Source organism: Paroedura picta, chromosome 3, assembly GCF_049243985.1.
Source record: "Paroedura picta isolate Pp20150507F chromosome 3, Ppicta_v3.0, whole genome shotgun sequence".
NCBI lineage: Eukaryota > Metazoa > Chordata > Lepidosauria > Squamata > Gekkonidae > Paroedura > Paroedura picta.
Genome location: NC_135371.1, coordinates 15,643,986 through 15,784,585, shown reverse-complemented (window position 1 = coordinate 15,784,585; position 140,600 = coordinate 15,643,986). Strand labels below are relative to the sequence as shown.

At 49.0% G+C, this 140,600-nt stretch overlaps 4 protein-coding genes and 1 long non-coding RNA gene across 12 annotated transcripts; 2 read left to right on the top strand and 3 right to left on the bottom strand.

Annotated features, from left to right (window-relative positions):
- Positions 1-26,378: 26,378 nt before the first annotated feature.
- PRRT3 (proline rich transmembrane protein 3) lies at positions 26,379-41,157 on the top strand. 3 transcript variants are annotated; one of them, XM_077324871.1, is made up of 4 exons: positions 26,379-26,959; positions 29,116-30,379; positions 32,255-32,386; positions 37,283-41,157. In XM_077324871.1, exons 2-4 carry the CDS (start codon positions 29,176-29,178, stop codon positions 39,223-39,225), a joined length of 3,279 nt encoding a protein of 1,092 aa, XP_077180986.1. In that variant the 5' UTR covers positions 26,379-26,959; positions 29,116-29,175; the 3' UTR covers positions 39,226-41,157. The 3 variants fall into 3 exon arrangements, with proteins under 3 accessions (XP_077180986.1, XP_077180987.1, XP_077180988.1); XM_077324872.1 differs by having other exon boundaries at positions 26,379-27,047; XM_077324873.1 differs by lacking the exon at positions 26,379-26,959 and adding an exon at positions 27,446-28,293.
- Positions 41,158-50,722: 9,565 nt separating this feature from the next.
- On the bottom strand, positions 50,723-64,565 carry CRELD1 (CRELD disulfide isomerase 1). 5 transcript variants are annotated; one of them, XM_077324867.1, is made up of 11 exons: positions 64,331-64,565; positions 62,546-62,699; positions 62,174-62,256; positions 59,090-59,200; positions 58,254-58,345; positions 57,530-57,706; positions 55,900-55,995; positions 55,293-55,376; positions 54,094-54,189; positions 52,759-52,905; positions 50,723-51,830 (listed from the first exon to the last, which is right to left on the bottom strand). In XM_077324867.1, the coding sequence occupies exons 2-11, from the start codon at positions 62,678-62,680 to the stop codon at positions 51,610-51,612; spliced, it is 1,242 nt and encodes a 413-aa protein (XP_077180982.1). In that variant the 5' UTR covers positions 62,681-62,699; positions 64,331-64,565; the 3' UTR covers positions 50,723-51,609. The 5 variants fall into 5 exon arrangements, with proteins under 5 accessions (XP_077180982.1, XP_077180981.1, XP_077180983.1 ...); XM_077324866.1 differs by lacking the exon at positions 64,331-64,565 and adding an exon at positions 64,093-64,224; XM_077324868.1 differs by lacking the exons at positions 57,530-57,706; positions 64,331-64,565 and adding an exon at positions 64,093-64,227.
- A 1,009-nt stretch (positions 64,566-65,574) lies between these two features.
- IL17RC (interleukin 17 receptor C) lies at positions 65,575-101,834 on the bottom strand. Its single transcript, XM_077324865.1, has 19 exons — positions 98,518-101,834; positions 93,015-93,036; positions 91,654-91,812; positions 91,217-91,273; positions 90,635-90,735; positions 86,122-86,239; positions 85,969-86,013; positions 84,468-84,610; positions 83,511-83,570; positions 82,980-83,034; positions 81,134-81,318; positions 79,808-79,858; positions 75,221-75,266; positions 74,945-75,063; positions 74,782-74,841; positions 70,775-70,832; positions 69,570-69,665; positions 68,957-68,995; positions 65,575-67,124 (listed from the first exon to the last, which is right to left on the bottom strand). The coding sequence occupies exons 1-19, from the start codon at positions 98,668-98,670 to the stop codon at positions 66,451-66,453; spliced, it is 2,241 nt and encodes a 746-aa protein (XP_077180980.1). The 5' UTR covers positions 98,671-101,834; the 3' UTR covers positions 65,575-66,450.
- Positions 101,835-104,125: 2,291 nt separating this feature from the next.
- Positions 104,126-139,605, bottom strand: IL17RE (interleukin 17 receptor E). 2 transcript variants are annotated; one of them, XM_077324863.1, is made up of 16 exons: positions 139,496-139,605; positions 131,301-131,316; positions 126,768-126,917; positions 124,501-124,613; positions 122,518-122,641; positions 121,658-121,797; positions 118,751-118,819; positions 117,907-117,973; positions 115,567-115,754; positions 113,516-113,563; positions 112,488-112,533; positions 109,602-109,759; positions 109,323-109,391; positions 108,442-108,493; positions 107,036-107,143; positions 104,126-106,345 (listed from the first exon to the last, which is right to left on the bottom strand). In XM_077324863.1, exons 1-16 carry the CDS (start codon positions 139,583-139,585, stop codon positions 105,642-105,644), a joined length of 2,142 nt encoding a protein of 713 aa, XP_077180978.1. In that variant the 5' UTR covers positions 139,586-139,605; the 3' UTR covers positions 104,126-105,641. The 2 variants fall into 2 exon arrangements, with proteins under 2 accessions (XP_077180978.1, XP_077180977.1); XM_077324862.1 differs by lacking the exon at positions 139,496-139,605 and adding an exon at positions 138,982-139,346 and having other exon boundaries at positions 104,128-106,345.
- LOC143831671 (uncharacterized) lies at positions 110,915-124,507 on the top strand. Its single transcript, XR_013228935.1, has 3 exons — positions 110,915-111,022; positions 121,584-123,420; positions 124,364-124,507. It is a non-coding gene; the product is annotated as an uncharacterized LOC143831671 (long non-coding RNA).
- Positions 139,606-140,600: the final 995 nt, after the last annotated feature.

Sequence of the window (140,600 nt, the reverse complement as noted above, 5' to 3'; positions counted from 1 at the left end):
GTAGCTTACGAGCACCTTTCCCTTCCTCTCTCCATAACTGATGCCCTGTGCAGTAGGTGGAACTGAGAGAGCTCTAAGAGAACTGCTCTGCAAGAACAGCTCTGAGAGAACTGTGACTGGCCCAAGATCACCCAGGAGGGGTAGAGAATCAATTTTAATTGGTGCAAAAAGGAGTGGGGAGAAGGGAAGCCAGTTCCTTAAGTGGAACTCAGGCATCCCCTGTTTTTATATCTCCAAGCAACAGAGATCAGTTCCCCTTGAGACAATGGCTGCTTTGGAGGGTGGCCTCTGTAGCATTAAATTCCACTGGGGTCTCTCCCTGCCCCAAATCCCGCCACTCCTTGCTCCACCCCCAAATCCCGCCCACTCCTGGCTCCACCCCAAACCCCACCCACTCTTGGCTCCACCCCAAATCTCGCCCACTCCTGGCTCCACCCCAAACCCCACCCACTCTTGGCTCCACCCCAAATCCCACCCACTCTTGGCTCCACCCCAAATCCCGCCCACTCCTGGCTCCACCCGCAAATCTCGCCCACTCCCAGCTCCACCCCCCAATCCCCACCGAGAACTGTCAATCCTAAGTGGGGGTGATTCGGCCTGATTTCCCCTCCTGTTGGGGTTGCCAGTTCCAGGTTTTGGAGGTGGGGACTGTGGCGGGTGGTGTTTGGGGGATTCAGTGTGGTCTAATGCCATAGTGTTCCTCTTCCCCAGCAGCCATTTTCTCCAGGGGAACTGATCTGTTGCCCAGAGAACAACTGAAAGGGCAGGAGATCTCCAGCTGCCACAGGGAGGTTGGCAACCTTAACTCAGTGTCTCATGATATTTTTGTTGCTGGTGCCCTTTTCAGAGCCCCCTGGGAAGATGTGGAGGCACTAGGCCTTGACGCCTCCTGGGATGCTTTCCTATAGTTTGTGGCCCTGGCTAGGAATGTGCTGCTGAGATTCATGGAGTGAGGCTCTCTGCTTCGTTTTGTGTAACCAACTCTTGGTTTCCAAAGCCCAGGCTTTCCATTGTGCATGATGCGTCTTCCTGGCCTCTACCTTTCATGCCGTTAATTTCCTCGTAGGATCTGTAGAATAATGAAAGAGGGCACCTGGGAGGAATTGGGTTTGCAAGTGTTTGCCAAATGAACGTCTCTTTACCCAGCGTCTCTCTCTCTCTCTCTATTGAGTCTAGAAACATTTTCTTTGTGAGTTTAGGACCCCCCCGAGCATTAAGGAAGAAGAGAGGCTGTCCAGGAGGAGTGGCCTATGGAGCACTTTCTACATCAGAGGAGTTGGGCCAACGTGGGCTTTCATGTTATTCTGGTTTTCACGTTTCCTGTTGGAATTGTTATGCCCGGCCAATCCCAGAAACAATGCACATGTGACTCAAATGGATAAATGACAGATTTAACGACTCCAACCCTCCACATTTCTTGTTCTGCTGACTTTGTCATCCATGGTAGGGTTGTTGTTTTAATTGTTAGTAATAATCCCAACAATGGAAAAGAAACGTTGCCAATAATTAGACACAGGTACCCAACCTTGGCTGAATCTGCACTTACTTTGTTTATTCCATTGTGGATCCTGTTCAATCCAGATCAATTTGAACTCGGGTCTTCCTCTTCCCCCCCCTCCCCATTGAAACAGAAAAGTGTTCTGCACATGGTTAGGGAAGCTCAGAAGGGGAGGGGGGGGAACCAAGCACAGCAGGAGCCTCTTTCTTTATTTTCTTGAAGGGGGGGGATAGGAGAGGATTGGAGACAGCAGAGAAGGGAGAGAAAAACGAAGAAGCAAATTTCTACTGAGAGAAGTTAGGGCTTTTGCAGCCTCTGCTGAGAGAATTTAGGGCTTCCCCTTTAAGGCAAGCTTGCAGCCTGGGAACGAGGAACTGAAGCTTGGCCAATCAGGGCTCAGCAGCAAATTCAGAACAGGCAGAGCTCTGTATGCTTTCTCATGCCTCAAATATCGAGGGTTATATCCACTCTAGGATATTGCAGGGAAAAGGTAGGGTCATTCTGGATCAATCATGTTTTTGCAGAGGGAAAATTTAAATCTGACAAAATCAAAATGGAAATCACATTCAGTGGAGATGGCAGGGACTGAATTGACCTGGGATTGGAATAAAAGCTCCGTGCAGATTCAGCCCTTGTTGAGCCAGATTTTGAGCAGGGAATAAAAGCCTTGACGTGGGCCTATTCTGCACACAATAGATAATGCACTTTCAATGCACTTTAGAAGTAGATCCAGCTGCCAAAGCACATTGAAAGTGCATTATCCTATGTGTGCAGAATGGGCCCTGGACAGCCCAGGCTAGCCCGATTTGGTCAGATCTCAGAAGCTAAGCAGGGTCAGTATTTGGATGGGAAGCCTCCAAGGAATGCCAGGATTGTGACACGGAGGCGGGCAATGGCAAACCGCCTCTGAACGTCTCTTGCCTTGAAAACCCTAAGGGGTTGCCGTATTCGCTGTGACGACGGCAAAAAAACAAACAAACCCAAACTATGCAAATTGGCTTGATTTGTTTCACTTGTTCTGTTGCAGCAGCTCACCATTCTCGGCCCCAAATTCTGAAGATCTGGATGTTTTAAAAACGGTTCAGATCACAGTCACTCCTACACGATTGTCCAAAAAAGCCACCCACCCTCATTTGACAAGCTTGTTCCTCATTGTCAAGCAGCCCTTTGGCCCAAGGACACCTCTTGCTTACTTCAGGACAAACGCTGCAGCTCGTTTCTCGTTGAGGCTTTGATCTACCGACTCTACAGCCCAGCAAAAAAAAAAAAAAACTGGGTTAATCTTTTGTAGAAGGCAGCAGCTGGGATCAGACAAACTGTTGATGTCAAAGCTGGTGTCTTTGGTTACGGATAATTTGTACATTGTGATCTCTGCCTTCAGAAGGGATGCTGCCCGCTGCGCTGTAGGATCAGGGAGAAAGAAGGAAACAGGCCTGCACAATGATCATGTGAAAGGATAATTCAAATGTGTGTGATCCGTCCCACTGGCCCCTCTCTATTTGTCTGTAGGAGCTTTGTATTCATCTTTGGGAGGGAGAAGCCTGTCTTTGAGACAATCCCAATAGCAGCCTCTCTCTCTCTCTGTTTTCCCCCTATTAAATGTGTGCTGAATCTACTCCGGAGACACCAAGAGAATGTGACCTACAATACGAGCTTGGAGGTCTTCCATGGTGGCTATCTGGTTGGCGGAAGAGGATGCGGTTGCTAATGACCAGAGGTAACATTGCCAAGCATTTGTTTTGAGCCTTTAGAAGCAGTTTCATGTACAGGTCTTAGCTGGTGCTTGTGCTTATCTCTGTGCTGTGAAAATATTAGGGCTCCAGGACCCCTTTCTCTATGTGTTTGCAGAACCTTCATTTTTTAGTATTTCTGGTAGCCTCTAAGCAAGCATGGCTGAGCCAGGAAGCCTGCAAAGACATCTTTGTGTATCAGAGATGCTGGCTCTGGTGCTGGTGAGATGTCAGCCTCACGCAAGAGGATTCCTGGCTATCACAGTCATGATGCAATTAATCACGCAAATAAAGGACCAGGACATTAACTTCCCCCTCACCCTGAAACAATGTAGACAGAGGAATCATTGGCATCCCAGGTTGGCTAATCCTCTCAACAACCCTCGGCACCTGGAAGTTTTGTCTCCCAAATATCTTCTCCCAATGAAGTCATCCTCCCGGCCACTTTCTCTCATCCTTGATTGCTGGATCATCTAGTAAAGTAGTAAAGTAGCTCATCCATGTTCCCCCTATTAAATGTGTGCTGAATCTACTCTGGAGACACCAAGAGAATGTGACCTACAATATGAGCTTGGAGTAAAGTAGTAGTAAAGTAGTAAAGAAGTAAAGTAGTAGTAAAGTAGTACTTGTAGTAAAGTAGCTCATCCATGTCCAAACACCCATTAAGGCTGGAATTAAAATGTTGCAGATACTTGAGAAACTCCCTTTTTTGTTAACTCATTCTGAGATTTTTCCTTAACTTAATCAAGGTTTCTTTGTCCCAGATTTGCTTCAGACATTAGCAGAGTCTCACTTTCTTTATTTTACACCAATAATTAGTTCAAACACTATTTTGGAGGCTAACTGTCCAGTCCTGGGCTCAGGATACATTTTTCGCTATTTAAACCAGTGCTCTAGAGCAGGGGTAGTCAACCTGTGGTCCTCCAGAAGTCAATGGACTACAATTCCCATGAGCCCCTGCCAGCATTCGCGAATGCTGGCAGGGGCTCATGGGAACTGTAGTCCATGGACATCTGGAGGACCACAGGTTGACTACCCCTGCTCTAGACCTAGTCCATGTGTGTTGTTTCTGAACCTTCAACATGCACCCAGCATTGGTACACTGGCTCGTCTTGCTGCTTCTCTCATCTTTATTGGACTTCTTCACATTGCAGAAGGTAGATATTAATCCTTTTGCTGACCCAAAATTTAATCCTCTATCGCACCATCTCACTTTTCTTTCTTCTTGTATGCTTGATTGGTTTTAATAGCGTGATTGTGTATTAGAAACTTTTTATTTTGTTTTCAGTTTAAAATTTATTTTTGATTAATTTCAATGTCTGCCTCTGCCAGAGATTTCTGGTCAGGATCCTACCCCCGTATACAGATGGAGTAATCTCGTTCGTTATCCCTCTAGCAAAGTAAGGTCTGATAGAATTGCTAAATCCCCTATCATAGATTCAGGAACCAGGTCTATCTTATGTAACAAAATTCCCCCTTCCAATTCTGCAGACCAAGGCATGCATTGATTCCTTTCATGGCACCTGTCAAGAGTTTTTAGAAAGTGGGTGGTGCCAGGTGGGGCTTTTGCCAATCAAGGGTTCTGAGTCCCATTGGAGATTTGATCAGCTGTGCAGATTTTTTAAAATGTTGATTTGGTAGCAGCTGCTACCACAGCACAGATCTTCTTCACTGTGAGATGAAAGCTGTAGGAGCCAATTTGTGCTGGTTTTATTTATTTATTTATTGTATTTCTATATCGCCCTCCCCAGAGGCTCAGGGTGGTTTACACAAAGCGTAGAGATAATGCAGCATAATTCATGACATCAAAGCATCAGAAACATCAGGAAAAAAATGAAAGTGTTGTCGCAGAGGGAAAAGACTAGGGAAGTAGAAGAAGAGTTGGGTTTCATACCCCACTTTTTACTACCCCAGAAGAGTCTCAAAATAGCTTCCAATCACCTTCCCCTCCTCTACCCTCAACAGACACCATGTGCAATAGGTGGAGCTGAGAGAGCTCTGACAGAACTGCTTTGTGAGAACAGCTCTGACAGGACTGTGATGAGCCGATGGCCACCCAGCTGGCTGCACGTGGAGGAGCAGGGAGTCAAACTTGCCTCTCCAGATTAGAAGCCAGCGCCCTTAACCACTACACCAGGCTGGCTCTATAGAAGTATTGTCTTCTACATAGATATATTATAGCATTGCTCATTTGGGGAAGTTTGAGGTATTGAGCACCACAACAAAATGGCTGCCATAGTGAACTCGGAGCAGTCTCCACAAATTGGAAGATTCCACAAGGGAGACAGGCGTTTCCAAACTGCTGTACTCTGCAGACATGGAGGAAAATTCCTAGTGGGTTTTTCTAAAGAACCTTCTACTACAGCGAACTGGAGAAAATACAGGACTGGCTGTTGGCTTTAGGGGAGAAATGGTTTGGGGAAGAGACAAATGGTCACCGGGAAAACACATCAGTGGGCACCATGTTGGGGACCACTGTGCAAGAGTCATATTGTCATTGGGTAAGCACACATGCACAAGAAGCTGGAACTGTTGTTCTCAGTCAACCTTTATGCAAGGCCATCAATTCATCCAGGTCTCATATTAGCAGATTGAAAACTGCCTGTTTTCAGCAACACCCATGAATTCTGTTTAACCCTTGCATCGCTGATATTTGAGAGATGATGCTGATGTTAGCCATTCAGCTGAGTCCGACTCTTGGTGATCCTCTGTTGCCACAGTTTCCGATCTTGGATATCTGAATACAAGAAGGCATTTCAGCAGGCACAGTTTCCCCTCAACTGCACACTACTAAAAGGCCCCTGGACTCCATGTCAACAGAGTGTAAAAGTTCTTCTGAAATACTTCTGGCAAAGGAACAGGACTGTACCCACCTTTCCTTCCAAGCACTGTTGCCATTTAAGAGAAAATTAAGGGAAATATTTTCCACAGTGAGCTCTTCCTGGGAAGTCTCAAGGGAATGGAAAATAAACAGATCTTCAGATAAGGAGAACAAAATGGGATAGGAAGAAACTAAAATCAATCCAGCCTGGGCCTTCCTCAAGAAACTGGATGCTGGGTAAGCTCATTTCATGTCCATTAAGTAATTAGCTATTACCTCCGGCCAGGTTTCTGGGAGCTAATCATAAGTGAACCTATCCTTGTTCCAAGCCCTGGGGAAGCTTGTTTAGAAGTCCTCAGGAGCCAAGGAGGTTCTGTTGTTCCCATCAGTGCTTCAGTAGGGAGTGATAACCCCTCAGTGCAGCTGAGAATTCTGGCAGCCCTACATTGTAAATAGTGGACTGCCTGGTTCAAAAGACTGGTTTTTACTCAATGCAGATTAACAGGGCAGACTCTTAAAAAGCTACCCAGATTACAATATCCAGCTTTCCTGAAAGTTATGTTTCTGGGAAATGCAGGAATCACATAGAATCACAGAATCATAGAGTTGGAAGGGGCCATCCAGGCCATCTAGTCCAACCCCCTGCTCTACGCAGGATCAGCCCTAAGCATCCTAAAGCATCCAAGAAAAGTGTGTATCCAACCTTTGCTTGAAGACTGCCAGTGACTACATTACTCTTTAAAAAAAAGAAATGAAAAGCTGTGTATGGCAAGAGGCAATCAAAGTTATATCAAATGCTAGGGTTGCCAAATGTCCTGTCCCTTTAATTGAGGATTAATGCGTATAAATGGGCTGCCAGGGCTTTTTCGTGGCTTGGAGGTAATTTCATGACCTTGCAAATACCATCCCGTTAAATCTCAGGAATTCTTTCCCCCCTCGGGCAGTTGGCAACCTGACCCTACACAGCCATGCTCTTCAACAAGGTGAATAAATGCAAGGTTGCCCTGGCCCTCAGCTTTCATATCTTCTCCTTTTAAAAGGCCCTTTATAGCACATCTGAATTTTTGCTGTACCACACTGCCACCTTGAGGAGCTCCTGGCATCAACTAAAGCCAAACCATTAAGCTCTGTAGGTTGCATGATTCAGAAGCATGTGAAGAATAGCCTGCAGGGGGCATCGGAGGAGATGTGTCTTTAGCCTGGTTAGACGAGGAACTTCCTGGGTTTTCAAATTATCTCTTCCGGCATCCTGATCAGCTCAGCTGGAAACTTCCTACACTTCCCTTCTGCTTGCCTCCAGAACAGACTGAACAGACAGTTAGTTAGGACTCTCCTCTCCTCTCTTTCTGTACAAAGTTCTTTCTCTTCTAAATAAAACTATTTATATGTCAGGTGCTTTGCATATTGAAATCCTGCCAACACAAATCTCTATGAGAAGATCCGTTCAGTGCTCTCAGTTGCCCCTCCATGTGCACAGTTGCTGTTTCCCTGGGGTATAGAGCTGTCGGTCTGAGGAGTATTCTGTTATTTCCCCATCGGTGGATACAAATTCATGGACTGGGGCGACACTGGCAGAAACCAGATGCTTCTGCAAATTGGGGGAAACTCTCCAGTTTTGCAGAAAAAACTGAAAACATAAAAAAAAATACACAGTTGTCAATATACCAAATTCCTTCTCTTTCATAGTGATGTTTGCAGAGGGGCATAGGGGGGGGGGTTGGGAGGCAGGGAGCTGTGTGAGGCAGGTAATAGTGGTTGGGGGCTACATTGGGGCCAGCAGCAGAGGTAGAAGCCAGAAGCTGCGGTAAGTGGGGGAGCAGAGATGGAGTGGGGCCCAGTGGGATCCTCCTGCAACTACTGTGGGTTCGGTCGGCACCTGTGGAACTCTCATCCTACTTGCTCTAAGAGTTATGAATAAATGCTGACCCATTATGATAAGGCTTACTTGGCATCGCCCATCTTTTAAACATGAGGGATGGTGGATGGCTAGGGAACCTCTATAGGAGGGGGGGAGTATTGAAGCTGCCATCTTCTCAATAGGCTCCTGGAGTTGGGCTGGCATTAGCGGTGGGATGCAATTTATCCTAATGATGATGGGATTTCTTTTGCAACTCACTGTTAAAGGGGTCAGCTGGGTCCCTTTCCTCCCCATTTTCAGTGCTAGCAAGAGCCCAATTTATGGGAACAGAAACGTTCTCCTTGTGGGGTCCCTCTCTATAGAGGCCAGAGCAGCAGCCCATTTCCTGCCTCAGAAATTCAGTGTGTTTAAGCACCCACAGAAGGAATCAGGTAATGACCTGTGTAATTAATTGGGTAATGTATGGATTCCGTGACTGCTGAAGTGTGTTATGGGCTAATGAAAAGGGTATTTTTGGCTTTGAAGAGATTTCTTGCTGAACATCTGCCAAATGAGGCCCAGCGATCCACTGTGCAGAGGAACAGTTTTCGTAACAATTAGATGGCATTTCTGCAGAGACAGGTTTCCCTATGCCTAGACAGCATGGATTTAGACTCGCAGCCGGATGCTTACCCAGGCCTAAGGTGAACAGACTGCAGGTGACTTCTGAATCAAATAAGAAGGTATACTCTGTCTCAGGCAGCTTCACATGTTTTATGTGACTGGAGCTGGATTGGGGCCAATATATTCCATGGGAGTAGAAGAAGAAGAGTTGGTTCTTATATGCCGCTTTTCTCTACCCGAAGGAGGCTCAAAGCAGCTTACAGTCGCCTTCCCTTTCCTCTCCCCACAACAGACACCCTGTGGGGTGGGTGAGGCTGAGAGAGCGCTGATATCACTGCTTGGTCAGAACAGTTTTATCAGTGCCCAAGGTCACCCAGCTGGCTGCATGTGGGGGAGCGCAGAATCGAACCCGGCATGCCAGATTAGAAGTCCGCACTCCTAACCACTACACCAAGCTGGCTCTCAATGAGTACAATGAGATGTGTAGCTTTTTGAAAATCAATCTCCACATGCTTGGGGTGTTAGAACAGGGGTCTTCAACGTGGCACTCATGGAGCCTGCCAACACCTTTCCTGGTGCCAGCCAGCTGTTTTTAGAAAATAGGCAAGGCCAGGTGTGGATGTTGTCCATTGGAGCCTGGATTCACTATGCAGATTTTTACAAACATGACTTTGGCAGCAGCTGCCCACATAAGACAAAGATCCTCAGGGTCTGAATGAGAGTAAGCTGCAACAGCCCTATTATGGCTGACTCCTCCTCCTGCAGTAGCCATTTTGTGGTTGTGCACAAGACGTTGATTCCAAAGGTTCAAGTTCAAATTGGTTGGGGACCCCATGTCAGAGCATTGCTATGCGGGAATACAAAGATATAGAGGATGAAGATCCCAGGTAGGGGATGCAAGCCGTTTATATAGTCGTTTCAGCTTATTATCTGAACTAGTATCAAAGCCCATTAAAACATTTTTTTAAATGGGCTTTGAAAGGAGCGGCAGGCAGGAGGGCGTTAGAGGGTGGCTGCGGCTCCCGCAAAGCGGGCTGAAGGAAGTGGAAAGCTCCCCACCCCCCTGCCGGCGGTGGTGACAGGGCTTTGCGGCCCGCAGGAGGCTGCAAACTCCCCACACATACTCCCTCCCAGCAGGAGCATACCTGCGGGCTGCAAAGCCCTGTTGCTGCCTCTCTCCTCATGGGCGACAATGGAGGCCGCAGCCACAAGGCTTCTAGCAAGCAAGGAGGGAGGGTGGGAGCTGGAGGGGAAGGGCCAATCAGGGTGGACCTAGATGGATAGGGCTCCGGACAGTCTCCTCCCAGAAGGCTTTTCACCAAATATATAAGGGAGCAAAATAGTGTTAAGGATGTTGAACAAGACAGGGTATTTGATCTTGGAAGCAACAAAGCACTCCTATGTTGTGATATACCAAAAAAGGATCTGATTTCATAGCGTAAAGCCTAAAATCTGGTTTCAGAAAACAGTCTTGATGTGGTTACTGACATCTGCATACAAAGCCACGCTTGCAGTCATAACCGTGTTTGGAATCGTGGTCCCTGCTCGCCGATTGATTTGAGTACAAAGGACAGTTTGAGCAGGCCTTGAATAACAAGAAGGCATTGCTCCATCAACTGAAAGGGCTTGGATGGTTTCCTAGAAAGAATCACGCTCTGAGCGGAGGGGATTTCTGTGTCAATAAAACCTATTGGGCAGATGAGTCAGAGATGTAGCCTGTAGGAAGAGGTGCATTTACCCTTCAAAAGAACCAGAAGGATTAGAGCTGATCTGGGTCCTGGTGCCCCATGGATCATAGCCTTACTAGGTGACCTTAGGAAAGGCACTGCTGAGCCTATTTAACTGCAGTCTTTTTAAGGGAAAAGTCTCTGGAAAGCCAGGGTGACTGGTATGTGGATAGCAACGTCTGGATCTTTCCCGCTCATGCACACCTGTCCTGGGCTGATTCCGCACTTTGTTTTTTCCGTTGTGGATCCTGCTGAATTCAGATCGATTTGAACTCAGATCTTCCTCTATCCCCCTCCCCAATTGAAACAGAAAGTGTTCTTGCTCTTGATTGGGGAAGCTCAGAGTGGGGAGGGGTGCCAAGCACAGCGGGAGTCTCTTTTCTTCAACGATGTGGGAGGGGGGGAGGATTGGAGACAGTAGAGGAGGGGGGAATAAATCCAAGAGGCAAATCTCTGCTGAGAGAAGTTAGGGCTTCTGGAGCGCAGTCACTTTAAGACAAGCCTTGCAACCGGGAACCAGGAAGTCTTTGAACTGACGCCCTGGCCAATCAGGAAAGACTGCTTTGCTATGAGGCACGGAGAAGGGAGTTAATTCGCAAAAAAGCAGAAATCTGCACACTTACTGATGGCAATTTTACTGGTGGTTGCCCATGTCACCAGGGAAGCTTTTATAGTTTTTTTTTAAAGATGATAATTGACATATTACTACAGGGTTAGAGCACGATTGAGATTTGCCAGTTGCCAATTTGTAAACTCTACCAAGAATCCCCTCTGTGGTGCAGAGAGAAATGAGGCAAGCAAACTGTGTCATAGCGGTAGCAAGAAAAATAATCCAGAGAATTATTGCTGTGAGGAAGGTGCTTTAAAGCCTGGCATTCTGTGAACCAGCTGAATGCCACTGAAAGTGCTATATAAATGCTAAACTGCGACAGGAGAGTGCTATGGGAACTTATGCATTCAAACAAAAGATGCAGTACTTTTCCCTTTTATGTTTCTGCGGTGCTGTCTTGATAATGTGTCCCATGTACCCTGAGTTAGATTTAAACACACTCTTATATTTAAATATAATTTAAACACATCCTTTGGCACTAGATTATACATGTGCCTTTGATGGCAGAACAGAAGAGAAAGTCTCCATACGCGATGCTCCTTTCTTCTTCTACAAAACAGCCTTTTTGTTATTATTATTCATCTCAGTTCTAGGCTGCCCTCTCCGTTCATTGAGATTTGGGAACTATTTCCATATTGACCCCTTGGCTGAGGGCCCCTTGCCCATCTCCCACAGACGTCTGATGCCTTACAAATTATTCTGAAGCACATTTCTAGGACACACCTCTGGGGGTCATTGGCTGGTTCTGTAGAACTATGACCTGCATGCCACTTTCTCGGGAAGCTGCATATTTGCAGTGCAGAATGTTACAGCCAGAAATGTGCCCCTTTGTTCTTTGACTGAGGAGTCCCTGATTATCTTCCAAAGAATTCTAGAAGGCCACCAGCAACAGTTTGCAAACCGCAGATATAACTGTGGAATATTGTCCTAAGGTATGCAAACCTTAGGAGTGTGTGCACCCGTAGCATTCAGAGGATATCTGTGGCTTTAATAATAGGTGCAGGATCGCCTCTTGCTGGCCATTTTCTCATGTGCAGGCGCCATGCTCAATCAGCACAAGACAAATTCTTGTCTTGTACGACAAATGCAGAACGAGACAGGCCCGTAATTGCTAAAGACGGCTGTGCTTCCTCGGACAGATATTTTTAGAGTGCGCATGTGGCTCGCCGCTATTTCTGTCCGGTTCCACTTCACTGGAGGGGCACATGGCTCACCCACCAACAGGCATCTGCCTTGCCTCAGCTGGAACCCAGTCCACACATGACTGCGTTATATCATCTGCCGCTTGGCTTCTGTTACCGTCCCAAGTGCACAGCCACGAGCTAGAGGTGAAATCGGGTGAGCCGAGCCCCTATCGAGAGGTGTTGCGAAGGATAAACACCACCCTGCATAGAGGTCATCATAAGAATAACCTGCTGAGTGGCAAAACCTTGAGGGGGAAGGTGCCTAGGAGGAGGGTGTTTCAGATTTCCCTTTGCCTGCTGATCTTGCCCTACAGCCCCTCTCCTATTGTACTGACAGCACCAAAGCTGCTGTACTTGGGTCACATGATGAGAAGACAAGAATCACTGGGAAAGACTATAGCAGTGGAGAAACTGAAGGCAGTAGGGGGGGAAATGTCCACCAATCAGATTGTTGCAGATGATATGGAATACGTCATCCATGGCAATTTGGCTCTCGCTGGAAGCTACTGCACCAGGGATACCTGAGGGATGGACAGGATGCCGGCTCAAACACCCATCAGGAGTACGGGTGGACCAAGGCTGGCCAGGCCTGGCACTGAGCGTTGCTGAGTCTGCTACCTGCTGAGGATGGCTCAAGTGCCGCTGCCACTGTGGCATCAGGTGTTGCCACTGCAGCCTGAGGTACCACTGCCACCTCTGCCACGACAGCTTCCGTGGCTGTCCTCCGCTGTCATCATGGCCTCCTCTGCTGCCTCAGCTGGCTGCGCCACAGCTGCCAGCTTCGGGGCTATTTCGGGCCTACGCTAGCTCTGCCACGGCCTCACTCTCTGGCAGTGCAGCTGCTGCCTCGGTCTCCTCCACGTCCTCTGTCAGCCGACTCCCTGCCTCTTCTGGTGAGCTCCCTGGGGTGGGACTATGGACGTCATGTCCGTGCCCATTTCCGTCCCAGGGGGCGCACCAGAAGATGTCTTCCACATCAAAACAGGAAGGCCCAACATGAGATGGATTGACACAGTCAAGAAAGCCACAGCTCTCCTTTTGCAAGACCTGAGGGAAGGATTATGAATTCCCCCAACAGCCCCTTCCTTTCCTCCTGCAAATGCTCCTCTCCTTCCCTCCCTCCCCCCGCCCGCTCCTGCACCTGCATTTCTGTGAATCAGAGAAAGTAATCAAGCATTAGAAGATCACGAGTCTTTACGGCTCATGCTGAACAGCAGAAAGGCTGAATCATCCTGCTCTTTCCCCCAAAATGCCATTTGGCGGGTTTAAACACAGCTGATTTTTTTTTTAAGTAGTAACATTTCAGACACAGTTACAGACTAAAAGAAGTTCTGCAGAAAGAAATACTAGATCCACTGGATATTATTAGAAACAGATGGGGGAGGGATGTGTGTGTTTCAAGTCCTTTAAAGCAATTGTGTGCAGTGAAATAGCTGCCACTCATAACAGACTGTCTTCAATATGAAAGATCAGAATGAGATTCACCGGCAGTAATGCAAACCTGTCGCTAGAAGGAAGATCCAGGTTCGAATCCTCACCCATATCATGGAAGCTCGCTGGGTGACCTTGGGCCAGTTACAAGAGCCAAGCACCGCCTCAGTCCCTTCTGCCCACGCACTCACAATCTGCTTAAGCTCACAAAGTTCACTTGACTGAACATTACATACACAAGCCTCTGCTCAAGGGCTAAGACAATTTTTTCTCTCCTGATATTCGACCGTCCTAGCTGCCCTTGATAAGGATGGTTCTACAGGGGGAGAGGAACCAAAAAGATTTTTCTTTTTTTTATTGGAGAGTGGAGTCGTCTCTTTGGATAAACAACCATAACCTGGCTAATGGGCAAATATAGAATGTAAAATGTGTGTGTTCTGTGTTAGTCCTACAGGCCTTAAAGCCAAAATAACTAGCTCTTTCTCTCGAAGAATAGCAACGGGTGCTGCATAGACAACATAAGATACAACAATGCAGTTAATGTTCAATGTTGTCAGTCAACAGGGACTTAAAGCCATTTTGCACTTCAACTATGCCAGCTATTGGGAAACTGGGCAGGAGGCTTACCTCAGAGTGGGTTGGTTTTCTTTTAAATATAGCTACTTTTATCACACACCTCTCCCGGGCTTTTAATCTCTCCTCAGGCAGTTGATTACTGTGGACGTTAAAGTCAACCTTCTGACTCAAGCGGGCAAACCACACACATTTCCCTGTGTGATCTCCAATTTGATTTCTTGACAGCTTATCTTTTGCACCTCTTAAATTAATTCAGCTGCCCGAGGGTTTGAACGTTATTTTCTACATTTTTTTTTCTTTCTCCAGCACAGAAAAATCAAACTTATGTCAACTCAGTGATCATGAAACGGCAGGGGGCATAGACGGCTTTAAAAGGTCATTCATGGAGTGGAGGTCACACGGACGTTAGATGCATGTACTGCTGAATGCGTGTGTTAAGCATAGGAGTGCCAGACTCCAAGTCGGACCTGGGGATCCTCATCTCATGTCTGCTATTAGGAATAATTTTATAATAACATGCAGAGAGTTGCACAGAATTTTTGAAAATCCAAGTTTCTGAGGTGAGAATCATGTGGTAACAAGAATAGGCCTCTGTAGTGGCTACTGATAGAGATTTGAAAATGTTTCCAAATGACATGAAATTACCTCATGTCCTGGTCCTTAGCACTGCCCTTCGCAGAAGCAATGCGATAAAGTTGATGAGTCTACCATTAAGAACCATTTGTAAATAAGATCAAGAGGTCTAAGTTACCCCAAGATCATATGTGTAATATTTTTGGCTGTCCTGGAAAATTGGCCCATAATAGTGATCAACGAAGGGTCTCCATTGTTTAGGAATATGGTTATAATGCTCAAAACCTAAATCTCAGGTGTGTAGGAGCCCCATTTGGAAAGAGGCTTGGGTAAGGTGACCAGATCGTCCCACTTTTGGAGGGACATCTGGGGGTACATGGCAAATTGTATTTATGTTGAAATTTAAAAAATATATATAACAATACTATTTTTGCGTTCTATGAAACTTTTTGTTGCTCCATATAGACCAAATTTTTAATCAAGACCCCCCCCCCCCCGGTCAATGGTGTCCCGCTTTACCAATGTTAAAATTTGGTCACCTTCAGCTTGGGAAAGAAGCTTCCCCCCCCCCCATGCTGTTTCCTTGTCTCAAAAGGGAAACCTAAACGGGGCTGCTAGGGGTTTCACTGGAGAAGGGAATGGACAAGTTAAGAAGGTGCCTAGCAGTGGCTTTGCCTGTAGGTGGCACACAGAGACTTGAAATAGGCAGAAGAAAAAACAGACACCATTGAATAGAGAAGGGAATTTTTAAAAAACGCAGATCCAAATGCTGAGACGAAAAATCACTTCTGAGCTTCAGCTATCCATTGTAAGGTAGCCCCGCTTAGAAAAAGGGCTGGCAGCCCCAATGAGAATGCTGGACACGAATCATCTTTGCAAAGCCAGGCCACTGAACAGTCAGGAGATGCTTCTGCTGCTTCTGCGTGCTCCTTGCAGTCCCCTGAGGCTGTTAACTTTTCAAGTGAGCCTCTATCGCTGTGCTTGGCATGGGGTGAAGCTATCCACAACATGGAAAGAAGAGACCATCACCTGCTTGTGGCTACAGAGTAAGCTCCTGGTACAAACATAGCTATTTTATTGAAGTAAGCCATAAAAGATGGAAGGCTGAGTCAATCGTGAGCCGGCTGCTGGGATCGAACTCCCAGCCTCATGGGCCAAGCTTTCAGACAGCTGCCTTACCACTCTGCGCCACAAGAGGTTCTCCTTGCAGTTTTAGCCAGCGATAATGTTTATCCCTATGACAACCATTTTCAATCTGGTTTTGGCCATGGTCCTTTTAGATCTTCTCAGGTTCCGGGGCCCCCTCCCGTAGGCTGGCCACTTACGCAATGAGCTAGGCTGAAAAAGGCCTAAGCTAAGAGAGAACCAACCGCACTTGATGTCCCTTGTATTATATGGATGAGACAGAGTTCTAGCATATTTGACCAACAGAAGCATGCGCGTCCAGTTTTTTCTTGAATGCATTAATTCAAGCACACACTAAGTACATTATTTCTCTTTCTTTCCTTTGACAAAGATCAGATTTTCTAGGAATTCATGATGGCATATGTAACAAAAAAGGTATTTCATTGGTTCACTGACCAGGGCCCCCCATAAACCCCCTTGCCTTCCCCTCTCGCATTTTTTCAATCTATGACCCCCTTCACATGTGCCAAGGCCTCCCAAGGAGCCACATGGCCCTCACTGAGAATGGCTGCTCTGTGCTCCGGAAACCTTTCCCTACTGATATCTGCAGAGCCAACTGCTGTTCCAGATACAAGGGCAGACCTGGCTCTTCCCCCACCCACCCCGGTTGGCATCTTGAAGCTTGGGCAGAGGCTGTCCGAATTCTGTCCATACAAGGCTGTTTTGTTGACATGTGCAGATGGGGCTTGGCCTACCCTGTGTCTATCTTTCCCTCCCCCAGATTCTAGTTTGTGCTGGCCTCTCTGGTGTTGGGCCTCCCAATCTTTCTTGGCTCAAATCCAACAGATTAGTTGCCCTGTGCCCTGCAAACTGACAGTGCTTTTATGCCCTGATCGCTCTGCCAGCATTCCCCAGATTCCATGGTTTTAAAGGCTCCATTGAGCAGAGCCCTTTGACAATGGGACACTGGATCAGTTGAAGCTCTATGGGGGCCAGCTCCATTGTGGGCACTATGGTCATGGGCTGGAGAGTACAATTAAAATAGGATCTGGTGGGGAGCGTTTGTGGAGGAGAGAGGCTGTGACTCAAGGGTAAAGCATCTGCTTTGCATGCAGAAGGTCCTGATGTTGGGAGGGATCAGGTGATGTAGGAGCCCTTTGCATGAGCCCCTGGAGACCTACCCATTGCCAGTCAGACTAGACAGCGCTGACTTTGATAGATTGCCCTGACTCACCATAAAGCAGCTTCATGCTAATGCTCTCCAAGGAGTAGAGGGATGCCACAGTATATTAGAAAGCTGCTTCTTACTTAGTCTGCGTTATGTGCAACCACACACTCAAAATGGATGGGTCAGGTAATAGAATTCCATAAAGAGCTGAGAAGGTATTTTACAAGACTCCTGAGTAAGCTTGGCATTATAGATTGCAAATTGGTTACATGGGGGTGGCCTTTTCTTTCTTAGAATCAGAGTCGGAAGGGATCTCCAGGGTCATCTAGTCTAACTCCTGCACCATGCAGGAAATACACAACTACTTGTCCACCCACAGTGACCCCAATTTCATGCCCAAGTGATCCCCTCCCCACAGAAAACCAGAATCCCTGGTCAGTCTGGTCTGGAGGAAATTCGCCTCCCGACCCCAAAATGATGATTGACATTTCCCTGGGCATGCAAGAAAGGGCCACAAGAGTCAAGCACTGACACAACCCTTCCTGCCCCGCCACTCACAACCCGCCATATGTCGTCTATATATTAGAAGTCAGGGAAATACAGTAAAATGATTGGTCAATGAGTCAGGACAAACTGAAGGAAATACTTATTTTCTCAACAGGTAATGAAATTCTGGGCTTAGTGGTGACTTCAGCATGGTGATTGCTGCAAGCAAAGATAGCTCTAAAAGGGATTAGACAGGTTCATGGAGGCCAGGTTGTTACTAGCCACAGTGGCTACAAAGAACCTCCACACCCAGAGTCATAGACCTTGTGATTAACAGTCCTAGGAGGCAAGGCACTATGCCCTGTTTCTTAGCCCTCCAGGGCAGCTACTCGGTCACTTTGGGGAACAGAATGCTGGAAAAGAAGGACCACTGTCGGATCCAGCAGAGCTACCCTTTCATCCACGGAAATGCCGATCACCACTTTGAGATCGGGAGGCAAATTTCCTCCAGGCCAGACTGACCAGGGATTCTGGGGTTCTTGGGGAGGGGGGGATATCATCTGTGCATGGAATTGGGGTCATAGTGGTGGGCAGGGAGTTGTGAATTTCCTGCATTTTGCAGGAGGCTGGACTAAATGACCCCGGAGGTCCCTTCCGACTCTATGATTCTATGCAAAAGAATGGGTGACCAAGCAAAAGGGAGGGAGACAGCTCCAAAGAAAGGTAAAGGGAGTGGTTGTACTAATTAATCCTTCTTCAGTATACCAACCCCCCAACTGGTATTCCTTTCCCAATATGACTAATGGGAGAAGGAATTGCTGGGTTGCACCTGTTTGTTTTTCCCCCGTGGTTAACCGCAGCCTTGGGAGGAGATATTTTTGAAAGGGGATAGAAAGGACTGAGAAACATTTCTCCTATGTTGGTCTTCTCTTCAAATAGAAGCCTCAGCAGATGCATTCTTTATATATATATATATGATGCTCTATTAGAAGACTCACAGAATTACACAGAAACTACATTCCCCCCTCAGACTCCCAAGATTTTGATAGAAAGGAACATTAAGAGGTAACCATTCGCATCCCCTTTTCCAGATTTCTCGTCTCTCTTCCAAAGAGGTTAGACGTGGACTAGAATGAATGTTTCTCTTTCCACTCCCAAAATTCCTCTCCATTCTTTTCCTGCTTGAACTTTGCTGTGAACTTGGGGTCTCTCTCACAAAAAATGGCATTGTTCAGTCCGCTCCAGCCAAAACCTTGGCAAGTGTTGACCTTTGAGCTTGTCGGATTATATTGCATAATTTCACGCGTTATTAAGAATGGGCACTGTAAGTGAAACTGTAAATAAGAATGCTGAAATTCATATAAGCACAAAGACGTTAATTTTACGTTTTGTACCACAGATTTGCTTCCCCTCAAATTAAAAAAAAAAGCCAAAAAGCACAATGCCTCACAAGACAGGCCATAAGTACCACTAAGGCTGTATTCATGTAACAAACGGTTCCATATTCAGGCAACATGATCCCCTGCCAGAATAAAAGCTCCTTTGTTGTGTGCAGCCCTATCTAGATAAATAAATTGGTTCTACCTGCAGTACTGGTAAATTGCTATTACACTATGCAAGTGGCAGCCAGTAATCTTTTCTTCACCCTCCAAGAATCTCATATAAACATAACATCTGGTTACTTGAACTGGCAAAGGTGACACAGCAGGATATCAACAGACCTAAATCTGAGCATGGCCTCCAGTGTGTGGATCAAAAAATGTACATAGTGGGGCCACAGACAGACAGGGGAGATGTTTCTGTAACCCTGGAAGTTTTCTATGAAACTTAAGATTGCAGAAAAATCCCCAAACAACTTTTTTTTTAAATCAAAGACCTTAAAGTCCCCCACTCCTAAAGAAAATACTGTCAGAGATCTTGTGAGATTAGGGTTGCCATTGAAGGGTAACTGAGCTATCCCAGGAGGGCAGGAGCCTTTCAGACTAGAAGGCACTGAAAGTAGCGAGCAAAAAGGAGCAAAATGCAGTGGCAGAGAGCTGGGGATGCAGTGAGGGAGGATGAGCGTGAAAAGTGGTGAGTGGGGACCACTTTTGGACTATGATGAATGGGCATAATCACAAAATGGCAGCCTTGGGGGAAGGGGGCCTAATGAATAGTGGATTCAGCAAGACACGGAGTGGCTCGTGTGTCCAAACATCAGCTCAACTGAACTGAACTCAGCAGCCTATTGCCTGAACCTAAATATAATGTTCCCACCAACGCCTGTGATTGCCCCGGCGCGAGTTCTCCAAGTTCAAGCTGATTGGACCCTTTAAATGATCCAGTGGCAGGAGGGATCCTATGCGCTGGCCAATACATTAAGTCTCCCTGATATCTGAATTGCGGTTCCCGCTCTGCAATTCCCCTAATCCACGTACACAATCGGGCCAATCAAAATGGATGCCACAGCAGGGTGGGGGCTAGGGTTGCCAACAGGCCTGTCTCTTTAATGCGTGGAAATGGGCAGGTGACGTTTCTTGTGTTATGGAGGTAAATAATCAGACCTGGTAAATAACTATTTATTTATTATATTTATATACCGACCTCCCTTTTGGCCCAACTCGTATAGTACAGTAAACATCCTATATAGAACTTATTTAACAGTGAAACTACTGTCAACGGTGTAATAACAATGTTTCAATAACAACAATAACTATAACTATAACAATAACAATAACTATAGTGTGGCACAACTCAATAACCACAGTTTGCTCTGACTGCCCTGTGGGTCTGGCTTTCTGTTAGTGCAGATTATGGGGCTTCTGGTTGGTGGCAGTGGCTTATTCACTCATCCTAATGCCTGGTGGAAGAGCTGCTTTTTGTAGGCCCTGCAGAACTGTTTGAGGTCTAGCAGGGCTCTGATGTTCTCTGGGAGCTCGTTCCACCAGGTGGGGACCAAGACGAGCTTCCCTGAGGCCAGGTCATTTTGTTGGTGTTAGAAGAGCGTATAGCTCTTTGGAGAGCGTAGATCAGGGGTAGTCAAACTGCGGCCCTCCAGATGTCCGTGGACTACAATTCCCAGGAGAATTCGCTGGCAGGGGCTCCTGGGAATTGTAGTCCACGGACATCTGGAGGGCCGCAGTTTGACTACCCCTTGCGTAGATGGAGAGGCGGTTTTCAGAGACACAAGGCACAGACCACGTGTGGCCAGGGCATTTTCTTTTTGCCAGGCAGCTGGCAATCCAGGGGAGGGGGAGTGCTAATCACAAAATGTTGGGCAGTTACAACCTGCGGCTCTTCTAATAATGGAGGCCTGTTTTTGAACGGGTGCTTCCTGCAGGTACAAAGTCTTTCTGGGTTTTACTGAAATATCTCCTGCTCCAGTGAAGGGAGGAAAGCTGAGCTGGCTGTTTGCCTGCTCCCATATGACCTTGCCCACACTTTAATGTTATCGTTCTTCACAGGCCCCACATTCAGAGGGGAGGTGGGTGACGGCGGCAAATAAGGACTTTTTTTGCTTGAGATTTCAGGAGACTTTCAGTTGGCGTTATGTTAATCTTTTTAAGTGCCAGTTATAAAATTACTCAGGCGTTTGTTAGGACTTGACTGATTTCTGGGGGGGGGGGGTTTTCCTAGTAATTTTATCTCTCATATTGCGATGGATTAAAAAACAACAACAATCTATTGAAAAATTAAACTGTTTTTCCATGATGCTATAAGCCACCTTGAGTTTCTGTTTTGATAGAAAGGTGGGGCGTATTTTTAGGTAACACCACCCGTTTTTGTTGCTGAATATTCACACTGGGCACAGGAAGCATTTATTTTCGTTTCTCTTTCCCATTTACTGGAATTTGTCTTTCACTCCACCTTTCCTCTTTTGTCTCCCATGTTTAAACTGCTGTTTTGATTCTCTTCAGTCCATTCAGTGATACACAAAACCGGGCCTTCTGTTGGCAGCTGGTTCCCCCCCTCCCCAATAATCCGCCTGGATTTAACATCCATAGCCTGGGAGCAAGTTATATTTAACCACAACCATTTTAATCAGTGGCGCATGAATAAAATTGGAGAGGGGGCAGAAGCATTCAAGGATGGAGGGAGGGAGGGGGGAAGCATGGAGCTGGAAGAAATTGCTGCATCATGTAAGAAGGGAAATGAGGCCTCAGCAAAAAAGACATCCAAATCTCCCTGTGTAGAAGGATGCTGTCCTGGAAATTCACAGGAGGTTTGGAGTCAAGTGCCCAATGAAGCAGAGGCACAGAGGGCACTTGCTCCTTCCAAATTTTGGAGTAATACCCCTAATAGATTGGTGCTTCAACTAAACTGGGGTAGGCAACCCCCTGGATACATGCTGAGAGCACACCAGGCTATTTTGCTTGGCACCCAGGGCTAGATCTCTGCCCAAGTGACCAAGGCACTGGCAGAATGGCTGTGCATGTGGTGCAGTGTGGTGACAGGCATGGCTTAGGCCAGGGGTAGTCAAACTGCGGCCCTCCAGATGTCCATGGACTACAATTCCCAGGAGCTCCTGGGAATTGTAGTCCATGGACATCTGGAGGGCCGCAGTTTGACTACCCCTGGCTTAGGCCCATGACTGCCTCCCAGACCGGCGTAGTCAATAACTGAGTCGAAAGCAAATCCCAGAGATTTTGGCAGGAAAATTTCCAGGACAACATTCCGACTTGGGCTTGGCTTGTAATTAAAGGTAAAGGTATCCCTGTGCAAGCACCGGGTCATGTCTGACCCTTGGGGTGACGCCTTCTAGCGTTTTCTTGGCAGACTCAATACCAGGTGGTTTGCCAGTGCCTTCCCCAGTCATTACCGTTTACCTCCCAGCAAGCTGGGTATTCATTTTACCGACCTCGGAAGGATGGAAGGCTGAGTCAACCTTAAGCCGCCTGTTGGGATCAAACTCCCAGCCTCGTGGTCAGAGCTTCAGACAGCATGTCGGCTGCCTTACCACCCTGCGCCACAAGAGGCTCTTGGCTTGTAATTACACCTTGCCAAATACAACCCACTGTTCAAACTTTCCCCCATGGTTGCGAGTGTTCAAGGGTATCAACGTTCCTATTCTTCCATGTACGCCCCCCTTAGACTTTATAGTGAGGTGGTGGAATAAATTAAATATAAATTAAATGAGTAAATAGATTACAGTATATATGTTATCCGCCACTCTGCGTCCGCCTTATTGAAAAGGGCGGGTCACAAAGTTAAATAAACAGTCAATCATAACATTTTATTTTTAATCCGCCCTTGCCCGAAGGCTCAGAGCAGGTTGTTGTCAGACATTCAGTCATTCAGCAGGTAACAACACATAAAAGAACAATCAATAACAACCGTCGCATTAAAACATTCATTTAAAAGCATTTTATAATTGGCTTAATTTAGAACAGCCTTAATTTCCTTGTGGGGCAGCAGTGGTGGTGTCACGTACGGTGGAAGCTTGGCTGGTGTTTTGGGCAAGGAGGCCAGAATTTCGGTGTTGTTTCTGTCCTCAGCTGTAGAACAGCTGTTTTACCGGCCCCGTGGCACTGTCCCAAGTCCTGCAGGACCCCATTGCTCCATGTGTGGGCAGAGGCTCATGGGAATTGCAGTCCATGGATATCTGGAGAGCCACAGTTTGGCCACTATGGGGTTGCCATTAGTCAGCTGTGACTTGACAGCACTTTCAACCCTCCCCCCCAGCTGATCTTCTACACTCTGAACTTACATGGGCATACTCAAACAGAGCCCATATCTCTTCTTCCTACAACTGAGATGGGACAGTTCCTGCCTTCCCGCCCACCTCATCAGCTCAGCGCTTGCCTAGGCAAGGGCCACATTTTCCTGGGTGGCCTTCCCCCACTGTCCTCTTCCCACTTTTGCAGTGCATTCACAATGGCTCTGCTAGAAGCATTTTTCTGTCATGGCTGCATCCCACCTGACTCCTCCCTGCACAGGCCTGACCTGTTTATGCCTCTCCCCCTCATATTCTTCGCGGCCCAAAGTCTCTCCACCTCTCTCTCTTTCTCTGTGTTTATTCCCCTTCTCATTCTCTCTACTCTGGCAGATCAATAATTCCTCTCTCGCCTCCCACCTTCGGCCTCCTACCAGGCAACCACATGGCCGCCAGCTGCTGAGGTGTTTGGTTGCTCATTACAAAGTGTTGCTTGCAAGTGAGTAGGCTGTGGGGAGAGGCCAGCTTTAGATTCAGAGCAAGCAAAAAAAAAAAAAAAAAAAGGGAGAGAGACCAGAAGAAGAAAGTAGTTCAAGCCACGCATAATTAACTTATTGCATTCACTTTATGATCAGATGGTGGCTTATAGGCCTTATGAAGGAGATTAAATTCAGGGAAGTGAGCGTCATCAACAGCTGAAGGCTACTGTTGCTAAACAGAACCTCCACATCCAGAGGCAGTATATCGCTGTCGTTGAAACCCCTCCTCAAATGTTATTCTTTGTCCTTTGCCACTCCTTTGCCACTCCTTTGTAAAGCTTTGCCCTCATTAATGCCGGAGAAAACTCAGTAATCTATTTATTGATTTTTACTTCACCAGTTCTTCAAAGACCTCAGGCCATTCCATACTGATCTACCTTCCTCCACTGGATCCTTACCACAAACCTGTCAGGCAGGTTAGTTTGAGGGGGAGTGACTGACCCGAGGTCAGCTTCATGGCAGAATGGAGGATTTGAACCCAGGTCTCCCTCACCCACAATCCAAACTCTAACCACATACCACACTGGCTCTTTACAAGGTCATAATTTACAGTTGGCAGCTGTGAGTCTGAAATATATTTTCAGCCCTGTGCAGGGCTAAAGAATGAAGGACCATTCTGCTAGTTTCTAAAAACAGTTGTGGAGGGTGTTTTTGTAAAAATAGGAAATATTTTCCCATCTCTGATAAACAAGAGTCTTGTGGCTTATTAAAGACTCATCATTTTATTCCAGCATAAGCATTTTGGATAAAAGAGATCTGCTGCTTCTTCAGGTATAAGATATAAAAAACAATATCACAAATGGTGTGTGTGAATAGTGTGTGTGTGTGTCAAGGGGCCATGAAATACAGGAAGGTAAAATTCAAATATAATCAAGAAAAACACAGACACCAATAACGAGTTATGCTAAACTAATTAATATTTATAATAGGTAGAGAGTCAAAGGGCCATAATATTCAGTCAGTGCTAAATAAACTGTAATTAGGCAATATTCAAATTAGTGTTGTTGGGTTTTATGGTCATATTTTTACTTGTGAGCTGCCCTGTCTCTGGAGAGGCAACAAGCAGATTCAATACTTACACTTAGTTGGGCATTTCTATGCCATTTTTTTCCCCATTTGTTTTTGTTAGTTGCAAAGTCGTGACCAACCCATCTCTGGAATACCAAATGCATTTAAACAAAGCAGCAATGGACAAAACAAACACATCCCAGGCAGGTTCTGATTCATGGCGTTGGTTAATGCAGACTCCAAGGTGAGCCAAACAGTACTTTGGCTGACAACTCAAGTCATGCCTGGATTAATACCTGCAAACAGGAGAAAACAAATTTGGTCCCGATATTATTCAGCAGCTGTTAACAAACTTGCAGGTTCTTTCCAGCAGTCTCAAAATATAATGACTTTATAATATTACTAGACCTGAGAACATCAGCTATACTCACTCAGACTCATTTACTTGGTCTTCTTTCAGTGTGATATGTGCCCTCCAGTTCTCTAGACTTAAGAGGACACACATGGAGGACACAAATCTAACCTTTAAAATTGCAGCACAGAAACAATGGAGGGGGCTCTCTTTTGCTGGCCTGAAACTCACCTCCAAAGTCATAATGAGAACTTCAAAGGGAGACTCCAATGTGAAACTGCTGAATTGTCATTCATTAAGACTATCTGCCCCCAGGGCTGAATAGGGACTTGGGATTTTTGATTTCAAAATAGACATCAACTATTTTAGCAAAACATAGTAGTGTCCACCAAGGGCAAGTGTTAATTAACTTTGCATAGGTTTGTGTCTCTCCTTTTTTCAATGAGATTTCTGTTTTGTATATTATATCCCCCCACACTTTTTACATAAGATGCCTATGTAGTTAATATCCCCACATTACATACTAAGAAGTGGCCAAAGCAAAGCCCATGAAAGCGAATACTTAAATGAACGGTCTTTAAGGTGCCTATTTTTGCTGCACCCAAGAGACGTGGTCACCCATAAGGAATTATTTCCCATCTCTGGTTTTGTGTGATCCATCTAACCTAAGATGCTTGAAGACAGAAGATTTGGAGGGCGTGGGGAGGCACACTAATTCGGAATCCCCAGGTACCCACAAGCCAGATGGGACTGTGCTGATCCCTACAATTACCTTCGCTAGCCCAAAGGGATAAGACAGGATCAAGTGCGCGATCAGCAAATTCCGGATGAAGCAGACCCTTAAAGTGCTTTAATGGCTCTTGTAGAGTTCCGGGCAATCCACCTTTTAGACACAGGACACAACTGGGGAAAAAACAACTAAAACTGCTTTCAGTCTTAACACTTTCCTTGCTGCTCAGCACCTCGCAAAATAATTTAAATGGCCTGTCTCATAGTTATCACTGGGGCAATTTTTTTCCTGAAGAGCCTGGTTTTTCAGGCACATGGTTTGAATCAGGGCTGGCCTGCACTCCCCCCCATTCAGTCATACATGCATGGTTGCCAACTCCAGGTTGGGAGATATCTGGAGGTTTTGGAGTGAAGCCTGCAAAGGGCATGGTTGGGAGAGGGAAGGGACCTCAGCATGGTAAAATGCCACAAAGCCCACCTTCCAACGCGGCCATTTTCTCCAGGGAAACCGATCTTGGCCTTCTGGAGATCCACGGCAATCTGGAGATCCACCTGGAGGTTGGCAACCTTACACGGGTGATGGGAATCGGTCACGAACGCATCGGCGCCGCGCCTTTCCCTTGCTCCACCTGGGATCAGGCACCCTTCATGGCCCCTTGACGGACTGCAGCTTTGCCCAGCGCTGATGCATGCGCGGAGAGAGCATGCGGCCATGTGGCCAGTGCGGTGCCCGCGTCCCCTCTGGCGGCCCTGGGCGAGAGGGGCGGGCGGAGGAGGCGCTGGGCAGGGAGAGAGGCCGGCAGGGAAGGAGGGAGGCGGGCGCCGCTCTCCGCCCCACAGACCGGCGCCCCATTCGCCCAGAGGCGCTGGCTGGGGCTGCCTGGTTTGGCGCCGCACTAGCTGAGCCGCCGCGGGAGCAGCAGCAGCAGCAGCAGCCGGCCTCTCTCTGCAGGAGGCAACCAGATCGGAAGGGATCGGCCGCGCTTCCCATCGGGCCACCTGGGCAGGGCGCTGAGTGCGAATCTAACCCTGGGCGCGGGGGAAGGCGGCGCTTCCTCCGTCCTTGCTGCGCTCGCTGCTTGTCAGGTGCCGGGAGGACCCGCGCGCGAAGGTGCTGCGCCCACGTGGCCGGGCCGGTGTCTGCGGGTCCGCCGCGGTGCCAGGAGGAGCGAAGGTGCTGCGCGGCGCGGGAAGGGTTAAGGGCGCCGGCTATGGGGACGACGTGAGCAGGGAAGAAGCAGGGAACTTTGGAACGTCTCCGGCGCACACGCAGGATGGGATGGGGCTCCGCGCCAAGGAGGAACCCGAGGTAAGGAATGTGCGAAGGTTGCCTTGCCCACGACGGATGAATCGCTTGCCAGGACGCGGGTAGACGTGGCCACCGGGTGCCTGGAGAGGTGGGTCACTAATGACTGATCGGGAAGCTGGGACGCTTGGCACACCTGCCCCTGGCTGGCCTGCCCCTGGATGCTGGCACGCCCTGCACACTCCCCGGCTGGGATGCTGCGCACACCCTGCCTTGCCCGCTTGTTAATGCCCAGGTCACATCCTGCTGTGACCATTCATTCACCCACTCACCCCCAAGCACATCTTCGCTGCTGGGTCTGGTCTGCATGCCGGATCAGCCCCTGGAGGCCTCCAGTGGAATTTTGCTCCACAGTCCTTACTGATTCCTTCCGGAACCCTTCCAGGATTAGGCCATAGCAGACAAGAGGAGATTCCAGGCAGGTAGAGCCTTCAGGTGTGTGTGGGGGGGGGGCTGGCCCCTTCTTTGCATTCCGTCTCTGTTTTGTAATGCAAATTTGGGGGCTTTGGGACAAGGAAGGGTGGACCCTTTGCTCTTTTGACCTGTGTTTTACTACTCGGAGGAGTCTCAAAGAGGCTTCTAATCACCTACCCTTCCTGTATCCTATGAGGTAGGGGAGGCTCTATGAGGTAGGGGAGGCTCAGAGAGCTCTTAGAGAACTGTCACTGGCTCGAGCTCACCCAGCTGGCTGCATGTGGAGGAGGAGTGGGGAATCAAATCCCGTTCTCCAGATTAGAGTCCTCTGCTCTTCACCAGTACTCCCAGCAGGTACCGGGATGTGTATATGACAGGGAGATGGGTGAATTGTCAGGATCTGTACATATGGCTGTCAGCTGCCTGGAGTTAAGCGTCAGCTGCCCATTTCTCCAAATCATTTCTCACTAAGTGGCAGGACATGTTTGTCCAGATCTGTTAGCAACCTGAGATGTTTTTATTAACCAGTCAGTCCAATTTTATATATGGGGAAACCGAGGCTGAGGTGCCCAGGGCCAAGATCAGGAGTCGGTGACTGAGTTTTAGTGTGCACCCCTGTTTAGTGGAGCTCAGCTGCAGGACCTACCTATAAATGTCCGAAATGCAGAGATCCCAAAATCATGCAGCGCTTTGCTGCCAGGCTTGGGAGGGATTTCCAAGTGCTGCAGGATCCCAGGCTTCAATCAGGTGTGCTGGACTCGGCTTCTTTGGTCTGAACGTCCCCATCTTCCTCGCATTGGAGAGCCAGATGCCCAAGGTGAACCTGCAGGCATCGCAGGGCCCAGGGACCAACAGTGGGGGCAGGACAGCATCCGTGGGCCAGGTTGTCCCGGAGTGCCATTGGAGACCTGCATTCTCATGAGGTATGCTTGCTTTCCCCTCCCATCTGCTGTATGTGAAAAAAAATTGTCCCAGGTTCTATTTCTGACCTCTCCGGTTAAATTATCTTAGCGGAGCTGGGGAAGAGCTGGGAGGTGTGCTGCACAGTGCAATGGGCTATATGAATCACACACAGCTCCTTGCAAAGCTTCCTCTGGAAAGCTTTGTTACTGGGGCCAAATGCAGGATAAGGACAGCGATGAGCCTGGAGGGGAGATCTAGGGCACAGGGGCTGCCCCATGTCACACACACACACACACACACAATGTCTCCCCAATTTCTCAAAGATACCTCTAGGATCCCGAGGGCTGTGCCTTAAGGCCTGGCTGCAGCTGCAGGTGCTGTGGCAAAGTCCAGGACTGGAGAGGGCTGGGACTCCTTGCTGCTTGGAGCCCCTCCAACGCTGGCAGAAGGTGGGCGGGTGAAGAATACAGATCTCCATCTGGACAGGAGGAACCTCCTATCAGCTTTGCGGGAGAGAAATAACGGGTGCGTGTGCCCTCCCCCTCATGTTTGCATCCATGTGCCTCGGCACGAGCCACTCACACCCGTGCGGTCGTGCTTGCCTGCAGCTCTCGCTGCTCCGTCTTGGGCCCTTGTGTCATTTAGTGTTTGGTTTGCAGCTGGCTCCTGGCTTAGCCCTGTCCTGCCAGCCTCCGCAGTTTAACATGGAGATATATGCTCGCCAGTCACCCAGCCAGCCAGTCCCTTCTCTGGCTGCAGTGCTGCTTGTCCCCTGCTTGAGTGACAGCTCTTCAGAGCAGCCTCCTTTCCCCTCCGCCTCTTACACCGTTCCTCTTCCACAGGGCAAAGCATGAGAAGTCGTGACAAGGCTGGACACTGAACCTCACCGTCTCACGTCCGGGATGGCTGCCGTGGGTTTCTCCTTCGCCTGGAGTCTGCTCCTGCCTTCGTTGCTCCAGGCTTTCGCGCTCCCCACTCTGGACAGCCCTGTCTTGAGTTCTGCCCCAGAGCTGCCTTCATGGAACGGCCCTTCCCAAGAGTCTCTCCCACCAGCTGTGCCCCACTCCGATCCCAGTGCCCCTGAGGTCTCCAGCGGTGATGGGGTGCTGAGAGCCGAGAACTGGGGCGGTGCCGGTCCCACGGTCCATCCCGGCCCCCCAGACCTCATGTTGCCCGTTGACTTCCCTACAGTGATGAATTCTGGCTCCGTGGCACCTACGAACGCTTCGGGAAGAGAGATGGTGCTCCAAGGAGGTGACTCCTCTTGGCCAATGGCGGGCCTTCCCACTCTTCCAAAAGAACCTGACGATATGGGCCGTGTAACTCTGGAGCCACGAGTAGGGAAGAACGGGAGCTCTTTCCGTCTGCCTGGCATCGAGCTGGCAAGCCTCGCCAGCCCTGGTGCGCCCTCCTTCCCACCCTCTTCCCGGGAACTGGCCTTCAACTTAACGCCTGCCAGAGAAGAAACCACACGTAGCCACCTCCGAGCCGTATTCAAAGATGTCTCCATGGCAACTACACTGAGCCCTAGGCCTACGGTGTCTACCATTCCCTTGGCAACGTTACCTCCCAGTGTACCCCACGTAAAGTGGGTGGCAACTGAGGGCACCAATCCTATGGTCGACAATTCCACAGGGCAGGAATTGCTTGGCAGGAACCAAACCACCGTCAAATTCCTGGCTTCGTACAGGAGCACCCAGGTCTACGGCGGTCAGGGCAGGGAAAACCTCTCGACCACTCCTTTTGTACCTGCACCAGCAACTGGGCATACTCAGAGCCCACTAGGGCCACAAAGGGGCACTGTGTATGTAGCTTCTACTTCCCAGACACCGCAGTTGACCAGTCTGGCTGCCCCACTGGATAGGAAGGGGCCGGAAGGCTCCCATCACTCGGCCCCAGACGAACTTTTCCTCGACCCTTCACCCTCTCCTCCGCCAGAAGGCACGGCAGGCACCCAGGGGCCAGTGGTCCGCGAAAGATTTACCCACTGGGGCCTGATCGTTGATACCACTCAGCATCCAGGAACTCCGGAGACGGCAGGGACAGAACAGATTCCCTCCCACGACAGCTCTGTGAAGCCGGCTGTTCCCAGCTTGGCCCCCCCAGGTCGGTATAAGGGTGTCTCCATCTCTTAGGTTGGAAATGTTTGTTGCCCTGTGACACTTTGAAGAGATGTTCTTTATAAACTGCTTTGGCTGCAGCTCAAAGGGGTGGAGCAGGGGTAGTCAAACTGCGGCCCTCCAGATGTCCATGGACTACAATTCCCATGAGCCCCTGCCAGCGTTTGCTGGCAGGGGCTCCTGGGAATTGTAGTCCATGGACATCTGGAGGGCCGCAGTTTGACTACCCCTGGGGTGGAGGGTTGGCTCAAGGGAGCTCTTTTCTCAGGCGCCATATTTTTTCCCCATTGGAAAACGTCCCCTCCTTTCCCCCGAAGTCTCGTGTGCCCCACTGAAGAAAAAAACAGGTCACCAGTAAGGTTTCCCCAGCAGGGATAAAAGCTTCTTGGCGGGAACCATTTGGGACCTGAGGGAAAAGAGTTAAGGAGGTCATTCTTCCTTTCGGCCCTCGCTAAATTGCCACCGTGGTTAAGCTGCGTTCTATAAACACAAAAACATTCTTTTAACGACTCCTGAACGTGTCGTGCTGTCCTAAAGGCTGCTCCCCCCACTTTCCAGCAGAACGGATCGTTGTGTCTCACGGTCTCCTTGAGGTGGAGGCAAGGGACGTGGGAGTAATTGGTAGGCTAGAGGGCCAGAGGCTCAGGGGTGGAGAGCTTATAAAATGGAAGCCACGTGATGAAGGTTGGGGAAGCAGGAGGCAAAACGGTGGTTCTCAGAGGCCCACGGAGGGAGGATGGTAGGGTTTTTTTGGGGGAAACAGGAATGGGTATTGGGGTGGAGGCTGTCTTGGTAGATTAAGCAACAAAAATGGTGTCCAATAGCACCTTTAAGACCAACAAAGATTTATTCAAGGCGTGAGCTTTCAAGTGCATGCACTCTTCCTCAGACTAAATGAACAACCGTCGTAAGTGTAGAGATAGAAGGGAAAATAAATTAGTAAACTGTGTCATAATATCCAAATTAAGCCATATGATGCCGTATGATTAGCTAAAGCAGCTAATCAGCCTTGAATTCAATTGTCGTTCACAAAAACATTGAAGAAATAAAACTGTCCATGTTAGACACTTTCCCAGTTGTGAAAATAAATAATTAAAGGAGACTAGTTGGTAGATTAAAGATAGCGGAAGTTGTTTGGCTGGGCTGTAAAGTCTATGGGGCTGAGGAGTGAATGGGTCATTTTACTGGTATGCTGAGGGAAGCCATGTTTGGTTCTGATGAAGGATTAATAGGGTGGGAGAGTGACCGTGAACCACAGGGGAAAGCTTGGTGGGGTGGGGGCTAAGATGCTGGGGCTAGATGTGGGGGTTGGCAACAGGCTATTTTGTGGAAGAGCAATTTAGGGGCTGCTTATGCGATCAGGCAGTGAAGGTTTGCCTCCCCCATTTACCAAGGAGAATGAGTTTTGCCAACGGACTTGGGCATTCCCTTGAACTACAGCTGATGTCCAGTCAACAGAGGTCATTTCCCATGGAGGATGCTTTGTAAGGTAGATTCTATGGCATTGTGTCCTACTGAGGTCCCTGTTCTCTATTGATTCCATCCCTAAATCACCAGGGATTTCCGAACCTAGCGCTGGTAACCCTACCCACCAGCAGGGGATGGGAGTGGGAGGGTAGAGTTCCCCATCCCCTGCTGGTGGACAAGGGATACCTGGTAACCCTAGTATTCCCTGCAAAATGGGATTTCTCTTTCCCTGCTCAAATCCCCTCTGCTGGGTCACTTTAGGGAATACTGAAGAGATCTGTGTAATAGGACAGTGAATGGGGTTCATTTTTTCTTTTCTTTCCGCTGTGCAGAAGTAGATGGGGAAGTGAGTCTGTGTTGTTGGATCCATCTGAAGCCTATTCCTCTCTTTCAGGAACTGGGGGCGTGGTTGATATTGACCCACAACGAGTCCGGGGGGCTGTAATCCCAAGGATTCCTGTTGGCTCCACAACTCCTGGGCAGGGCACCTTTGTGGCGGGGAAGGACCCAGGCAACAGACACCCAGGTGAGCAAGAGCAACACAGTGAATGCATTTTCCTCATTCCCTCCCACATGCCTGTGCCAGACAGCAGGGCTGGGCAGCGGAGAGGCTAGACTCCGTGGGTGGATTGTCCCGCTTTTGTACCAGACTTCCATCTCTGTCACCTTGCAGTCATAACTCTTGGGGCGTGGTCACCCGCCTTACCAGAATGAAGGCTCTTATGCAATTACCTCACATAAATGACTGGTAATAATAATGATTAACATTTTCACTGTTCAAAGCACTTTGACCTTGTTGCAATATGACCACAGCCATATCATTAAGGCCCTGGTGCAGTGTAGGGCAGGGGTAAGGCTGAAGAAGAAGAAGAGTTGGTTTTTATACCCCGCTTTTCTGTACCAGAAGGAGTCTCAAAGTGGCTTACAATCTCCCTCCCACTCCTCACAACAGACACCCCGTGAGGGAGGTGGGGCTGAGAGAACTCTGACGAGACTGCTCTGTGAGAACAGCTCTAACAGGACTGTGACTAGCCCAAGGTCACCCAGCTGGCTGCGTGTGGAGGAGGAGTGGGGAAGTAAACCCGTTAAACAAGTTAGAGGCCACCACTCTTACCCACTCCACCAGCATGGCTGGTCAAAGGCCAATTATTGTGAGTTTGGAGACCTCCCAGACCTCCTCATCCTGCTTCTACACCAGCTCCCACCTGAGAAAAGGCCGGAGGACTCAAGTCCCCACAGATCCCCTTGAGGCAAGCAGGGCATCCAGGCCCCTGCTTGAGGAAAAGATCATCGGATGCTAGACTAAGGGAGAAAAACTAGACATGCCCCTCCTTTAAAAAAAATATTTTTGTTGTTGTCATCATTGTTGTTGTTGTTGTTATTTGAATTTATTGCCCGCCACTCTCAGCAAAGTTGGCTCGTGGTGGGTTACAAGATAAATTAAGTAAAATACAACCCCTAACCACCACCCCTAAAACACAGCAGTTAAAAAAGAATACAGTCCAGCAAGAACACGATGGCAAACCAACCCCCACCTACCCCCACTGGGGACCAGGGGAAAACAGCTGACCACCATTGATAGAACATGGTAGAATGTCTACTCCTCCTTTTTTTGGGGGGGGGGGGGGTGGGGGGGCTCAGATCTGTTCTCTCTGGCCTCAACCATAAACCTGGTGGAAGAGCTCTGATTTGCAGGCCCTGAATTTTGTCTCAGGGCCTGTTGTGTTGGAAACCCAGCAGTGCCCTAAAGGGATTGTTTTATAGGCAGCAGAGGGGGGACAGGGGGGCTGGTTAAATTGAGCCCTGTGCCGGTTTCAATCAGGATAATCTCTTCACACGATTAGCCGCGCGGACAGTCCAGGCCTGTCTGTCTCGTTCTTTGTGGGCAGTGGCTCGACCTGGCTGTTCCTTTCCGGTCGACTGTGTTGGGTTTGTCTCCATGAGGACAAACAGTGCACCTGTCTAAAAATCAGGAGGGCAATTCGACCGTGGGGGCCACAGGGTTGCTTTTGGTGGTCTTCTCCCCCGCCACCCACACAGAGACATGTAAGACACCGTGGAAGAAGACGTTAAAGTCAAGCAAGCTAGACCTGCAAGGGAAACACCATAAAGATACCATCTTCTTTTTTTCTTTTCAAGCATGGATTCTTTGTTTTGGACAGGCAGCAATTCAGCAGGTGAAGCTTCCCTCCTCCCATCACTCCAACCAGGTAGCTGGAAAAATTACACATCTTAAACATACAAGAGCCCTGTTGGGGTATAATGGCAGACCTACAGTAGTGCTTTAATTGGGATAAACACCAAAGAGAAGCCCTGTGGTACCTTAAAGGCCAGGCCTACAAATATCCTGCCCTTCCCTGGTGTCCTTTTGTACACCACCAGCCCATGTCTGTCTGTGCCACCCACTCCTTTAATCCTTCTGCAGCCGGTCTTCTCCCAACCTGAAGATGAGCCCCGTTCTTTACCTGACCTGCTTCACCCTGCTCCTCCCGGGCTCTGGATTCTCTTTTTAATCTCTTAGCATCCTGTTTCCTCTTGTTCTTCTTCTTTTTTCCCCTTTTGGAGTGCCTCTAGAGAGCCTGGGGGTGGTAGTTCTTTTGCCAAGGAAACAAGCCTCGACACAGCAGAGGCATGATGCCGCTTGCTTCCTCGTGGTTGCTGGCCTGTTGCACCTCGGCCAAAGAGGGGGCAGAGTGGCAGCAAAGCTAGCCCTGGTGCCCTCCGTCTCTCTCCCCAGAAACAGCAGCAATTGAATCTGAGTTGGATGATTCTTTCTGTTGGGAAACGCCAGCAAAAAGGGCAATTCTTGCCGGTAACGCTGATTGTTGCTTCCAAACATTTGGCCCATTGCTCCATTTTTAGCCTGACCTGAAGGATCTTTTGCTGTCAGTTGGCATGGCTGGGAAAAAAGCAAGTTATCTCACCAGCTTATCTCTGCGGTGGCTTTACCTTCTCAGCCTTTCACTTCTCACCTCCTCGCTCTGCCTCTCTTAGCCTTTTGTTACTATCGTCATCTTTCGTAAACGTTTTCCAGCTTGTCTTTTGGTTCCTGCCTTGTTAGGCACCCTCTCGGCATACAGAGGATACCAGGTTCAATTCCTGGCATTTCCCGGAAAAAGGGCCAGGCACAGGGCTATGTGAAAGAAGAAGAAGAAGAGTTGGTTCTTATATGCCGCTTTTCCCTACCCGAAGGAGGCTCAAAGTGGCTTACAGTTGCCTTCCCTTTCCTCTCCCCACAACAGACACCCTGTGGGGTGGGTGAGGCTGAGGGAGCCCTGATATTACTGAAGAAGAAGAAGAGTTGGTTCTTATATGCCGCTTTTCCCTACCCGAAGGAGGCTCAAAGTGGCTTACAGTCGCCTTCCCTTTCCTCTCCCCACAACAGAAACCCTGTGAGTTGGGAAAGGCTGAGAGAGCCCTGATATCTCTGCTCGGTCAGAACAGTTTTATCAGTGCCGTGGGGAGCTCAAGGTCACCCAGCTGGCTGCATGTGGGGGAGCGCAGAATCGAAACTGGCATGCCAGATTAGGAGTCCACACTCCTAACCACTACACCAAGCTGGCTCTTCTGAGACTCTGGAGCAGCCTATTTCAACCTTTTGACTGTGGAGGAGCCTTTGAAATACTTTTTCAGGCTTCAAGGAGCCCTGGAAGTGATGTCAACCAGCCACGCCCCGTGCCACCTCCACCTCCCCCCGGAAGTGACCTGACACCGGAAGTGACATCACCAACGGTGTTAGCAGGCAGGCTCAAGTACAACGGGGGTGGGGGATGGGACAGGAAGTGGTTTATAGTGGTTGTGGGCTCCGGAGAGGCTCCGACTCTCCCGTGTGACCCCTTTTTGGGAATTGCTGCTCTGGAGTGTCAGCAGACTATGTTGACTTTGATGGACCGATGGCTCGATTTAGTATAAGGAAAACATGTTAAAGCCTCTATCGGGTAGAACGTGATGTAAAATTGAATATTAATATTTATTAAAACTAAAAAACCTGTAGAGGCTTTAGCACATTTTCCTAATTTTGACCCTGTGTGTGGGGGGGTGTTTCTTGATTTGGGTCAGGATATTCTCCTTTTTGTTGTGGACTGATTTAGTATAAGGAAGCTGTGTGTGTGTGTGTGATCCTGCTGAATACTGCCGGGTGGCAGGGCAGCGAAAGGAGAGGAGGTTAATCCATCGCTGGGGGTCAGGTACCTGCTGTTTGGCAGATGGCAGTGGAATCTTTGCTTTGGCCGTTGTGGCCTGAAGTAGAGAAGGGGGAGTAATAGTCAAGCGGTGCCCCTTTCCCTCTCCCTCCCCACTAGGTGACTCAGAGGTCAAAAGTCCCCAGAACAATGCCTGGCATTTCTAATTAAAGCAAAACCAGAGGGTCTCTTTGCCTGAGACTTTTCAGAACTGTCACCGATCACTAAGTGGAGACTTGTGATTCCCAAACTGATCGCCATGAGTGAATGATCAGCATCATGCAAAGAAGTGCATTAATAATGAAAAGCACCCATGAATTCAACATGCTCTCCTACCAATGAGGTTGCCCACAGTGTCTCTGCATGATCAGGTGCGCTGATCTTGCTTCCTTCTCAACTGCCACAGTGCCCCTGCATAGGGGACAGTAGAATTACCCTATCACAAGCAGAGACCCAGAAGAAACGCCCAGTGTCTACAGAGGCAGCCTGTTACATCCCTGTATGAGTCACTCCTCTGGGTTTTCCTCTTCCTGGATGAAATGGCACACCCAGAAGCAGGGACTCATGTCGAGAAGTTGGGAGTGAGTGAGCAGCATTGTAACTGGGGTACTCCACACCTACACTTTGTAATAGTGAACCTTTTGCCAGTGTGAGTGTGAAGTATGTGTCAGATTTTTATCCAGAAAAAAATGGGTTTCAGTTTTCATGGGTTCTTAAAAAACTGGTATAAACTGTTTGGGATTTGATGAATTGCATCGCTCTGAGTCCGTATAAGGCGGCCAACCCTCTGGTTTCCATATTGCCCCAAGGCTTTTAAGCATATTGGGGAGGGGTGATGCTTAGTAATATCTTCACGACTGTAAATGTTGTAGCTTTGCTGCTTCTTTGTGCATGTAACAAAAAGTAGATTCCGGGGAAAAGCCAGAATTGTATGGAATACGTCTGATACTAATAACATAGGGAAGAAAATGTGGATTCTGCACCCAATGTCACATCCTCTCTCTTTTCTGTGCTTGGATATAATGCACAATGTCCTGCTCTTGCCCTCTCTTGGGCAGTTCATAGAATCCTAGAGCTGGAAGGGCCCTCCAGGGTCATCAAGCCCAACCCCTTGCAGAATGCAGGAAATTCACAACTACCTGCCCACCCACAGTGACCCTTGTTCCAAGCCCCCAAGTTGCCTTTTCTCTCCTCTTTTCTTGCTCTCCTGGAGCATCCACTTGTTTCTCTCTTACTTACAGATCCAGCTGGGACCCGTCCTCCGGGGCAGAGTTTTCCTGCGCTCGCAACCGCTTCACCTCGCCTCCCGGCAACTCCTCGGCGTGGCCTGATCCGGGTCACCACCCAAAGGGCCTTGCAGCACCCCCGGGTGGCCAGGCCAGAGCCCAGCTGGCCGGCCTTGCAGCCCGCCCCGAGCCCGCCCTGCCCACGCCCCAGCAGCGCTTGCAGCCACTTTCTGCCCAACGAGACCTTGCTGCGGTGGAAGGACCTCGAGCGGACCCTGAGCTTCGCCTGGGCCCTGCACGTCTACGGCTCGGGGGTGCTCTTTCTCCTGCTCGGCCTGCTGAGCTCCGCCTGCCTGGTGGGCTCCCTGGTCATGCACGTGCCGCGCCTCCTGTACACCGTGGGGGCCAGTGCCCTGCTGCTGGCGTTCGGGATACTCCGTGCCACATTTTTTCTCGTGGACCCGTATGGCTCGCGAGGCTGGCTCCCCTCCCGTGCGGTGCGGGTGCTGTACACGTCCCCCTTCCCCTTGCTGCTGAGCGCGTTCGCGGTGCTCCTGCTCCGCTTCCTCCGCCAGGCCCACCTACAAGTCCTGCCCCCGAAGCTGCAAAGCCTGCTCTTCTTGGCTGCCGTGGGGTCCGCGCAAAGCGTCCTCCTCCTGGGGGCTGACCTGCTCACTCCTCCGATGCTCCCAGCCGTGGCGGTGGGGCTGCACGGGCTTTCTTGCGCCGCCGGTTGCTGCCTCTTGCCCATCACCATGTTTCTGCACTGGCGGCTGCGTCACAGCGCCACGGCCGAGGGCACACCCGAGCCAGGAGCATGGAGTGGCGCATGGGTGCTTTTAGCAAGCAGCGGGCTGGCGCTCCCTTGCTGCGGGCTGCAGCTGTACGGAGTGCTGTGGCTCTCGGGGCTGCTGGGCCGGCCTGACGTCTTCACCTGGCGCTGGTGGTTTGTGCAGTTCTGGTTCCGGATCGGGGAGCTGGTCCTCTCGTTCACCCTGGCCTTCCTAGCCTGGCAGCCCCTCTGCGAGCGACACGGGAGCCCCGAGCACTCCTGCTGGACCAAGCTCATGCGCTACTTCTGCACCTACCGCAAGGCCGAGGTGCCCGAGTATCCCAACAACTGCTACGACTGGGCTGGAGGCATCCTGGAAAAAGTCCCCAACACCGACATCAGTAAGAGCTTGATCCGAAACCCGCCGGCTAGCGGGCGCCTCTGGGCCCTGAAGGACAGCAACGAGTTGCGGGCAGCCACCGGTCAGATCTTGGGCCCCTCCCCGGCCCACCCCGTCTACAGCCCCAAGTGCCCCAACGCGGCCGCCGCCACCATGGGCCGCTCCTACACCAGCATCTGCTTTGAGCGGGATTCTGTCCTCTCCCTGGCCGAGCTGGAATTCCGGCCTCCCTCGCCCATCAACCTGAGCCGCAGCATCGACGAGGCCCTCTTCCGGGAGCACTTGGTGCGTGATTCCATTTTCCTGCGCTCCAGCCTCCACTTCCCGTCCCGCTTGGCGCGCCAAGACTCCTGCTCCTCACTGCGCGGCGAGTGCTCGACCGTCTCCCACACGGCGCAGCCTCTGCTGGCACGGCCTCGCCGGAGCAGCGACCCGGACTGCCTGTACAGCTTAGCGCGGGCCAGCTCGATGGGAGAGCTCACCACGCAGAGCCGGGGCCTGGCTAGCGAGCCCCCGACGGACACCTCCTTCGACAGCTTTTCCCGCACCTCCTTCTCCCGGGCCTCCCTCAAGATCAGCTGGAACCCCTGGCGCCATGGGCTGTCCTCGCCGGAAAGCCTGCCTCCGGAGGAGCTGCCCTGCCACGCCCAGCTTCTGCCAGACGGCCCCCCTCCGGCCCCGTCCAGCAGCGCACCGAACTCCGAAGGCGAGGCCAGGAGGAGCTTCTTGGCTCTCAGCAAGCAGGTGGATTCCCGCAGCCTCTCTAGTGACACCATTGAGTTGTGAGGCTGGGCGGTGGGGCTGTCTTTCCCTTCATGCCCTGAAGGCACCAGCAGGACTAGGCGGGAAGGGAGGACTGCTCTGAAGCTGGTTTGTTTCCGCGGCCGGGGCCTGAAAGACTCTGCTTCCCTTTGGACCAGCTGCCCCGACCAAGCAGAACTCCAGCAATTCCCATCACGGCTCCCAACGTGGCGCTGGATCCTTCCTGTAGTATCAGCCAAATCCCAGTTCAGTCACCCAACCGTGTGTCCACCACCGACGTAGGACCAGTGAGCTACTGTGACCAAGCTGTTTAGTGCCTGCAAGTCCAAGCATCTCCCCCCAAATTTCCATAGGCACTTTTGTGTCCTGTCCCTGGTGTCCCGAAAAGAGAGATGAACAGAAACCTGGAAACCCTCCAGTTGCCCAGGGGATTCTGGGAAGGGAGAAAGATAGCCAGGCTCGAGTCGGGCAGAGGCCTGCAATGCTGCCCCCGGTGCCCCTAGGTCCATCCTGCAGTCCCCCTTTGTGCTACTGTTGTACCCTAAATAGATCATTTTCCAGAGGAGGCTAAGAAAGGGGCAAAAGACTTACTAGGAAGAAATTTCCAGCACAGTGGCTTGCAAAGAGAGCAGCAATGGGGGCGGGATGCTTGGTTGCTCAGAGACAGAGCACCTGCTTAGCATGCTGGTTTAGTTTTTGGTATTTCAAGACTAGAGGATCTCACCTGAGCAGGGATGGGGGAAGCGGGAGGGGAGTTCTGCCTGAGACATCGGGGAGCTCCTGTAAGATGGATGGGATGGACCTGATTCTTTACAAGGCAGCTTTCACATGACCCTGTATGACACTGGTTTGCTGTACTGTGAATCACAGAACTGAGCTTTGCACTTCAAAATCCCTAGCCCAGCATGTAGTGATTTATTCAGGGGCTGGAAGATTTCATGTTTCATTGACTCTTTTTAAGTTTCTAGGCCTCATGGCTGCAGAGGGAACATCTGAATCCTTGCAGCTGGTTTCTTTTGTTATCCAAAACAGAGAAGGCACATACCTACCCGACCCTACTCATTTCACCAGTACCTGCAGTATACTTAAATGTTTTTGGTGGATTTCTTAGCTCTTCAGGAAGCCTCCCCCCTTGGGTTGATCCTGCATTGAGCGGGAGGGTGGGACCAGATGGCCTGTATGGCGCCTTCCAGCACTAAGATTCTACAATTCATTTCTATGATTCCGTCTCTCTCCGCCCATTCCATAAATGTGCATTCCAGAACCCCCCTCCGTGTGTCTTCTATTACCTTCCACTTTGGTCACTTAATGAAAAATCTGCAAATAAATGCGCATTCCATCAGTAAATAACAGCTATACAAATAATTCGCATTAAGTTCCAGTCGCTGAATCTAAGATCTGGGTTTCAGAACCAAAAAAGTAAATTATCAAAGGCTTTCATGGCCAGAGTTGACTGGTTGTTGTGGGTTTTTAGGTTTGTGTGTGTGGCCCTGATTTGGTCATTTTAGTCCCTGTCATTTCACCAGTAACTGGCTGGCATCTTGAGAGGTAGGACACAGCAAGCTGGGAATCTCTCTGTGCCAAAAGTGTCCTACCTCTGAAGATGCCAGCCAGTTACTGGTGAAACATCAGGGACCAAAATGACCAGGCCACAGCCACACAGCCTGGAAAAGTCATGACAACCAAACAAAAAGTTCTGCCAGAAAGTACCTGAAGCCATCCTGGCCAGGTGTTAAATCTGAGTGTACAAAACTAATGTTAGATGGAGAGTTCATCAAAGGGAGAGCATAGCTCTCGTCAGACTGGGGCTCCTGATAAAAGCACAAGCTGTCCTACCTGGTATCCCCCTGTCCCCTGCAGTGGTGGGGGAGGGGAAAGGAGAGCTGCCCAGAAGTGTGGGATGTCATGTGTTCCATTGTGCCAAAATGAAATAAAACCTTCTGTCAATTGATATAATGCTGATTTCTAGTCTGGTTCTTTGTTGCTGATATGAGAAGCTGAGAGGGACAGCGGGAATGGACAGTGGAGACATCTCCCATGGAAAATGGGAATGACTGTTTTCATGTTTCTTCCATGCAATGAGGAGTCTCATGCCAACAATGTGTCCACGCTGGAGTTTTTGCTGCATTCTTTCTTGTCATGGACCATTTTCTCTGCTTTGTTTCTGGTGGAGAAACATCTGGTGGAGTGGTTAAGAATGGTGCCCTCTAATCTGGCAAGCTGGGTTTGATCCCCCCACTCCTCCTCCACATGCAGCCAGCTGGGTGACCTTGGGTCGGTCACCGTCCAGTTAGGGCTGTTCTCACAAAGCAGCCCTGGCAGAGCTCTCTCAGCCCCACCTCCCTCACAGGGTGTCTGTTGTGGGGAGAGGAAGGGAAGTCGATTGGAAGCCACTTTGAGACTCCACCAGGCAGTGAAAAGTGGGGTATAAAAACTGACTTTTCTTCTTTTGCCAGTAGTTCATCTATAGTCTTTTTGTGCAGTTCTACACTGGGGTCGCACTTGTACAGGCCAGCCACTGATCTCTTATGGCCACTCTGGTATTTCTGCTTGGTTGATACCCATAACTTGGTTGATTCCCCTCTTGCCTTAGGCAACATTTGCCTCCTATTTACCCCAAAAGCCCACTCAAATCAAGCAGGGTGCTTGAAGGCAAGATGATGGGAGATCGCACTCCCTTAATCCAATAGTCTGGCAGTGAAAACATTTGCCCTAATAGAGGAGTCAAGCCTTGTCGTTGAAATCATCGGTTAGAACCACCAACTTGCAAGTCTGATTTCAACTGTCTCAGTTCCGGGGACAGGACCCAATCACCTGGTCCGGTTGCCCATTGGTGCAACTGAGCACTGTGCACCAGAGCCGTTCCAAAACGAAACGTAAAGAGAAGCATCATTCCAAGACCCTTCTGGAACGAATTAACTCGTCAGTTCCAGCCAATTCAGCTCTAGTTCTGATGGAACGGAGGGGAGTCATCCCATCGTGAATACCTTCTCCACATGGCTCCCCCAGCTCATTCATGCTCAGAAAAGGAAACAGATGTTCACTTGGGCACATTGGAGGTTCCAAAAGCTAATTGACCTTTGCAGCCATTTTCCCCAGCATCATGGCCTCTGCCTCTTGGGCAAGGCTACCCTGATTATTTCCCTTCTCTAAGACCTCAAGAACGGGGCAACTGGCAATAAGGGAAACCAATTCCAGAACCCTTTGCCATGGAATAATGATGCCATGGGTTGAGCAGTTTGGTATCCTCCTGCAATCTCTCCTCAACCCTTTATGGGTCACTCGGATTCTGAGGAAGTGAAGAATAAGAAGAAAATCTGGGTTTTTGTGCCCCACTTCTCACTACCTGAAGGAATCACAAAGCAGCTTACAATCACCGACCCTTCTGCTCCCCACAACCTGTGAGATAGGTGTGACTGAGAGAGCCCTGAGAGATCTGTGACTGGCCCAAGGTCATCCAACTGGCTGCATGTGGAGGAGTGGGGAATCGCCTTCTCTATCCTGGATGGTATTGCTGACATCTCCAAGATTCTCAGGCAGAAACCAGCTAGCATAGCTGCCACCTTCATAAAGGTGGAAAATTTATACAGAGGTCATTTCTATTTATTCCTCTGGGGAAAGATGGATGATTACATAGAACTTCTGCCTGGAGACAGGGAGCCTCTGGCTAAGCTTCTCCAAGAGGAGGCATTCCACCTATCTGAGCACCAGGTTAATGCAGGCAGACACTCCACTGACTATTCCTCCAGAGCCATAGCTTCAGCACTCATATTGAGAAGGTATGCTTGGCTGCACTCTACAGTTCTCCCTCCTGACATCTGGCAGAAGGTAGAAAGCCTCCCTTTTGAAGGAATTATGCTACATGTTTGTTATTGATTTTTTTATCCCAAATCAAGAAGAAGAAGCAAATAATTCAATCATTTGGCATCCCAAGAGGTTCTGCTATTCTGTACAAGCCTTGGCAGAGGTATAAATTCCTTCAGTTGTTGTCGCCTTATTCTTAGCATTCACATCAGCACTCATCTCCGTATCCTACACAGCAGCCTGTTTGTGGCACAGATGCAGTCATAGACATTTGTTCCACCGAAACTCACCCACCTCCAAGATAAGGAGAGCTGTAATCTCTCAATGTGGGTCTGCATAGAAAACGGAAGATGAAAACAGTGTTGCACTTAGCTGTACCTCTTGATCATCAAGGTGTCTTCTGTGCAGGCACACATTCCCTCCCTCCTACCCCACTCTGAGTTCATAGGATGCAGTTACATTCATGACACTTGCAGCAGTTCAGGAGGACTGAGGGAAAGGGGGAGCTCCTCCCTGAAGAGCACTTGACATTTAAGTGGAAAAATGGCCACTGATGAGCTCTGCAGGAGATAGGGCTCCCCTTGGAGTGGTAGAAATACTAGGGTAGCTCTAGGAGACCCTTTGGTGGATGGCCTGCTCAAGCGCAGTTCCAAAGTGTGCCTGCACATAAGACACCTCTAACAATAGTTATATGTGAGTGCCACACTCTTGATTGTTCATGCCTTTGCAAAATCAGTGAGAACTCAAGAATGACCCTGTAGAACCTCTCTGGATTCCACTGTTCCTCTCAGTTATAACCCAAATTACATGAGGGGGGTCTGAGTCTATCCAGATACTCTCCCTGGGTATAATGTTGCTGCCCGTATATTAGCAGGCCAGGGAGTTAATGCTATATGGAGACTTACCCACCATTCAAGGGGTATAGAGCTGGGAATTGCCAGCTGGGAATTGTAGTCCATGGACATCTGGAGGGCCACAGTTTGCCCACCCCTGGTATAGAGGGATGGTTGTGTGCATCCCTTTTCTTGTGGCACAGCAAAATGCCTCAGAGTTAGGAAATGACTGATGTAGTCCAACAACTTCCTGCTATAGAAACATCCTAGGAGCTTTAAAAGACTGCAGATAAAGTTTGCATCATTACTAAAATTAGACCGCTTCCTGCCCTTAGTTCTATGTTTAAAAGATTAATTCGAATTTTGGCTCACCTTGGTTCCACTGAGGAACTCAGAGCAGCGTACTCAGGAATGGGCATGTGTGATTTGTATCAGATAGTCTGAAAAGTACCCGAATCAATGTTGATTCAGATGCTTTTTGGCCCAGTTCAGTACAAATCATCATTTCCTAAAGTTTAAAGGTCTGAAGCAGCCCTGCCCAAACCACCAAATTGCGAATCAACTGCAATTTGGTGCTTCGGAGACCAGGCCCTTTAAAGTTTAAAGATCAGCTTTTTGGCACACTCCACCACCACCCCGTCGCCCCAGCCTACCCATGAAGTGGAGAGCTGGCTCAATTTGGGGAAGGGAGGCATGGGGGTTTCTGTGCCTGCCCTCCCTAATATTTAACAAGTCGGCCATTGGCTTGCATTGGGGAAGAGAGGCACAGGGACCGACACCTGCCCTCCCTGCTAAGCATGGGGGGGGGGGGGGGGGAAATCAGACCTTTTCAGATTCGGCTGACTTCAATCTAGGGAAGTGTCTTTGCACCATCTCGGATTCAGCCTGAATCAACTTTGCATTGCCCAAATGCAAAACAGTCAGATTTCTTTCCCCTTGCACATGCCTGTTTAGGAATCCCAGGAGTTCTCTCATCATGTACCCATCAATCATACCCGGTACCACCAACCACTTGCACACATTTATATCCCTTGCATTTTCTTGGCAATCGTCAGCCCCCATAACAGGGAGGTGAGTCTCACTGAATGCAACAGAATTTACTTCTGAGCTCTAAGCATCTTTCAGACGTTCTATTCTGTGCCTCCTTGAGAAGCAACTGGATGTAGCAGTTAAGAAAGGCAGCCTCTAATCTGAAGAACCAGGTTTTATTCTCCACTCTTCCACATGCAACCACCTGGGTTCTCTCAGAGCTCTCTCAGCCCCACCTGCCTCACAGGGTGTCTGTTGTGGGGAAAGAGTAGACGAACACAAGCTGCTTTGAGACTCCTTTGTATAGTAGAAAGCAGGGTGTAAAAAGCAAGCTCTCCTTTTTCCTTCCTTCCCTTCACAAATCTGGGCCTCTTCTGCACCAGAGGGTCTGTTCTGGGTTGTAGGCTGGAGTCTAAGCTGAGCAGGTTGCCCTGTTTCTTCCTGCTCCCATGCAGGGGAGCATTTGGCCCTTTGTACCTCGTTCACCCCAGATTTGTGCTCCCATACGGGGAACCAGGGCAGCAAAGTTCCGAGTGTGGAAACGGTCCTGATTTTAAAATTCCCAACTCTCTGAACAAAATCTGGGAATCAATTCACTCCTATTTTCCCTAATCACAATTAACACAACGCCAGCAAAAAGCAAACGTGCTAGAATAACACAAGAAAGGGAGAAGTGAACCCGCTCCAAAGGTGCTCTGGGAGGGATGAAATCTGTGCCAAGTAATTGTTCGGCTGAGGCTCCCAGATATGCAATTATCTTGAGAGACTAGCAATAGCCCATCGCTTAGCAATGTGATGAAATGCCAGCTTTCCCTTACTGCTTCCTGTTGGAGAGGCCTGTTCAAATTGTTAGGGGTGTTGCTGGAGGGTGACAGCTCTTTTGTCCTTGAGCGGAAGGCTCATCGGAGGTTTATTTGCAGTAAGCTCACTGCTGGATGAGTTTCAAGAGACACGTACACACAACAGATGGATGGATTGTTGGTACTGCCTTGGAGTCTAGGGGGAAGAGGGGTTTCTCCCTTGTTTCCCTGCAGCTTCATGGTGCTCCTTTGTATCTCCTGGTTTCCCCCCTAGAATCATAGAATAATAGAGTTGGAAGGGGCCTCATGGGTCATCTAGTCCAACCCCCCCTGCACAATGCAGGGCACTCACAACCTGCAATCTTCCAAATCTGGTCTGCAGTGAGGTTTTGGGAAAACCAGTGTCGCACACATCTGGAAGGGAAAGTCCAGTCCTTCTAGTTAGATTTATTTTTATTTTATTTATAAGATTTATAAGACCACCCCTCTTGGCCCAGATGTCTCCATGTAAGTGTTGTTTACCCAGCCCCAGACCTCGGCAATAGTCACTTCTTCCCCCTTGGTATAGTCGTTAAGAGCACAGACTTCTAATCTGGCGAGCCAGGTTGGATTCTCCACTCCTCCACGTGCAGCCAGCTGGGTGACCTTGGGCTCCCCACAGCACTGATAGAGGTATTCTGACTGAGCAGTAATCTCAGGGCTCTCTCAGCCTCACCCACCTCACAGGGTGTCTGTTGTGGGGAGAGGAAAGGGAAGGTGACTGTAAGCCCCTTTGAGACTCCTTCGGGTAGAGAAAAGCAGCATATAAGAACCAACTTTTCTTCTTTTAAAATCAGCAAATCCTTAGGAGTACCGCTATTTCTGAGATTCTCTGGATCCATGGCTTCCAACTTTTTATAGTTTGATCAATCTGAAGTGATCCTGAACCTCTCAGAGCCCAGCATGACCCTCCAACCACTATACCACAGTGAGAAACTGGCCCAAGGTCCACTGCGGAGTTTCATGGCAAGCCAAGACTTGAACCTGGGTCCCCATAGCCCAGTCCCAGTTGAAGATTATAATCATTTCATCACACTGAGGACCAGCCTACACACTGCACTCGCCACAGGATCACCACAAGGACTTGCAACCATCTGAAAGGTGAGTTCCCTGAGGCAATTCAGTTTTAAAGCATTACAAGTTTCTCATTCTGGTTCAGACTGTAGCATTAAGGTATCCCCTGTGCAAGCATCGAGTCAGGCCTAGCCCTTGGGGTGACGCCCTCTAGTGTTTTCATGGCAGACTCAATACAGGGTGGTTTGCCAGTGCCTTCTCCAGTCATTACCGTTTACCCCCCAGCAAGCTGGGTCCTCATTTTACCGACCTCGGAAGGATGGAAGGCTGAGTCAACCTTGAGCCGGCTGCTGGGATCGAACTCCCAGCCTCATGGGCAGAGCTTCAGACTGCATGTATGCTGCCTTACCACCCTGCGCCACGAGAGGCTCATAAAAGCAGGGCAAATAATTAGGGAAATACCTGGAGAGTTTGGGGATGGAGCTGGGAGTGGGTGGGATTTGGGGCAGGGAGGGGCCACAGTGGAGTATAATGCTATGCTGCCCACCCACCAAAGCAGCCATTTTCTTCTTTCTTGCTCTCTTTAGTCTGGAGATGAACTATAATCTACAGGGGACCTGTAACTGCACTTGAAATAACACACACACACACACCGCAGCACCATTTGGGGGCAGAAATATGGTGCAGGGAGGAAAGTATGCATCCCCCATTCCCCCACACGACAGGCCCAAACCAGGCCGCTGTGGTGCTTCTGAACCGAATTCCCACAGAGCGGGTGCAGCTGTCATCTGGCTGCAAGCCCTGTAGCGATCACGTGGCAAACACAGCAGGTATTCGGGCCCTGCCTTTGTCACCACACAGGCATGACAGCCGTTACGCAAGAGGATTGGACCAAGAGGCTCTTTGTCAGAATGCAGCTCCTGTAAAGTACGAAAGAACAGGAGCTTTCGGGAGCTGTAAGAGATGGCCGCAGGGGAAAGCAACAGAAGTGAATATATCAGAATGTTGCATCAGCTGGTCAGGGAACAGCTCTGAGCGAATTTCTTAGCCCAGGAGCACAGGCTGAGAAGATTCTGACAGAGTGGAAGGCTGATATGGTCATCTTGTTTTACTAGGCACAGAGTGTGTGTGTGCATAGGGTGGAAAACATGTCTAATCTCTCCACTCACAGTGCAGCCCTCCCAGCTGTTTTGAAATTCCCCTTCTCTCTGTGGCCAAGACAGCCCTCCCCTGGAGGGGTGGACAAGTCTGGAAAGCAGCATTACCCTTATCAGTCTTGTCTAGGAGCAAAGCTTAGGAGGTCTCTAACAACTATTGTATGAAGGCCTTGAGTTCCCAGTCAGGGACTGCCCCAGTCTGACGCTGGACCTTGACACGGGTTTTTTTTAAAAAGAACGGTCATCTTTCTTCTCTGGCACAGATCCTATCTTGGACAGCTACATGCAGACAGATATTTAAGAAGAATGCTTCTCGTGCCCCTACGACAGCCTGTTTCATCCTATGAAAAGCTGCACATAACAAGTTCTTACTGATCATGAAACAGGGGCGGGGCAGGGGGAGGGTGGGGCAGTGGTTAAGAGTCACAGACTCTAATCTGGAGAACCAGGTTTGATTCCCCACTCCTTCTCCTCCTTCAGTTGCAGCCAGCTGGGTGACCCTGGGCTTCAACAGTGGTCCATGCCAATGGCACAAAATCTTTTTCCTTCCAGAAAACAAATTGCATACATCTGTTTCACTTGTGCCGACTATATCGCAGTACTAGGGATAAAAATAACCACCAGTCTCCAATTATGCTTTTTGGAGAGGCCGTTTCGTCTTTTAATATTTTGAGCATTGCTATAAATGGTGCTGCCACTAGGCCCCTTGCTTAGCCGGTCTTTTGGTGCCCTCCCCTCCTTTGCTGAAAGAACCACAGAGGCTGTGAAGAACCTCTACAGGCCTCTGAACAGATGCGTCCGTCTCTTAGGAGGCACATTTTTTGTCCCTGGCTGTGAAGCACACAGGCATACATAGGTACATTTGCAAATTGGGGGGTGGAGCCTGTTTTTGTGACCTCGCTGTTTCCCCTCCCCCTCCAAACTCTGAAGAGCTGCAGACCGCATTTTGTTGCAGCTGCAGTGTGCTGAAAACGACGCAGTATTTCCAGGGAAAGAGCCCTAATCAAGCAAAGTAAGGCTCTGTCATCTCCCCAGCAATGCAACCTGATCTGCATTGCTGCGTTCCATTGACACAGAGCTGATTCTTGCAGCAATACCTTTTTGGCTGACCACAATCATACCCTGCAAGCTCATTTATGCAGCATTGATGATGGCAGCCTAACCTACAGGCTTTCTGTAGTGGAAGAGGACCCCTCTGGGTTCCCTACATTGTACTGTGTGGCTGCACTATTCAGTATCCTGTGAATCAGTCTTCAGATAGTCCAGTGCAGGGGTAGTCAAACTGCGGCCCTCCAGATGTCCATGGACTACAATTCCCAGAAGCCCCTGCCAGCATTTGCTGGCAGGGGCTCCTGGGAATTGTAGTCCATGGACATCTGGAGGGCCGCAGTTTGACTACCCCTGGTCCAGTGGGTAGATGGCAGGTTTCTAACCCTCAAGGTTAAGGACTTGGAGATGCATAAGCCAAAGGTCCCTAACCTTTTTTGTGCCTGTGGACTTTGATACATTGTGGTGGGAACCACTGCAAAATGGCTGCTGCAGGAAGTGGAAACGGCCACAAGATGGCTGCCGCAGGAGGTGGGGACTGCCACAAGATGGCTGCTACAGATTACCTTCAGCCACCATGTGGCAGCAGCTGCCAAAGAAACATATTTCAAAAACTGCACAGCCAATCAACTTTCCAGTGCTCGGAAGCATTGCTGGAGAAAAGCCCCACCAGGCCCCAAACACATCCCAGCCTCGAGGGTCCGACCTCCCCCTTCCCACAATACGTTTGGTCCAGACAGGGTTGCCAACTGCAGTTTGGGGAAAATACCTGGAGATTTGGGGGGGGGGGGGGTTGCCTGGGAAGAGAGTTTAGCCAGGGCGTAATACCAGGAGAGGTATGTCCTTTGAGAGGCAGAGGTATGCTGCCTTTTTCTCCATGGGAACGGATTCCTGCAATCTGGGAGACTCCAGGCCCCACTTCAAGGTTGGCAACCCGCAATCCAGACAGTGCACATTCAGCAAGGGGAAAGGAGCCAAATATCAGGCCACACGTCCAAGGGGTAGACTCTGGGGATTGCTGCAATAGCCATGGGAATCAGAAAATAAGTTTAAGTAGCCTTTCAGGCAGGAGAAAAGGCGGGAAAATGAGATGAAGAGAGCAATTGGAAACAGGTACCAAGGGGATGAATGAATCCAGAAATGAGGGGGAGATTTTCAATAGTTTTGCAGGGACTATTGAGGCGGACTTGGCTCCCCTAGAAGAAAGTAAGCTGTAAAGGGGCAGGAGGGCTATATTTTCAGGCTGCACTTTGAGCAGCCTTTCTCAACTTTTTGAGAAACCCCTGAAACATTCTTCAGGCTTTGAGAAGCCCCAGAAGTGGTGCCATCGTGCAGAGGGAAGCATAGCTGTGTATCCGACCACCCTGCCCCTCCCCGCCTCCTCCAGGCCCATCATTGACCATTTTGGCTGGGGTGTAGAGCTTGACATGACCATATATGGTCATAAAGGTAAAGGTATCCCCTGTGCAAGCACCGAGTCATGTCTGACCCTTAGGGTGACGCCCTCTAGCGTTTTCATGGCAGACTCAATACGGGGTGGTTTGCCAGTGCCTTCCCCAGTCATGACCGTTTACCCCCCAGCAAGCTGGGTACTCATATTACCGACCTCGGAAGGGTGGAAGGCTGAGTTAACTTTGAGCCGGCTGCTGGGATCAAACTCCCAACCTCACGGTCAGAGCTTCAGACAGCATGTCGGCTGCCTTACCACCCTGCGCCACAAGAGGCTCACACACACACACCCCGATCCAACCCAAAAGGTGCAATCAGGGCATGAAAGAGACAACCAAAACCACGGGGGTTTGTGTACAGAGACCTTTAATTTTCCTGAGATATGGATGGACAAACAGTGCCATGAGTGGATGGATGCAAAGGGGTGAGGGACGGTCATGCATACCCCCAGGGCTTCCTCTGTCCCATGCGTGGCCAGTGGCGGGATCAGAGCTGCTCTACACAGCAAGGCAGGAGGCGGAGGGGGCAGTTCCCAGCCAGGCCGCAGAGGGGTGTGTGTGTGTGTATCTATTTCCGAATGGTCCCCTGCCTTCGAAGTAAAGCCCTCGCTTTATGTAATACCTGCTGCTAGCTCACCACGTTTACGAAGAACGGGGGATAATTCAAAAATACAGCACCCCCTGCTGGCAGCTTCGGGTGGGATGATCTAGAATTTCCCCCACTGCCATCGACCACCTCGTCCCACGAGATGCGTAGATCGGCTCCGAGCCTGTGGGGCAGCCCCTCAAAGAGCCAGCAGGAAGCAATTCCGTGCCCACCCAGCTCAGGTTTTCTTTTGGGGCCAATGGTGGTGAACCAACTTGTGAAGATTGAAAGCTCACAAGGAGGGACACGTTTGTGATCTCCCCTGTCATTGGAGGACGGGGCAGTCAACGCAAGCACTCTCATCCCTCTAACGGAGACCTGGGCAAGGGGATGCTCATTCCATGCTAATTCCTGTCAGGAATTCTCCTCTCTTTGTGTACAACTGGTAGGCCACCCCTCCCTTTGCGCACCATGCAGGCCCGAGGCTTCCCCTCAGCCCAGATTGGGGTCCAAGATGGGCCTTTCCCGTCTCTTTCCTCCGGACCTGCCGGGGTACAGGCAGGCCCGGAGTCCCTGCCCACCAGCTGGCTCTCTGAGGAAGGAAGCGAAAGAAGAACGTTCTCTTATTTTTCTTGTTTTTCCCCCCACGCCCTATCTGCCTTTGATGAAGCCATCGAGCACGCGATCGCTCCGCTCCGACAGCCAGTAGCCGGCCATGGCGGCCACGGCGCCAATAAAGATGGCGGTGAAGACCATGTCTCCTTTGGCGGCCAGCGTGGCCAGAGCGCAGACGATGGCGCCGAAAAACATCTGCTGCAGCACGACCACCTCGTCGTCTGTGATGTCGTCGAAGAAGCCCTTCTCAGGAGCGTCTGCGGGGAAAGGAAGAGGCCGTGAACAGGAGCGAAGAGGGTCTGCGGGCAGCTACAAGTTCAGAACGCAATTATCTCGGGACTCAAATGTTTAGAAATGGCTCCTTAGCAACTCTGCCCACTGTTTGACTCATATGAATGTTTGCATATTGGGTCGGTAGGTGGGGAGGGGTCCATTAATGTTAGAATAACCCCACCTGGACAGCCCAGGCAAGCCTGACCCTGCCAGATCTTGGAAGTCCAGCAAGGTAGGCCCTGGCTAGCATGTGGTAGGGTGACCTCTAAGGAATAATTGGATCGTGCTGTGGGGGGTAGGCAATGGCCAGTCACCTCCGAATGTCCCTTGCCTGGCTCCCAGACAATCTTAGGATCGCCTGGCTACATTACACATGTGCCATCTGATAAATAAATAAATCTTGGTATCATTTTGATTGCAACGTGCCCTGCGTATGATTCGACTCCAGGAGTACCTTGAAGACCAGCGATATTTCTGGGGGGTATAAGTGCCTGAGAGTCAAACCCTAAGCTTTCTTAAAAAACCTATGACCAGGTTTTGGTTTTGAAGGTGCTACAGGACAAGTCTTGTTGAAGGTGCTACGGGACTCAAATATTGCTCTTCTGCTGCAGAGACTACGGCAACCCCCAAGACGATGCCTTGAGGATGTACTTGTATGAAATGCTCCAGCTGAAGGCTACACAACCAGAAAGCCCTCTCTTGCTAGATGCTGCTACTGGGGAAGTCAGTAAGAGGTGGAGGCCTGGCTCTATCTTCCCTGTCTGGAAGCCCTGCAGGAGCATCTGGGTTGGCTACAGTACGACACAGGTTGCTGCATTTGATGGACCATTGGTCTAAGCCTACGTTTACTTCTATGCAAATTTCCCCAACCAGAGAACATGTGCTGTTGAGGACAATTGCAGTATAGTTTACCTGGGGGCTTGTCCTCCACACAGATTCCCTCTTTGCGCACATGTCCCTCTGCGCAAACACACCGGTAGCTGCCCTCTGTGTTTTCACAGACTTCGTTGGCACCCGTGCAGACAGGTTCCTCGGTTTCGCCAGCACACTCGTCCACATCTGGGAAAGAGGACATGCGAGGCAGTCCACGTCACATTGCATAGTTGGGAGTCGTAAAGACAGCAGAAGCCCAAGCAACATTTCTAGGCCCAACGCCAATAGAGGGAGATATGCTCCTCCTTGATCCCTGCCACAGAACTGGATCTTACCAGCTTAGCTTTCCCAAGGAAAGCACTCTCATCAATAATTTTCAAAAATCCTTTCTCAGGGCATTGTTTTTGTCCCTCGCTCAAAGGCAACAACAACGACAGTTGTACTATTGTATAGGGGTGTGCATTTGGGTCTTAATGAACTAAAATTAACCCCCCAAACCACCTTATTGGTATTTTTCAGGTCTATTTTGGCATCCCAAATGTGTCCAGAATTTTTCAGGAAAATTAATCCCTCTAAAAATCTTGGATATATTTGGGAATTACCAGCAAACCCAGAACAGCAACTGAGAGCTGGAGCTGTTTGCTCCCATTGCTCAGCTGTTTAGGAACTTCCTTCTGCAGTCCCTTTAAACAGGGTACATTTAAAGGGATTGCAGAAGACAGCCTGCTAAACAGGAGGGAAGGGGTACTCTCCCTGCAAACTCAGCTGGGACTCTTTTGGGCTGTTCTCCCCACAAGTTCAGCAGTTCTGTGGGTTCTGCTGGCCAGTCCAGTTTAAAGGGACCACTCAAAGGAGCCCTAACTGATCTGCCTCTCAGCTGTTTTTGTAGCTTTGCCTCACCTTTTTTCCCTCTGCATTTTTCAGTTTGGATCTGTTGGGCCCTTAAAAAATTCCTGAAAAATCCAGGATCCGAATATCTTACCAATACTGGAATCTGGGTTTTTTCAGGAACCCCGATTTTTTGGGGGGGTCCAATAGACCCAAATCGAAAAATACCAACGGGGGGAAAAACCCACACCTGTTGTATCAAAAGCCTCTTTAATCCCTCAACCTGATCTGCCCAATCCTGTCTTGGTCTGCAGCTCCTTAACATTGTGATTTGCTCCTTTTCTGAAATCTCTCTTCCCTTCCTTCTGCCACAGGGCATATCTGGTGTTACCAGGATGTACTCTGGCAAGAAAAGCCCAGTATATACAGAGAACTGTATATACACACCACAAACCACAAAGTATACAGGAGAGAGCTTGCTCTTCCAGTTCCATCCTACTGGAAGGGGAGAGATGTCATTCAAAGGTAGCAGGCGGAAAGGCTCACCTAGACATTTGACTCCATCACGCTGATAGCCCTTGTTGCACTTCTTGCAGCGGGAAGGCCCAGCACCCATGCAACCGATGCATGCCTTGGCACAGTCTGAAAAGAAAGGCAGTGGAAGGGTTAAGGAGCCAGCATGAGAACTGACTTCTAAGGAATCAGGAAAAGCCATCTGGATAGGCCTATGAGACCAGCTGGAAAAATTAAAGCTCTCCTCTAAAACCAGAAGTCTTTGCATTACTGTCCCTCCTTCTTCTCTTCCTCCTCCTATCTAGCTCCAGCAAACTGCTCAGTGGTAGGGCACCTGCTCTGCATGCAGAAGGCTTTGGATTCAACCTCTGGCCTCTCCTAAAGCTAAAAAGGACTGGGTAGTAGGTGAGGTAAGAAACATCTGCTTGAGACCCTCCTGGAGAGCTCCTGACAATCAGAGTAGACTGTACTAACCTTGAAAGATCAGTATCAAAGCAGCTTCGTGTGTGGTCCACAAAGGTATTCTGGGATTGGCCCCGGAGAAAACAACAAGGGCACAGAATGTCTGTACAAGGGCTAGTTTTGCAATACTGTGCCTTTTTTTTTTGAGGCCAGCAACAACTTCGAAAGAAAGAAACGCCAACCCAGCAAAACCCTTTTCTCTGACCAACATAAGACAGAAGCGCCCGTTCCTGAGCTATATCCCCCCACTATACAGCATCCTGCAACAAAATCCAAACATGTGCAACGCATCACTCAAGCTGCAATCTCCTTGTTCCATAGGTAAAGGTAAAGGTATCCCCTGTGCAAGCACTGGGTCATGTCTGACCCTTGGGGTGACGCCCTCCAGCGTTTTCATGGCAGACTCAGTACAGGGTGGTTTGCCAGTGCCTTCCCCAGTCATTACCGTTTACCCCCCAGCAAGCTGGGTACTCATTTTACCGACCTCGGAAGGATGGAAGGCTGAGTCGACCTTGAGCCGGCTGCTGGGATTGAACTCCCAGCCTCATGGGCAAAGCTTTCAGACGGCTGCCTTACCACTCTGCGCCACAAGAGGCTCTTGCTCCATAAGACCACTTAAAAAAAAATAGGAGTCTTTCTACAAAATGGGAGGGCGGGGTGTCCCCAAGTTAGGCAGTGACAGAAATTCTGTGCTAATGATAAGGAGGATGTTAGTGATGCGCCGTAGTGACGATAACCTCATAGTGCTGTCCGAGACTTTGCGCTCCTACCTCGACATTCGTAGGAACCTTCGGTGTTGACGCAAAACTGGTTGGCGCGACAGTGCGCCATGTCCGTGCCACATTCATCGATGTCTGTTTGAGATGGAGAGAGAGGTCAAGGTTAAGGGTCTAGGGCAGGGGTGGCCAAACTGTGGCTCTTTGGAGGTCCATGGACTACAATTCCCATGATGCCCTGCAAGTGCATGTTGGGCAGGGCATCATGGGAATTGTAGTCCGCAGACATCTGGAGAGCCACAGTTTGGCCACCCCAAGTCTAGGGTTATACAAAGTACTACTTCCCCCGCACCTTCCCACGTCCTCTTCCCTTGCTCTAAGGCAGGGGTAGTCAAACTGCGGCCCTCCAGATGTCCATGGACTACAATTCCCAGGAGCCCCTGCCAGCGAATGCTGGCAGGGGCTCCTGGGAATTGTAGTCCATGGACATCTGGAGGGCCGCAGTTTGACTACCCCTGCTCTAAGGTCCAGTGTGGAATTGGAGAGGGGGGTGTTTTCAAAGTCACCCTCTTCCCCTCTGTTCTCTGAAAAAAAATCATCTTTCTTCAAAGACTGCTAAGCAGCCATGTGCCTCTCTTCAGGCCTGGTCCCTTCGACTCACCAATGCACCTTCGGTCATGCAGCATCCAACCCCTCTTGCAGCGGAGACAACTTGAGTCCTCGGGGCCAAAGCAACGCCCACAGGCCTGGTAGCACTCTAAGTGGGGAAGAAAACATAGTGAGTGTATCAGGAGGAGAACAAAAACTATCCCCCCTCCACACACACACAGAAGCCTTCCTCACCCCCAGACATATGTGCAGGCTTAAAGGGCCTGATACAAACTTCTGATGGGGACTGAGCAGTGGATGAGCAAGAAAAGAGTTGTTTTTTACACACCACTTTTCACTGCCCAAAGCAGCTTACAATCACTTACTCTTCCTATCCCCACAAGAGGCACCTTGTAAGGTTGCTGAGGCCAAGAGAGCTCTGACAGAACTTCTGAGAGAACAGGACTGTGACTAGCCCAAGGTCACCCAGCGGGCTGCGTGTGGAGGAGTGGGGAATCAAAACTGGCTCTCCATATCAGGCTCTCCGGTCTCCATAACTACACTAAGCTGGCTCTTTCCTTTACAGGAATCTACACATCAGTTTAGTGCCCAGCAGCCTAAAATGTACAGGAAGGAGAACGAGGTCAACAGGAAATGCAGATGCATCCCTGTTAGAGCCACCTTGACCCAGCAATAAGGATGCACAGAAAAAAGCGACTTTTCTCCTGTGCTCAGTTCCCACTTGGCAGTGTAATTATACAACAGCATGATGCGTAGCTGGGGTGACAGCGTGCCTCAGCTGTGACTGAACGCTGAATAAGATTGGTTCAGCCAAGTAGACCATTTTTAAAAATAGAGCATAGTCACAAGAGGGAACCTGAGCTACGTGACAGTGACAGAAATTCTGTGCCAATGTCAAGCACCAGTTTCAAATATATTATTGTTTTTGGGGAGGGGAGGGCTTGGCCCTTTAGTCAGAACGCTCTTCAACTGTCAACTTGGGGGAAAAAATGGCTGCTGGTTACCTCAGATAACTGAACTCTGGGAATACAGAAGGCGTAAGAGCTGAGGGCCCTGTGGGAGCTTCAGGCATTCCACAGGGCCTGTATAATGGAGCTCTTCCACCAGGTCAATGGTTGAGGCCGGTATGGGCAGGGTGATCTGTATGGCCCCCCTTTCTAGGACAGTGATATGAGTGTCGGTTCACGACATCTGCACCCTCCTCCCTCCCATCCCTCTAGGAGATGTCTTTGGGGGGGACTGAGAATAGCGAGGGTTGTTTTTCTACCATATCTTCTTCCTTCCGTTTTTTGATCTTTTTCCTTCTGGTTTTTTGATTTATGATTTGTGATTTTATGTCTAGGGTTTTATTCAGACTTATGTAACCCGCCATGAGCCGTCAGGGAGTGGCGGGTAATAAATCAAACCAATCAATAATAATAGATGAGCCAGGGCATGCTAATTTCCCAGATAATCTTATACATTCGGAACACAGCTGCTTGTGAGAAAGATGGCTTAACACTTTATTGGATGGGAGGGTTACAGAACCCACCTCATGAAACTAGAGCTTTCCATGGGAGAAAAAGCAGAGCAGATTGGTGGCAAGGGTAATCACTAACCAGCACATGCCAACAAGCCAGCAGGGGGCAGCAGCGTCTCCTTCACCTGCCCCCAATCCAGCCCAGCAGGGGGACTCTACATACCCGCACATACCAGGTGGCTGTCGTTGCGAGCCGCTTCGTAGTAGCCGTCCCCGCACTCAGAACAGAAGGGGCCCCCGTAGCCCGTCTGGCACATGCACAGGCCAGTGCCCCCACGGGTGCCGTCTCCGTCACACTGCCCATACCCACTGCAGGGCTTCTGGGTACCCCCGGGGCAGGCTGGGGAGAGACACAAGTAAACATTGGGGCCGACAAGCTCTGAGCCTTAATCCTTCTCACACCAACTCCAGGTGGACAAGCTCCCTTATCCCAAAAGATACACAATTAATTACTGATAAGAAAGCACCCAACCACGCTGAGAGCATGCAGTGGATGGCTGAAATGCCAACTCATGGGGTTTTCAAGGCAGGAGACAAACAGCGATGGCTTGCCCCTGCCTGCCTCTGTGCTGCAACCTTTGAGGTCTCCCACCCAGGTTCTAACCAGGGCTGATGCTGCTTAGCTTCTATGATTGGACCCTATTTCCCCCCCTTTCACAGGACTGCAGCTACAACTATCGGAGATTGAAAAGTAGCCTCTCCCAGCAAGCCAGCCAGGAAGCGCTTGACCGAATCCACAGGATCCCGCCGGCAATGTTGTTGTTGCTCCCCAATATACAACTCCAGGCCCTTATTCAACCATCCATAAGTGTAGAGCCTGAGAGATGTGCACAGGTGGCCGCTGCTGGGGAGACAACACGGGAGGGGAGGACTGTACAGTAACTCACTGTGGCAATCAGGCCCATAGGTGCCGGCGGGGCAGCAGAGTTTCAGTGTGTCCATGCAGAGCCATTGGGAAAAGTCAGGATGCTTCTGCTGCCTGGGAGGAAGGGGGAAAGAGCCTGTCACCGCTGCCCCGTCTTCCATGCGGTCTTGATAGCAACACCCCTCGGCTGTGCCCAAGAACGGAACAAGCAAGCCTAGAGAGGGAGACGTTCTGCACAGTCAGCTACAAGGATGTGGGCAAAGATGAGAGGGTGCAGAGGAGAGCGATGAGACAAAGCTGAGGGACTGGGGAATGTTCAGCTTGGAGAAGAGGAGGTTGAGAGGGGACATGACCGTTCTCTTTAAATATCTGAAAGGCTGTCTCTTGGAGGAGGGCAGAGAGTGGTTTCTGTCGGCAGCAAAGGACGGGACCTGCACTAATGGATTCAGACCATGGGTAGAACAGGACCGGAGAGATACCAGGGAAAAAATTTCACAGTCAGAGTAGTTCAGCAGTGGAATGGGCTGCCCAAGGTGGTGGTGAACTCCCCTTCACTGGCAGTCTTCAAGCAGCCAGTGCATTGAGTGGCGGGTTGGACAAGATGGCCCCTTCCAAATCTATCTGTTCAAGATGGCATGCCGCCTGGGACATCTGGGCCTTCCGTTCTCTCTACATCCACCCAACCCACAGCTTGTCAAGATCCCCCTTCCACTCCACACAGCCTGGCCTTCTGAGCCTTGAGTTCTCACCCAACCCATCTCTGGAAAAAGTTGGGGGGGGGGGGCTTTTTCTAGAAATCTTTCTGGACCCAATCATGTGAGGGGTGGTCTCACAACGGGGCCCCCCTTTGCCACTCACTCATGGAACCACCAGCGCTCGATATGCTCCTCGCTCTTCTCCAGCAGCTGATGACAGGCGAAGTCCGACGTGGGGCACACGCCCTCCATCACCTCGAGTAGGCGAGTCTCGCTATGGGGGAGAGGAGGAGGTCCAGTGAGGCAGAGCAAAACAGCCCTAGAAATCTGCCTCCCTCCCCCACGCCTGGCTTCAACAGTGCCTACTTTCCGGCCCACCCACTGGGATGGGCTCTGGCTTAGGGGCAGACCGTCTGCTTTCCTTGCGAAAGTTCCAGGGTCAATCCCTGACACTTCCGGTGGAAACAGTTAGGAGCGATTAAGGACTTCTGCCTGAGACTCTGGAGTGCTGCTTCTGGCCAGAGTCAGCAATATGCATCTTGAAAGTTAGACCAAGGGCCTGACTCTCTATGGGCCACACTTTGGGGGGACCTTGCATGCGAAAGGTCCTGAGTTCAATCCCTGGCCTCTCCGCTTAAAAGGACCGGGTAGCAGGTGATGTGAAAAGACCTTTGTCTGAGACCCGGGAGAGCAGCTGCCAGCCAGAGTAGGCAATCCTGACCTTGACACCGACCTTGTTTTGTGTGTTCTGCCCCTTTCACATAAGAGAGCCTTCCCAGAATGCCACCGAATTATCGCAATAACAGAGCTTTCTGTGCTCAAGCAGCAAGTGTTCTAAAGCAGGGGTAGTCAACCTGTGGTCCTCCAGATGTCCATGGACTACAATTCCCATGAGCCCCTGCCAGCACGCTGGCAGGGGCTCATGGGAATTGTAGTCCATGGACATCTGGAGGACCACAGGTTGACTACCTCTGTTCTAAAGTACGCACTCTCTCTCTTTTCAGAGTAGAGTCATGAATCAGCACTATGGCAGACGAAGGCCCTGGGGAGCCCAGGGGTGACAGCTGCAAGAACATAGAACAATAGTTCCTGTCCTGTCCTGTCCTGCCCCCCCCCCTCCAGCTGGGGTGATTCCTTCAGGCCCAAAGAAACCACCTCCTCTTCCCCGCTGCCTCCGCCACACTGCTCAGCAGAGCGCCGCCTATTTTTATTATTAGACAGAACACTGGCACAAAAGGAGGGGGTGACACTGGGAGGTAATTAGGTCGACCGTGCTCTTTTGGCACCAAGCACTGCTTAGCCTAAATCTGGGTTAGCCTCGTCTTTAACTATTGCAAGCGCTGTTTCTCCCCCTCCATTTATGTGTAATGGCCATCCTGACAAAGAGACTTGAGGCACTCAAAAGTTTGCATATTCTTTACATTGCTTTTGAATGTTATTATGCTACAGCTGCTGCGGTGTTTTCTCGAATGAGCCAGAAAGGTGGGTCGTTTTTACAGAGAGGAGCTCCTAACAAGTTGCTTTGCCCTGCCCTCGGCCAATAATCTCATGTTTGCTTACAGGACTGCACTTCTTATTATCCCAATGATCCCTGTCAAACATATTCAAACTGAGTAAAATGAACAGGTGTGTGTCAAGCACCTAAACTGGGAGCAGCGTGCAACAGATTCTGAGTACAGAGTGCTGGCTGCCATGGGAAACAAGGTGCTGGACCAGATGGACCCCTGGGTGTGATCCAGCCAGGCTCTGATTTACGTCCTTGTGGCTTCCTGGACCCCCAACACAGAAATGAGTCAATTTCGTTTGGTAGAAAGACCAGGATACAAGTGGGGCAATGAGCCTCTTGTGGCGCAGAGTGGTAAGGCAGCCATCTGAAAGCTCTGCCCATGAGGTTGGGAGTTCGATCCCAGCAGCCGGCTCAAGGTTGACTCAGCCTTCCATCCTTCCGAGGTCGGTAAAATGAGTACCCAGCTTGCTGGGGGGTAAAAACGGTAATGACTGGGGAAGGCACTGGCAAACCACCCCGTATTGAGTCTGCCATGAAAACGCTGGAGGGCGTCACCCCAAGGGTCAGACATGACCCGGTGCTTGCACAAGGGGATACCTTTACCTTTACCTTACAAGTGGGGCAAAGAACTAGGGCTTCATTGGCCCGCAGATGGCTGTCAGGAGTGAATGGAGAAATCTGACCGCTCTGCCTTTCTATGGGATCGATGGTAAACGCAGGCAAAGCTGGGCCCTCTCTGCTTGTCTCTGCTTGTCTTGCAGCACACCGTAGCTGAGAAAGGTGAAGGAACAGACATGTCCCCCCAGCCAAAGAGTCACGAAGGAAGGGACAGATGCTTCAGACTAACTAAAGGGTTGTAATATATTTAAATTGTTTCACACACTTTTTTTTTTTAGCCTGAGGACTGCCCAGATAAATTGCTGTTTTAATTCTCTGGCTGTTTTAATGATCATTTTAATGATATTTATAGTAATTTTATGTTTTTATTTCATAAGGGGTTCCAACCGGATTCTTTGGAGGCAGCATAAGGATGTGCTAAGTGAATCAGTCATCAGCACCATTCATTTATTGCATTCATCCTTTGTACCCCACTTTTCTCCCAGTGGGGACCCAAAGGGGCTTACATGTCTTTACAACAGCCTTGTGATGTAGGATAGGCTGAGAGAGTACGGCTGACCCAAGGTCAATTGGCAAGATTCCCATGGCCTGAGCGGGTTTTCAAACCTGGGTCTCCCAGACACGTCCAGGGGTGGCCAAACTGTGGTGCTCCAGATGTCCATGAGCTACAACTACCATAAGCCCCTACCAGCATGGTAGAACTGTAGCCAGAACTATCTGAATAACTTGTTGTTTAGATTTGGTATCTATAAGGCTGTGGGCAGGAAAGAAAGAAAGAAAGAAAGAAAGAAAGAAAGAAAGAAAGAAAGAAAGAAAGAAAGAAAGAAAGAAAGAAAGAAAGAAAGAAAGAAAGAAAGAAAGAAAGAAAGAAAGAAAGAAAGAAAGAAAGAAAGAAAGAAAGAAAGAAAGAAGCCAAGTTTTTTTAGTGCTCCACTCAATACTGTAGCAGCAGCCAGATTCCATTTTTAATCTGGGAATGATGACCGTGCAGATTTTTCTGAGCTAATCAGGGTGCCAAGTAAGGCTCCTCTGCCAACTCCGGGGAAGGATGCCAATCCAAGCACGCCGTCTGCAGCAGCATCTCGCCAATGGCCTGGCACAGCCCAGCCCCCCGGGGATCACCTGTTGGCATATTTTGCAAGCTTCTCTTCTTCCCAGGCTGTGTTCCCGCCCCCGAAGTTCTCTCGCTGTGTCCGCTCCAGACCCTGGGAAGGCAGGAGAAGGCTCACAGCAATCCCAAAGTGAGTGCTCCCTCCCCTCCCCCCATGCACCCCTCTGCCCCACCACCAGCATGCAGCAAGCCACAAATCCCTGCTCTTGGCAGCTGTGCAAATCTGCCAGTCATGCTGTTGCAGAGACACACGGTACAGCCAGAGCCCACCCCCTTTCCCCTCAGCTCTTCCCCCAAGCAGGAGCCAGAAGGGAACTGGATGCTCCTGCCCCACACCAAGTGCTCATGTCCCCCTAACTCTGTGCCCCAAGCCAGTTTCCCACCTTATTGAAGTTGCTGGTGAGATCCTGGCAGGTCTGACAGGGCTCTTTCTGAGAAATTCCCGGGCCCGGAATCCACAGTAGCAGCGAGAGAAATAAGAGCGCCGCAGACCGAAATTTCAACCGGGCCAAAGACATCTTAACGGCAGGGAGAAGGCTGGAGAAAGAGAAGGGAGGAAGAAGAAGAAGAGTTGGTTCTTATACCCCAAAGAGGTCCCGACCCCCAGGTTGAGAACCGCTGTTCTAGAAAAAGGGAAACAGTTAAAGACAGAAATCACAATGCAAGTTTATTCCTATTTCCCCTAACATATTCTTGCAGTTGAACCCAGGCACTGAAAACACGTCCCAGAGTTCATTGCAGACGCATGTCCACAGAGTAGGTGGCTATGGCGAAGGAGCAAGGAAACCACATACAGGAAGGAGGCAGTGTTAGCAATCAGGAACAGCTCCGTTTGCCAAGCCCAGGGACAGCATCTTTCATCCCTCGGAAGCTGCAGGGAGCACAGGATCCGGGGGAATCTGGCAGGAGAGTGCTTCATCCATTACACAGGCTTGGGCCAGAGCCCACAGGAAACATCTCCTTCACAAACCCCAACTAAATTACTGGAAGATGCTTATGGACAGTTCTCTGTGAACAGTGCCTATTTCTGAATCATATTTTTGGGGGAAATGCGGCCCATCTTGCGAATGCAGCAGCAGATGTGGGACAGGCCATTGCTCTCTCGCTTGCTCTCCTGTCTCTGTGTAACACAAAGCAATCCTAAACAGTTCTACCCTTCTAAAGTCATTGAAGTCAATGTGTTTGTAAAGGTATAATTCTGTTCCGGATTGAACTGAGGGCCTTTGAATATGGAATAATGCAAAAATATGGAGATATTTCAGTTCCTACCACAAACTTTAAAGGCAAAGAGATACAAGGTCCTATGACCACCCCAAGCGAGCACAAATAAAACACTTCTTAAAGATATCCAGGCTCAAGGCCCTACCCAGCGCCTTCCTGTCTAGACAGCAAATGGGGAGCCCAAGAAGGCACTGGGTGCAGGTACCAACCCCAGGGCTGCAGGCCTTAAGCATTCAAGGCCGCCTGCATCCTATGGGCTCTTTGTTTGGTACCAGCAATCCACAAAAGCTGCACCCCTCTGGCTCCGTATCCAAAACCATGGAGTGGATGGGTGGAATTTTTAACTCTCGAGCAACAGATCGTCCAAAGTGCAAGGGACTGCTTTGGTGGTCTTTAAATCTACCCATCTGCACGAGGACGGCTGGCACTGCCACCCTCCGCACCCTTCCTCGGAAAGAAGTCCCACCGGACTCCGTGGGGCTTCATTTCCAAATACACCTGAGTGGAATTAGATTGCATCAGTAGCCAGAGCACCGGCTGCATCAAGCTCCCCAGATCTTGCCCCACGCGAGGGTTGCCCGGTCCCCCCTCACACCAGATTAGGGGTAAGGCTGCCAGATCCAGACCGGGAAACTCCAGACGTGGAGATTTGGGGATGCAGCCTGGGGAGGACAGGGACCTCAGTAGGGTACGAGGCTATGGAACCCACCTTCCAAAGCAGCCCTTGACTCCAGGGGAGCTCATCTCTGCAGTCTGGCAATTCCGGGGGATCCCCAGGCCTCACCTGGAGGCTGGCATCCCTACCCACGCCCAAACCAGGGAAGGCCCGGGGGGCGCGGAGTGATCCCGCCCCATTGCAACGCAGGAGCCCAGCCCCCTTCCCCAGGTGGCCGCCCCGCCCCAGCCCGCCCTTCCTCTCTTCTCCCCCAGGGGCGCTCGACACCTACCTGTCCTCCCCGCGGGGCGCCTGCAGGGGCCGGCGGGAGCGGCGCCCTCTCGGCGCAGGGTCGATGGCCGCGGCGGAGAAGCGCCCCCTCCCCTTCTGCCCGACACACCGCAGTCGCCCAGCCGGGACCGCCTCTCCGCCAATCGCATCGGGCCGAGCGCGACGACGTCACCCCCTTCCCCCCAATAGGCGAGCGCCGCGCCGGGCCCCGCAGAACAGCACCTGCTGGGGAGCCTCAAGAGGCCGCCGGGCGAAAGGCTGAGGAGATGGGCGGAGGCGCGGCGCCTCTGCCGCAGACAGCCCGGAGTCGGTTGTGCGCAGGCGCAGCGCCGCTGTCACTGCTGGCGGGAAGCGCTAAGGACCGCAAGATTTTATGCAGGGCGTCAGCTTTCGTGTGCAGATGCGCCGGAATGTCTGGACCAGGGGTAGTCAAACTGCGGCCCTCCAGATGTCCATGGACTACAATTCCCATGAGCCCCTGCCAGCAAACGCTGGCAAGGGCTCATGGGAATTGTAGTCCATGGACATCCGGAGGACCACAGGTTGACTACCCCTGGTCTAGACAATAAATGGGGGGAAATTTAATACTGTGTTCCTGAACCTGATGTGATCCATCCTGAGCGGAAGGACGGGATGCAGATATGAAAATAAATAAGGTGCCTCTGGACTCAGTCTTTGTTCTCCTGCTTCAGGCCAACGTGTCCACTCAGCTACATCTTCCTGGGTAGGCAGGCTGTGGCTCCCCATATGTCCATGGACTACAGTTCCCATGAACCCCTGGTAGCACATATTGGCAGGGGCTCATGGGGACTGTAGTCTGTAGACATCTGGAGAGCTACAGTCTGGCCACTCCGCTCCAGGGTGTTCAATATGTTGCCACGCTCTCCTCCATTTTTCCTGGACAACAACCCTGAGAGTTGTTGAGGAAGAATGCCTGGCCCAAAGTCACCCAGGGAGAGTCATGGTAGCTTGAATCTAATTCTCCCTGGTGCCAGTCCAGAACCTGGCTCCACAGATGCCTCAGTGGCAGTGCCAGATGCAGTTAACCACTTGCTCCAAGTCTTTCTACAGTGGTCTCCCCCCTCATTTCTTTGCTCCCCATCCCCCCACTACTTCTTTCTTTAACCTCCAAATTGAATCAATGCATAAAAGGTAGAGGATGGGTTGGGGGGGGGGTCAATTACTTAGTTCCTTGCCTGCCCTGTTACAACCAGAGAAAAGAAAAGCCACAGATTACAGCTGACATTTTTTAAATAAAAAAAAATAAAAAAATGTTTATTCTGTTACAACGCCATTTCATTAATATATAGCAACGTTAAAACATAGTGAGAAACTGAACAGTATGGGCGGCAAGCACAACCATGAATACTTTTTATGTTCTGCTTCATTCTCCTTTCCTCCATTTTGCCCTCACAACAGCCCTGTGAGGTAGGCTAGGCCTGAGAGACTGTGACAAGCCCAAGGTCACCCAGCAGGCTTTTATGGCACAAGCAGGGATTCATACCTGGGTGTCCCAGGCTCTAATCTGACATTCTTAACCACTGCACCAGACTGGCTTCCTCCTGAGTGCTGGTTCACCCCCACAGCAGAGCTCCTAAAGTCAGAACACCAGCTAAGAATAGGAAGCTGCTTCCCTGCCTCTGATCAAATCCCGTCGACCTCCAGGAGGCCTTTGGAAGTGCATAACCAGGACATGTGAAGGTGATGTTTGTTCTCTTCCTTTTCACCCCCAACATCTGGTATTGAGAGGCATACCCACATATGTGTTCAGAAGTATACCTGCAACATGTACCTTCCTGTACATGCTGACAGGCTCTCTTTCATCCATTCTCTGAAGCACAATAAATACAAAAAGCGGGGCCTCACACGACAGCAGGATCCTTCCAGACCTCTCAACAAGCTCACAGGTGCACCCACGTCTCCTGGCCTGTAGCTCTTGCTTGGGCAGCCCACGGCACGGATGCTGTTGTATCCTTAAGGCTCCGTGTTCACAGGGCAGGAACAGACATGTCCGGTGCCAGCGCTGGGTCGCTTGTCCAAGATGCCAGCATGGAGTCTTCATGTCCATGCACTCAGCTGGTTAGCAGTAACACAGGGCAATCCCAGCCCCATGTCTGAAATTCAGGACTCTGCGCAAGGACATCCGCTGGCCTCTTTCATCTGTGCGTCACCTGGCTGGGAAGGCAATTGGGATGTCTGCTGCCAGCTTGGCATCTTTAGCCGGCACTCTTCCACCGCACGTTCCAGGCTCTTGCCAATCCACACCACTTGCCTCCTGAGGCTGCTCCTCTGCTCACGGCCCAAGCGGGGCCCAGCCAGCGCCGACAGGAAGCCGAACAGCTGTGAGGGCAGTTGGTAAACGGGAACCGAATGGAAGAGCCCAGGGATCTCAGTGGCGGGAAGGAGCTCCTCGAAGCAGGCCACCGTATAATGGCCCCTGGCCTTCCCAGCTAGGAAATCAGGCATCACACAGTTAAGGGAAGCCAAGAAGGTGCTGTCAGGACGGTCCGGGGGCATCATGCCTTTCTTCTCCCAGCCCAGCCATTCCGCACAGCCAGCCACAGCGCCAGGGGAGAAAAGCAACACAATAGCTCCGCCTCCTTTCAGCACCCGGTGCCTCTGCGCATGGAGCCACTGCATGGGCCCCAGAGCCCCCAGCTGCCCCCGACTCCACAGCTCCAGGGATACAGAGGCCTGGAGCCGGGCCAGAGCGGCAGCCAGGATGCCCACCAGTCGTTCAAAGTCCCCGTTGTCCGGAGAGTAAAGGATGAGAACGGGCCGCCCCCGAAGCGTCCCTGCAGAGAGAAAGAGAATATCAGCTCACCGCTGGGTACTTGGCAGATATCGCATGATTAGCATTCAGATTTAGGCACCGATGGCGTCTGGAAGGAGCCTCCCTCTCCCACCAACTGGACAGTAACGATTTTTAAAGGTGATAGGTAAGGTTGCCAGCCTCTAGGTGGCACCTGGAGGCCTCCTATTATTAGCTGATCTTCAGAGAACTGAGATCAGCCCCCCTGTAGAAGACGGCTGCTTTGGAGGGTTGGACTCCGTGGCATAATACTCCAGTGAAGCCCTCCCCCTCCCCAAACGTCGCCTTCCCCAGATTTCACCCCCACAATCTCCAAGTATTTCTGAATGCAGAGCTTGGAACCCCTAAAGACTAAGCCGTCTAAGCTGGAAACATTGTTCTCTAAGCTACAACATGGCGATCCAGTGGCTTCTCAAAATGTACTAGGCATGCTCTCTAAGATCCCTTTTTATTGGTTGCCACCAGAGGGTCTGAGCTTTGTTATTTGAGGCTATGACCTGTCGAGCTCTAGCTCAGGCAAAGCAGCCATTTGGGGATTTCTTCGTTCACTTTCTGCAATGCCTGCGTAAAACAGTCTGGATTTAGTGTTAACGCAATAGACTCTTCTGGTGTGATGCATCTCTTTCTCCTCCTCCTTTCCCAGGGGGAAAATTTAAGATTCAGAAGGGGCGCTCTGTCATTCCGTTCAAGACAAAGACAGGTTGCTGAGGCACCTTGAAAACAGAGTCATTTATGATGGCACAAGGCTGGTGCCATCAGCTTTCATGAGACAAAGGGTGCACAGACAGTATATAGAGTGCCCCATATTCTTTTGAGAGCTGTAAAGGTAAAGGTATCCCCTGTGCAAGCACCAGGTCATGTCTGACCCTTGGGGTGACGCCCTCCAGCGTTTTCATGGCAGACTCAATATGGGGTGGTTTGCCAGTGCCTTCCCCAGTCATTACCGTTTACCCCCCAGCAAGCTGGGTACTCATTTTACCGACCTCGGAAGGATGGAAGGCTGAGTCAACCTTGAGCCGGCTGCTGGGATCGAACTCCCAGCCTCATGGGCAGAGCTTTCAGACTGCATGTCTGCTGCCTTACCACTCTGCGCCACAAGAGGCTCGGGAGCTGTAGTATTTACTTATCCCCATTTCGTGTCTCTGACTCAGGGGGTCTGTGAAGACTTGCCACAATCAGTTCGGCAGATATTAGGGAACCATGGGATTCTGGGCTGCATGTGCAGCTACCACCCAAAACTCCACAATGAAAGGAAAATGTCTCTGGGGCTGAGAGAAAGGTAGAGTAATAATCCCTATGAGAGAGAAAGGATGTATTTAGCAAATAATTAACCATTGTGCTTTTATTTCCCTGGGAAGCTGAGGACACAATGAGAACACAATGAAAGCTAAGTTACACTCCTGGCACACAGGAACCTTCCTCACTCATTTCAACACTCGCCCCAAATTACCTCTTTCCCTTTTCAGCACACTGGCCTCACCCATCCCCAGGACCAAATAAAAGCTCTGACAGAAAGGAAACTGCTGATGTCATTTTACAGCACAGGACGGAGACCAGCCCATACCTGCCTTGGGTGTCATCTGCAGCATCAACACGAGAGCAAGCTGAGCCTCCAGCCTCCAGAGAAGTATACCCATTGCAGAGGAAAACAGCTGGAGCCCTCAAACTACCCACCCTGCTTGCTCAGCTACTGCATCTATGTGGGAGCCTCGCCCCCCACCCCTTTCAGCCCCCAGGTGAGTTCCCAAGGAGGACATCATCTTGTCCCCTGAGCCGTGAAGCAGACCCTCCCCCTTCTTGAGGCCTGATCCTCACCTCCAGAACTGTAATCCTCTTTCAGGATCCGGAGCCAACCTGCAAAGAGTTGGAATGTTAAGGGGGTCGGATCCCACACCCTCACCAGGGAATGTACACGAACGATGGCAAAACGAACCAGCGGGAGCAGTTCAAGGTCAGAAAAAGCCACTCGCTCAGCGAAGGCCATCAGGGAATGGCACCTTGTCTGGCGCCCTAAGCAGGAGGCAGGATCTACCTGTCAGGGAGCACCTCCCCTGGCTGCTAGGGAACCCCAAAATGTCCATGCCCTTGCCCAACAGCACCCAAATCTGGAAAACTGTTGCCACCCAAGTAGGGCAATAACTTCTGAATTACTGGAGCAGGACATGTCAGTGGAAGGTGTTCTTCCCCCATCGCTAATTTCATTATCAAACACCAGGGTGATACTCAGAGAAGCTTAATGTGCAGCCCATGTGGGAAGTCTTAGAAGGACTGGAGACAAGTCAGGATCAGAACAGGGGTGGGAGAGGGAAGCTGTGATAATTAAGGGGACAAAATAGCAGAGGGTGGAGATACAAGTGGGTTGACTACAGTCCCAGGCCAAAGAGGAGAGGTGAAATATCGGGGAGAGGGAAGGACATCTTAGTGGTACCTTTCAGCGTCTCCTTCTTGAGCACCAGCACCAACAAGATAGAGAAGATTCCTAGAAGGGCCGCCATCCAGGCTAGTCCACAGTACGTTCGGCGGTCTGCTCAGGGGCATAGAGGGGAGGGGAGTATGTGTGAAATAAGTGGGTTATCTTGGCTCCTAGTAGGACTATTCCCAAGCCCCCCTAGACCAGCTGGTGATTCTACTGTAATCTAAAGCAGGGGTAGGCTAAATGTGGCTCTCCAGTTGTCCATGCTGGCTGGGGCTCATGGTAATTGTGATCCATGGACATCTGGAGAGCCACAGTTTGCCTACCCTGCCTTGCAGCTAAACAGGCTTTGCTTTGGTCACCCAGCCTTTTGCACACGAAAGCACATGCCCAGAATGAAACCGTGCTGGACTTACAGGTGCCGTTGGATGTCATTATGTGAAACTTTGTTATTATTATAAACTGCCCTCACCCTGCTTGCAGGGAGGGGCGGTATAAAAATCCAATAAATAAATAAATAAAATAAAACAGAATTATTCAGGGGAGCCTTTAAAAAAAACAAAGGTAGTAGGACTGCAGTCAGGGAGGGGCAGTCAATAAATCCTAATAAAAATAGGTCATAATAATAATAATAATAATAATAAGGTATAACAAAATGGTTTGGGAATGCACTTTTATAAAAAGAATGGAACTGTGCGTTATACCACTGTGTACAGTGTGTATTATCTGTTTGTTACATGGATTATATCCCACACTCACTGCTGTTTTTATACTGTTGGTATGTGATCTTCTGCACCATTTAACAAATCCCGTCTAATATTTACGCCTTGTTTCAGATCCCTGAACTCCTAGTCCTGTTACACTGCTTCTTAGATCTCTGCTCCTATTGATTGCTCTGACTTAAACACTGTCATCTGCCTTGAAACTCAGTGGGAAAGGTGGTCGATAAGTGTATCGTTTTGTTTTTAATTGAGTAGTTTGAAAAATGCCCCGTTTGCATTCTGCTGGGATCAAGAATCAATTCGGCCACTTCCAGGGCATGCAGAGGCAGCAGTGTGTGGACTGTGGCCAAGGACTCATCCTCCCCAACTGGAACTGTGCTTCTTACTCCACAGACGCACTCCTGTCTGGCAGACATTCCCCCAGGGTGGCCTTGGTGAGATTCGAGAGTCACTTCTGCACAGACCCTAGTCTCTGGCTCAGGATGCAAGGGCACTCACATTTCTCCAGGGAGCAGGCCCAAAGCACCTCCACTTCACTGTCCTCTGAACTCCATACCTGCAAAAAACAGTAAACAACGTAAGGTTGGTGTGACACTCTGACTGGGGGGGATCTGTTTCTGTTTAGAAAGACAGCAGCAGAACGGAGGGGAGGGGAGAACTGGAGCTAGTTGGATTCCAGGATCTAGGGACCACACTTGCTTTCCGAAGTTACAGCAGATGCGGGATTCTGATCACCCACCAGGATTCGTTCTTTGTTTCAGAAAAGAGATAACGTTGGAGCTATGTCTCCTGGCTGCTTAGTACAGGCAGCAGCAAGAGATGCTGGGGGAAAAGGAACTGGAACCTCAGATCCAAGGCCTGTTCCTCTGGTCCCTTCAGCCACCCTGGCGGCTTTGAGCAAGGCGGTAACAAGGCACTTTTTGCCCCGTCTCCAGCCCCCCTGTGCCCTGCAATACACTGCTGGCTGCCTGAAATACTTCTAAATTGCTTGGAGAAAATAAGGTTTCCGTGATAAGGAACAGTTCCCCCATTGCATGTTAGAGAAGCGCCTCTAGACGGTTGGATTGAGAGATCAAGGAAATGAGCAGTCAGGAGGTGAGGCTGACAGGCAGGCCCTGGATAAATGGGAGGCACAATCAGATAAAATGCCCTGATGGGTGATTTCTTTAATTGCCTCTGTCGCATGTTTTCTAGCTGTGCTCCTCGTTTGTGATGCACTTGCGCCACCCACTGGACATTGCCAGAGGTACCAGGAAAAGCATTTAATTCCCCAGATAATTTGTATTTATTTATTTATAATTATATTTGTTGACTGCCGCTCCTGGGCCCTGCTGGCTCGTGGCGGTTTACAATGAAATGATAAAACCACATAAAACAGACGCAGATATACAATCCCATACACTGGCAATATAAAATGGCCTAACTCCCTCCCTTCCTCGCGTACCTGACCACAGCCACCCACAGCCTCCAACCACTGTCTCGGGAGATAACTCCTGTCCAGATGACCGGCAAACAGGGCCTATATAGGCCTGTTTTGTTTATGGAACTCCATTAATTAATCTACTTGTTTATTTTATGCCCTATTCCCCTCCCCAATGAAGACGCAGAGAGGTTTACATTGTTCTCCTCTCTTCCATTTTATCCACACAACAACCCTGTGAGGTAGGTGACTGGCCCAAAGGCAAGCTTCTCTGGCAGAACAGTGATTTGACTTCTTCTAGATCCTAGTCTTCTAGATCCTAGTCTGACACTCTAACCTCACCACACTGGCTGGTTCTTCAGAGAATATATGCTTGTACACTCACATTCTTGGGAAAAATCCAAGCAGTGCTTATATGCGTTTTACAGTTATTTTGTTTAAAACATTTATTAGTCACCTTTCTGCCTTGCAGAATGCAAGGAGGTTTAAGATATAAATAAAACAGATTAAAAACAAAAAATTAAGAAGTGACAGTTTAAAAACTCCCAATTAGAACTGCCAATAATCAAAGCAAATCAGTCAAATGGAGTCTTAATAAAACTGTCTTCAGTTTCTCAACTGTTAAAATCACAAGTTCAGTCCTTGGCATTAGTGAAATGTAGCTTTATGGAGGAGGGTTAGGAGAAACCGTCAAAAGCGTTGCTGGTTCTCACTCTTGCAAAATTATGCTGGAACATTACTTTATTTTCATTACCACAGGACTCCTGGGTATTTTATCACTCTCAGAGTGTGCTGTAATAGACCAGTCTGGTGTGGTGTTATAATGTCAGACTAGGACCTGGGAAACACAGGTTCAAATTGCCACTGGGCTATGAACCTCATAGGGTAATTCTGGGCCAGTCACACACTCTCAACCTAAACAATATCATTTATTTCCATTTATTTTTTCCCTTAAATTTATATACTGCCCTTCCTGACAAACAGGCTCTGGGCGATTCACAAAACGATCAATTAAAACACGCACAGTTGCTTAAATCATTAAGATCATAAAACATCTCAGATCATAGGACAAGATGGGTACCTGTATCAGCCTGTTCTTAGCAGCAGGTGGGAGCTCACGGTGACTCACGAAAGCTCCTACCATGCCACAAATTTTGTTGGTCTTTAAGGTGCTTCTGGATTCTTGCTCTTTTCTACTGCTACATCACAGGGCTGAATAAAATGGATGGGGAGACTACATTTGCCAACCTAAGCTCTTTCTATCAAAACCTCTGATCTCCAATCTGGAGCCGATGCTGTTCTGGGACCAGCATATCTGCGGGACCACCTCTCCTATTATGTCCCCCAAAGACCACTATACGGTCAGCTGACCGAAACTTGCTCAGGGACCCTGACCCAAAGAGTGGTGAAACTAGCCCTGGCCTGGCAGAATGCTCATCCTCAATCAGTTCCACTGGGCCTGTAAAACACAGTTATTCCACCATGCCTGAATTGAGGCTGGGAATATAACACCCAAGTTTGCTTAAGAGGGAGTGGTGATTTTTACGAATGTCTTCCTCTCCCTCCAGCTCATTATTATGTGGAATACTGTTGACACTTGCTGCTGTTGTAGTTTATTCGACGCTGTTGCTGACTTGTATCATACTTGCTCCCATGTTCTCCTATGTTCCTTGTAAACCACTCTGAGCCGCAAGGGAGGGCGGTATATAAATATAAGAAATAAATATGTTGTTCCTGAGGATCCACTAACTTCCAGCAACAATATTTGAGAGGAGGAGGGGGCTCAGTGGGATGTAGTAATAAGATGGCAAGTTGCCATAAAAGCCACTGCCTCCTCTTAAGAAAACATAAGAGCACTTCATATATTTTAACGGTCTGGTTGGATGCAGGCCATTGTCAATAACAGCCTAACACGGTTGCTTGGATACCTTTTGGCACACTAATGCAGAAATCCTGACTGGAGAGGGTGGCTTTGTATATTTCTAGAATATTTTTGGGCTGTCTCTATTTACTGTGGAAGGGGGAGGATCGCATGCTGGTCTCCCCATTCCCAGTTCAATCCCTCTCTCACACAGGGTCTTATCAATGGTTTGTGGTTTCAGATGGTTTGTTAATAGTGAGAATTGTGCCCCTCCCAAGGTTTTTTCCCCCTGCAATTAATTCTCGTGTTCCTATGAAATTCCCTCCCAAATCCAGCACCAAGTCAGACCATGGGCACAAAACATTTTCAAAACATCTCTCTACTGCATCCCCTGGACTAGGGTGGCCAACTCTGGATTTGGAAATCCTGAGAGATTTTTGAAATGGAGCCTGGGAAAGGTTAGGGTTCGGAACAAAATTAGAGTCCAGTGGCACCTTTAAGACCAACAAAGTTTTAATCTAGGTGTGAGTTTTTGTGGGCACGAACACTTCCTCAGACAGTGAAATAGGGATCATCACAGTGCAGATATAAGGACAGAGTAAATTAGTAAACAGCATCATTTAGATAGCCCACAAATATGCAACATAATATCTTGCTAAAATAAGAGTTATCAGTCTCTCAGATTCTATTGCCATTCACCAAAGCATAAGGGGGATAAAAGTGTTAAGGCTAGTGATTGATGGCAGAAACTTTCCCAGTTGTGAACAGAAGTAATTAAAAGAGACCTGTTGCTAGCCCCATCTGTCTCTACCCAAGCATGGAAACATCCCCACAAGTGACAAGCTGTGCTGAATTCAGTCTCCTGTCCTAAGACCAGAGAATTAGAGTCTGTTACATTACATACATACTTCGTAACATAACATTGCAGCTCTATTGTCTCTAATAAAATAAAATGTGGAAGGGATTGTAAAGAATGCAGATACAAGAGCTGTATTAGGTTAACCTATGTAGTGAGATAAGAAACCAATATCTCTGTTGAGTCCCGGGAATTCCATTGCTTTGAGTCATGTAATAACATGCATTGAGCGATCAGTTGTAATTTCCAAGGGATCTCAAGGCTGTCAGCCCCTGGAGGCTGTCAGTCCTAGCCCTACAATATTCGCTTCCTCACATTGACAGTTCCTGAGGCATAGCCCAACTTCCCAGACCCCCTGCAACGCTCACCTGCACACACTTTCCTGATTTCATGTCCTTCACCAGGACCTCCCTCAGGATCCTGTTTCTCTGTGGAAAGGAAGAAAAGCAGTGAGCCCTGAAAAGCTCCCAGCTGCATTCCCCACATGAGCCAGGGCCCAAGGAAAGGAGGAGGGTTGGGAGAAAGACTTACTGCGTTGAAGGCCTGAGCAATGGGAACCCAAGAGCCTTCTTCCAAGACACGGAAGGACGAGTGGCCTTGGTTGCTGACAGTTTCCCAGAGCAGAAGCCACAGATGGCTCCCGGGGAAGTCTAGGGGAAAGAAAACACAGGAAAGTGTTGCCTGTGGGAATCAGCTAGAGCTAGGCCAGCTCTCAGTCCGAGGTGCAGCTAGGGTCACTGTCAGAGCACCAGCAGTCATATGCCCTACCCGTCTACCACCTCCAGCAGATTGGGTCCTGGCACTTACCCTCCTGCAGACAGCTCTGGTGGTAGATGCTGCCATTGCTTCTGACCTAGTACAAAGAGGAAGTGTGGGTCAGTGGGATGCAGGGACAGGTAGGTGAGCTGCAGTAGAACAGAGTCCCTATCTATGGCCGAAGGGCAAACAGCCTTTGTGCCTGGCTCCCAGAGCCATCTGGAAAAACAGCTAGATGTCCTGGTTCAGAGTGGTGGCTTCTAATCTAAACTACTCTGAGAGACCAGCTCTAACAGGGCTGTGACGAGCCCAAGGTTTCATTCCCCACTCCTCCTCCGCATACAGCCAGACAGGTTACCTTGAGCCAGGCACAGTGCTGATAGATCTGTTCTCTCAGAACAGTTCTTTCAGAGCTCTCTCAGGCCCACCTACCCCGCAGGGTGTCGGTTGTGGGGAGAATAAGGGAAGGCGATTGTAAGCTGCCTTGAGGCTCCTTCGGCTAGTGAAAAGTGAGATATAAAAACCAACCCTTCTTCTTCATCTGGCTAATCATTGTTGGAACAGAATGCTGAGCAATCTGGCAGAGATTTAAGTGTGCCATTAACTCCCTCCCAATGAAATCAGTGGAATTCATAAGTGCTCATTTTGGCCTGGACTACTATGCTATCTCCTTTATCCTCTTGGCCCAATACAGTAAAAGCCGTTTTATACCAAAGTTGCAATGGAAAATTCACGGAAATGTACATAAGATGTACAGCATGCCATCTAGGGTCAAAGGGATTGTTGACTTGGTACAAACCCTGTGCATCTTCTTAGATCTGCCCAGAGTTCCCCATTTCTTAGTCCTTCTACTGGCCTCACTCATCTGGCCTCCACCAGAACCTGGGGCTTTCCTTTTGTTGCCCCTTCCTTTTGGAATACTCCTTCTAAAGCCATATTCCAGGTCCCCACTTCACCCTCTTTGAAATTCAATAATTTACATATAAAAACTTTGATGTTCTCCATTGACAGTTTCAGTAATTCAAGTATTAGGAATTCCTTGCTCAGAAAATTCCCAGGCCATGGATAAGGTACAATTCAAATTTCCACACCATGCTCTTTCCCCTCCCCCAAGGGGACCCACCAATGAATGGCCAAGCTTATAGTGGAGAGAGATGGGCAAGGAGGGGTCAATTTCAGTACTGCTTATGGTTTTATGGTGGTTTTATTGATGTGTTGTTGATGATATTTTAGTGGCGTTTGTTGTATGCTGTGAACCGTCCCAAGCCCATCCCAGTTTGCTTTCCCAGCATTGCAAATAGCAGCTTTGCAGAACCATTTCAGATCAGAATATGGGGGGAGGTCGAAACCCCCTTTCCCTCCTGTGTTGCAGTCCCAACCTGGGCTGAATCTGCATGGAGCTTTTATTCCAATCCCAAGTTGCTTCAGTCCCTGCCGTCTACACTGAATGCCATTTCCATTTTGATTTTGGGCAATTAAAATTTTTCATCTGCAACAAGCATGATTGACCCGGAGTGACCCTACCTTCCCCCCGTGATATCCTGGAGTGGATATAACCCTTGATATTTGAAAAATCGGCATGAGTAAGTGTGCAGCTGTCTGCTTTCCCCAAAATAACTTGATGCCGAGCCTCTTGACTCACAAACGCATCAAAAACTTAATTTAATTGTCTGCTATGGGCAAAGAACCCTGACCTGGATAGCCCAAGTTAGCCTGATTTTGTCATTTTGTAAACTAAGCAGGGTCGACTCTGGCTAGTATTTGGAAGGGGGAATCCGAGGTCACAATCCAGAGACAGACAATGACAGACCACCTCTGAACTATCTCTTGCCTTGAAAACCTACAGGGTTGCCATAAGTCAAATGGCCCTTGATAGCCCTTCACCACCGGTCATTAGAAATTATTTTTTAAAAATATAGACACAGTTTAGTGTTGCAGTTTTGTTTTGTTTTTTGCACTCTTTCCTAATTTGGCTGTCCCATATGTTTCCCCTCTCTTTTGTCAAGCAGATTGGAAACTATGCCAGACTCTAGGTTTTCTCATCCATCTCATAGTGCCTCCTCAAGCCTGTAATTTGTGCCCATGGCAACAGATTTCTATTGCCTTGATATCATGCAAGCAAACAAAAGCAGCTACACAGGTTGAAAGAAGCCTCCCAGAGTACTTGAGTGAATCAGCCACTTTAAACCACTAAATCAGGAAATACTGTAGGAGTGCTAAATACCCGGTCTGGAAGGCATGGGGGTAAACTAACCCACAAGGACACTCCCTACAGCTTACACCTTCTCAGCGGACAGAAAAGCATAAGCTCACTAAAATGTCAAAACTGAGTCCCACATAAATCGCAAAAGAATCAAAATGTAAAATCCACATTGCTTGGACCCTGCCTGCAATGCAGAACAGTGGCCTTTGCTTATTACGAGAGTGCAAGGAAGATGTAATAAGCCTTGGCGTATTACAAGTGTGCACATGATCTGTTGACAGAAGAAATAAGCCTTCAAAACCCCACTGTTACGAAAGAAGCAATTACCGTAACAAGCAGATACTGCTTTCAGGGAAATTACTGGAAATGCTTTTAGCTGCGCTCTTTTAACTGGCCTTTATATGCCTGCAACACAAAACTTCTGTGCTGACCAGCCCCTCCCTCCTGTGTACTGATAAAAGTCAAGAACATATCACCTTTCCACCAATAACAAGAATCCCCTGCCTTCCTGTTGATTTAAATCAAGCTTATGATGCTGCAGACCAATTGCCCAAGTGATAGCTATTACAGTGAAAAAGAATCGCCATACTGAGGTATGCTTTAAAATGGTTAACCTTGTTTACTGTTGATTATAATATTCTTATGCCTTAGAAACTTTTATAACATAACAACAATACCTGATTTGGAATTCTGTTTGAATTCCAGAATGTTTTTATGTTTATGTTGCGATTTATATCCCGCCGCTCTCAGTAAACTGGCTTGCGGTGGGTTATAGCAAGCAATCACTGATTTCTCAAAGGGGCCTCCCAATCCGCCCATTGCCTGATTTAAGGAGCCCTGAGAGGAGGGGGCAGGTGGTCGACCTCATCAAAGCTAGCAACCTATTGACATTGGTTTATGCTGCAGTACATGCAATCTCCGTACGTATCCATGCCGACACACACCTGAGCATTTTGCTTGGCACCCAGGGATAGCTCTCTGGCCAGGCATCTAGGACACTGACGGCACAGCTAGGTCCACAGTGTGGAGAAGGCAGCAGTCATGGCGTCTGCCCACAGCTGTCTCCCAGCACAGCAACGCTACCAGTTGACTCCAAGCAAACCCTTGAGATGCTGGCCCAGCTGCCCCAAGTTTGTTTGCCAACATGCCTGCATCTTCACAAGTAGAGTCTGCAATTCCCCCCAGCACTTGGGCCACAAAAGGTTGCCCAACCTGATCAATTACTCCTTATTCGGCAGGTGTTTATAGACAAGGTTACATTAAGAACCACTAAAGGCCTTTAGCCTATGAAGACATTAGAATAGGGGTAGTTAACCTGTGGTCCTCCAGATATTAATGGACTACAATTCTCATGAGCCCCTGCCAGCGTTTTCTGGCAGGGGCTCATGGGAATTGTAGTCCATGAACATCTGGGGGGCCACAGTTTGACTACCCTTGCTTTAGAATACGGCACCCAAGAACTCCAGCATATTCTGGAAATAACAAACCAATAACCCAGTTACTCCTGGGGACATAATCTCTACTCTCTATCCTGGGGAATCATTTTTTAAAATGAGAAATCATCATCATCATCAAATTTATTTCCCGCCACTCCCGAAACCGGCTTGTGGCTGGTTACAACTGTCCTTAGCCAAAACCCAGATAAAAACCCCATTAAAAATAGGACGTAAACAACAATAGCAGCACAGAGACATGGTGGAATTAGACAATCACCCATCCCCCCCCCCAAAAAAAGCTATTAACGGGGGTTGGAAGAAGGAAGCGTCCATATCACCTGGCCCAGGTGTTGCCTAGCGCTAGGGAAGGGCCCGGCCCCATCTTCCTCACTGCCCGGGCCTCAACCATAGACTTGGAAGAAGAGCTCAGTTTTGCAGGCCCTGCAGAATGCTGAAAGCTCCCTCAGGGACCACAGCATCATGTTGGTGCTTCAGGAGCCAAACCCTCTAAATTAGCGATCCCCAACCTGTGGGCCGCAGACCACATGTGGTCCGTCGACTAATTGGAGGTGGGCCCCGAAGGACGCCTTCTCCTCCCCCCCCCCCGGCCCTTTACAACACACTTTGGGTATCATTGTCTCCTATCACTCCCAGATGGGACTATCTCGTTGCAGAGAAACAAGCTCGGGGTTCCCATTGATTTGTCATTGTCATGAGTTAAAATTTCCATGAAAATAAAATGTTCCTTATGTTCATTGTTGTGGCGTGTCTGTATCTTACTTTGAAGGGATGTTTAAACATTACCATAGTGATCAGAGAGCGTTAGGGCAGTGGTTGAGAGTAGAGGAGTCAACTACCCCCCCCCCCAGGCCTCAGTAAAATTGTCAAGCGTTGAGTGGTCCCCGGTGATAAAAAGGTTGGGGACCACTGCTCTAAATCCATCCGTGTGAATGATGCCTGGCTGCTAGTATCTGAGGTGTCAAATGATGCAGCTCCTACCTGGACGCAGAGGTTGGGGTGGGGTCTCAGCCTGGGAAACTCCTGGAGCTCCTACAAGGTTTGGAAAGATTTCATTACATCAGATTCTTCCAGAATGGGCGTTTTCACACACACTAAACAATGTCTTTTCAATGCACTTAGTAACTGGATTTTATGGGACTGTGCAAGACCTAATTGAGCAGAATATAAAAGGGGCATTGGAGGAGATGTATATTTAGCTTAGATAGGAGTTTCCTGATGGTTTCCAGATTGGCTCAACAGCACCCTGCCTTTTGAGCACACTTCCTTCTGGCTTGCCTCCAGAAAAGCAGTTGAACAAAAGAATGACAGGAGCTAGCTAGATAGTTAGGTCTCTTTCTCTCTCTCTCTCTCTTTCTGTACATAGTTGTTTCTCTTCTGAATAAAAACGTCTTGATTCTTTCAGCATCCTGGTGCTCCTCCCTCTCTGCATATTCAAACTCTGCCGACAAGTTTTACTGCATGGAATGGCAGAACTCACTTGCAAACAATCACTGAAGTGAATTGAAATTGCATTACCTAGCATGGGTGAAAGTGCCCAATGTCTGCAACCTAGGATCTGTAAAGGTAAAGGTATCCCCTCTGCAAGCATCGAGTCATGTCTGACCCTTGGGGTGACGCCCTCTAGCGTTTTCTTGGCAGACTCAATACGGGGTGGTTTGCCAGTGCCTTCCCCAGTCATTACCGTTTACCCCCCAACATGCTGGGTACTCATTTTACTGACCTCGGAAGGATGGAAGGCTGAGTCAACCTTAAGCTGGCTGCTGGGATTGAACTCCCAGCCTCATGGACAGAGCTTCAGACAGTATGTCTGCTGCTTTACCACTCTGCACCAGTAGGATCTGTATGCACCCCTTATTTACATGCAGAAGGAGGAGCAAGAGAATGCATAGCCTTCAATGGGCTCCACCTGAAGCTCCCGGGGGAACCTCCTCCAACCCCCAGCCTCAAAATCCACTCAACTCTGCTTCAGGCCTATCAGCTATCCAGGGCCCATTATGCACACATTGGATAATGCACTTTCAACGCACTTTAGAAGCAGATTATCCTGTTCTGCACAGGAACATCCAGCTGCAAAAGGGCATTATACAACAGGTGCATAATTGGCCCAGGGCTCCATCGAAAAGAGTCACCTCCTTTCCCAACCCATCATAGCAAAAGACTCTGAATTTCCACATGTCCAAAGAACACAAACCATTTTCACATACAGTTTCGTGTTCCCCTTGTGCAGGAAACATAGATCTCCAGCCCTTCCTTTCTGCCCTCACCCCCATTTCTCCTTCCCATTTCACCCTTCTCTCTACTCACATTTGGAGTAAGGGCCAGACGCAGCTTGGAGTGGAGAGGGTAGCAAGCAGGGGGATCCATCTTCCAGCAAGGCACCAGCTCTCCCGGGAGGTCACATGGCGCAGAGAGAAAGAGACTCAGTGTCTCATCAGAGATACTTAGTTCTAAGTGGCTTTTGGCCCAGGCCCTGGCAAGGGCATCTGTATCTGAAACAGGAAGTGAGTCTTCATTAGGGTGGGACCTGGGATCCCCCGGTCTTACAGCTCGTCTCCAAACTACAGAGATTAGTTCACCTGGAGAAAGTGGATGCTTTGGAGGCTGGCTAGTATAGCATTGAGATCTCTGCTCTCCCCACCCAATCTCCTGGAGTTTCCCAACTTGAACCTGGAAACCCTACCTCCTCATTCCCCATCAGCGGCCAGTGGAACTGGGCCACCCTAGTCTCCATCACCAAATGACACATTGTCACCCAACTCAGTAACGTCCTCAGCAGATTATATGCTCAAACATAAATGCTTCATTCATGCTTTCCACAGTTTGCAGGGCATGGTCCTTTGTCCCAGGAGCATATCACATAGTCTGACTCTAAAAGTCTGATTCACACATGGAGGTTCTAGGCTATTTCATTGGTCTCCATCTTTTACTCAAGGAAATGGAATGTGGAAAGACCACATTTGACATGCAGAAGGCTCCATAGCATCGGCAGGGTAAAAAGATTTTCAGGCAGACGTTCTTTTGCCTGGGGAGCCTCAGTACTGAGGTCTATAGACTATTTCCTAAATGTTGTATTGCCCTGAGGACAGGTGACATAGGACTCCACACATGAAAAGAGAAAGTAAATAATATGGTAGAAGGCATCTTGGGAACCAGCAAACATGGTAGCTTACAGAATCCCTTTCCCTAAATTCGAGTGGAGTAGCACCAAAAAGATTTGCAGGGCCTAATCTTTTAAGGTTCAGAGCTCCCTTCATCAGAGACAATGTATTTAATGCATCAGTGACTGAAAGTCTCCTTTTGCTGACTGCACAGACTCACAATGTATAATCCGCCTTGAGTCCCTGTGTGAAAGATGGGCTATTGCCAGCTGTGGCTTGGAAAATGCCTGGGGATTTGGGGACACTACCTGGAGAAGGCAGAGTTTAGGGAAGGAACTAAGTGGGGATATGAAGCCATAAAGCCCAACCTCTGATGCTGGCATTTCCTCTGGGAGAAGTGATCAGTTCTAATTCCAGGAAAACTCCAGGCCCCTCCTGGAGGTTAACAAGCAAGGAGAGGCCAAACAGTGCAGGTCGTAGTAAGAGAAAGAAGCTTTTTAGATCCTACTGTGACTGACTGTGACATTGATTTTCTGGTACAACTCCTTGAGAATTTTTTAAAAAGGAGAGATGTTATTGTAGTAGAAGATCTATCCTACCTTGAGGTTAAAGGTAAAGGTAAAGGTATCCCCTGTGCAAGCACCGAGTCATGTCTGACTCTTGGGGTGACGCCCTCTAGCGTTTTCATGGCAGACTCAATATGGGGTGGTTTGCCAGTGCCTTCCCCAGTCATTACCGTTTACCCCCCAGCAAGCTGGGTACTCATTTTACCGACCTCAGAAGGATGGAAGGCTGAGTCAACCTTAAGCCAGCTGCTGGGATCGAATTCCCAGCCTCATGATCAGAGCTTCAGACAGCATGTTGGCTGTCTTACCACCCTGCGCCACAAGAGGCTCTCTACCTGGAGGTTACTAACCCTAAATCTTGGATGGACAAAGTGAAGACAGGGGGCAGGGAAACTCTATAATTTGGATATGTTGTTTGTACATGTTTTAACCTATCTTCAGAACTAGAAATAACCAGAAAGGATGAGAAATACATTCCTTTCGTACCTCTCACAAAAGGACACAAGTCAGTTCGGGGTGGGTCTTCAGCCTTGGGCCAAATCTACAAACAAATACAACAAAGTGTAAAAAATTATATCCATGAGACCCTCAAGGATCCTGAGGGGGGGGTGTGAGATGAGAATCTCTTTGGGCTGACTGAAATCGGAGTTATTTCTCCGTCATCGTAGTCAGTCCCACTGCGCATGTAAGATGAGGGTCAGAGAAGTAACCCAGGTTTCATGAGTAGATTTGAACCCCAGTGCGATTATTTTAGAAAAATCCTCTCTAGACCAAAGAGATCTAGAACATCCCCCCCACACACACACACACAAGTTAAATAGGTACTGTGATTCTACAGGAGAGAAGAAGATATGGACACAGATGCTAGAATCATAGAGTTGGAAGGGGCCACACAGGCCATCTAGTCCAACCCCCTGCTCAATGCAGGATCAGGCCAAAGCACCCTAAAGCACCCTAAAGAATAATACTAACATGAGTGAAAAAGGGGCCTTGCATAGAGGCATCCTAGATCCTTACCTGCAGGCAGAGACAAGGGAACACCATGGAGAGAGGTATGCTCACGTTCCCTGGTCCAGTCTAAAGACAAGAACAGGGAGGAGAAATGAGTGGAAATCTAGTGGAGAAAACTAACTGGATTCAGGAGCACACTGTATTGACACAGCCAACCTGGTTCAAGGATCCCTACAGCTATGGAGATGAGAGAGTCACTATTTCTTCAAGACAAAACATGATGTTTTGGGGATTATGCAGCAGAAGCCATGTGATGCCTGTTGTGATATAATAACACCATAAGCCAGGAGGTGGGAGGAGATGTGACGGAGGTTCACATAATTATGCAAGGTATGAAGGAAATGGATAGAGAGAACATCTGGTCCCTCTTCCATAATCCTTGGGATTACCCATTGGAAAGTAAGTGGTGCTAGGGGAAGGTTCAGTGGCAAAACGTCTTGTATTGTATGCAGAAGGTTCCAAGTTCAGTCCCCAGCATCTCCAATTAAAAGGATCAGATAGCAGATGACGAAAAAAGACCAGAGATTCTGAGGAGTTGCTGACAGATATTCCACACGTGTTTGATAGTGCCCTTTTCATGTGCGATTGCAGCTGTATTTTCCTGTGCCGATGGGAAAATCTACTTCTAAAGTGCATCGAAAGTGCATTCCCCAATGTGTGTGGAAAGATAGACCAATTATCTGATTCAGCATAAGGCAGCTTCATCAGCACCCTTCTGTCTGCAACACCTCAAGCAGTCATTTGGGTTCCTGGATCCAAGAACCAGCCCTGCACTGAGTAGGCATCATTACCAACTAGCTTGGAGCTTTCCTGGAATTACAAGTGATCTCCAGACTACAGGGATCAATTACCCTGGAGGAAATGCCAGTTTTAAGGGGCACATAGTATTGCATTCCCACCAAATTTCCCTCCCCAGCTCTGCCTTTCCCAGGCACCCCCCACAGACCCAGGATCATCGCTCACCAGCAGCTTTGGGGGATCCTCCAGCCCTTTATGCTCACGCGTCTGGTTCAGATACAGCCACAGATGGAAGTGCTGCCGTGCAGGGAAGTCCCAAACTTGCAGTACAGCCTCTTCTGCCCCAGTAAAAACCTCCAGCCTGGGCACTACAATGTAAAGCAATCCTATCAGTCAAATTTGACGAGAAGTGTGCAGGCACACAAAAGCTTAGGCCTTGAATACAACTGGGTTGGTCTTAAAGTGCTACAGGACTCCAACTTTTCCTATACCTGTAGGCACCTCTGCTGTGGTTTACTTTACAGGGTCCAATAGAGTAAGATAAACAGGCCCATCTGTGCTTGTGCTAAAGGCTCCCAAATGGCACCAACAGAACAAACCATGCAAATCAGGACTCTTGCACATCTTCAGGTTTTCTGAACATACAGGAGGCTGTGTGTTTTCAGTGCTTTCTCTTGGGGATGCCAAATATTTGTATACATAAACATGGGACATCTCTCCTTCTATCTCAGGACTGGCAGTGGCCAGGATCATGGGCAAAGAACAGCCTTAACTTTTAATTTGTGATACCAAGAACTGAATTTGGGATTATCAGCTTCTAAAGCACATATTGTGCCTCCGATGACAAAGCCTCTCCCTGTAACTTTACCATTCAGGAAAATAGGGTTGCCGGGTCCCACCCCAGCAGGGGATGGGGGATAGATCCAGGATGGGAAACCCTTGGAGATTTGGGGAGGACAGGGACCTCAGTAGGGTACAAGGCCATAGGGTTCATCCTCCAAAGCGTCTCCCTTTCCCAAGATCTCTGTAGTCTTGAGATGACCTATAATTCTGGAAGATCCCCAGGCCCCACCTGGGGGCTGGCATCCCTCCAGTAAAATCTGAATGTTGTCAAGGTTCCTGTGTGTAAATGTGAGGGCATAAATATGCAGAAAGGCCAACTTTTCAAATTTGGAGCCCCTTCCATTCCTGAGACTGACTGTACGCTTTGTTCTGGCATGAAGATTACAACACGAAAAAAGAAAGGTTCACAATAGAATACCCACAGAAAAGCAAGGAACCTATCCAAGGCAATATTCTTGTTCTAACAAAATATATATTCAATTTTAATACAATTTTTATATATACATGAAGAATCAACCATAACGGTTTCTAGATAATTTCCATTTTCAATAAGAATAGTGAAAGATTAGTGTGGAAAAACCCTACAGTATTTCCTTAGTGTTTTAATAATATCAATAGGCCATCGGCTCAAAAGTATCAGGGAATGGTAGTCAAAACCATGAAGATTCGCAATTAGCTGATGCTAGAGACAAAAAGATATTTCCACTCCGCCATATTTGTGAAACTTGCTGGGGCATCTTACTGGCTGAGGAACTCAGAAATGACATCTGTTTATATTCTGAAGAAGTTACAGTAGAACTGTCTGAATCAAAAAAGGATTGGGGCTGATTCCTGCCTTCGTCAAAGGAACAGGATGGACTGGATAGTGGGCACGGCTACAGACCTTGACAGAGTCGGATCGCATCTTTTGCATTACGCCAGTCGCAGTCTGAGGGAAGAAAACACCGACGACAAAATGAGTAAGGTGAGCTAGGTGGGGGAATGTTACCTGTTACCTGTTACCTGAGGAGGCCCTGTTCCCCAGATGGGTACTCACTTGGTCCATGGTGCGTGTGTTCTAGCCCAGGGACAGATTCATAAGAGGGGGTGGTGAAGGCAGCGATGTGCAACTCCCCACTCAGAGCAACTGGGAAGCAGTCAAACTGGAGAGAGCCCTGGAGAGGAAAGGAACAACATGAAGACGGGCATATCATTGACACTGAGGGTTCTTCACCTGTGGTGTGATCCCAACTTTCACATTACATAGAGCATGTTATACATCAGTCATCAGTCTTTCCAGCTTGGTGTAGTGGTGAAGAGCAGCAGCCGATAATCTGGAGAGCAGGGTTTGATTCCCTGCTCCTCCACGTGCAGCCAGCTGGGTGACATTGGGGTTGCCAGAGCACTGATAAGCTGTTCTGACCGAGCAGTGATATCAGGGCTCTCTCAGCCTCACCTCCCTCACAGGGTGTCTGTTGTGGGGAGAGGAAAGGAAGGTGAATGTAAGCCACTTTGAGACTCCTTTGGGTAGAGAAAAGTGGCATATAAGTGTTCCTGTTATATTGTTTAAGATCACTGAAATGGTGTTACTTAGATCAGGGGTAGTCAACCTGTGATCCTCCAGATGTCCATGGACTACAATTCCCATGAGCCCCTGCCTGCATTAGCTCACAGGGGCTCATAGGAATTGTAGTCCATGGACATCTGGAGGACCACAGGTTGACTACGCCTGACTTAGATTATTGTTGTTGTTGTATTTCTTTATGTTATATATGAATTCGTTCTATGTATCCCCCCATGTTGTATGTGAACCGCCCTGAGCCATATGGAAGGGTGGTATAGAAATCAATACCTACTTACCTACCTACCTACCTACCTACCTACATAATAGCAATGTAAATTAATAGTGGATCCACCCTGAGGATAAAAAAATCTGCAAGGGGACCGAACTAGCGCTGGAGCGTATCTTTCCGGAAACCTGGGTGACTGGCACCGCACTTCAGAGCATTACAATGCCTACCTAAAAGGTAGGACACACTGGGAATTATGTCATCAGCTAGCCTGAGGACAATGACTGTAGCTTCCCAGAAAATGGGATCCGTCTTCAAAACGCGGATTGCCACACCGGTCCCTTATCTACACTTCTTATCTAAACCAATGATACACTTCTGATTAGCTCTCAAGGGCAACATATTCAACACGAAAATAACACGTTGAGAACATGACTGAGAACATTGTGAGGCTGATTTGCATGAGAGGATGACTCCTCAGGGCGTGTGAGCTGGCAGGGAAAGGATGGGGGGGGGGTTGTTTCTGGATGGCCCTGCAGGGTTTCCCAAATGGGTGGCTGTTAATTAATTTTAATATATTTTTAATTTGTTAAACATTAATCAGTGATATGACCATATACAGGCATGTCAATTGGCTTCCTCCCTCCCCAAATGGCCAATGATGGGCCTGGAGGAGGTGGGAAAGGGAGGGGCCCCGGGTGGGCGTGTCCACAGCTATGCTTCCCAACCATATTCTGCACAATCGCACGACTTCTGGGGCTTCTCCAGTTTCTTACAGCCTGCGAAATGTTTCAGGGGTTTCTCAATGGCGAAAAAGTTGAGAAAGGCTGCCCTAGAGCCTGAGTCACACGTCTGGCCAATCTCATGTGTTCAACTCACAGCATGCAAAACATCCCTTTCCGCCTGGTTTTGAAATCTTGCTGGGCTGCTGAGGCAAGGAGGTGAAGACTCTGCATAGTCCTTGTAGCAGCAGCTTCTTCCTCGCAAGGAGAATTGCCTGATTCTTCTGCCTGGTGAGGCAGCACTGTAGGAGGCGTGTCCCTCTCTCACAAACACCTGAATTCTGCTGCCCAGCTTAGGTGGGAAATTGCCGCTTCTACAGCCTCCATTACCTCCAGCACAGTTGAACAAGACAAGGGTGCTGTGGGATGCCTGGAGCTGCCCCCAGCTGTGAAAATTTGCTTGCTCTTGGGCAGGTATCACCTGATGAAATATCCAAAACTGGAGAAAGATTCCTGCAGGATTTTAAGTGGGTTTCTTCTGTGCAGGGCTTCAAGGCCGTGTGCCCTGCTGTGACAGTGCTCTGATGGTCTGCAGAGGCTGGGCAAATCATGCAGAATAACCCAAGGAGTGCTAATTCATCTGATTTTCACAAAGTGATCTAGATCAGGGGTAGTCAACCTGTGGTCCTCCAGATGTTCATGGTCTACAATTCCCATGAGCCCCTGCCAGCATTTGCTGGCAGGGGCTCATGGGAATTGTAGTTCATGAACATCTGGAGGACCACAAGTTGACTACCCCTGATCTAGATAATGATCATCTACTCTTGGAAGCTAAGCACGGCCAGCTCTGGTTAGCACATGGATGGGATTCTACAGAGGAATACCAAGGTTGGCAGCTTGGTGTTGTGATTAGGAGCCTGGATTTCTAATCTGGCAAGCCAAATTTGATTCCCTGCTCCCCCACATGCAGCCAGCTGGGTGACCTTGGCTCGCTACAGCACTGATAAAGCTGTTTTGGCTGGGCAGCCTTGAAAACACTATGGGGGGCACTGTAAGTCAGCTGTGATTTCATGGCACTTTACACATGCCCCTGCATAGAATTCATAGAACACAACTTTTTATATTGGCATAGAAGTGTACAGCATCCACCGGTCTAGTTTTGGGTTGGGCACAGGGAGGAACTTGTGAGCAGACTGACTCACAGATAGGTCGAGAAAGAAGAAGAAGAAGAGTTGGTTCTTATATGCCGCTTTTCCCTACCTGAAGGAGGCTCAAAGTGGCTTACAGTCGCCTTCCCCTTCCTCTCCCCACAACAGACACCCTGTGGGGTGGGTGAGGCTGAGAGAGCCCTGATATCACTGCCCGGTCAGAACAGCTTTATCAGTGCCGTGGCGAGCCCAAGGTCACCCAGCTGGCTGCATGTGGGGGAGTGCAGAATCGAACCCAGCATGCCAGATTAGAAGTCCGCGCTCCTAACCACTACACCAAACTGAAAGAAGGATCTTTGCCTGAAAACCAAACGTGCCTCGCAAGTGGGCAAGAGCCAGCCAGAGTCGCATTCCTTCCTAATCCCTTTTTAAAGAATAGAGTCTTTCTCTCTGGTCACCATCAGACAACTGGATGTTTCTTCCCCATTCATTGATTCCATTTTACATCACTGCTGCAGTTTCCACCTAAACTTCCACATCAGCCTTCCCCAACTTCTCTTACTGTTGAAACATTCTTCAGGCTTCAAGAAACCCCAGAAATGGCAAGATTGTACAGAATATGGTTGGGAAGCAGAGCTGTACAGGCGTCCACCCAGGGCACCTCCCTTTCTCACCCCCTCCAGGCCCATCATTGGCTATTTGGGGAGGGGGTGGGTGGGTCAACATGACTATATATGGTTGTATCACCCAATAAATGTTTAACAAATTTTAAAAATCTATCCACAATGAATCAACTCCCTCCCATTCAGGAAACTTGAGAAAGCTTCACAACAAAATCAGAGTCCAGTGGCACCTTTAAGACCAACAAAGATTTATTCCAGCTGTGAGCTTTCAAGCACAAGCACTCTTCCTCAGACTATGAACTTCCATTAGCCTGTTCTACAGCTAGGGTTTAACCAGCTGCTTGCTTTTGGAAGCTGATGTCTAGCATAAGAGATGAGAAACAGAGCTGGCAAGTAGTCCAAGCACCCCCCGTGTCCAGTTTCTGCAGCCTATATACATCATTGTGTTTTCATAATGTATTCTTATTGCATTGTTTTGCCCCAGAGTTTCAAAGGACAGCACAGTAAGACACAGCATGGGAAGATGGTGGGTGAAAGGAAAGGGCAGTACAGTATACCGCTACCCATCCACATCCATCCAGGAATGCAAGGGTGGGCACAAGCAGCTGCATCCATAAGTGCATAGAGCAGACTGCTAGTGCCTCAGTTTGCCACAAAAGAAGGGTAGGCTTACCTCTCCACCCCCTTTCAAAACTGAAATCTGTGCTTTGTCGTTAGCATTTTAAAGGAGAAAAACTGTCCCTTAGAAACACATATTTTGCCCATTTACTATTATGGATGAGAATATTTGAGGTTTCTCTTGCTTTTCTGTATGGAGATAGATGGGCGGGATGGTTGTCAATTTCAGTGTAGGTTCCTGGAAATTTGGGGGAGGTGCTGGCGAGGGAGCTCCCTAGATATGTAATGTCACTCTAGGATTTACATGTCCCTTTAATGGTATACCATAGAGACAGGCCTACAAAGCAGCTGGGTTTTTTTTCTCCCAGGGGAACTGGTCACTACTGTAGTGACTACAGTCTGGTTGGTAATCTTAATGGGCAAAATATTGCCCCAGCCCTTTTCATGTTGTGCTACATTGCTGCTTACGGACTCAGTGAGCATTACGCTATTTTACGCAATGTGCGGAAATGCCCTCAAGATCTTCTTCGCTTCTGTTTGAGCCCTGAGATGATAAAGGAACTGATAAATAAAGGGTAATCTACGTGTTCATGTGAAATTGCTCACATGCCCCTACACACACACATGCACGCACACGTGCGCGGTGTCAGCATGGCCTATATCACTTACCAGGCTACTGTTGTGTTCACGAGGAAACCAAACCTCCACAAGTACACAGCGGAAGGAAGGGTATGTCTGGACTGACAGCCATATGTGTGTTTGTAGGAATTCTGGGAACAGAGGGAAGACAGATAATTAAACAAACAAACAAATAAATAGAAAGCAAGAAAGAAAGAGAGAAAGGCGAGTCACAGCATGAATCAACCATCATCAGTGAAAATATAAAATCATATATAAATTCTATAAACGTTAAAGCATTCTATTTCAGCAACCCCCCCAACTGGTTTAGGTAGGAGGGTCAGAGCTTTAAAGAGCAGATCTTCTTTCAGCTTGCAGGATCAAGGCTGACACGTCTTGATGGTCCATCAGAGCCTCCACCGCAGGTCTGGCGGAACAGCTCTGTCTTGCAGGCCTTGTGGTGCTGGTTAAGGTCTCGCAGGGCCCTGATCTCTTTTGGCAGAGCATTCCACCAGCAGGTCAGGGCACAGGCTGAGGGAAAGCACAGTCAGAAGGGCAGAGGAAGGGTTCTCATCAGGTGGGGCGTTTTGGGTTCACATTTGTTTTGCTGTAGACAAGTCCCTTCTGGCTTACCGTTATGTCTACTGGATTGCCCACCAGCCTGGACGGATCTTCGATCTTGTTCTGCACCTGACGCCAACAAACCCACAACAAAAAAATAAATAGGGGGAGTCAGTTAGAGCATATTTATTCGAAAGTGTCCGTCACATTCCAAGCTAAACTAAACACTCCAAACAGGTTTAAAACCACCGAAGCCAATAAACAGGCCAACCATCAGCCTTAAGGCTTAAGGCACACAGGTGCTCAAGGAGCTCTTTCAGTGGTTGCCTAGCAACTGCGTTGGACAGGCCTCACGCCTTTTCAGTGGCTGGAAATAAAGGTGTGAGGAGGAAAGCAGCTAGCCTTTACGTGGGTGTGTTTTCAGGACTCACGAGGCTTAGCTAGCCTGTCTAAGTGTCAAAGATGAGATGTCAGCTTCTCAGCACAAACGCCCGCACCATCTTCCTCACCCAGCAGGCCAAGGTGCAGCATCACCTGGACGCAGGGGATGCAGTCCCACTCCTCCCAGCAACGAAGCATGGTCCTCGTTTCCATCCCCCTCAGCACCAGAACTGGATCTCGCTCTGGCAATGGCACCGCTTTTCCTTGAGTGCACAGCCCATCTCCTGCTGTGAAGAGAAACACAGAACCACACCCGACAGAGCTTTTATGTTTATTCTAAGTGGCTTTTTTGTTTTTTTAAGTACAACTTCCCAGATTGCTCCATCAATTTATTTGTTTTTATTGCATTTAAAGAATCCTGAGGCGGTCAGGGTGAAATTAACCATTTCCTCCCTTGTCATTTTCAGGCCGGGGGGGGGGGACACAGACCATCCTCCACTAGAGAAAACTTGTATCTTCACATACACACCCCACCACCACCACCACGAATAAAAGGAGCTGGCAGTGGGCTTTTAAAGCTAGAAAATAGCAGGGGAGGGAAGGGTTATTCTCCCCTTCACACCTTTTTTCCTCTTTGGCAAAATAACCCTGGCAGCTAAATTTGCAAAAGGGGGGGGGGAGGCCTTTTACAATATAAGTATGGAATGAAGCACAGTAGAAACCGACCAGGGATAAAAGCTGGGAAGGGGCTATTTTCGCTTAAAGGGAGGACCCTTTTAGCTGGAAAGTCGCTGGGGAGGGAAAGGTTAACGTTCTCTGCTTCATGCCCTTTCCTCCTCAATAATTATCCCAGGCAGCTAAAGTTGCAAAAGAAAAATAAATTCTCTTTTACAATATAAACAAGGAAAAAACGGTAGCACAGTAAAGACCCACAGTTTCATGGAGATGGTTAAGCAACCAAAAAAGCACCCTAGCACTTAAGTCCTTCAAAATAAGCCAAAATAATCACTATAAACCTTCACATCTCCCCACACCCATGCCCTCAGACAGGGTAGTTTTACAAGAAATTCTTGTCAGAAGAGCCGAGAGCCACTGAACTGAAGTGCGAGTACACAGTCTCCTGACTGAGAAGGTATGTTACCCTTATGGAGTTGCTTTATAGCCCCACCTGATCAGTCTGGATCTGTCCCTAAGTTTCATAATGACTGCAGCCATGCCTTGAATAGGCAGATCACCTCCTGGGGTGCGGCACGGAGTCGTGGCGTGCAGGAGATTATGTGCTTTTGAATGCCAAGTCCGAGGGTGGAACTGCACAGAATGCTGAAGACCCAAGGTTGCCTATTTACATTTTAATTAAAAGTAGTTGCATGGGGGTGGGGTGGGGAGCAGCTTGGATCCAGTTGGGGTCACAATGCACAAGAAGAAGTTAATTCTTTCCCTCCAAGGACTATAACTAAATCATTATTGGAAAAGCTAAGTGAGCACTTACCCAGCAGCCGGCAACGAAGATCCTGCAGAAGGATAAAGAAGGAACACATTAGAGTAGGGTGACCAGATTGTCCCACTTTTGGAGGGACATCTGGGGGCACCTGGCAAATTGTACTTATGTTGAAATTTAAAAAAATATATATTACAATACTATTTTTGCATTCTATGCATTCTATGAAAGTTTTTCTTGCTATAGACCAAATTTTTAATCAAGAACCCCCCCAGTCAATGGTGCCCTGCTTTACCAATGTTAAAATCTGGTCACCTTACATTAGAGGCCTCTAAAGAATTCTGTGCCCTATCCCGCAATACACATGGCCAGCCAAGCTGAGAACGGTGTAAAGTTTAGATAGAGTTTTGCCAGGAAAACTTGCAGAGTGACCTTGGGCCAGTCACACAGGCTGTCAGTTGAATCTACCTCACAGAGTCATTAGGGAGAAATATAAATGAAGTAAATAAACAATGGCTCTGTCCCCGAACTCAATGCATAAGCAACATCCTTTTACAAAGTCGATAGTTGCTCCATTCAGAAGTTTGAGGAAATAAAGGCAAAAATGGTGTACAAGAGGAGAAAGATTGTCCTGCCCACATGCCACAGTTACAAGGAGAAAAAGGACAGGATTCCCACACACTTCCCCACTGTTAGGTAACATTTTCTGGGACTGACGAAAAACAAAACAAAACAAAAACAAAATCCCTGGCTAGATATCAGGAAAAATATATCAGTATATGGCCAGTCTGCCTGGAGGAAATTTGTTTGTGCAAGTCTGAAGTGGCAGCACTAGGGTGGTTCACTCTGATATGGGAAATTCCTAAAAATGTTGGAGTGGAAACTAGGGTGGATGGAGTTTTGTGGGGTGGGGGCTCAGCAGGAGTCCACCCTCCAAAGCCCCTGTTTTCTCCCGGAGAACTGATCTCTGTAGACTAAAGACCAGCTGTCAGTTTAAGAGAATACCAGGCCCTGCCTGGCACATTACTCTAGGCAGCATACAGATAGTCTAAAATAAACAAAAAGAGGCATGGGTGAGTCTGGGAGGCACAAAACTTCCATTGAACGTCTGTCCTTGTGCCATTTGCCAAAAAAAATGAGGATTTCATAACAACCCTCATGACCCAGGTTGGTGTAGTGGTTAGAAGTGTGGACTTCTAATCTGATGGGTTTGATTCCCGGCTCCCCCTCCATATGCAGCCAGCTGGGTGACCTTGGGATTGCCACAGCACTGAGAAACCTGTTCTGATCAAACAGTAGTATCAGGGCTCTCTCAGCCTCACCCACCTCACAGGGTGTCTGTTGTGGGGAGAGGAAAGGGAAGGCGACTGTAAGCCACTTGAGACTCCTTCAGGTAGAGAAAAGGAGCATATAAGAACCAAGTCTTCTTCTTCAGTGATATCAGGGCTCTCTCAGCCTCACCTCCCTCACAGGGTGTCTGTTGTGGGGGGAGGAAAAGGAAGGTGATTGTAAGATGCTTTGAGACTCCTTCTGGGAGTGAAAAGCGGCATATAAGAACCACTCTTCTACTTTTTCTTAAATGACTGCCCTTTTTCTCAGGTTTGCCGATGCTACATGGTCATTATCTCACTCTGAGGAGCTACTTCATTATTGGTGTAAAGGTAAAACTTTTTTTGTGCCGGGGGAGAAGAGTTTGCTCACTTTTCTATTTGCTAGAACAGAAAGCAGCTCTGATGCAACTTGACTAATTCTTCATATTGGCTTGGCACTATAATCTTTCAGTATTATGCTGTCAGTTGATGTCGCCATGGTCACAAGTTCTATAGACCACAGAGGTGCCAGGGTAAAGAGCTCTAGCAGCCTCAGAGTAAACAACTGCAGTGCCGGGCCAGATTCCTGGTGCAGAATAAGTCCCAGTGATTTTTTTCAGGGCCAAGAGGGATTTAAACAGCGGTCTCCCCAGTCACATACTGTCGCCACCATAGCACACCAGCTTGGTGTAGTGGTTAGGAGCATGGGCTTCTAAGCTGGCAAACCGGGTTTGATTCCGCACTCCCCCACATGCAGCCAGGTGGGTGACGATGGTACTGATAAAACTGTTCTGACCGAGCAGTGATATCAGAGCTCTCTCAGCCTTACCCACCTCACAGGGTGTCTGTTGTGGGGAGAGGAGAGGGAAGGTGACTGTAAGCCACTTTGAGCCTCCTTCGGGTAGAGAAAAGCGGCATATAAGAACCAACTTCTTCAGTAATCTCAGGGCTCTCTCAGCCTCACCTCCCTCACAGGGTGTCTGTTGTGGGGAGAGGAAAGAGAAGGCGACTGTAAGCCACTTTGAGCCTCCTTCGGGTAGATAAAAGCAGCATATAAGAACCAACACTTCTTCTTCAGTAATCTCAGGGCTCTCTCAGCCTCACCTCCCTCATAGGGTGTCTGTTGTGGGGAGAGGAAAGGGAAGGCGACTATAAGCCACTTTGAGACTCCTTCAGGTAGAGAAAAGCAGCATATAAGAATGAACTCTTCTTCTACTTCTTCTTCTGGGTGGGAGTGTGAACAGTCTCCATGCCACTTCTCTGTGAATCCAGGCAATGGATCCCTGGATTGTTTATATATATATATACTACATAGATCCCCTCATGTGGCACAGTTTAAATATGTCCTCACAGATAACACTAATTCTTGCATGCCGAACTGTCATGTTTAAGCTGTACTGTTGATTCCAGTTGTGTGGTTTTCTTTCAGCAGCCACAACTGAGAGGGAGAGCTGGCTGAGGGAGCACAATCTTTATTCATAGCCTGCTTTTCTTCCCAGTGGGGACCCAAATCAGCTGGTAACATCAGTCTCCCCTTCTCTATTTTATCCTCACAACAGCAACCCAGGAGAGAGCCAATTTGGTGTAGTGGTTAGGAATGCGGCCTTCTAATCTGGTGTGCCCTCACAAGCAGCCATGGGTGACCTTGGACTCGCCATGACACTGATAAAGCTGTTCTGATGGAGCAGTAATCTCAGGGCTCTCTCAGTCTCAGCTACCTCACAGGGTGTCTTTTGTGGGGAGAGGAAAGGGAAGGCAACTGTAAGCTGCTTTGAGACTCCTTCAGGTAGAGAAAAGCGGCATATAAGAACCAACTTCTTAGGTCAAACTAGGAGAAAATAATCAGGTCGGGGACACTGGTGGGAATTCAAAACTGGCCCCCTCAGATACTAATCCAATTGTCAACCACTATACTTCTTTTAACATATTGGGTCCCCCCGCCCCCCAGGATGCTGGGCACTCACTGTAACTGTGTTAACTGTTCTAGAATGACAACTGACTTACAAGTAGTGGGAGTCCTGTGGAATCATAAAGAATAACCAGTTGGAGGTTGTTTGGGGGTATTATTATGTAGTCTGGATACTACTTTTCTATTGTGAAGGGTCTGTGTACTTTTCCTGACCACAGATTAATTTTATGTACATATAATTGCATCCTTGAACTTTCCACATTTTGTGGCCTCTTGACCCTACTGTTTACTTTTTTTCTTAATATATCTCTCCATCCCCAAACATGTGCCAGCATATAACACCAGTGCTCGCTCAGCTGCATTGGCTTCAGATTGGAGACCTAATTAGATTCAAGGTTCTAGTATTAACCTTTAAAACAGTCTGGCACCAGTGTTCTCTATGGGACCATAATCTCCCTTACAATTTCCCAGGAGGACTACAATCTGTGGTTCAATGTCCCCACCCCTGTGAAATTGGCCTCGACCAGGGCCAGGGCCTTAATAATAATAATAATAATAATAATAATAATAATAATAATAATAATAATAATAATAATAATAATAATAATTCCATTTGTTTGACCGCTGCTCTAGGAAACTGGCTTGTGGCAGTTCACAATATTTTAATAGAAATCAATAGAAACCATTAGAATTCCCCATTAAAAACTCCATAAACAATGACTCACTCACAATGATGGCAATTGAATAAAACTATTCCCACACAGGCCCACTGGATGAGCAGAATATGCTCCCGGGAGAGATCAGGGCCCTGTGGGACCTAAATCAGTTCTGCAGGGCCCATTCTATGAGCTATTCTATGAGGCTCATGGTCGAGGCCCAAAATAAAAGAACATCCACCAGCAAAGCTAGCCTCATCGGCAGAGGAGGAGGATTAGAAAACCAGCTGCTTACTAAACACCCCCTTTCCGAGAATTTAATTGAGAGCATTCAGGAATGTAATGTTTTTAAGGTTTTTAAATTTTATTGTATGTAATTTATATGTTGCTCCCTGCCCTGGGCAATATGGAAGGGCGGGTTAAAAATAAAACATTATTATCATCTGAGCGGGTCTAGTTCACAGCAGCTTATGCTAGGATAAAACCCTACAACTACTCAAAATGCTCTGAGGTCTCCTGAGTTTCCTTTTGCTGTCGTTCATGCATTTGCTCATCTGAGCTCACACATTCCATGTCCAGTGCTAATACGGAATCTTCTTTTGGTCTTCGGCATGCTTTGGGGAGGGAATTCCCTCTTTGAATCAGTCATGAGGCATGTGGCCAGAAGCAAAGGAAGTCAGAGTTCCGGTATACCGTAAATATTGGCGTGGGAAAAGTAATTTTTACAGGTGCTAACCTGCAGGAGTGAGGCAAGGACTACCTGGCTGAAAATCCTTAATCAGTATATAGGAATTTCATCCGTTTTGGCACGTAGCCTCTCTGCTCTTGAAGCACCTCTACCGCAGCCGGGACTGAATGATTAAAAGTAACTGATTTGAATTAAGCAGAACCAATTAATTAAGCAGATGGCTGAGGAAGGGCTCATGTGCATCAAAAGCATATACCTTGAAGAAGAAGAGTTGGTTCTTGTATGCCCCTTTTCTCTACCCAAAGGAGTCTCAAAGCGGCTTACAGTCGCCTTCCCTTCCTCTCCCCACAACAGACACCCTGTGAGGGAGGTGAGGCTGAGAGAGCCCTGATATCACTGCTCGGTCAGAACCGTTTTATCAGGGCAATGGCGAGCCCAAGGTCACCCAGCTGGTTGCATGTGGGGGAGCGCGGAATCGAACCTGGCATGCCAGATTAGAAGTCCGCATTCCTAACCACTACACCAAACTGGCTCTGTAAAACTCTGTTATCCTTCAAGGAGCCTTTGGACCCAGGCTTTGTTCTGCTGCTTCAGACCAACACAGCTACTCATCTGAATCTAATTTGAATGAAATATGGGCTCCTAGTAGAAGAGGAATTACCGGCTCCGTCTCAGCAAAGCCGGCTGCTGTATCGTTTGCCTTCTTGCAAACTTGACTGATAAGTCGAGCTAAATGTGTCAGCAGGTAGTGGAATGGATTTTGCCCTTTCGTATCTAGACGCTCAAAGCAAAGAGGCTGTGTGATCAACTGCAAACACTCAAACTTTTGGCAAGTGCGTGGTGCACAAAATCCGAACACATGTAGAGGTATGTGGACTGAGCCCGCTGGAGCAGCGATGAGGCAGAGAGAAAAGGAAAGGAAAACACAGAATTATACGTTTGGGAGTAAAGGACCTGTCTTCTAGCAGCTGGTCAAGGCTGGTCGACCTACCTGTGTGCAGGTGACAGAATCCACAAGAGTTTCAGGCAGGAGGCAGGTAGAAGGTAGGTGCAGTAGGATCAGCGCTAGGACCCAAACCTGCATCTCCGGGATCCACTGGCAGCTCGGAACCGTCCCTGTCCCATAAGTCATCACCGAGATCATGAAGATGCTGCCTGCCCCATCTCAAACCTTGCCGCTTGGCAGACCAAATCTATTCCAGTCTGAACAGCATCGCTGACAGGTATCTTGGCACATTTCCTCTTCAGGGAATAGGCATGTCTTTTCCAGCGGTGGGAGTTGATGAGGGGAGTGCCAAGGCAAATGGCTCGACCAGACAGCTTTCCCCAAAGGACAGCAAACGGAGACCTGCCACACTGAACAAGGGACTCGATCGTCTCTCCCGAATTGTGTTCTGGGACATGGCTTAGTCAGCGCTCCTCCCTTGTGGCTATTCGTGGAGAAACTGCATCAAACTGGAGTAAAGGTAGAAAAGGCGTAGCAGGAAGTAGAAGAATAGGCCGTGGTGGGAGGAGGATAACCTGGGCCTCGTGCCAAGATGCCAGCTCGAGGGAAGCCCAAAAGGCAAAAAGAATGAGCAGAAACAAACAAGCACAGTCAGATTTCCCAAATGCCCACAAAACAAATCTGAATGCTTAAGGCTATCAGAACATTATATTCAAAGTTAGGATGCCAGCCTCCAGGTCCGGACTGGGGTTCTCCTGGAATGACAACTCATTGCCAAACTACAGAGATGCGTTTACCTGGAGAAAAGGGATGCTTTGAAGGGTGGGCTTTATGGCATTGTACCTCATTGATGTCCCTGCCCTCCCTAGGATCCATCCCCAAATCTCCAGGAGTTTCTCAGACCTGGATCTGGCAACCAACCCACCTGAAGAGAACAGGGCCCTGTCCGAACTCTCACAATTTCACAGGGCCTACAAAAGGGTGCTCCTCCACCAGGCATTTGCTTGAGACTGACTGACCCCAAAACACCCGGTGCCCCCCCAGGTACCCCCCTTCCATGACAGAAGAATCCAGCCTACCCAAGGCTGTGTCAATGTTCCTGTTCAAATATTGTTCTTGTTGACACGTTATGTTACAACCAAGGATTCTTGCCCCTCATGCGGAACATCCTTTGTCGAGACAAAGGCGAGAACCTTTGTTGGTAGATATTTAAAATCTTTTTGGCTTAGATAATTGTTCTGCAAATATTTCAATTTTTTTGCTTTAGGATGCTTTAGGGCTGATCCTGTGTTGAGCAGGGGGTTGGACTAGATGGCCTGTATGGCCCCTTCCAACTCTATGATTCTGTGATTCTGGGTTGCAATGCAATCTGAACACGTGCTCACTTAAAAACAAATCCCATTGTATTTAGTTGTAAGTGTTCTTAGTAGTGTTGCCAGCTCCGGGTTGGGAGCAAACCTGGAGATTTTGAGAGTGGAACCTGAGAAAGGAGGGGTTTGGTAGGAGAGGGACCTTAGGAGGGTCCCTAGACTCCTTGAGCCCCGATGTGGGAGTCAAGAAATCCAATAATAATAATACAAAATCGAATCCACTCTCCTGAGCAACTGGCCATCTGGAGATTGATTATACTAAAGAAGGACCTCCAGATGCCACCTGGAGGATGGCAACCTAGTTCTTAGCATGGTGGTCTAGGGCAGTTTCCACAAAGAGATAATTTTTTCAGTGCCATCCTAAGGAGTTACTCCAGTCTAAGCCCCTTGAAAGGGAGTAAGTCTCCTTAGGATTGCACTGTAGCAGTTTTGAATTCGATGGTTCTCTCCGTGCAATTCTAAGGAGAGTTACTCCCAGTCTATTGCTACAAATGCACAAACATTCACAGTGGCAATGGAGTCATCACCCTGCAATTGTCTTGCTCCACCCTAAATCCTTCATAAATAAGTCAACAACACAGCTGACAACACTTTTCTGTGTGCCAATGTGGATGTTAAAGGTTCTAGCTAGCAGTCCAGGCTTCCACGTAAGTTTAACTTTTTCGGTGAAACTGGAAGCGCTGTCATAACAAAGTTTGAGTCCAGTGGAACCTTTTATTTATTTGTTTGTTTGTTTATTTATTTATTTGGATTTTTATACCAACTTATTCCTACTTCTTCAGACCCACACGGCTACACACCTGAATCTATTGTCATGAACCACATCATATTATCAGCTAGACTGGAGTCCAGGAGCATCTCAGAGATCAACAAGATTTTCAGGGTTAGCAGCTTTCAAGTGTCAAGGCTCCCTTCCTTATCTGATAAAGGGAGCTTGGACTCTCAAAAGCTTAGATACCCAAACTCTTGCTGGTCTCTAAGTTAACACTAGATGTGAATCTAGTTGTTCTACTGCAGGCCAGCAGAATTTTATGTTCCTACCCAGTCCAAGGTGAGGGTGGGAATTCCATTGTTTTGAACAACGGAGAAGCACCTGGTCTAGCCCCAATGCAGGATCCTCTGGTCAACAACCCCTCAGTTACTATGGGATAAATCCACAGCAAGCTGGAAAAGACCAAGAGTTCAACAGCAGAAAGACAAATAAAATCCGCGACAGGCCGTGTGCTTTTATGAGTCACTGTTCACCTGGTATCTGAAGAAGTGAGCAGTGACTCACAAAAGCTCATACTCTGCCACTGCAAATTTTGTTTGTGCCGCACCTTCCAATGTCCCAAAGTCACAGACCACAAACTGCTGAGCTGTTAGGCAAGGGTGCCATATATATGTCACGCAGATGAAAGCCATCACCATGACTAAGGACTGTGTATTTATAGCCCGGACTTTACTGCATTCCAAAGGGTTAAGGCCGGGCGGCAGCAGTTTGCAGCACAAATATCTAAACTTCAGGTAAATGAAAAACAGGCCTCCACCATCACTGGTAGCTCTGCAGGGCGGTCGCAGAATCACAGCCGACTGGCTCTCGTAGCCGAATGAGGCAGTAAAGGTCAAACATCACAAATAGAACTGCACTTTTTTGCTTTTCAGCAGGGCCAGTTCTAGGCTCTGGGTTGGGGAAACTCCTAGAGACTTTTGGGGGTTGAGCCAGGAGTGGGCGGGATTCGGGGCGTTGAGGGAACCTCCGTGGAGTAGAAGGTTATGGAGTCCACCTTCCAAAGCAGTCATTTTCTCCTGGGGAACTGATTTTTTTAGTCTGGAGATGAGCCATAATCCCAGGGGACCCCAGGTCCCACCTGGAGGCTGGCATCCCTAGTCAGTTCCCTTATTCAGCCATGAATCTTAAAACTGCCGATTAATCCAAGGACAAGGAACCCAGGAACATAGGTGGCATGCATTAATCAACCTGTGGTCCTCCAGATGTTCATGGACTACAATTCCCATGAGCCCCTGCCAGCAACCGCTGGCAGGGGCTCATGGGGATTGTAGTCCATGAACATCTGGAGGACCATAGGTTGACTACCCCTGCCTTAGCCAACTGATCATTTCTTAATATCTTCCCGAAGTTAGCATAATGCTGCCATTCTCCTGCCTCCACCTTGGATTTCTCACTGGAGAATGGCCTCGTGGTTAGAAATGGTTACTCTGCCCAGGAATCTTGCTGATGGGCCTTTGGCCGGTCACACTCCCAGCCTAACTTACCTCACAGGCTGGCCGTGAAGATAAAACTGAGGAGAACAATGTAAGCCACTTTGTAGAAGTAGATTTTCCTGTTCTTCACAGGAATATCCAGCTGCCAAAGCACATTGAAAGTGCATTATCCTGTGTGTGTAGACTAGGCCTGGGTCCCCATGCAGAGGAAGGCAGGGCATAAATGAGGTGAACCAAATGGTAGAACTTCTGAGATTTACTTACATGTAGTCAAGGAAACGCTCACATGCAGCACGGGTCTTCTTTGTGTCTCTTAGATCGGCATAGGATTTAGACGGCCATGCTCTCCCTGCCCCTCCCCAGCATCCATTTTGTATATTCCTCTGGCTCTGGACAAGCAGGCCGAGCTCATCTTTTCAAACAACCCAAACATCATTTAGATGTGCTACAGTTTCTGGAGGACAGCCATACAGGAAGAAGTGACAATAGGATAAACCCAGGACGGTCTCAGATAACTGAAACCAAGAGGCAAAGACTTAACCTTATGGCATTAAACCGTAATGATAAAGAATATTTTTAAACCGTGTCCTTTCTTGAGTTTACTTTTCGTTTATTTCATTCCAAGGACGTCAGCCAGAACGGTTTTCCAGATAAAATCCGTTGTCTATTATCTTTTCTCAGTGGCAAAGTCCTCTCTTCTTTTAGGTGCAATAAATTTAAGTAGTGTTTCTTCCACAACCTCAATACAAGTAATAGTATAAACTGGCTGACGGCTCAAAATAGGATGGAGATCCTGGGATTATGATGGGTCTCCAGATGACAGAGACCAGTTCCTCTGGAGTACATGGCTAGCTTTGGAGGATGCACTCTATGGCAGGGGTAGTCAACCTGTGGTCCTCCAGATGTTCATGGACTACAATTCCCACGAGTCCCTACCAGCAAACACTGGCAGGGGCTCATGGGAATTGTAGCCCATGAACATCTGGAGGACCACAGGTTGACTGCCCCTGCTCTATGGCATTGTACCCTGCTCAGGTCCCTCCCCAAATCCTGCCCTCCCCAGGCTCCACCACCACCACCACCCTCAATATTTCCCCACCCAGAGCTGGCAACCCATCAGCCAGGCTGCTTGGCCTGGTCTTCCTTCTGCATCCCACCCACTCTTGCTGCAAGTTGTGGAGGTGACAGGGAGAGTCACGGACACTCATCCCGACCATGCTGGATAGACCTGCTTATAGCTGGAGCCAGCACTGGGAGGCACAGTTCTCTGAGGCAAATCATGAATAGTTTTATTTTACATATAAGAACAGTGAGGGAACAGCATCCCTTTCATCCAGTGGACTACATGAGCCCCCATATTCGAGTCTTAGGAAGGTTTAGAATGAGTCCAGTGAGCTGTTCATATATTTTTAGCATAATTTCTATGCCGCTCTTCTCCTGGAACACAGGACTCACCTTGATGCCTCCCGGCAGGCGGAACCAGCTAAGAACATTTGCACAACAATTCCACGGAAAAGAATGGTGCTAACTTCCAAGAAAATATGTCAATGCCCTACCCATGTTGCTCAAGAGTGTAAAAATGTAATATGGGACTGAGTCACAGTCACAGAAGGCACCAGCCAGGATGCCCAGAGTGTGGGTTGCCAACCTCCAGATGGGGCCGGGAAATTCCCTGGGTTTACATCCCATCTCCAGCCTACAGAGATCCGTTCCCCTGGAGAACATGGCTGCTTTGGAGGGTGGACTCTGGCATTATACCCCACTGTGGCCATTCCCAAGATGGGGTTGCCAGTCTCTAGGTAGGGCTTGGAGATCTCCCAGAATTACAAATTACCTCCAGAGGAGAATTTCCTGTGGAAAAAAATGGCCACTTAGGAGTGGTCTCTGGTATTATACATCGCTGAGATCTCTCTGCAAATTTCAATCAACCCATGCCCCACCCCAGAATTGGCAACCCACCCCCAAATTCTACCCTCCACAGTCTCTATCCACAAATCTCCAATAATTTTCTAACCAAGGGTTGGCAATCTTTGCTACTTCCCATGTTTTTCATGTGCATAAGGATTGATATATAGCAATCTACCTTCCAGTTTAAGACACAGAAGTGGCTTAGTAGAGTCAGTATAATATTAAGAAGAGAAAAACGAAGGGACACCATAGGTTTTACGGGTTCTACAGGAACCCTTCCATCCTGCATAGTCTGCAAAGTTCTCTTATTGTCAAAGACAAGAAGCTAAGAGAGGCCGGTTTATATAAAAGACAGATTATATAAAAGACAGACCAGCCGTGTTGGTCTGAAGTCGCACAACAAAACTTGAGTCCAGTGGCACCTTTAAGACCAACAAAGATTTATTCAAGGTGTGAGTGCCACTGACTCAGATTTTGTTATATAAAAGGCAGCCATTCTCCCCAGATTATGTTCACCCTTTCAAAGCTGAGTGGCACTGTAAATAAACTATGTATGAATGTCACCTTTTTTTTAAAAAAAGTAATTTTTATTACCCTATTGCAAACAAACAAAAAAATCCACACACACAAGAATAGATTGTAGGACCCGAGTGAGAGCCAGCCCTGACATCTGGAACACACACAGTAAAATGAAGGACCCCCCCCCCTTTTGCCACTCTCCTAGCTTTATTTCTAGTCAAACAGGAGGTATCAAAGGGATTTATGACTTGGGGAGTTTGTCAGAAAACAATGAACGGTCTCAGCCTATCCCATTAGGCTATCAAGTTGTGGACACATCTCCCTGGTTCTTGATGTGGAAGGGAAGTAGGCGGGCCCAGTGTTATTGTCATCGCCTTCTGCCCTCTCTCACCCCTAGCAACAGGCCTTGGTAGCCAATCCCAATTGGGAAACCCCTGGCAGCTATTACTAGGAAGACATCTGATTAACTGCTACAAAGAGAATCTTTGGCCAGTCACAAGTGCCTTGGGGCATCCTGAAACATCTGTTGCACTAAACCCCCCGTAATACAATTCAGAGTGCATTCCCTTCCGGACCTCTTGAAACACCTTTTAATCTCCTCTCCCTCGATGCTTTATTCGCAGTGTGCTGAACATCCCACCCAAAGAGTCCTGGGGAGCTCGAAAGCTTGCCTGCCATTTGGGGACGAGGCCTGGTTCATGACAACTTATGCTGGAATAAATGTTGTGAGCCTCCATTAAAGTGCCACAAGACTCCTAATTACAAAGTAATGCGCGCTCCTTTCCTTTCGGGAATTTTCCTGCGAGCTGCCTGCGATCTTTGTCCATGCCTACCACATACATACAATATTGCACAGTCCCCCTTTCCACACAGCCAGCCTTCCATCCTCCCCTCCAGCCTTTCTGCGAGTGGCATCAACTTCCAGCACTCTGTCATCGGCATGACAACGGTTGTCATGACCGCCGTGCGAGGGCAGGACCAGCTGGCGTGCGGGGCAACCTCTCCTTACCTTACGATCCCAGGCTGAGCTGGCCCTTTTTGCTGAGAGCAGCAGGCGACAAGTGCCTGGACTTGAGGCTCTAGAAGGGAGCAGGCCTCTCCTGCTCCTCATACACAACCCATGAGGCAGGGCCCCTGAACCACCTGTGCCAGTCTCTTGGCAATCGCTCAAGTGCAGCTCGGCCTGCGCTGTTTGGGATGGGCAAGAGGGAAGTGAGAACCCTCGAGCCTGCCTGTGGCCGTCCTCCTGGGCTGCTGCTGCTGCTGCTGCCGCCTTCGTGGATCTTTCTTCTTCTCGGCCCTGAGCAGGCGGCATATTAAGGACTTGGCGCTGGCGTGGAACCAACTGGGAGTGGAACCAGATGGGCCCTGCAGTGCCCTCACAAGGCCGGGCAGCTCCTGAGGCAGGCGGTAGTGGGGAAGATAACGCAGGGCCCGGGGAATGTCCCGTCGCCGGCACAGCTTGCTGAAATGGGCTATGACCCAGCCGCTCTGTCGGGAAGCCCCCGATGAGTCCCGCAGTTCGCCTTGCAAGCAGGCCATGGCCGCCCCAAAGAGGTCGTGAGGCTCCGGGGTTGGCTGGGGGCCGGCTCTGGCTTTCCCTTGCCACAGTTCGTAGGCCAGAGCGCTGCCGGTACTCCACAGGACCAGCACTTGGCCCTGTTCCTGGCGGACGTGCTCTCGCTGGGCGTACACCCAGGGCAAGATGCCCAGCCGCCCCACGTGGCTCAGCTCCCAGAGGTCCAGCAGCACAGGGCAGCACAACGCTGAGCGCAAAAGGGCAGCAAAGGCGCACACCAACTGCTTGTGCTCCTCTGAATCGGGCGAATAGATCAACAGGATGGGCCGGGAGTGGCCTCTGCTGGGGGCATCTGGGGAGAGAAATGAGACAGTGTTTGCGTTTGACCAGTGTGTGTGTGGGGGGGGGCATCTTACTCCAGACATCAAGAATAAGACGCTTTTCTCTGCCCAAAGGAGTCTCAAAGCAGCTTACATTCAGCTTCCCTTCCTCTCCCCACAACAGACACCCTGTGAGGTGGGTGAGGCTGAGAGAGCCCTGATATCACTGCCCGGTCAGAACAGTTTTATCAGTGCTGTGGCAAACCCAAGGTCACTCAGCTGGTTGCATGTGGGGGAGCGCAGAATCAAACCCGGCTTGCCAGATTAGAAGTCTGCACTCCTAACCACTAGATGGGCACATCTTCAGATACATTGAAATAGAAGTTACCAGTCAAATTTTGTTCTGTTTGCTTCAGGTAAGCTTAGCTACCCCCCTGAATCTACAATAATGGCAACGTTCTCAATCACTTTTTGCAGGGAAAGAGGCGCGGGGACCTCCTGGGGTACAAATTCTAGTGCCATCAATGCACTCCTGGGCTGATCTTGCACTTACTTTGTTTTTTCCATTGTGGATCCTGCTTAATTTAAATTTGAACTCCGGTCTTCCTCTGTCCACCCACCCACCCACCCACCCATTGAAACAGAAAGTGTTCCGCACTCTGTTGGGGAAGCTCCCACCCCCTCCAAACACAACATCCTTCAGTCTGGCCAGGGCTCCTCACCTCTACGGAACCCGTGCAAGCCCCAGCGAATAAGCAGGATGATGCCCACCAGCAGGCCTAGTCCTAGGCCCAGTCCAAAGGCCAAGAGGCCCCAATACTTGCGAGAAACTGGAAGAGAAGGAGAAGGAGATTAGAAAGAGGGTGTGCAATTGTCATGTGCAAAAAATGCCATTTTGGCTGCTTGTGCTTTATTGACTATCTCTCATCCTCTAGCTGAAAAGTCTTTCTGCAGTCTCTTCTCTCCAAGGTGTGTGTATACATGTGTCTGCACGCTGCCTATCTCTTATAATCGGCCCTGTGATGGAACCTTGGGTTGCCAGCTGAGGTTGTAGAGTTCTCCCAAAAGTCATCTTCAGACTCCAGAAATCCGTTCCCCAAGAGAAAATCACATCCTGTATGGTAGGGCGAGCCTCATTGTGGCTTTCCAGATATCCATGGACTACAATTACCATAAACCCCTGCCAGCAGGAGGGCTGAGAATTATTGAGAATTACAGGAAATTCTTCCCACTGGGTAGTATTTCCCTTTATAGTACCCAGCATGCTGGCAAGAGCTCATAGTAATTGTAGTCCATGAACATCTGGAGAGCCACAATTTGGCCACCTTTGCTCTATGGCAGGGGTAGTCAAACTGCGGCCCTCCAGATGTCCATGGACTACAATTCCCAGGAGCCCCCTGCCAGCATTCGCAGAATCAAACCAGCATTCGCTGGCAGGGGGCTCTTGGGAATTGTAGTCCATGGACATCTGGAGGGCCGCAGTTTGACTACCCCTGCTCTATGGCTTCACATCACTGCTGCACTCCCAAGCATGCCCCAAGCTCAGCTCTCGCCAGGCACTGCCTCCAAATCTCCAGGAATCTTACAAGCTGGAGTCGGCAGCCCTGATGGAAGCCTAGCACCAAATCAACCCACCCTGGAAGTTCCGTTCTGCTTTCTCTGGGAGGGCCATGATTCCCCTCTCCCCTCACTTCATCAAACAGCCCCTTATCCTGGCATAAAAGAATATGAAACATGACTTGCCCCTGTAGAGGAGGCCTGGAATGTCTCCCACCCTCCTGAGCAAAACTTCACTCAGAGCCCTTCCAACAAGATCCAAAACTGCTCCCCAAGCATTCCAGGGCTCATTCCGCACACACTGGATAATGCACTTTTGCATCTGGATTTTCCTGTGCAGAACAGGAAAATCTACTTCGAAAGTGCACTGAAAGCACATTATCTAGCGTATGCAGAATGGGCCCAGAAAATGACTTGGTCTTTCTCCATACAGAAACACACCAAGAAGGACCCATTGGCACCCGATCGCTACTATGCAGGGCATGACATACACTGTCACTCTTCCTCTTAAAACCAGGACCCGTCCCTTATAGCCATCCCGTCCCCAATTGACCATGGCCCGGTGACTTACTGTCTGGGCACAGAAGCTGTTTGCCAGAGAAACGAACATCAGAACGCCAGACCTGCCAAATTAGAAACAAAGGGAGACACGTGGGACACTCAATCTGGATCCAGTGAGAGTTTTACATATACGACCATTGTATTTTTGGGTCGGCAAGATGGTCTTGCCGGTTCTATGGGGATACTGTAGTTTAAGTTTGCACATTTAGCTACTGCTAACTAGTTGTCTGATGAAATTGGTCTCTGGGAGTCTGCAGCCGCTCAACCTGCTCACTTGGTTCTCTTCTTCTTCACTATCTTTTCTGGTCTTCACTATGGCCCATTATGCACGGAGGGGAAGGTCCACATTCGAGGTGGAATGGCGGCGGCTAAAATCACCGATTATGCACGCTGCAGGTGGCAGCCGGGCGCAGAGTCGACGTATGCCACCGAAAAAGCTGCATTAGTGAGATGCAGAAGAAAGTGGAGCTTCCCAGGGGCCCAGGGCGCAACCAGAAGCGGCTCCGGTTTGGCCACGTGCATAATCGGCTACTCTGGGTTTTGCTGCCGTTGTGTCCCGTCCCACGCGTTTGCGGTTTGCTTTGCTTCTTCCGCCTCCTCGTTGTCCATGCCACCGTTTCAGCGGCCGTGCATGATAGCCCTATATGGCACCATACGTTCTAGGCTGCATCTGAATTAATTCTTAAGTAGGTATGCCTGTATTTTACTCCTTTATGGCTAAGTTTACTTTGTATTTTTATCACTGCAATTTTACTTCAGTACTTGCACTGCATTTTACTGTTGCTATACTGTGCATATTGTACAATGTTAAGGCCTGTGGCTATAACCCTAATAAATTGCATTATAGGTTCTCTTCTTAGTTGGGAAACAAAGGCCAGGGCCGATCCTTACCAGCACACAGCTCCTTGAGATCTGCCAGGGAAGGATAAGGTCCAAATCCCAGGGGCCCCGTACCTCTGGCTGCAAAAATCACAATAATGCATAATAATGTCAAAATACAATAAATAAATAAACTAATTAACTCATGGTATCTAATGTAGCCACATCCCTCCCAGCTGAAGCCCACCTTCCCAGCCCCTTCCCAACCCCCCACCCCATACTGTTTGGCAGACCTCCTGATTCCCCACCCTCCGATCCCCACTCCCTCCCTCTTCTCCAGTCGCCACTTACATGGGTGATGGTATAGACAGGAGGTTCTGGCACACACTGGCCCAGAGGTGGCGGCGGCTGCTGGCATAAGGCTGCACTGAAGGATGCTGGGACGCGGGAGTGGAAATGCAAGTGGACCTGCAGGAAGTTGACGCTGAGAGAGACGTTCCAGGCAGGGTCTAGGAGGGAAGAACAGAAAGAGAAGAGCAGCAGTGAAATGACTCCCGCTAATAACATCTCCGCTAGCAAGGGGGAAGCTTTCTTTAAAACGCACCCAAAAGGACGGTGCCACCCCTGCGGCACATATCCTTGAGTTCAAAGTGGCTTACATTGGCATATACGCACTTAATGTTTATTTATTTTGCAAAAAGGCTCAAAACGGATACCCACTGGTTCCGCCTTTGTATCACACCCGTGTCCTCTGGCGAACTGTGCCCAGGGGCAGTTGCTTGCGCTACAACCCATACCATTCCTGATAGGCCCTCGTTCTGCAGGAGTGGCTTTTGGATGCAGCGGCCTGCAGTGGGAAGGGGCAAAGTCTCCTTTGGCGGATTCTATACCAGTCACAGCACTTTGAATCCAACCGATCATCTTGCAGCAGGGAATTATGTACAATTCTCATTTTAATTTTCTTCCTTTTAAGCTATACCTGAGGATTCCTAGGGGACATTCCACAGCTGTGCAACAAAACAAGGGTTTGGCTATGCTGCACTTCCGTGATTTCAAGGGTGCAATCTGGTTTCGGCATTAAGAATGCAAATGCAGGCCTTAACAATAATAGCCATGAAGTAATGTCAGAAGAGCCTCTTGTGGCGCAGAATGGTAAGGCAGCAGACAAGCAGTCTGAAAGCTCTGCCCATGAGGCTGGGAGTTCGATCCCAGCAGCTGGCTCAAGGTTGACTCAGCCTTCCATCCTTCCGAGGTCGGTCAAATGAGTACCCAGCTTGCTGGGGGGTAAACGGTAATGACTGGGGAAGGCACTGGCAAACCACCCCGTATTGAGTCTGCCATGAAAACGCTAGAGGGCGTCACCCCAAGGGTCAGACATGACTCGGTGCTTGCACAGGGGATACCTTTACCTTTACTGTCAGAAATGAAACGAAGGCATTTAACTTTGAGCTCTGCAGAACAAACCCTCGTGTTTTCATTACCCAAAACACCCTTCCGTGAGCAATATTATTTGTCTTGCTGTGAACTGTCCACAAACAGAAAGAAACTCTTTGCCTTCCGCAGTTAATGGTTTACAGGAGTTAAGTTGTGGGAGTGATCAGGTTAACCTCTGGGTTGGATGCCAAATGTCCTATAGCACATCTCTGCAAAACAACACCAGCACAGATCAAGCTGGGTTTGTCCGCCTGGAGCAGCAGAAAAGAGCAAGTGAACAGTGACTCACGGACACATGAAAACTGCCTTCTGTGGAATCAGACCCTGGGTCAATCAAGGTCAGTATTGTCTACTCCAGGGGTAGTCAAACTGCGGCCCTCCAGATGTCCACGGACTACAATTCCCACGAGCCCCTGCCAGCATTTGCTGGCAGGGGCTCGTGGGAATTGTAGTCCGTGGACATCTGGAGGGCCGCAGTTTGACTACCCCTGATCTACTCAGACTGACTGTGGCTCTTCCCAGTCTCAGGCAGCAACCTGATCCTACATCACTGGCTACCCAATCCTTTCAAGTGGAGGTACCCGGGGATCAAACCTGGGACCTTCTGCATGCCAAGCAGTTGCTCTGCCGCTGACCCACAGAACTGCACAAAAAGGGAGCCACACAAAAGCTCCTACCCTGCGACAAATGTTGTTAGTCTTTAGGCCGCTACTGGACTCTTGCTCTTTTCTACAACATCGGACTAGCAGGGGTGGCTCCAGCATTTCTTCACGGCGTAGCTAGGAATCCCAGTGCTCTCCATGCTGTTTCTCTTATTTTATTTATATATTTAGTTATTTATTTATTTATATATTTATATACCACCCTCCCCGAAGGCTCAGGGCGCTTTACAGGAAACAGGGAAAAGATACAGCACAAGTGCAGCGATAGCCTGGCCTCTGTGGACTGTCGAAGTGCTACTGTCTGTCATGTTAAAAGTTGAGAGTTGTTATCGCACTGTGAACCTGTTGCAGTGCAGTGAACCGGTTATGTTCAATTTTGGAACCCATGTTGTTTGTTGTCACTAGATTATGATGTATAGTTAGAATGTTTTATGTAAACCACCCGAAGCCTTATGGGAGGACAGTATAGAAACTTTGGCTGCCAGACAATGGTAGGATCTCCTATTTACACGATATGCATGGAACCCTGTCTAGTATTTGGATAGGAGACTTCTGAGGATTTGGGTGGTAGTTCCTCCAAGGAACACTAGGGGTCATGAGGGAGAAGCAGGAAATGGCACCCCTGAACATTCTTTGCCTGGCTGTCAGACAGTCCTCGGGCTTCCTAGCTACACTACACATGCCATGCGATAAATTAATATATAATCCTTGTAGGAAGGGTTGGCCTGATGTTTGGGATCTGTGTAAGATTCGGTGAAGGGAATGGGGTGGCCGATATCTAGCCTTCAATGGGGATATTTGGCCCCTGAGGATTAGCACGTGGGAAGGAAGGAAGGAGGGAGGGAGGGAGGGAGGGAGGGAGGGAGGGAGGGAGGGAGGGAGGAAGGAAGGAAGGAAGGAAGGAAGGAAGGAAGGAAGGAAGGAAGGAAGGAAGGAAGGAAGGAAGGAAGGAAGGAAGGAAGGAAGGAAGGAAGGGTAGCAGAGAGGAGCACCGAAGCCCTCTTGAGGTCCAGTGCTCATGACCACCACGAGCACAATTCCCCAGCCGCTCAATATGCAGAATTCAACCCCTCTCCCCATCACCTCCTTGCTGTCCCGTGGCACAAGACGGGTGTCTGTGCTGGGTCTTGAGCAGACTCACCTGTCTGGCGTGGGCACTCAACATGGCTGCTGTTAGCATAAGAAAACTAGAGAGGAAAGAGCAAAGTCAGTGGCGGAGTCCCGTGGAAACCCTGCCCTTTTCACTCCCACAGAGTCATATCAGCTAAAAGAGGCCTTTTGGACTTTTATTTTCTCTGGTGTTCCCTCACTTGGAGAAGCAGTCTCAAAGCAGCTTACAATGGCCTTCCCTTCCTCTCCCCACAACAGACACCCTGTGAGGGAGGTGGGGCTCAGAGAGCTCTGACAGGATTTCTCTGTGAGAACAGCACTATCAGGACTGTGACTGGCCCAAGGTCACCCCGCTGGCTGCATGTAGAGGAGTGGGGAATCCTACTCAGCTCACCAGATTAGAAGCTGCCCTTCCTAGCCTCTGCACCATGCTGGTTCTCACCCAGGAGGGAGAGCCAGTTTGGTGTAGTGGTTAGGAGTGCGGACTTCTAATCTGGCATGCTGGGTTCGATTCTGCGCTCCCCCACATGCAGCCAGCTGGGTGACCTTGCGCTCGCCACAGCACTGATAAAGCTGTTCTGACTGAGCAGTGATATCAGGGCTCTCTCAGCCTCACCCACCCCACAGTGTGTCTGTTGTGGGGAGAGGAAGGGAAGGCGACTGTAAGCCGCTTTGAGCCTCCTTCGGGTAGAGAAAAGCGGCATATAAGAACCAACTCTTCTTCTTCTTCTTCTAAATGTTGCAAATAAACAAATAAACTCTAATGCTATAGACCTGGGATGAAAGCCAGTTGCTCTCCTAAGCCTGTGATAGAAGGCTTACAAATTTGGGCTGGTAAATATACGGAGATGGGGGGGGGGGGTTGAAGTCTGACAGGGTGGGGGAGGGATTTCAGAAGCATATGATGCCAGACAGTCCAGATTCCAGAACAGCAATGCTGTCCAGGGGAACTGGAGACTGGGAGATCTCCCCAGCACTTTGGGGCATGATCAAACCATCTCCTAAGAGGCCAGACAGCAAGACCGTGCAGTGGCAATGGCAGGGGGAGGGGTGTCTCACCTTGAAGCATAGCCGGGGGTGCACATCCACTTCCTCCAGAGTGTAGATCTAGGCCGAGAAGCAGAAAGAGCATGTCTGGCTTTGTCTTCCCTCCCAGTTCTACCCCCGCAGGCCCAAAGGTCTGCTATTGCCACATTTGCCCTCAGTATAAAGCAGATACAATCAGCAAGCGTCCTATTCATGTTCACCGTGTTTGCGTGAATATCCGTTCTCAGCAAAAGGCCTCTGCCTCCTCTTTTGTTCTTTCTCAGAGCGATGGGCAGGGTGAAAGCCTTCCTGAGGAACCAGCAATGCCCGTATGCCCCTAATCCTAAGCCATAGGTCCGACAGCTGAAGTACTCCATGCTACCAAGAGAAGGTGACGGGAGGCAACCCTGTCCCACCCACCCCCATCCCAGTAGCCTGTCCAACTCTTATTTTGCCCCCCAGGATCTTGAGAAGAAGGGCAGGCAAAAGACTGAGATGGAGTCATAACAGTCCATCCTCTCTGGAGCATTGAAAAAGCATGGACATCAATCCTGGGCAAAGACTTTCTCCTCCTAACCAGCATTAGCTGGCAGGGGCTCCTGGGAATTGTAGTCCATGGATATCTGGAGGGCTGCAGTTTGACTACCCCTGCCTTGCAGGATGAGCCAATAGCCTGGGGTCTCTACCTCCCTACGCCACCTCCCAGGAACACCCTACGGCCCTTACACCAGCCTTCCAGGAACTGCTGAGAGGTCGCATGTTACTCGCATGCTCCCTCCCCCCACACACACACACACAACCTCCAATTGTTTACATCAGTGGTCCCCAACCCTTTTCAGGCTGGGGACTGGCAGCAGCAGGGAGGGCGATTGCCCGGCTGCGCATGCGCAGCCCAGCCGCACATGCGCAATGCGCGGCCCTGCTTCCCTCTCCCCCCCCTCCCACAGTAAGAAGCTTGCCGGGCCACAAACTTGCAGCCTGGGAAGTTTTTTACTGTGGGGGGGGGGAGGTGGGGAGAGGGAGCCGCGGCCTGGTGGTTGGGGACCACTAGTTTACATAAACAGTAGTGACACCCTCTTCTTCTTCCATTTCTCTAGCCTTGAGAAGGACTATCTCAGTTATAAAATAAATTTTGGTTCTCTGAGAGAGAGGAACAGTCCGTTTTCTCTGCCTGGTAAGAACCAAAGACTTGAACCAGGACATGATATAGAATCACAGCCAATTTTTAATAACCATATGATCAATCAGAAGGTTGCAATCATTTTCTTTAGTGATTTTGCTCAAGCTTGGCCTGGTGAATAAAAAACAGTATTTGCCAGGAGGGTCCTATGAAATCAAAGGCATAAGTGGCCCAGAAGTTCAAGTGGAGTCAGCTTTACAGGAAAGTAGACAGTGAGACTTTGCATCATCTTCCTGTTGCCAGAATCTTAGTAGTACTCACAAGCTTGACAAAATTGGGAACCCCTGTTTTATAATCTATTTCCCCTTTAATGACCCTGTTCTTCCTTTCACCTGTCCTCAATGCAGGGACTTAATCAAAGGCTAAGGGCATAGCTTGATAGGTTTTGTACTTTCTAAAGGTTCCCTTATAACACTAATAAAACCTAAACGGTGAAACTAGAATGTAGCCGCAGGGTCTGCTGCTCAGCAGGAGAGAACAGCTTAGAAACAGAGAGCTACTGACTTTCTCCCTCCCATCTTTTCCCTACCTGCAAGCTGCAGATCCTTTTTCTCCAGGGAAGGGAAGTAAAAGCAGCTGGGGCTGTCAGCTCCCAGTAGGAAAAGGGCTTAAGGGAAATGCCATTCAATAACATGCCTGCCTGCTCTGCTCAACTGCAGCCCCTGGGGCTGAGTTCTGTTTTTTAAATTCCTCAAAGAAAGTTGATCGATTTAGGCCAGTTTTGTATGCTCTGCTCTTCTCCCAACACACTCAGGATCCAAAAGGATCGCAGCATCCCACCGACTGCCCTTTGGAGCGAGACTGGTTCTCCAAACCCACAACTCTCAGCCTTTTAGCTTTGCTCTCCATCAAGCCCGCCCACCGTCATCCAGCTGAACTCATCACAGGACTGCCGTTCCTTTACCTTGTCAAACCTGGCGGCGGTGGAATTGGGTATGTCGGAACAGGCTGCTTCGGGGGTAGTGCTGTCTTTCCAGCAGAGGGAGGCACTGGGATAGAGCAGGCAGCGGCCGTGTAGAGACATCGCCATTTGGGCCTCGTCGCTGGTGCTGTAATCCTCAATCTGCGTTGAGGACCACAACTCTGAACCATCTGTGGTGGCAGAAGGAACAAAATGAAATGCCTCACAATGAGTTGGGCTTTAGGCTGCTCTGAAAAGCACTAGATCTTTCAAGTCTCAGGAAGAGAAGGGCATTTCCTGTTCTGAGCTCCTGTGATTAGAGATGCCTGGGATTGAACCTGGGGCCTTTGGTGTGCAAAGCACACGCTCTGCCACTCAGCCACAGCCCCACCCCCCTTCCAGCGGAGACACAAGCAAAGTACCTTCTAGCACTTCTTTACCTCTCACTACTTTCCCCAGGACTTATTTTGCAAAAATAAAGGGCTTAGGGCTTAGACCTGTCCCCTGAGCCCGACACCTCTGCTTGTGTCCTTGAGGCTCTCTTCTCCTTATTCCTGCCTCGATGCATAATGAGAAATCTAACACATATGTATTATGTCAGGTTTTTGATGGTGAAGGCTATTCCTAGGTGGGATGTGCTGCCTCAGAGGATGGCAGAGTCTCCTTCATTGGAAGTTTTTAGGAGGAACCTGGACGAGCACCTGTCAGGAGGGTGTGATTTTTGAGTCTCCAAGAAGGTGGAGGGCTGGACTGGATGGCCCTTAGTGGTCTCTTCCAGCACTCTATGCTGATTCAATTATATTTAGTAGGAAGCTATTGGCTTGCATCATGTGCCTTTGTTTCCTGGCAGACTTGAAGGCTTTCATTTCATGTCCTCTCACTCTAGGCACCACAGAGCTCCTTGACAAACGTTAGCCTTATGCAAGTGGAAATGCCTGGCCCTTGGGGTTACCAGACTCAAAAAAGTGCCTTCTGCAGCATAGGTCAAGCACTGGTTTATTATTTACTTATTAAAACATTTACACCCTGCTTTCCTAGTGGCTCAGGGTGAGTTGCAATAAAACATGTTTCCAGTTAAAGCCAGAATAAAACAACAAACCCCACATCATGCAGAAGAAAGGCACAGGATCCAAGCCATGGGCTCCCCGGCTAGATCAACGGCGTAGATTAGAACACATTTCCTATTTGCGAGTGTGTTTTTCCTTTATTATCATTCGTGCACCTGCTACTGTATTCATCGCTGCCCTTAAGTCCACAAGGAAGCTCTCCGAACAAATAATCGTTAAAATATACTTTCGAGCCAAATTAAAAACGTTACGACTCCCTAAAGACAGTTCAAAAACTGCGGTGAAATGTATTTTCAGACTATTATTTACCAAAGACGTTTCCCTGTTATATCTTTAAATTGAAATCCCGTGAACTAGCATTGGCTGAGGGAGGCAGACTGCCACCAGCCTACCCGGTAAGCTCAAGGGCTGTGGGAGGATTTGAACTGGGGTTAGCCACAGGCTAGATCCAACACATCACAGTGATGCCCTTTCGGGTGACTCAAGCAGGCACTTTGAACACAAAGAGCCTTTGAATGCTTAGAAAAATGCATTCATTCCAAGTCTGAGCTTTGGCAATTGAAAGTCTCTGTGGCTGAGTCCGGGGTAGCCCTAATCCTTTCCCCCCTAGATGCTGGGAGAAAAGAAACTCTGCCACAAGACTGGTAGGATGATTTTCAGACTATGAGGAAACCTCATGCACCTTGTTAAGTAGAATCAACTGGGAAGTGAGAGGACATACAAAATCCCCATCCTAGCAACGCATGCCGATCTCGGATCGTAATAAAGCAATTGATTGATCGACTAAGGTGAAAATTCGCTCACTAAGTTGCAGCGTTATAGTTGGCCTGGGATACCAACAGCTTCCCTGCCACTTCTCTGACCATTTATTGCAGCTGTCCAATTGCAAGGAGGCCACGCACAGTGTCATGCTTCGGCACTTGGAGCTGGGGCAGCAACCGGGGATTCTGCTCGGAGGCAGAAAAGGAATTTAGGGAAAAAACTACAAGGTGTGTGGAAGACTCAAGCAGGGTTTCCTTAACAAACTGTGGTTTAAAGGCACCGCAGTTTAGCGATGGCCCCGCTCAGATTTTAATTAATGCTTGCCCATGCACCGGATGAGAGAGAAAAGATCGAGGCCAGGATAAGAGTTTGCAACCTGACTCCACACGACTACTGCCCCCTCCCCTTCTACCTGCTCAGAGCCCCTTGTAAGAGAACTGTGTCGATGGACCCAGAGACAGAACAAGCACTCGCCCCAGTTGGCTGGCAGACAGGCTCACGAAGCAAAACTCACAGGCTTGCGGCTGGTCCTGAAAGGGGCACTTCTTCTTGCGCAGGCCGTCCCGGTGCTCATATGATGCCTGAATACAAGGTTGGAAGATGCAGGTGGATCAGGTTGGCTGCTTCTAACACCTTTAGTTGATCCCAGGGGGACCTCACGTCTTGGGTTAGAACTTATATAGGGACTTTGTTTTCTTTTTGGTTGAGACGCTGGGGTGTTTCAGATTCCCCCCCCCCTCCAAAAAAGGACAGAGTAGTCCACCCTTTCTTCCATAATATGCTTCCCAGCAAATGCTGAATTCCCCATACATTTCAACGCTAGCATCCGGATCCTGTAGGCGGAGGGGGGGTGACCTCTACGGCTTTATAGTTAGAGCAGGGGTAGTCAACCTGTGGTCCTCCAGATGTCCATGGACTACAATTCCCATGAGCCCCTGCCTGCTGGCAGGGGCTCATGGGAATTGTAGTCCATGGACATCTGGAGGACACACAGGTTGACTACCCCTGAGTTAGAGGACGGACTCTATAGCTATTAATCTCCAGACGACCAAGATCAGTTTGCCTGGGGAAAATGGTTGCCCTGGGGGGTGGACTCTCTAACAGTATACGCTGCTACGACAAAGAAGATGAAGAAGAGGAATTGGTTTTCGTACCCCTCTTTTCACTACCCTGTGAGGGAGGTAGGGCTGAGAGCGCTGACAGGGCTGCTCTGTGAGAACAGCTCTAACAGGACTGTGACTAGCCCCAAGGCCACTCAGCTGGCTGCATTTGGAGGAGCGGGGAATCCAACCCAGTTCTCCAGATTAGAAGCCATCGCTCTTAACCACCACACCAAGCCCGGCTACACAGGTACGCACCTCAATGCACAAGCAAGGCAGCAGGAACTCATACGGCAGCACCGCAGGTTGATGTCTGGAAACCAGGACCTGCCAGGGGAAAGGGTTCACAGACACTGAAACTCAGAGGCAGAAGACATCTCCCTAACGCAGTCCCGTCCCCCCCACGCCGCTCTCATCCTTCAGCTCCTTTTCTTACTGCGGTTTCTGTCCTCCTCCTTTAATAGCCCTGTTCATCAAGGAGTAGCTCATGGAGCACACCTCCTTTGGTCTGGCCTTCTTGTCCTCTGCGTACAGTGGCCGTGCACGTCAGCAGCAGCCAAGGAGGATTATGGGAGACAGGCCATCCAACATACGATGCGGCCACATCATGCCCTGCTCCTTCTAGCCTGCTAGCTGTTCTGATTGGCAGCAGCAGCCAGACAAATGTTTTTCTCAAACTTGCTGTGAGTCACCAGGAGTTCCGTGAATGGAGGACAAAGTCCCCCCTGCTTTTTAAACAGCTGCTATATAGCAGGGGGGGCCAAACTGTGACTCTTCAGATGTCCATGGATTACAATTGCCATGTGCCCCTGGCAGATGCTGGCAGGGGCTCATGGGAAATGTAGTCCATGGACATCTGGAGAGCCACAGTTTGGCCTCCCTATACAGCAGGGGTAGTCAACCTGTGGTCCTCCAGATGTCCACTGACTACAATTCCCAGGAGCCCCTGCAAGCATTTGCTGGCAGGAGCTCATGGGAACTGTAGTCCATTAACATCTGGAGGACCACAGGTTGACTATCCCTGCTATACAGAATTCTGATTTGGATCAGGACCACAGTGAAGGGAGAGTAAGTCTTCCTACATAGTGTTTATTCAAAACAACTCTGGAGGGGCTTGCAATTTGCTCCAACGGATAGACAGAAAGTCCTAGTTTTGGGTCAGGAAAATGGTGCAGGGCAAAAGGTTTAAACAGTCCTTCCTCTGCTCCAATCCAAGTGTACCAACCGTTTTCAATGCAATCCTGGGCAGTTTGGCATCCCTCCAAGCCTATTTACTTCAATGGACTTAGAAGGGTATGACTCTGCTTAGGATGGTACTGTTAGAAGAAGACATTTACAGAATTCCCCAGTGTCTTTTAACTGAGAATGGCAAAGACTGATTGTGGATTCTTGTACATACAAAGGATGAACTATGATTCTTCCATTGCTGCTGGTAATAGCTGCTGATGAGGTAATCACCGAAGCACATATAATGAGATATTGCCCTCTGGGCACTCTACAGGGAGGGAAAGAGTGTCTATGGCAGAACTAAATCTATAAACATGGAAACTCTTCCCCTTCCTGTGGAACTATAGCCACAGGGCAATCTCTTGCTATGTGTGATTTTGACTGCTCAGTGGGGCAGGTACAGGAAGGGGAGAGGTTTCTACAAATCTGGAAGGGCTCCCCAGACCAGAATGGATGGGATGAAGTTTTTAAATGCCGGCATCTTGTGAGATAACTTCATGGTATCTTGGAAGCCATCTTGGCTTCTGGTTCCATAGGCATTCCAAAATGACTATTGCGGTTTCATTTTCAAATAAGGGTAGCCGACCTTTAGCTGGAGTGCCCTAGAATTACAAGTGCTCCAGACTATAGAGACCCATTTCCCTAGAAAAAACGGAGAGTGGACTCTGTGACATCACATCCCCACTGAACTGCCTGCCTTCCCAAAATTTTAATCCCAGGAGATCTCCAGTCCCTGCCCAGAGGTTGGAAAGAAAAAGGGAGTAAAAGGGTGGAGACGGGAGTAGAGGGAAGGGAAAAAAATCAGAGGAAAGGTGAGAAGCTGCAAGGGGCAGGGAAGCAAGGCCTGAAGTAGGGTTGCCAGCTCTGGGAGGGGAAATACCTGGAGATTTGGAGAGGGGCAGAGCCTGGAGAGGGGGGAATTTGGGGGGGGGGGACCTCAACAGGATACAACGCCATGGAGTCCACCTGCCAAAACAGCCATTTTCTCCAGGGGAACTGACCTCTGTTGTTTGAAGATCAGTTGTAACAGTGGAAGATCTCCAGGCCCCACCTGGAGGTCACAAATACCAAGAAGTCCATGTAAACCTGACTACCTAACCAAATAATGTAAACAGTGTGTTTGCAAACAAGAATTATAATTCAGGTCACGAGGCAACGGTTACAAGGCACATCAGCTTCTTCGTGATATTGCTTTGCTTTTGGAAGTCTGCCTGATGTGTGGTGAGACATGGGTTGCGCGCAAAGTCTCCTTGAAGGCTAGCTCATCGTGAGAAGATGAGAAAGACACCCTTGGATCTGTATAATGCGTGCAAGCTTTGGTTGCTGTGTCAACATCCTGTGATTATTTCCCCCTCTAGACTGTTTATATCGGTGTTATCTCTTCCCCTCCAGACTGTTTATATCAGCGTTATCTCTTTAGTACATATTATGGGCTTGAGTGAGCCAAGCTGACGGTTCACAAATACTTGTCCTTGTAGCTGTTACGTTGCAATGTTAATTCTAATTCTTGTTCACAAATGCATTATCCTTTTAAATTATTTTGTTAGGTAGCCGAGCCTGCCCGGATTTTTTGGTATTTGTTTGCTCAGTGCACAGCCTCTTTCCCTTGGGAGTTCATTTAGTCCCACCTGAAGGTTGGCAACCCTAGAAGGAAAAATGGCAGTGGGGTGGGTGGGGGTGGGGAGGGGAGAATCTGAAAAGAGGAGAGGAAGCAGGAAAAGGGGAGATAATGTGGTGAGGACAACCAGCGGGGGCCTGCTGGGGGGAGAGTCCCTCTCTTGTCCTTGTCTTTATGTCACTGATAGTTTTACAGGGACCGTCAGCTGTTCTTCCAACACTCGTCTCTTCCTCATCCCCATCACAGGACCCCACAGACTTTCTTCATCACCTCCATGCTGGGCCAGTTTGTGTCCTCCCCTCCTGAGGGGAAGGGCCTACCTGCTTGTGGAAAGGGGGGCGCAGCTCTTCACACTCCAGAGCCAGCTGATGGCAGAGGCGCATGGTGACATTGGAGTCCTCTGGAACAGCCACCTCGATTACCCGCGTGGCTGGCATCCATGTATAGTGGAACGTGGGCCCTGGGGAAGGAAAAACAGGCTGCGGCAGAGAAGAAAGGGCTCCCCCAGTTCCTCCAGGATTGGTCTCTTGTCCTCTATGTTGTGCTACGGACACAACTTTCCTTCTTGCTACAGCCAAGGCCCAAGCACAGGGGAGACTCGTACACCTTACTTGGACCCGGAGGCGTCCTCTGAGACATGGTGCCGTGGCCCAGAGTTTGTCCTCAGAGAATCTTTCAGGGCAGATTGCAAAGAGCTTGTGGAAAGGGAAGGTGGGAATTGGTCTGGTCCACCAAGTTCTGGGCCCATTCCGCACACATTGGATAATGCACTTTCAATGCACTTCAGAAGTAGATTTTCCTGTTCCGCACAGGAAAATCCAGCTGCCAAAGCACTTTGAAAGTGCATTATCCAGTGGATGCAGAATAGGCCCTGGTGTGAAGTCTTCTGGAGGATCCTTTTCCCTATTCCCATTTAATCTTTCCCACGTTGCCTTTTTGCCCCACGAGGCTGACACCAAAATTCCCTTTCCTCCAGAAGTCCTTCGGCTCCCCACGGTTTTCCTCCCCCTCTTCCCCCGACCATGAGTCCTACAGCGGGTAAGCTTGGTGTGGCAAAGAAGGTGTTTCTGATGAACGGGCGCTTTTGACTCCCACTTGTGGAAACAGGGCTTGCTCAGGACAGAATTCCAGAGCTCCCAGGAACCAGTTGAATACTCTGCAAGGCCACACCGCCTCCTACCTGGCTTCTCAGTCATAACCAGAAGGCTTCGGTTGAGAGCCAGCACCCCGGCAGGAACCGTCTCCAGCCAGACATAAACCCACTGGCCACTCCTCGCTGTGAAACAGTCAAACTGTAGCTGCCACTGGGGAAAAGAATATGGTGATGAGAACCGAGTCTACGTCTTTAAATATATACGTATGCATGTATTATTCCAGTACAGAATCTAAGGTAGCACAAATGACATTTCTACCTAGGCATTGACCACACTTCTACCTGCTTAGTAGGACACCTCTACCAGGTGTCCTACAGGTGTCCTACAGCTCTACCATGTCCTACACCTCTACCAGGTGTCCTCTACCAGGTGTCCTACAGCTTTTGTTAGAGCCTCTCTTCTCTCGGCATGGATGAGGGAGGAGGGTTGCAGGATCCAGGTAGGGAATCTCATGGAGTTGTTGGGATGGGACAGAGGGAGGACAGGGAGCTCAGTAGGGTACGATGCTATAGAGTCCACCCTCCAGTGCAGCCCTTTTCTCCAGGGGAACTGATCTCTGTAGTCTGGAGATGAACTGTAATTCCAGGGGATGGCCAGGTCCCACCCGGAGGCTGGCATACCTTGCATAGTCCAGCATCTGGAAAAACTCCATGTGACAAAAGTCTATCTAGACATTTCTACAGATGAATTAAAGTGTAAAGTATAAATATTTTCCCTAATGTCAAATCCAACAACAGATGAAATCTCCCCCCCCCCCCGAATTCCTGGTTGTTTCTAAAAGCAAGTTTCAGTGCCTCATAAACTGAATGTATGATTCAGTCATGATAATTCCCTTCCTCCAGTTAATTGCAGAAAGAAATACTTCCCTTCCAGGCTTTGAGCAAACGCAGATCTATTTCGTCTCAACAACACTGCTGGATTGTGTCCAGGTGAGGTTGCCAATATCCAGGGGGTAGTCAAAAATGTTCCATTATTCCATTGGGTCATAAGATGACAGTTTTGTTGGTGCAAATGGGTTCTTTGGAAGGTGGACTATATGGCAGGGGTAGTCAACCTGTGGTCCTCCAGATGTTCATGGACTACAATTCCCATGAGCCCCTGCCAGCAAACGCTGGCAGGGGCTCATGGGAATCGTAGTCCATGGACATCTGGAGCACCACAGGTTGACTAACCCTGCTATATGGGATTAGAATCTGCTGAAGCCATTCCCCTCCCCAAGCCCCACCTTCTCCAAGGTCCAACCCCCAAATGACTAGCTATTTCACCACTCAGAACTGCCAGCCCTGTAGCAAGGGTTGGACTGGCCATTTAACATACAGGGAAGTTTCTCAGGGAGGCTCTGCCCTAGAGGGCCACTGATGACCAGGAGAAAGCAAAACCACTGCCCAGCAGTTCTCCCAGGGCCCCTCTCCTTCCCACACCCTCCAGGCCCATCACTGGCCATTTTGAGAGGGGGATAAATACAAGAATTTCAGGATTGTAAATTTTGAGAGGGGATAAATATTTAACACGTTTTTTTCAAATTAAAAAATAATTAACTCCCACCCATTCAGGAAACCCTTCCAAATCTGCCAAGAAACCCTGGTGTTTCAAGAAACCCTGGCTGAGAAAGCCTGATCTAGCATCTACTAGATGACTACCAAAAAATGTTTCTGCCTTTACAAACATGTTGGCCACAGTATCCCCCCTTTGTACAAAGCACTGGCAGATTTTCGGCTCCTAAGGACGCTTTGCTGGGAGCAAGCCCCACAGAATAACGTGGGGCTTACTTCTGAGTAGACCTGCTTTAGGAAGGTCCTCCTTAAAGCAGCCACCAAAGAGGAATTGGGCAATGATGTGCTGAAAGTTAACATCTTTTTCTCTCTGATGTAGGGCCCCCACCAAATAGCACAGGCACCTTCGACAGATAACCAACAAGGATTGACACAGTGATGACACCAGTTGAATTTCTGGCTGTCACACAGGGTAAAACACTCTATTGTTCACTCGAGGGCCAGCGAGCAACTCACCAAGGTGCCTGCATCTGCTTGCCGCTTGTGTCGTCTGTGTCGCCTCAAGACTCGAAGCTGGACGGAGCGGTTAGAATTCAGGACCAGGAAATGCAGTTCCAGCCCTTTTATGCCTGAGGTCAGAAAGAGAGAGGGGTGTGGCCAACCTTTACAATGTGCCCAAGGCCACGGGCCGCTCTACAAAGGAAACCTCTCCTGAGACACAGCTTTGCTACCCCAAGAAGATCTCACTGCTTAGGAGACAGGACTGTGAAGCTGTGTGGCCTAAGCATTTTGTCATGGGTCAGCCAGCTCTTCTAATGAAGAAGTCCTCCAAGGAAGAGGCAATTAGCAGACCTGACCCAGAGTCACGACCAGTGATAGAGACACTGCAGGAAGAGTTGGCAACAGAAAGTCATCTGCCGGTCAGTTCACCTCCCCAGACAACAGAGCCTTGGGAATAGGACAGGAGGAAGATGAATAAGTGCAAGACAGAAGGGTCAGTACCAGGTTGGCAGCACAACACTGTCAATGAGGAGGAGGAGCGTTTGCAGGAGCAGGGCTGAGGAAGCTGGCAGGAAATTTGCATGATGTTTAAAAGCAGCCAATCAGGGAGTGGCTATATGGAAGCAACTTTTCTGAGAGCCAGCTTGGTGTTATATATGGTCATATCGTCTGCTAAATGGGTTATGTAAGCCGCCTCGAGCCTTCGGGGGGAAGCGGGGTATAAATACAATAATAATAATAATAATAGTTTAACACATTTTTAAAATATATTTTAAAATTAATTAATTCCAATCCATTTGGGAAACCCTTCCAGGGCCGTCAAGAAACCTCAGGGTTTCACGAAATCCTGGTTGAGAAAGCCAGGTATAGTGGTTAAGAACGGTGGCTTCTAATCTGGAGAGCCAGATTAGATTCCCCGCTCCTCCTATACATGCAGCCAGCTAGTCACAGTTCTGTCAGAGCTGTTCTCACAGAGCAGTTCTGTCAGAGTCCTCTCAGCCCCACTTAGCTCACAGGGTGTCTGTTGTGGGGAAAAGAAGGGAAGGCGATTGTAAGCTGCTTTGAGACTCCTTCGGGCAGTGCAAAGTGTAGCATAAAAACCAACTCTTCTTCTGTTTGCCACTGACCTTTCGGCCTGTGCTCTGGACTCATCTTCTTGCATCTGACCCTAACCTGCATCTTAGGTATTCTGCTTTTGGATTCTCCTTTGGACTTGAAGCTGTGAGTTGCATATAACTGGTATCTGACCCTTGGAACTGTATTCTGATAAACTCTGATGTTGAGAAACTACTTCTGTCTGTCTGCTGTCCTCTGCAGTCGGGACACCTTTGCACATGCAACAGAGCTTGCTTCTCCCACAAGAATTTCAGGATTGTAAATGTTCAACTTTCATCCCTTCCTATGCGGGCTGATTTCAGAGCAAAACATCAACAATGACTCTGCAGTTTATACCTATGCAGGAGTGGTCGGGCCTCCTCAATTAAAGGGAAATTTCCCAGTGGGGTGCCCAATTAGAGGGTATCCAGTGGACAGCAACATGCCAAACCAAGCCCAATCAGCTCTGCTTTTACCTTAGTGGAATTACCTGGGGCAGGGCTGGCCTGGCAGGAGCTTTGGGAGCAGAACAAGGGGAGGGGGAGTGTTTCATGAGGCCACTTCAAGGGGAAGAGCCAGATGTGATGTCTCTGCATCCAGTGATGCTCTAGTCACTTCCCAAAACTCTTATGGTACAAGCATAGGGATGGGGAGATTCCTGCAGAATCGCTAAACATGCTGATGTTTTCCCTTCCCATTTGTCCCCTGCTGTCCCACTCAGAGAGGGCAAAGGACAAGGATCCAGGTAGGGTTTTGCCCTCTATTCCTTGGCAGAAGTGAGCTTCTGTCCGTTGTTGGTGAGCAGCCCTACAGCACTGACTTGGAGCATGGCAGAGGTCACTCTGTTTGAATTGGCCAGGGGCTAGCTCCTGGTCTGCTCCTGCCCCCATGCCCCCTTGTGAGCCAAAATTATTTCAAAATATACTTGGAAGCGATACAAAAAAGCATCATTTCAGCAGAACTTAATCTGTCTGCAAAATTTGGTGGGGAAAGGGAACATTGCACCCATGGCTGAGCATTTCTTCCCCGGGTTCATTTAACTTTCCCATGCCCCAGCGAGGCTGAACACAGTCAAAGCAATGCCGATGTCAACCAAGCCAGGACAGGCAGAAAGTCTACCATTCTCCACTGTTCACGTCCCTATTAACAGCAGGCCCTTCCTTCTTCCTCCCCCCCCCCCAGCATACCTGTAGCATTCAGAGCCAAGCGAACACGTACACACGGCTGGCATTCACGCGAGCACCGCTGAACTGTGCTGAGGGCGAGGCTTGGCACAGAGAGGGCTGGTCCTTCCGTCAACTTTTGTTGGCATCGTGGTCTGGAGAGGGGCCAAAAGACTGTAGGCAAAAGCAGAAGGATTTTTGTAGACTATATGAGAGATAAAGGGGGGAACAACTATCTTGCTTACATGCTTTCACCTATTCCAAGCTTCCTGGTCAACGCTATCTGGGCCAACTAAGGTCTTCTGAGGTCTACAGCATCATTATGATTTTGAAATAAGGTTGGCAGCTTTAGATTAGGAAACACCTGGAGATTTGAGGGAGTCCAGAGAAGGCAGGATTTGGAGAGGGGAGGGACTCCAATGGGTATAATGCACTAAAGTTCAACTTCCAAAGCAGCCATTTCCTCCAGGTGAACTGATCTTCAGTCCCCACCTGAACTCTGGCAACCATATCCTAATGGCTATGTGCCAGTTTTGATCCACATGTTAGATCTGGTCAGCTTTTTCACCTTACTCCACCCAATTCCCTTCCTTCTTCCAGTCCCTGTTGCCTACACCTTTCTCCCCTGCAGGTCCCACAATCTCCAGCATGGCCTTTTTGGTAGACAAAGGGTCCCCTTACCACTCATCCCTACAGGGGAAGCTGGCTGGATCCAACCCAGTGTTTGGAAGTGGCAACATGCACACACAGAAGCTACCTTCCACAGAGTCAGGCCTGTGGTCTATTAGGCCCTTTCTGCTCTGGATCAGTAGTGGCCATTGCAGGACCTTGAGCCACTCACTGAGTCTAACTCGCCACTCCAGGGCCTCAAACAGAGGTCTTTCCCATCCTCTACTGCTGGGGTGTGGCTCTCTAGACGTCCAAGGACTACAATTCCCACGAGGCCCTGCAGTAGATGCAAGCCTTTATCAAGCCCAGAATAGAAACATCTAAATTCAGATCCTTCCTCAGCCACAGAGTAATTGTGAAGGAAAATCAGGTTAGGCGAGATGTTTGGACTGGCAAATTCTTCGGAGGAGAATGGGACAAAACAATGTAATTAATAATCCCAGGAGTGGATGCACAGATCCTCGGTATCTCATCCCATCCTACCACAATTTGATCCTCCGAGCAGGTTAAAGTTGACACGGAGTCAGAAGCAGTAGGGACGCCCTCTTCCTGGGCACTGCAGTGCAGAGCCGTTAGATAGAGGAATGTTTTTTCGGATCCTGATTTGCATTATGGTGCACAGATTTCAGTCGGCTAATATGCTCAGCAGCCATTTGAAACTGTCCTGCAGCCATTAACACGTTTGCCCCTCCTCGCATGCAAAACGAATTGGAGTTACACATACGAGTGCCACAGGTGGGCTGGAAAACACCTGGAGATTTGGAGGAATGCAGCTTGGAGAGAGCAAGGTTTGGGGAGGCGAGGGATCTCAGTGGGGTATAATGCCACTTCTAAAAATTGGCAACCCTAGCTGCATAGCACAGAAAGAGTCCTGGGCTGCGTCTTCACCGCCAAGAGGACATGAACAACAACTGGCACTCATTTGCTGGCCCGACAGTAAATTACATCCGTCTCCTTGACATGTTTTGTATGTGCAATAGTTTGTCCTTGAGATTGATGGGAGTTACATAACTGCTCAATACACGACTACGCCCTGACATAACCAGCTACTGAGCAAGGAAATAAAAGACACAGAGGAACAAAAAGCATAGTAGGGCTGCCAAGGTAAAGTCGAAGAAGAAAAGCGGAAGGTGTTGCAGGAGATCCTGCACCAGCCGCTGAGTATAGAGAGATGCACTAAGAAAATTGGCGTTTTTGATGGCTCCAACCCAACACCTACTTTTGCTTAACTTTGTTTGACAGCTTCCAAAAGTTCCCTTCCTCTGCATGCCTGCTTACAAGTAATCCCTCAGTGGGATTTATTTCGGAGTAAACATGTAAAGGATCATGCATGTCTTTCATTCTCCAGTACTGGGTCTTGTCTTAGAGCCTCGATACTATTTCCCCTGCTGAACAGGAAAATCCTGCAGTCCCTGGAACTGTGATATTTAGAGTTATAGTCGCATAGTGTCCTCGACTGCCTCTCTGGAACACAGGACTCGCTCAGCTTAATCTCAAGGCAGAATTTTGAGTCAAGTCCCAGGATATCTGGAACCACATCTTCAGAAGACTGATTTTATTCGCAAGTGAGGGGAGATTAGAGCAAGGCAACAGCGGCAGGCCACAAAGCACTCCCCAAGGAGAAATTGCCCCCCTCTTAAATTACTATTAGTAATCATCATATAGCAATAATCTTTATTCTTGTATCCTGCCCTTCCTGGTAGCTCAGAGTGTGTAATAACATAAATTAAACAATCAGCTATTAAAAAACAGTAAATTCATTAAAAACCTTTGTATACATTCCAGTGGGGGTGTGGGGGTATATGTCAGATCTTCTTGGAGGGCTGATCTTCCTTCTATCTCAGCAGAGTGGCCGGCTCTTGTACTATCTGGCCTCTACTATATGCCTAATGGGCCAGCTCTGCCTTATAGGCCCTGCAGATCCGGTTAAAGTCCAGAAGGGCCCTGATCTCTAATTCAGGTATTTGTTGTGTTGCAAGGGATGCCAACCTCCAGGTGAGACCAGGGGATTCTATGGAATTACAGCTAATCTCCAGAATACTGAGATCAGTTTCCCTGGAGAAAATAGATAGTTTGGAGGGTGAACTCGATGGCACTGTATCCTACCAAGGTCCCTGTTCTCCCCAAGCTCCATTCCCAGATCTCCAGGAATTTCTCAACCTGGATCTGACAAAAAAAATAAAATAAAAAATCCCCTGCTGATGGCCAGGGGGAACCCGGCAACTTTAAAGGTTGCCAACACTGCCTTGAGAATTTGGAGTGGTCATTAGGAAAACACTTTAGGTTCTCCTAGACTCAGTAGTATACCATGCACTATACCAGGGGTAGTCAAACTGCGGCCCTCCAGATGTCCATGGACTACAATTCCCAGAAGCCCCTGCCAGCATTCGCTGGCAGGGGCTTCTGGGAATTGTGGTCCATGGACATCTGGAGGGCCGCAGTTTGACTACCCCTGCACTAGACCTTCCAAAGCTGTCGTATTCTCCATTAGAACTGATCCCTGCTGTCTGAAAATCAGTTGTAATTCTGGGAAATCTCCCATGTGGAAGTTGGTAACCCTCAGTGGAAAAGAGCCATGGAGCAAAGCAGCTGGGAGAAGCTTGATTTCTCTCAAGGAAACAGCTAAAGGGGTTAGACCCTCTCTCCAGCACCACGGTCCCCAGCATGGCTGTATGTAAATGAAACGAAAGATGTCAGAAGATGTGGTCATGGGAGCTCTCTCTGCTCATCTAGGTGCACCTTCAAGAGAGACACCCATTGATTAGGGCTACAGTCACCAGAATCAAGTGGGAAAGTTTTTTCTCTTCTGGGCCACATCCTGCTGCGAATGGAGAGCTGCATATTGGGATGTTCCCATGATGTGGCTCCAGATTGGGAACTACCTGGAGATTTTGTGGGAGGAGCCTGAGAGGGGTCGGGTGGGGTAAGGGGAGAAGAGGGGCTTGGCGTCGTGGTTAAGAGTGGCAGCTTCTAATCTGGCAAGCTGGGTTTGATTCCCCGCTCCTCCACAGGCAGCCAGCTGGGTGACCTTGGGCTTGCCACAGCTCTGTTAGAGTTGTTCTCACAGAGCAGTCCTGTCAGGGCTCTCTCGGCCCCACCTCCCTCACAGGGTGTCTGTTGTGGGGAGAGGAAAGGGAAGAGGATTGTAAGCTGCCTTGAGACTCCTTGCAGTGAAAAGCAGGGTATAAAAACCAATTCTTCAGTGGAGCAAATTGTAATAGAGTCCATCTTCCAGAGTGGCCATTTTCTCCAGGTGAACTTATCTCTGTCTTATGGAGATGGATTGTAAACCCAGGAGTTTTCCAGCCACTAGCTGGACATTCGCAACCACAGACCCACCACCCAACTAAGCATCTTCAAATATGTACCTTTTGTGCTTTTGGCCTGAAGTAGCAAAGTTCAGTAAAAGCTCTCCCAGTCGGACAAATTGCCTTTCCCTGAAACTTCTGTGGCGCTGCAGTGCCCTTCCTGCATTGGCCCCAGCAACATCCCTGTCTGTGTTCAGGGCTTTCAAAAATCTTTCCTCTGAATGGCTCTCTCCTCCCACAATAACCCTGGGCTACTGGCAAACGGAGAGCCTCTTGTGGCGCAGAGTGGTAAGGCAGCGATATGCTGTCTGAATCTGTCTGCCCATGAGGTTGGGAGTTCAATCCCAGCAGCCGGCTCAAGGTTGACTCAGCCTTCCATCCTTCCGAGGTCGGTAAAATGAGTACCCAGCTTGCTGGGGGGTAAACGGTGATGACTGGGGAAGGCACTGGCAAACCACCCCGTATTGAGTCTGCCAAGAAAACGCTAGAGGGCGTCACCCCAAGGGTCAGACATGACTCAGTGCTTGCACAGGGGATACCTTTACCTTTACCGGCAAACGGGTACTTATGGTTTACTCACCTCTAGCTTTGCAGGCCTGTAACAAGAGAGAAGGAGAGAATTAGTAAGGGAAAGCGGAATCCAGATCCCTCCTGGAGACTAATTGCAGCCCTAGGTAAGGAGAATCTAAAATGCCTGAAGGGGGGTGGGGTGGCCTCAAAGGGCTGCCCATCCCTGGTTTACCACTCTTTCCTGGTTCTGTGACAGTGAAACACGTAGGCCTCTGCTGTATTTAGTGCGGATAAAACTGCTAGAGGTTGCAAAGCGTGGGAGGTCAGTTAGGTGCATTTGTAGGCTGAGCCTGTGGACAGTTTGGTTCAGTTTAATTCAGGCACTGGTTTTCACTCAGGCTAGGGGGAGAACACAGACGCACCCAAGATACCAGCCCACTTGCCCACACATCCTGATACGAGTCATCTGTGGTCTGAAAGAAAGGAAGAAAGAACCAAGTGTTGTAACACTTTCCACCTGACTCCCTCCCTACAAGCAATGCCAACCACATGAAAGTAATCGAGAACTCTGCTATAGGTCCCGTGGCTTCCTCTGTGCTTACGAGGGTGGCCGCTGCACCCCACGCTGCCGTGTTTAGAAGCGCCTCTTGGATTGTGTAACGCTTCGGCGATAACACACCACTGGAAAACTAGCAGTGCGTGGCGTGTTATCGCTGCCAGGTTATGCAATCAGACATCTGCTTCTGCAGGAAAAGGGTGGAGGAATTTCATGGAGATGGGAGGAAGATTCCATTTTATAGGGATTCCGGGCTCTCCCCTCCTGAACTGCTCGTGAGGTTGTCGTCAGAAAAGTTCCCAAATCCTCCTTACCTAGATGCTTTTGCCCGCTGTGAAAAGGGAACAAAATCTTATAGCAATGGCCATAATATTTGTATGATAAATGCTCCTTTTTCCTATCTTGTGCCCAGCTGTTAATCTAAGGTGGGGGGGGTCCCAAAATGGGCAGAGTACACCCTCCCTGGGGGGTGGGGTGGAAGGACACAGGGGGGCAGTGAGGAATTTGGGGGCCGTGGGGGGACAGTGGGGGGGTTAGCAATCTGAATCTTCTTGCTGCAACTGTGGGCCCTGCGGGATATTTCAGTGTTCCGCAGGGCCTGCAAAACGGAGCTCTTCCGCCAGGTCTACGGTTGAGGCCAGGCAACAAGGAAGATCTGGGCCCTCCCAACATGAGTGGCGGTAGTGAGATACATCTGCGCCCTCGGTTCACCCTCTCCCTACTAGTGTGTATTTTAGGGCAGGGGTAGTCAACCTGTGGTCCTCCAGATGTTCATGGACTACAATTTTGCTGGCAGGGGCTCATGGGAATTGTAGTCCATGAGCATCTGGAGGACCACAGGTTGACTACCCCTGTTTTAGGGGATATTTAGGTATGTGTTTTCTGCCACAGCATCTTTTCTGGTTTCTTTTTTCTTTCAGGCTTTTATATTGTATGTAAGGGGATTTTTTTACGCCTGTTTTAAGGGGTTTATGGGGATTTTAGACTACATTGTAACCCGCCTCAAACCGTTGGGGAGAGGGGGCCTATAAATTTAAATATAATAATAATAATTTTACATTGCCTGCCTCTGAGTAGTAGTGACCTCCCATCCCATGGTTGACCAGGCCTAACCCTGTAGTTCCAGAAGGTGGGCTGGATGGAATCATATTTCTACTGAGCGCCTTCCTCTCCTTAGACTCAGTCCTTCCCAGGCTCCACCCCAGATCTTCAGGAATTTCTAAGGTGACCAGATGTTAACATTGGTAAAGCAGGACACCATTAACTGGGGGGGAGTTCTTGATTCAAAATTTGGTCTATATGGAGCAACAGAAAGTTTCATAGAACGCAAAAATAGTAAAAGGTAAAGATATCCCCTGTGCAAGCACCGAGTCATGTCTGACCCTTGGGGGTGACGCCCTCTAGCGTTTTCATGGCCAATACGGGGTGGTTTGCCAGTGCCTTCCCCAGTCATGACCGTTTGCCCCCCAGCAAGCTGGGTACTCATTTCACTGACCTCGGAAGGATGGAAGGCTGAGTCAAACTTGAGCCAGCTGCTGGGATTGAACTCCCAGCCTCATGGGCAAAGCTTTCAGACGGCTGCCTTACCACTTTGCGCCACAAGAGGCTCATGCAAAAATAGTATTGTAATATATATATATATATATATATATATATATATATATATATATATATATATATAAGGTAAAGGTATCGGTATCCCCTGTGCAAGCACCGGGTCGTGTCTGACCCTTGGGGTGACGCCCTCCAGCGTTTTCATGGCAGACTCAATACGGGGTGGTTTGCCAGTGCCTTCCCCAGTCATGACCGTTTACCCCCCAGCAAGCTGGGTACTCATTTTACCGACCTCGGAAGGATGGAAGGCTGAGTCAACCTTGAGCCGGCTGCTGGGATTGAACTCCCAGCCTTATGGGCAAAGCTTTCAGACGGCTGCCTTACCACTCTGCGCCACAAGAGGCTCTAATATATATATATATATATATTTAATTTCAAGATAAGTACAATTTGCCAGGTACCCCCAGATGTCCCTCCAAAAGTGGGACAACCTGGTCATCTTATTCTTAACCCAAGGCTGGCAACCCTTCCCCAAAAGTGTGTTTGTATGGGCTGGCGGGGGGGGGGGCACTAGGGATGTGATCTGGAATCGGCAGCCCAATAAAGTTTGGGAGCTGCTCACCTAAAGCAATTTTTAGCACGAGAAAGAAAATGTGCAGTCAAGTCGCAACCAGCATATAGGTCGTCCCGGCCATGGGGCATTCAACGCAAGATACAAGCAGAGGGGGTTTGCCATGGCCTGCTTTCCTTGGTAGTCTCCCATCCATGTACTGACCACTGCTGACCCTGCTTAGCTTTCAAGGTCACCCGAGCTTAGGCCAAACTCAGGCTATTCAGAACATGGTGAGAAAACCGGGGGAGGAGGAATCAAAAAGTTGTGTCTTTGTGAACCTAGGGTTGCTAATTATTGCTAACGATCAGGTTAGGGTAGTCGGGATTCCCGCCCCCAAGCCTTTAACAACTGGAAGACAAGCAGAAGCTCAACAAGCAGAGTATTTCGAGGCTGAAAATGTTTGTTTGCTGAATTTCTGTCATTCCTGCAGACGATAACAGCAGAAAAGCCCTGCCACGAAAAAGCGGGGAGGGAGCCAAACCCTACATCGAGGTAGCATTAGCTGGTTAAGCAGTTTTCAGGGCTGTGTTTGACACACAGTGAATGACCAGAATTTTCCCCTGTTTCAGTACACGATTCAGAAGTTCTGTTTCTCCCACTTGTCGCCTTACTTAGCAGCACACCAAGTTGATCCTCCTAAGGTGACCAGATTTTAACATTGGTAAAGCGGGACACCAATGACCGGAATTTGGTTTATATGGAGCAACAAAAATTTCCATAGAATGCATAGAATGCAAAAATAGTATTGTAATATATATATTTTTAAATTTCAAGTGCAATTTGCCAGGTACCCCCAGATGTCCCTCCAAAAGTGGGACAATCTGGTCAGCTTATCATTGGCCTACTCACCTCAGGGGCTGGCCTGGATTTCCAGAAGACCAGACTCTGAGGCAGGCCAAGATCTGTCAGTGGGCTACCTCAGCTTCTGCCTTGCCCACTTGCTCCTCCCCTCGCCATTTTCTTCTCTCCCCATCCCTTTCTGGATTCTAGTGATGCTAAATTGATAATGGGGGTGGGAGCAACCAGTTGATGGTATCAAGGGGTCCTCCTCAACCCCCCACAAGGTTCACACTGAGAAGCAATGTCAGGGAAATCTCCAACTCATTCTCTCAATTTTGTTAGCTTCACCAAAGTCCAGCTAGAGGCGACATGGGGCAGATATCTGTTGCCATGGAAAAGGTGGAACAAAGAGGTCAGTGTAGGTTGCCAACCTCCAAGTGGGACCCGGAAATCTCCTGGAATTACAACTGATCTCCAGACTAGAGAAAATATGGTGGCTTTACAGGGTGGACTCTATGGCAGGGGTAGTCAAACTGCGGCCCTCCAGATGTCCATGGACTACAATTCCCAGGAGCCCCCTGCCAGCGTTCGCTGGCAGGGGGCTCCTGGGAATTGTAGTCCATGGACATCTGGAGGGCCACAGTTTGACTACCCCTGCTCTATAGTATTAGATCCCACTGAGGTTCCTGTCCTCCCAGGCTCCACCCCTAAAATCTCCAGGAATGTTTCAACCCAGAATTGGCAACCCTAACTGGGGGGAAATAAAGGGCAGAGGCCTTCAAACAGTATATAACTAACTATGGGTACTACCCCCAAAAAGCAAGAAATTGGAATACAGCTGAGTCTTCATTCTACTTTCCTTCATCAACTGATTTTTTAAAAAAAAACTGCTATCCATGCATTTGAAACTGCCTTTCACACTTGCACACTAACAGAGAGGGATGTTCAGGAGGGCATGAAATTATACATGCAAAACCAGTCTTAGTTCTGGTGCCATCTCAGGCTACAGGTGGGAAGAGGGCTGCATGTTTGAACAGTCCCTCAAAAAAAAAAAAATTAAAGCTCCTGGCATGTACAATACTCATATTGGCCTGACTTTTCCCCAAACTTGCTGGTATTCTGCACACTGGGAGTTTGCTTTATGGGGAAGCTGTCAATCGTCCAAACAGGTTCCCCTGCCTGAGGACTGAAGGGGTGCCATCCAGGAAGATTTTTTAGCTCTGATCCTAAATCATCTGGCAATATGGCTCGACTCTCAAAAAACAACGGTTGCCAGCTTGTTGGTAGCCAGCCAGCCAAATGAAAGAGCCATTTTGTTGGAGCCCGACGTCTGATACTTCCAAGGAACATTCATCTGTCTTTTTGCAAACTACGAAAACATTTCTTGTGTTTCATTTTAATTGCCATAGAGCGTCAGTTCCCACAGACCAAAATTACTCATATAAAATAGATAGCTCTTACACCATCCAAACATGTCCCTTTGGCAGCTAAGCTCCCATGCCATATAAAAGTTTCATGCACACCAACAAAAGGTTGTTTCTATACAAAAGGTTTTGCTCCATGTGCCTCCCTCTTAACCTGCAGTTTTGTTTTGTTTTTGCTTCCATGCAATACTCTCATGCCATGGTCTATCTCAGCCTTTCTCAACTTTTTTACCATTGAGAAACCCCTGAAATATTCTTGTGGTTTCAAGAAACCTCAGAAGTAGTTCGATCATGCAGAATATAATAGGGAAACACTGCTGTGTGCATGCCCACCGTGGGCTCCACCTCTTCCCACCCCCTCCAGGCCCATCACTGGCCATTTTGGGAGGGTTGGCCAGGTCAACATGACCATATATCACCCAATAAACATTTAACAAATTTTAAAAATGTATAAAACATTAATTAACTACCACCCATTCAGGAAACACTTCCAGGGCTGTCAAGAAACCCCTGGTCTTCCGATTATATATTGACCTACCTCGCTGATTATTTTCTAAAACCAACTTTGGTATCATCTTACCTGATGATCATAGAGCTAATCTGGCCACTCTTGCAGATGGGAAGGTGGAAATTTTCTAACCTCCCTGACCTCATCTGGCAACATTTCCTCCCACCCCTTTGCTCCTGCCATTTGCCTCCCCCTGCCACATAAACTTATTTTTCCAGCTATTTTTAATCAGTAGTAGATATAATGCTATAACAATATATTTTCTAGTGAAAAAGTATTTTGCTGATTGGTGGGTGAGTGGACATCTCAAGGAGAATCAGCCCATGTGGACCATTTATTTATTTATATCTATTTATTCTGAGATTTATACCCCACCTCACCCAGCGGTACCAGCTCGAGGCGGCCCACAATAAAACCATAAAACAATAAGCATATCAAAGGTTACACAGTAACCAACGCCATTAAAATACAGCTAATATCAACCCCCAAATGTATTGCCTCTGCGGACTGTTTTACTTCATTATAGACATTATTCTTTCTAGTCCAACTTTCTCACTTTTGCTCAAGGCAGATTACACAGAGTGAGTCAATGCAATTGACAGATGAATCCTTAATCATTTTTGTAAGCAATTTTGTGACTCACTTAGCACAGGGCGATTTTATTGCCTGCATAGAAGAGCTCCCTTGAATGATTCAGTTCTGCATCACTGGCGGAAAGCCAGGGGGCTGCTTCTCATGCCTCGGCATCACCAGTGAAAACACTACAGGGACTGGATGCAACTATCAGCTAACTTAATGAGAACATAGAAACTGCACCAATTCCATGAGTAGCTCCTCAGAGCCCATGTGGTGCAGCGGTTAGCAGCTTCTAACCTGGGCAGCCGGGATTGATTCCCTCTTCCTCCACATGCAGCCAGCTGAGTGACCTTGGGCTCATCACAGCCCTGATAGTGCTGTCCTGACCCAGCAGTCCTGTCAGAAACTCTCTCCGCCCCACCTCCCTCGCAGGTTGTTGGTTGTGGGGAGAGGAAGGGAAGGCGACTGGAAGTCGCTTTGAGACTCCTTCAACCAGGGGACGAAAACCCAACTCTCTAGCTAAATTTTAGTCCAGTACCCCCTTAGAGAGCAACAAGAGTTTCAGGGTATAAGATTTTGAATTAAAACTCTGCCAGAAGTGAGACTCACGTCGGAGGGAGAGAGCTTTGGCTCGCTCCTGAATCTCTCGCTGGTCTCTAGGGCTACAGACTTGAATCTGTTTTAAAGCGGGCCAACGGGCCTCCCTTCTGAAATGAATGCCATGGATAGAATTGGAGAGCGTTCATTCCCACGTGTGCGGGAAGCTGCCAAGGTGATTGGCAAGGGCATGAAAGGGGATGGCATCTCAAGCAACGGGAGACAGAGGCTGGGGACCAGGGGGTAAGTGCCAAAGAGTCAAGGAAGGGAGTGACCCTTTGGGATCAGCTTGAGCTTTGGTTCTTTTCAGAAGCACCTGCCCTTGTCCTTTGCATTAGAAGCCTTGGCATGGTATCCAGGAAATGAAGAGGACCGGACAGGACATGGGAACGCTGCACAGAAGGGAGGATCCTTCTGGCTGGGCCCTGATGCTCAAAATATACCCAGGGCTGAGTGGCAAGCAAGACCTTAGTTTTTCCGGGAGGTCAGAGCTGCTAACAGGGAGAAGCAAGCAAGCAGAGCCAATGGGCCCGGCTTCCAACTACTGTGCAGCACCTTGTTTGTGTTACTGCATTTTTATGACCCACGAAGGCTCCCAAGGCAGTCTCCCTTTCAAGCACTACCAGCTTCAGTCAACAGACAGCTGCATCACGTGGCCCACAGCTCTCCTCGGGGATCAACATGTCCTGTGCTGATCCTCAGTTCTGCTGCACTGCTATGCCAACGTTGCTAAGGGACTCAGGAGAATACTAAACGTGCTATGCTCTTCCCTACCCCCCCCCCGCTCCCCGCACGTGCCAGTTCTCTGAGTGCTACATTTGTGCACAACAGAACCAGAGATGAAGCACATCGGTCCCCCCAAAATAAAAACAAACAAACACTTCCAAACTTGCTGAACCATTAAGATGTTTGGGGACAGCAGGCTGACCTTTCCTCGTCCCACCCCTTCCCCCAAAGCAAACAGCCTGCGCGAGTCTGTGCCGCTCAAGACCTGCCTTGCGAAGGGCGCATAATGCACAGCTTGCCCCCCATCCCATCCCTCCTTCCCAGGACTCAAGTCTTCATGGGCCCCCTTGCAACAAGATCTGATTCTTCCTCCCCAACCTCCCCCCCCCCGCAGCTGCCCAAAGCCCGATTCCTTACAATGTTGGAGGTGACTTGTGGGCCGTCGAGAAGCAGGTGGGTCCCGGGTGCGGCAGGCAAACAGGTCAGCAGGAGGGCGGCGGGGAGCAGCAGCAGCAGCAGGGCCCTGCGCAAAGTGGGGCTCCCCATGGGCTGCCGAGCTGGAGCTCAGCTGGGCCAGAACATGGCTGTTGCTAAACAGGCAAAGCGCTCGACGCACCGAGGCCCCGGGCCGCTGCAGGCGAGTCTCCACCCCGCCTTCTCTCACGCAGGACAAGGTGCGCGGCCCTGCCCCTGCCTAAATAGACTCGCTGGGCTGCATTCCTCCGCTGCTTGCTGCAGCTGCCTCGCGCACGGGCGGGACGGCCGCAGAAGCCTTGCTGGGTATTCTCCCCAATTGTCCTGAGCAGCAGTAAACCTCCCTAGGTCTCCCGGCTGCGAGTCACGTGGCTTCTGCTCACCTCAAGTCTGTCTCTGCAAACAGTCATTTCCCCACCGCCACCCGCCAAAACAGAAAAAAAAAGTTTGCAAAGACCTGAGGAAACTGGGACGGGCTGTGGGTGACCTGATTTAGCTGAGGTTGTCTGTCAGGCTGGGCCTCTGAAGGTAGTGGGGAGGTCAGCATTCACATAAGCAACGGGTCCCGGTGTGGGGTTAAAAATCTGGCAGGGAGGATTTCTGGGGATTTGGGAGGGATGCATGAAACAGGGAGAGTTTTGGGGGGGGAGATGGCTCAGCAAGGAATTCTTATCCATATCCTCTAAAGCACCATTTCTCTGTAGCCAGCCTAGGATTTCTGTTTCTCTCAGCTCTATGGTATACCACAGAGTCCAGGATCCAGTGGCTGCCATTTGCTCCTGAAGACAGATGGAAGGGCTAGTCTGGAGTGCAGTTGTCAGTCTGGGAGAACTCAAAAGTTTCCACTGAGATGTTGACAACCCTATCGTAGCACAGAAAAGGAGGGAGGGAAGAGGCTAAGAGCCAGCCCTTCTCTTCCTGTCTCACACCCACACTCCTGTGTGATGATACCACCTTGTATGCAAAGGTTACATCCCAAGGGCATAGAAACACATGGCTTGAAAGGGAAATCCCGTAAAACCAGAAAATCCCATTTTTGCCCACTTTGGGCCAGTTCTATGTGAAAATTCAAAATGCCCAAACATGACTTGGGGAATTAATTTCTGGGGGGGAAATGTTTGTATTCTAAACAGCCTAAAGGAATATCTTGCAGCCTGGAATTTTCTTTCCCCTAGTCCCACGTAACAAATGTACTAGATATACAAAGATTAAAATGGGAAAAGATTGCAAAACATGAAAGCTAACAAAATTTTCAAATTAAAATACAATATAGCTAGTAACACTGTCTTTACTCTGATATCACTCAAGTCTTCCTTATTGTAAGCCATAACTTCTTCGAGTAGTAATCCAAGAGAACAATTTTGAGGTCACAATTAATTGCATGTATTATTTCCGAAATCCCTTAAAGTGCCCTGCAAAATAGGCCAATATTACTGAGAAAATGACTTCCCAGAGTGCATTCAGAGTGAGGATGATGGCCTTTTATGCGCGCACAGCTTACTTCCAATTTTCATTTAAGTTGCATTAGTAGGGCTTTACTTTGAATCCAGTGCCTGCACTCT

What these genes read in the sequence shown, in the direction of transcription:
- PRRT3 (XM_077324871.1), top strand. Translation starts at nt 29,176, where the DNA reads ATGGCTGCCGTGGGTTTCTCCTTCGCCTGGAGTCTGCTCCTGCCTTCG. An exon ending in TCCCAGCTTGGCCCCCCCAG is followed by an intron (nt 30,380 to 32,254) that starts GTCGGTATAAGG and finishes CCTCTCTTTCAG; the next exon opens with GAACTGGGGGCGTGGTTGAT. An exon ending in CCCAGGCAACAGACACCCAG is followed by an intron (nt 32,387 to 37,282) that starts GTGAGCAAGAGC and finishes TCTTACTTACAG; the next exon opens with ATCCAGCTGGGACCCGTCCT.
- IL17RE (XM_077324862.1), bottom strand. Translation starts at nt 139,110, where the DNA reads ATGGGGAGCCCCACTTTGCGCAGGGCCCTGCTGCTGCTGCTGCTCCCC. An exon ending in AAGCAGATGCAGGCACCTTG is followed by an intron (nt 122,642 to 124,500) that starts GTGAGTTGCTCG and finishes TCTTTTCCCCAG; the next exon opens with TGGCAGCTACAGTTTGACTG. An exon ending in GCCCCCCTTTCCACAAGCAG is followed by an intron (nt 118,820 to 121,657) that starts GTAGGCCCTTCC and finishes TTCCCCTGGCAG; the next exon opens with GTCCTGGTTTCCAGACATCA.
- IL17RC (XM_077324865.1), bottom strand. Translation starts at nt 98,670, where the DNA reads ATGATCTCGGTGATGACTTATGGGACAGGGACGGTTCCGAGCTGCCAG. An exon ending in ACCCCAACCTCTGCGTCCAG is followed by an intron (nt 75,267 to 79,807) that starts GTAGGAGCTGCA and finishes TCTTTGTACTAG; the next exon opens with GTCAGAAGCAATGGCAGCAT. An exon ending in GGCCTGCTCCCTGGAGAAAT is followed by an intron (nt 69,666 to 70,774) that starts GTGAGTGCCCTT and finishes GCCCCTGAGCAG; the next exon opens with ACCGCCGAACGTACTGTGGA.
- CRELD1 (XM_077324866.1), bottom strand. Translation starts at nt 64,127, where the DNA reads ATGAGCTCCCCTGGAGTCAAGGGCTGCTTTGGAAG. An exon ending in CTTGCAAAATATGCCAACAG is followed by an intron (nt 59,201 to 62,173) that starts GTGATCCCCGGG and finishes TCTCCCCCATAG; the next exon opens with CGAGACTCGCCTACTCGAGG. An exon ending in GAGCGCTGGTGGTTCCATGA is followed by an intron (nt 58,346 to 59,089) that starts GTGAGTGGCAAA and finishes CCTTCCTCCCAG; the next exon opens with GCAGCAGAAGCATCCTGACT.